Below are 144,179 nucleotides of genomic sequence, written 5' to 3'. Positions count from 1 at the left end.
CCTTTCATAGGTAGGATTGCCGCCCTGAAGATGGTAATTCTCCCCAGGTTATTATACCTATTATGTTCTCTCCCAGTCAGACTTTCTAAAACATATTTACTTAACCTTCAGGCCCATCTCAACAGATTTGTTTGGCAAGATAAACCCCCTAGATTCGCCAAAGAAGTTCTATACCATTCTGCAAAATATGGCTTTATTACTTAGCCTGTAGATACACACAACAAGCCCAATGGAACATTAGAAACTCCAAGGTCCCCTGGGTCAAGTTTGAAAGCGATTCTATTGTTCCCCTGTACCTTCCCGGGTTGATGTGGTCCTCGAATTGAGCTACCATGGAACTAGCAAAAAAAACATCAGATTGTAGTTATGGGTCTACATCTATGGAAGCAATACCGGTCTAAGTATAACCTAGTCTCGCAAACGCCCTTAGGGGCTTCTTATCTCAGTGACCCTAGATTTACCCCAGCATATGACTATTCAGAAACCTTCCTAGCATGGACCAAACAAAAACTGACCAAGCTAGGCGACTTCCTTGCTGGGACGAATTTTACCACATTTCAAGACCTTCAGGCCCATTATCACATCCCAGATACGGAATACTTTCGCTTCTTACAAATTCTAATTTTTTTTCTTAAACACTAATCAGACCCCCCCCCCCCCCGCTGAATCTACCACTCTCTTTGAGGACATTTGTCACACCTGCCCTCGCCAGAAAGGTCTTATTGCGGGACTATACAAATCATTAGAAGCAGCTGATGACGGAGAATCATGTCTTCTGTTACTGCTGGACCTCAGTGCAGCATTCGACACAGTGGAACACAGTACTCTTCTCATCCACCTCAAAGAAGTAGCAGGAATTACAGATTCAGATCTACCAAGGTTTGCTTCCTTCTTAGGAAATCGTTCACAGACAGCAAAACTAGGAGCCTTCACCTCTGAAACTCGGGCAATTTCTTATGGTACCTCAAGGATCACCCTTGTCACCGGTGCAGTTCAACATCTACACCCGTCCACTCCTCAAAATCATCAGCAAATCGGATCTTAGCTTCCATTCATACGCTGACGACACTCAACTCTACTTACGCATCACCGGACAAAAAGACCAATATCTGAAACTAGAAAAATGCCTCACATTGATAGATGACTGGATGACCAAAAGCTCCCTCAAACTCAATGGATCAAAAACAGAGCTTCTGCTCCTCAACGCAAACCGAAATACAAAAACTAAGTCCCCATGGACTCTATCCACCATCCTTGGACAGACCATCTCCCCAAGCACAAAAGCCAAAAGTCTCGGAGACATCTTAGACTCAGAGATGTCTATGGATGCACAAACAGGTTCAGTAGTCAGTGGATCCCACCATGTTCTCTGCCTGCTTCGTAGACTCATACCCTTCATTCCAGAAAAGGAGAAAGTAGTAGTTGGAACAATCATGAATTTGTGACTCGACTACGCAAATTCCCTCTACATAGGACTACCTAAATACCAGATTGCATGTCTACAAGTCGTCCAAAACATGGCAGCAAGACTAGTCATGGGAAAAAACCCTAGGAATCCATATCCCCATCCCCGAGGACCCTACATTGGCTAACGGTAAAGGATAGGATCACATACAAGACCCTCTGCCTCACCCACAAATGCACACAAGGAAACGCTCCTCAATACCTATGTGAGAAAATAAAACACTACACACCCAATCGCAGCCTTTGATCAATGAACCAAAACAGCTTCCTCATCCCCAAGTCCCACTACAAATCAAAGGGAGAAGGACGATTCGCAGTCCAAGGACAACGGCTATGGAACACCCTACCCACGAACATCCGCATGGAAGAAAACCATCAGGCCAACAGAAAAAAACTAAAGACCCACCTCTTCTAAGAAGCAGGACAAAAAAGAATGGACCAAGCACCTTGAGGCAATTCAGTACTCATTTGCAGAGCTATACAAATCATTAATTCATACATTCATTCAAAGAGCAAAAACATGTCCTCATTCTTCCATAAGGTTTCTGATTACATAATGTCTATACTACTCTTTTTCCTTTTACCCTCCTTCCAAATCCTAACTCCTCCAGTGCTGCCTTGAATTGTTTTTACAGTACACCTATGATGAATGAACGGTCCTGATGTCACTAACATCAATAGTGGTCATGATGCCATTACCATCAGTTAGCTATTGGGTGAATTGGAGCTTATTGAAGGAATGTTGTCTGCACACAGAAATCTTTACTATGTCAAAAGGAATGTGCCACATTTCAGGGACATGCAGGGTCCTCTTCCTCAGGCAATGGGGATGCCTTTAAGCATCTAGGAGGTAAAAGTATGATCACTGCACAGAGAATGGTTTTTATACCTGGAGTTCAGTAAGGCGCATTCAACCATTCAGGAACTAAACCTCAAATTTTCTGCGGATGACCAGACTTAATCTAAAATAACAAGTTTCTTTGCACAGGTTTTAAAAAGCCCACTTCCGGTTCCGGCGCCACATGAGGAGGAGGTAAGCGGACACCGCTCCGACCGCTCACCCCCCTGAAACCGGCCTCTAGCTTGCCATCCGCCTCGGGGAACCCCCCCCACCAGACTCCGGGAGTCGACGAGCCGCCGATGGATCGCTTTGTGGAGCGATCCGCGCAATGGTCGCTCTCCACGGCGATCGCTGCGGATACAGACCCGGCCGAGACTGCGGCCAAGATGGTGCCCGTGCTCTGCCTCACAGAGTCTCCTCCGCTGTCTCCGGCGGCGCCCAGCAATGCCTCGGCCCCCTCTGCTGACATTGCACAGGCAGTGGTCTCACTCCTGACCCCCACGCTAACTGCTACCATTGACACTGCGATACAAAAAGCCATGGAACAGCTCCGCACTGAGCTTCACCTGCAGGCGCAGCGCCTCATGCATGCAGAGGAACGTATCTCCATCATGGAGGATGATACCACAGCGCAGTCCGCGGCCATAGCACGTCTTACACATTCTAATAGGGACCTTTGGATCAAAATTGACGATTTGGAAAATCGTGCTAGAAGGAACAACCTGAGGGTTGTGGGACTGCCTGAATCGGTTACTGATGCACAGCTGACGGACATTTGTGCCGAAGCCATTCCTGCACAACTAGGCCTCACTACGCCATGTATTGTCGAGCGGGCCCACCGCCTAGGCCATCCCAATGAACAGCGCTCTAAACCCAGGGCGGTCATTGTCCGCTATCTCAACTATGCTGATAAGCATGCCATCCTACAAAAGTTTCGATCCCAACGCTCCCTGATGGTCGACGGGGCAAACTTACTTCTATTTGCTGACTACTCCATTGAAGTCATGAAGATGCGCAAAGCTTTTTCACTGATCTGTGCGGCCCTCTTCAACAACCATGTTAAGTTCACTCTGGCATACCCGGCGGTACTCCACGTTACTTCCTCTGATGGTACCCGTCGCACTTTTACATCCCCTGCTGAGGCGGAACACTTTCTTAACTACCCTGCAGAAATGGACACTACCCATGCCCCCTCAACAAGAAGCCTCTCACCAGGATCAGCACTGGACCCTCATGCCGGTACCTCCCAACGTATGAGCCCTGAAAAACCGCCTTACAAGCGAAGCCGCTCGACCACTCATCCCCACCGCACAGCACTTCGCTGAAGATCTCCTTTTACTACTCATCGGTATCATTCTTTGTGTTGGGGATTTTATTATCCCTATTGCCCCAGTGCAGTCTGGAAGTTCGCTGCACTGCAGGTTCGCAAGTTATCCTGCAAACCTTCAGTATGTTGGTTTGCAAATGTTCGCTCACTTTTTATCCTTTATGTCTTTTCTGTTACTGATAGGAATGTACATGGTTAAGGTTCACGTTTTTCCTGACTTTTATGGATATAGACCCTACTGCCTCCATTAGGCTGATTACTGTTCTGTTTTGCTCTTCGCCTATGTCAATTGCTATATTGATGCTCTCATTATTTATTTTGCTGCTATCCTCTGCTACCTCCCGCAGTCCCTTCTCCTACCCTCCTTCCCTGATTTTCCCTCCCCCCCTCTCCTCTTCTCCTCCCCTCTCATCCCTCCCTCCCTTGTTTTGCCCTGGCCCTCCCAATCTTTCCCCTGCTTGTCCTTTCACCCCTCCCTCCTCCCCGGGGTACAAATCACGCCTCTCCCAGGGGGTGCGGTCACTCTCTGGGAGATGCACTCACACACCGTTCCTTGTGTGGAAAAAGGTGAAGGTGTTGATAGCACTTGTTTAGTTGATCTACTGTTCTCTCTTTCTCTTCCTTCTTTACCCTTCTTCTTGTCTCTCCCTCTACTCCTCTCCTTCCTTCTCCCTCTCCCTCCTCCCCCCCGTACCGTGTGCCATCTGATGTATACCTACCCATCCTCATTACAGTATCCACCCTGATCCCCTTCAGGTCTCCCTTAAAAGTGACTCTGAGGCTCTTACACACTCCCCCCCACACCTGATGGCTGACACAAGCGGAAACCAACTGACCGTGGTTACGTGGAATGTCAAGGGCCTTCGATCGCCCGCTAAACGCATGAAAATACTTCGACATCTTAAACGTCTGCGGGCAGATGTCGCGCTCCTTCAGGAGACCCATCTATCCGCTGACGATCTTTTTTGCCTCAGAAAACTTTGGGTCGGAGAGGTCTTTGGCTCCCCTGCCGATGGCCGCAAGGCAGGCGTGGCTATTCTGCTACACAAGCACCTTCGTTATACGACACGTGACGTTCGCACTGACTCGGGTGGACGTATGCTTACCATACATCTTTCCTTGAATAACAAAGAACTAGCCTTCACTAACATCTATGCCCCTAATTCCCCTGATTCCGCATTTTTCCAGGACATGCTGGCCTGGATATCGCGCGTACCTGACGCTCTACATTTAGTTGGGGGGGGACTTTAACTCTGTCATTAATCCACTGGAAGATAGGCAATTTCGGGATCCTCCCGTCTCCATCGCGACCAGTCCCCACACATCCGCCGTCACTCCATTAGACAGGACAATCTCCACTCTGCAGTTCACTGATGTCTGGCGCCTAACCCACCCTACCGATCGGGAATTCACTTTTTTCTCGCCTCCACACAAATCTTTTTTCGCGACTCGATTACTTTTTTGAATCCCCGCCCCTATTGTCGTTCGTTAGAGACCCGGAGATTAAAGATATGGTAATCACGGACCATAGCCCGGTCTTGGTCCGTTTATTACATACCAAACCCTCTTCACCATTAATCAGATGGCGCTTCCCTTCACATCTGACCGACAGCGAGGATTTCAAGCAGATGTTGTTAACTAGCTGGTCGGAATATACTGAAACCAATGCGGTACATTTAGCTGATCCCAATCTGTTTTGGGAAGCGGGTAAGGCCTACCTCAGGGGCAAAATCATTGCCTATGTTTCTAGACACAAGAAACACTCCAAACAGCAATACTTGCTAGCCAGCCAAAAACTACGGGCAATGCATTTAAACCATCTTCGCAGTCGGACTCCAGCCAACGTTCTTGCCTGGCAACTAGCCAAGCAGGAATTTGACTTGTGGGCTGACACGCAAGAACATCTAACCTCCTCTTACCACACCTTACGCCTCCATAAATATGGCAACAAGGCGGGAAAACTTCTCTCTAGACTTTGTTCAGGTTTCCATCGCCCCACCTACATACACACCTTAAAACGCGCAGACGGATCCCTTGCTTCTGCTCCTGAGGAAATTAGTAAGATTCTTACTGACTATTACACGTCCTTGTATGCAACCGACCCTATTGACCAATCCTTAGCGGATCGGCTACTATCCAAAATCCACTTGCCAAAACTAAATTCCCCCGCAACTAGAAGCGATTAACGCTCCCATCACGCTAGAAGATGTTAAGTCCACTATTAAACACTTGTCCTCTTCCAAAGCCCCAGGCCCTGATGGCTATACAGTGGAATTTTATAAAATTACTCAAGACTTCCTCCCCCGACACCTTATGTAAAGTATTCTCTACTCTTTGGCGTGGGGGCTCCTATCTCCCTACGGGTTCTCAGGCACATATAAAACTGATAGCGAAAAAGGGCAAGGACCCCTCCCACCCCGGATCCTACAGACCGATATCCTTAATAAATGTTGATGTGAAGATCCTGTCCAAAATTATTGCCTCCCGTCTAGCTACGCTCCTCCGCTCTCTCCTCCACCCAGCGCAATCTGGATTCACCACAGGCAGATCCGCCACCCTTAACATCCGCAAGGTTCTCTTGGCATTGGAATGTGCCAAGCGAAATCCGGATTGTGACATGGCCATTATTTCAGTTGATGCCGAGAAGGCCTTTGACAACATTAATTTTACCTGGTTGTTCAAAGTTCTTCAGACTTTTGGCTTCTCTGGCCCGGTTCTACATTTCCTGCGCCAGATGTATGCTGCCCCGACTGCTAAATTGGTGACTCCAGATTTTGTCTCCCCAACTATTCCTCTCACTAAGGGCACGCGGCAAGGCTGTCCCCTTTCTCCCCTACTCTTTAATTTGGCCATTGAACCCCTCTCAAGAATTCTAAATTCCCCTGAAGGCATTAGTGGTATCCCCATACATGGTCATAAGTTGCAATCTGCCCTCTTTGCGGATGACATTCTCCTGTTCTCATCAAACCCTTTAACTGATTTTGACACCCTTCGTGACCTGTTTACAACCTTCCGGCTATGCTCGGGGTTTCGAATCAATTATGATAAAACTGAAGTCCTAGCCTTAAACCCACGCAAAGCCAAACTCTGGCAATCATCTTCACCCTTCACTCTTGCACGACACTTCATCACATATTTGGGTATATGTATTGGTAGAGAACCCTCCTCTCTGTACTCCCTTAACTATCCCCCACTGTTGACTAAGATCGTGCAGGAATTGGAGTCTTGGGCAGGCCTGCCACTCTCACTCTTTGGGAGATGTCATCTCTTCAAGATGGTATCCTTTGCGAGACTTTTATACCCGATGCAAACTATCCCACTTTTAATAAAACACTCTGATGTTCAAAAAATACACAAAGCCCTAAGTGCTTTCTTATGGGCAAACAAAAAACCTTGCATCGCTCTTCAGAAACTAAGTCTCCCGAAGTCTGAGGGAGGGGCTGGCCTGCCCAATATTCGCTTCTACAATCTCTCCTGCCTAGTACGCCAAGGGTTGGATTGGCTAGTGGGTAAGTCTAGATATTCGAACTATGTTCTTGAAAGTGCACTGGTACATCCCTATACTCTTTCTGCTGTTCTTCATTCCAATCTGCATGTCCTCCCGGGTCATCTCAAGGCTAATGTTCTCATCCGTGATACTGTGATCGCCTGGAGGGAAACCAGAAAACTCATGAGACTACCTACCAACATCTCTAAGCATCTCACCATCCAAAGGGAACCCAATGTTTCCCTCCTCCACGGCTCATCAGGCCTTCACACTTTGGGGCATGAAAGGTCTCCCTATATGACCTTCCTAGGGGACGACTCAAACCCTACCGTACTTTGGCTTGCGAATACTCCCTCCCTCCCTCTCAGGTGTTCCACTACTTCCAACTGACTCATTATCTACAAGATATAGGAGGGACTCGGCCCGACTCTTGCTCGACCTCTCCCCTTGACTCCATGCTTCAATGAGACACTTATTCTATCTCCGATCTTTATACTCAGCTAATCACCTATCAAGCAGACAAGTACCACCTCGCTCCTTTTAAGAATTGGGCCTCCATCTTCGGCGACCCGGGCCTCTCCGACGATATTCTCAAAGGATACAGACTCATTCATAAACTCAACATCTCTGAAGTCTGGCGGGAAACTCAATTTAAAATTATCCACAGGGCCTACTATCCATTTTGCACTACCAAGGGAGATCCTTCCCAATCCAAGTGCCCATGGTGCTCTCTGGATCGCCCCACCTTGCTTCATCGCCTCTGGGAATGTACTTCAATTTCCACCTTCTGGGACTCGGTGTTACAATACATATTCACCATTACTAATGTACATTTACCTAAGGAGCAACTTATCTGCTTGTTCAGCTGTGACCCCACCAATTCTGAAAGGCCTCAACCAGGATCTGTGGTGCTCTCTCATTGGATGCACGTCTGTCTACTTGCTGCCCGCAGAACCATTGTGTCTCATTGGATCACCTCATCTCCTCCGAGTCTCCATGGAGTACAACAAGCTCTTCTCTCCCTGTTCTACATGGAAAGGCTGGACACTATTTCTTCACATCTCCAGTCTACTACCCGGTTCTTCTCACGGTGGAAAAATTACATTGAACACTCGTTTTCTCCTGCTGACATTCCATCGATAATGTACCCTTTCAGATATACCGACTGGTACCTCAAACGTAACCTCACAAACTCATTGGGGAAGCTTAAGCTACCGACCTCCTATCTTTCTACTCACCCCCTCAACGTCGTGCATTATCCGCCATGAGCCCAGTGGATATCCTTTGGACTGTTCTAGTCATCCCACCGCTTCATAGGCGGTTGATCTTTCTATTCACCATTCATTTACTTGCACTTATGTTCTGGTCTCCCACAGGTCTACTTTCATTGGGTTATAAGCTTGTCAACTGTTAGTGGTAATTAGGGGTATTTGTTACTTTGCTTACTGTGTTTGTCAGTTTCCCCTGCAAAGGAGGTTTACTATATTCTGCGGTAATAGTGATGGCACACAATCCCCTCATCCATCCTCCCCCCCCCCCCCTCTTCTCTTTTCTTTTCTTTTTCCCCCTCTTTTTCTTCTTATCTCTCAAATTACTCTAGTGTTTAGATTTTGTCCTAAGACTTGACATACTAGATACTTGACATTCATATTTTATGCAATCTGTCAATTGATATGCTTTTTGTAATCTGTTAAACTCTAATAAAAATATATATAAAAAAAAAAAAAAAGCCTAACTTCCTAAGATTACACAGAAGTTTGCTGTGGATGTTGAGGACATATTACTCCATAGTGCCTACAGCAACAGAGGACAATGAGAGCTTGTTTTAAAGCTTTTTTTACTAATTGGTTAGAATAGGTAATATGTTACTATCCATAGCTTGGCCTTGGTTTTACTTCATGTCATGATTCATGATTCATAGTACTATATATATATACATAGTATTATTGTAGGCAAAATAAAGTGTATGTAAACCTTAAGAGTGAACTTCCCGTGCTATTTTTTGTTCTGTGAAATATACTACTGAAACTTACCATCTAAACTTGCAAGAAAGCTGTACATACTTCCTGTGTTATATTAAAGAGTTTAGTTAGCCCTCCTAGTTGTTATCTTAGGACTACAGAATGATTAGTTTCTGTGCTGTTGACAATAAGTCAGGGGATGAGTTCGAATACTTTACCAGAAGTCAACTGGGCAGGGCTGAAACCCCAAGGGATGTTGGTACTGAGTACTTTTGTGGCAGATCAGCAATTATTTGTTTGTACTTGCAGGGTCTTTCATGGGATAAAGTATGGGTAAATGTAAATACATTTCAGAGAATGGCTACCATGCACTGCTGCACCAGATCCTGAGTGCTCCAGTTTTGGTAAATCTTCCCCATTATGTTTATTTATTTTGGTACATGCACTTTAAGGCAGGGGTCCCCAACCCCCTGGGCCATGGACCAGTGCTGGTCACTGTCCACTTGCTGACCGGACCGGACAGCCGGGTATCAGCGGTGACCGGAGTCCACACTGGTCTTTCACAGACCACGATCTCCGCTCATCTCACGTTGTGCGGCCATGCAGTGTATCCTCTCCTAGCTCCTCCACCCTCCTGGCCGATAATGTCATCCAATCAGCAGGGCAGGGGGCAAGAGGAGATGCAGATCGGAATGAAGTGCTCCTCCCGCCCCCTGCCTTGCTAATAGGATGAGATCATCAGGTGGGTGGGAGAGCTGGGAGAGGACACACAGACTGTTCATTGCCTCTGCCCTGATAAGATACGAGTCCTGTACACTACAAGGGAGGCAGACATTAGAATGAGGAACTGCAGGGCTTTTTTTATGTCTTGGCTCACCACTATATACTGCCCGGCTTCCCTGTGACAGTGCAGCTGGGTTAACCCAGCATCTCTCCACAGTTCTCCCTGCCCTTGCACTCAGTGCCAAAAGAAAGAATGCACAGCATTTATGTCATTCATGTCAGTGAAAGATGCTCTCCTGTCAAGAAAGACCTGTCCGCAGAATCCCTTTCTGAAGAGGCAACCGGCACACACAGGTGCACGTTAGCGCGAATGGGTGCACGCGGGTGCATGATAGTGTGAAAATGCGCACACAGGTGCGCAATGGCACGAACGGACACTGATTCCTGTCTACCCGGCCTGTTCCTGATGATGTCTCTTTGCTGCCTGCCTCCGACCCTGGCCTGTCTGACTACTCTTCTGCCTCTTCCTTGGGTTTGATCACTGCCCGCCTGTTACCAACCAGACCTGTACCTCGACTACCCTCCTGCTTCCGTTTGGTACCTGCTCTGCCCGCTAGACATGTGCATTTGTTTTCGTCCGAATGCATTTTCATCTGAATTTCAGGTATTTTCGTTATTGTTTTAACAAACAATAACGAAAGTGCAGAATCCAAAAAACAAAAGATTTGACATAAATAAATGCTTTATTTTATTTGTGACAAGAGTTCGATATAGATAGGATATTCGACATGACACTGACAATAATAATATGTGTCTATCTAACCTGTGGTCGAATGTGCCTAACCTTAACTCTATTAGTCCAGGATTATTCTACATAGAGAGAAAAGATTTGACAGAGAGAAAAGATTAGACAGAGAGAAAAGATTCGACAGAGAGAGAAGAGATTCGACAGAGAGCGAAAAGATTACTGCTGGAATTGGGTGGGGGAAGTAAAATAAAAATAATGATGATGAAGAATGTTATTGGCTGATTAAATGATAGTATTTTATTCCTGCGCTACCACAGGTGATCTATCAAATGTCAGGGGCTGCTGCTACTTCCGGAATGGATCACACCGTATCCACTTAATATGAAACTAAAGATATTTTGGTATTGCGCTGCCCCTATATTAAATAACCCTCCGAGGGTGATAAGTATAATGCCTAGTTACACAAATTAATAGTGTAATATAAAAATATATATATAAATGTCTACTAAATAATATCAAAAAGTGCAAAGTGCTACATTAAATAAAATAAAATAAACACAACACAGAGGTGATATAATCCAACTAAATGAAAATCAAGTGAACAAAGGTAAGTAACTAAAAACAGTCTCTTAAAAAATTACTATTTTGATAAAGTGGCTGATTGTAACCAAAGAGGAGGAGCAGTAAAATAGCTAGAACTAAGTAGACACGTACAACCAGTTTACTTTCACTTACGATTGCTAGCAGAGAGAGCCACGCACACTGAATCATTTCAGAAGACAGTCAATCTTATCTAGTCTGTTTGTCAGAGAACCTAAATTATTTAGCAATTAAGCATAAGCACAGCAGCAGAACAATAGTGAAGCAAGTCACAGTTCAACTTAACTTTTTCATGATAATCTGTTGCTATTGTGTTAGTGTTGTGAACTTGATAGTGATACTAGTGTTGCTAGTGTTGTGATAGCCTCAGAGGCTGCCCGTGTTGTGGGGGGGGGGGGGGGGGGATTCATTATTATAAATTCTATATTATAGATTGAGATTCTATATAGATTCTATATACCCAATCTTGTTACCTGTCTGATCAGTGATCACTATCACCAGTCCATTTTCAGTTTGAATTATATACATTCAACATGAACGACAAAGATTCGGCAAAACAGCGGAAAAACATACAAATGTCGAATCTTTGGCTTATGGTGTCTGTTTAAAGTTCTAAGAAGATTCAATGGAGCAGCTAAACTATACAGAGTCATACAGTTTAGCTGCTCCATCGAATCTTCTTTGAACATTCGACAGACACCATAAGCCTTCAATGACAGATTCGACCTTAATTCATTTGGATTTTCGGACAGATTTTTAATGAAAAACTAAATAAATAAAAACGAATTTCGGGAGTAACTAAATAAATGTATTTTTCGGACGAAAACGAAATTCCAAAACAAAATATTTCAGTGTGCACATGTCTACTGCCCACTAGTGTTGATTTGACCTGTCTGACTCTGCCTGTGTTCCTGGCTGACCTCAGAGCACCTTCCTGCAGCCTGCCGATCCAGCCATCCTTCTGTACTACAGGACACCTCCTCGCTGTCAGCTGTTCCAGAGTTCCTGCCAAGCTCAGGCACCTCCGTATCACCGCTGTTCCAGTGTTCCTGCCAGGTTCCTGTGCACCTCATCGCAGCCTGCAGATACTGTGCTCCTGCTGCACTACAGAACACCTCTGTGCTACCGGTTGCACCAGCTGTGCTACAGAACTACTCCCAGTTGTCTGCGGTGTTCCAGTCATCAGTTCCAGCTCGCTGTTCCTGTCTGCCTTTCTTCAGCTACTTCAGAGGTCCGGACTAGCCCCACACCTGCCATCTATTAGGAACTTGTGCCCCTCTGAACTCTTGAGTCCCTGTCTCCACTACCAGGCGTTCTGGAGCCAGAGGCTTAAGAGAGGCCGCTCCCTGCATTCTGGGCTCCAACACCAGGTATGTGAAATCTCCTTTGAACTGCAGCAGCTCAAAGTAGAGCACTTAGGAACTGATGTCCTGCTCTAAATCTTGCCAGTACCACAACAAAAGAGTAGAATAGCTGAGGTGCAGTGGTGAGGGGGCGTGTTTAGTTACCAAGATAAGAACTAGTGGTTGGGGGGGGGTGCAGAAGTAAGAAATTATGAAAAAGAGTGAAGGGCAGAGATGAGCACTGGTAAAAGTCATAATATTACTGTAATTTTAGCATCAAAGTTAATCCTTATTCTCTGTTGGTGGGGTGCAAAGGAGAACTGCAGGCAGGGTACAGGGGTGAGCTTTGGAGAGGGATACAGGGGTGAGCTGTGGAGAGGGGTACAGGGATGAACTGTGGACAGTAGTGTGCAAAGAGGTGAGCAGTGAATAGGAGGTACAGAGGTAAGTGATGGGTGTTGCTTTTTTAGGTGGAAATGTACATTTTTTACTGGGGGAGATTTTTACCTGGTAGGGAGAGGACAACATACATACAGAATAGCATACATAGATCATTGGTTTAACAATACCCCTCTAACTCCCACTGTAAAATTACACCACACCCACTCGATGACACATACCACATCACCACATCACTACTTCTTCTCCACGTCCCCCCCCCCCCCCCCCCTCGGGTTTCAGTTTTTGCACCTATTCTATGAGAAAAAAAGTCCTGGAGAAGTGTCATGTTAGAGAGGAAAGGGGGAGGGGTAGACTGCAGGGGCACTGTGATGGGGGATGGCTGTGATTGCTAGGGGCACTGTAATATAAAGGGGACTGCACTGTAAAGAGGGACTGTAATCATTACTTTACTGCCCCCCCTTTTTATTACAGTACCCCCTTTACAGAGCACTCCCCATTACATTAATAAATGGGGCACTGTGATGTAAAGGGGACTGCACTGTAACGGGGCACTGTAATGTAAAAGGAGGCTGTGGACAGACTTCGTGAATAGCCCCCCCCCCCCCCCCCCCAAGAAAATTTGCTGCCGTGAAACCCGTCCTTGGTGCCAAAAATGCTGGTGACTGCTGCTTTAAGGAATAAAAGTAAGCAAAGTATTGTAATGCTTTCTTACATTTAAACTGTATTCTTAAAGAATGTGTTTCTGTCTGGAATCCCACCATTCTGTTAGGCTATTAGTCAATGAAGCAAAGGGATGCAATGTGCAGATAATAATATTTTAAGCTGTGTGTATAGCAATATGATAAGATATACTTAGAAAGACAAAAGCAATAGACAAAACTAACAGATGACCCCTGTATGCTACAATGCACAGTCTCTCCACGTATATGTCTTTTCCAGATGTGACATAATATGTACTGACTAACTACAAATGAAGATGTTATTTAAGGGTGAATAATTTCCTCAACTAATCTCGAACACATCAGAGAAAATAATGCTGCTTTGAAAGCTAGAATGTCATATTTTCAATTGTGTGAAAAACTCACTAACCATGGGACTAAACAGATGAGCACAGTTGTAAACTCTCATGGGCAATGACGCCCAAAAAAATGGGACATATGTTGCACTGGGAACCTTGTGAATGTTCAGCAAGAGCCCAAAAAGCAACTGTGTGGTTGAGCACACCAGGAGGGGTGTGAATACAAGTAAAAACATTCAGGGGCAACCACAATTGGAAGTTCTGATCGGGACAGTCTTGAAAGGACAAACAATCAAAAAGCTCAATGAGATAAAATCATGTGCCGATTTAATAATGACATATACTTAAATGAACAGTTATCTAAAAATCTCCTTGCATAGAGGAGGGACTTCAAAGCATGCTCCTCACTGTGACAATGCCTTCCCACGGTCCACCCCTATTTAAACCCTATTGACTGTCTATGTCACAAGACCTGAAGAAGGGCCACGCCCGATACGAGTTTTCAAGATGACAGCTACCCTCTCTCTCCATTCTCCTCGGCTTGCTCTCCACCCTTTGTGCTTCAAGCCTCGTTTTAGACTTGTGTTATACCGATCGTAAGACATCACGCTCAGTTGTTTCCATCCGCCAGCTCCGGTCGGTGGTTGTTCCAGCCGCCTCTCGGTCCCTTCCTTGTTCCGTGGCTGTTCCACCACCCTGCCATACATCATTGGGGATTCGATTGAGGCCTCATATTATCCATCTGGCTCTGCATACGCTGGCTTCCCTCCTCCTAGTGACATTTATGAATACATGAAGGTTTTGCCATTGCAGCATTGCTTCACCAAGCCAGTCCACCACGGACTGTTGCTCAAGGTACTGTCACAGTGAGGAGCACACTTTGCAGTTGCTCCATCTATGCAAGGAGGTTTTTAGATAACTGTTCATTTAAGTATATGTCATTATTAAATTGGCACATGATTTTATCTCATTGAGCTTTTTGTCCTTTCAAGACTGTCCCGATCAGCGCTTCCAATTGTGGTTGTCCCTGAATGTTTTTCTCATGGCCAATCTCCTCCTTTAACTTATGTTATTGAATGTAGAGTATTGTGCTGTACCCTTGTATTGTCTCATGTGGACTGCATGTAGGCTGCATGGGTAGGAAAACTCCCAGGAAGAATGAGTTTGGCAGCATTAAATCTTGTTACAGGCTACCGATATCATTGTTTCTATCCAAATGTAGGGCACAGTGAAAAAAAAGAAAACTTCCCTGATCTGTGTCTGTTGAGCCATTAAATTGAATACAGACCTTAATTCCTGCATTAACAACTGGTTGAGTGCTTGGGATAGGGCAATCTGTATAGGGCCTTTGGATAGGTTAACCATAATACATTTTATTTTTAACATTACTATATTACTATTACATTTTGGAATTTTAGCTGCTATTAGGCCATGCTAAAAGGATTTAAACTTTCTTGACCGCTTTAACCCTGGAAAATTTTACCCCCTTCCTGATCAGAGCACTTTTTGCGATTCGGCACTGCGTTGATTTAACTGACAATTGCGCAATGTCTTTTTTTCCCAACAAATAGAGCTTTCTTTTGGTGATATTTGACCACGTCTGTAGTTTTTATTTTTTGCACTATAAACAAAAAAATAACATTTTGAAAAAACTCAATGTTTTTTACTTTCTGCTATAAAACATAGGCAATAAAAAAAAAAAATCTAATTTCTGCATCAATTTAGGGCAATATGTATTCTGCTACATATTTTTGATAAAAAAAAATCCCAATAAGCGTATATTTATTGGTTTGCGCAAAAGTTATAGCGTCTACAAACTATCAGATTTATGGACTTTTTCTTTTTTTTATTTAGTAATGGTGGCAATCAGCGATTTTTAGGGGGATTGTGACATTGCGGTGGACAAATCTGACACCTGCATGTGTTGTATTGTAGTGTCTTTTATACAGTAACACTTTTTGGGGACCAGTGACAACAATACAGTGATCAGTGCTGAAAAAATGCATTTTCACTGTATAAAAGACACTACAATACAACACATGCAATGCATACTTTTCCAAGTGATGTACAATGCAATGCCGAAAAATGGCAAATGCACCTTAGTGGAGTGTTAAGCCTATTCAAATGAATGTGCTGCCTTAACACAGCACACGTCAATGCAATATTTTTACTATAACTAGTCCATGGAATACAGATATTGTGTTTTATCTATCTTCCTGTAACAAGGCGGTAATGTGATTTTAAGGGAAATTAAAGGCAGATATTACAAAAAAAAAAACACAATTTATTGCAGTTCTGTAATCATGAACAAATAAGAAATGTATTTTTAAATGTAAACAGTATAAGTGCCTGAATTTCACCTGGTATTAACCTCTGGTATTTCCTGTTTAGGAGGAAGAATCAGTTGGACTTCCATTTCCAATGGTCCATTTGGATGAACTTCCATTTCAGCATCAGCAATGATTTTTGTTTTTTGGAAATGTGTAGGAGATATTTGCCGAAAGACATGCACCGCTGTCTACGCTGCATGCGCCGTTGACAGCGCAGGCGCACCGAGCGTGCCGCTGTCAGCGGCGATATGCCGCGAGTGGTGGCTCCCGTGCGCATGCGTGGGAGTGACGTCACCGAATGACAGCGGCGGAGCTGCGAGGCCCACCGAGAAGATGGATGCTCCGGACTACAGGGGACAGCGGTGACTTCGCTGGCTCCTGTGTCAGGTAAGTGACACATAATGGACTACTATGCGATGCATAGTAGTCCATTATGCTTTACCTTTGCAGGGAATCAAAGAGGAAGTAAACCCATCAGGGTTTACTTCCTCTTTAAGTGTAGTATTTGCATGTAATATGTTTAATAAACGTTTTATGCAATATGCTTTCAGTATTGCCATTTTTTCTAGGGATAAGGTGCCACTTTGTGGTGAGTGTTTGTCCCTGTGGGGACACCTGGAGCACTTTGCTTTACCTCTTGTCCATAAGAGCATAAGCACTTTTTGAATGGCAGAACTTTATAGTGGGATTTTTGTTGGACTGTGTAGTCATTGCAGATGTTTATAACATGCACATACGTTGTTTTGGATACTAGCATGTGTTTTACTTATTTTGTTACATTACTTACACAGCAGCACAGTTTCTATTTCTGTTATGATGTACAGTTTTTTTGTTCCCTAACACATTGGGTTAACTTCAGCACAGACCAGAGTCAGAAAATGATGTCAGCTGTAGGCCAAAGGAAGAAGTGCTTGTGGACAATGGACCATCCAAATTCAAACAGGCTGGATCAGCATCAAGAGTCCAAGGGCAGGGATTCAGATCAGAAAGCACCATAAGTCAGTAAAACAATGATATATTAAAAAATGCTCAGCATAGAAGAAATACTTGGTCAGCACTATATAAGAATTTTTTTCTGTGCATTGGTATCTTAAAGCACCTTAATGCCATATGCATAATACAGTCAATGCGTATGTAATCATACCTTTAATTGATGTATGGTCCCTCTTCAACTGTATTGCATATGCACCAGAACCTTTTTTGGATAACACTTCTAATATCTAAAATTAAAAAAGAATGGGGCAAATCAAATCATGCTGTTATTAAATTATTATTGTTATTATTATTCAGGATTTATATAGCGCCAGCAATTTACGCAGCGCTTTACAATATAAAAGGGAGACAATACAGTTACAATACAATTAAATACAAGAGGATTGAGGCGTCATGGCGTAGGACGCAGGATCTGAGGGAGGAACCAGTACGAGGCTGGCCGGAGCGAGAGGACGGCGTGTCACGCGGAATATAGCTGGAGAGTGAGAGGCTCCAGCAGGATGCAACAGCTCTTCCACCTGCCGCCGCTCCGGAGACCGCCCGCCCGTTGGATGCCACACGGGAGACGAATATAACAGCGGTACCGCTGTGCGCTTCCTCCCCCCTCCGCTACCCCCCCCCTCTCTGGTCAGATCCCCTCAGCGTCCAGCTCTTCCACCTGCCGCCGCTCCGGAGACCGCCCGCCCGTCGGATGCCACACGGGAGACGAATATAACAGCGGTACCGCTGTGCACTTCCTCCCCCCTCCGCTACCCCCCCCCTCTCTGGTCAGATCCCCTCAGCGTCCAGCGCTGCATAGAGCTGCACAAGAGCCGTGACCAAAATACTGGTATATGAGTGAGAAGAGATGAGGACTGATGCAGGAAGACGGACCAAGGATTAGATCCAAGAAGCAACGTTGAACAGATAAGAAATTAAGTGTCTGTGATATTGCTGTTTGGTTGTCTTGACTTGGGCCAGGTGTGCAGTGCTGGGTTCTGCTGGGCTAGGTGGTGCAACCAGTATTCCGGAATCAGGAGGAGCAATGCCGTATAGATAAGAGTTTGGGCTCTATATTAAAACTGCTCTACCTGACGGTCAGATTGGTGTTTTAATCTTGGTCAGGTAACGCAGCACTGGGTTACATTGGGCTATGTGATGCAACTAGCTCTCTGGAACCAGAAAGAGCAAGGCCGCGCAGATAAATAATCTGGGCGTTATATAATTTTATTCTATCAGGTTGTCAAATTTTTGGCTCGGATGTGTGGCTCTGAAGTATGTTAGGCCATGTGGTACTGCTGGTTTTCGCTGTTTTTTTTTTTTTATTTATTTTTTTTTCTCTCTTATCTCACTGGGTGTTGTTAAAGTGCTAAATGTACTAAGTACATATATATAAACAGTATCAGAGAGGCCATTCCCCCCCCCTTTGTTCCTATCCCGGGACTTCCTTAACACTGAAAATATGCTCTATGTGTAAAGGCCCCAAACAGAGAAGAAGGCCTAATTCAGGACGGTGAACTATATAAGTTTAGGCAAAATAAACAGGATTACACCCAGGAACCCATTAACTGTGAGATAATCCAAACTAACTCCAGGGTTTTGAGAATATCCCTGACGTCCTATAATTCAAAGACTTAATTGACCATTATTATACTGGTAGGGGGTTAACATCATAATATCTACATGGTATAACGCCCCAGAGTGAGTGACTTATTCTCCCTTAACGCTCCCATGGGAAAGTTGCAAATCAAACAAATAAGGTTATCATAGAAATAAAAAAGTGGTCTGGTAGAAAAAATAAAAGTATAATCCCTAATTGTGCAAAAAAAGATCAATAAGGGGAATCTTAATAGGATCTTACATATTTTGCTCCGCCGTACCAGGGAAAACGCTAAGACAACGACGGGCAAACCAGCCTAGTGGGGTGGAGAGAGTGAGAGGAAGAAGGGGGAGGAAAACAAAATGAGTAAACCCTCTAAACAAAATGTTCGGGGGGGGGGTCTTAAAACCCCCAAAAATGCAACAGATTGCACAATCAAACAATATTTGACCCAAGGGGGTAGCCCAAGAGGAGAAGGGGCGGAATGAGTACCTCCGAAACCAGAGAAGAAGAAGGGACAAGATAAAAAACATGAAAAAACCAGGGACCATTCCCGGGAGGATCTTACAACCGAAAGTGAAATGGAGTTGAGCAGAGATGGAGAGCACCGGGGAGTAGATTTACCTATAACACAGCAAGTACTGAGAGAAATGCTCTCAAACCTCGAAGTCGCAATAAAATCAGAAATTGGTTTGCTGCGACTGGATCTGGGACACCTGTTAAACAGAGTGGAAGAAGTGGAGTCTAATATGGAAAGGCAAGCCCAGGAATTGGGGCTCGTGAAGGACCAAATTAAAACAACATATCAGAACCAGAGAAAAATCTTGTACCAACTGGAGGATCAAGAAAATAGAAATCGCAGACAAAATTTAAGAATACGCTCAGTACCTGAAAAAAAACAAGAAGACCTAAAGGAAATTATCAAAAACATATTTAACCACTTGGGATCCGCGCTATTGCCGAATGACGGCATTAGCGCGGACCTAGATTGCCGGGACTACGTCTATTGACGTCGTCCCGGTTACGAGCGGCCTGCGCGCCCCCTGAGGGGCGCGCGCGGCGCGCTCTGTGATCGGCGAGTCCGTGAGACTCGCCTGATCACCGATCCGTGTAAGGGGTCGATCCCGACCCCTTATCACGTGATCAGCTGTCAGCCAATGACAGCTGATCATGTGATAGAACGGAGCCGGTAATCGGCTAGTATTCCTCCTCGCGCTGACAGCGCGAGGAGAAAAAAAAAAAGCCGATCGCCGGCGGCCGTGTTCGGGACATCAGTCCCGATCACGGCCAGCAATTCAAGCGGACACCTGCCCCCTGCCAGTGCCCACCTGCCACCCGCAGTGCCATCCTGAAATAAAGTAAGTGCCCCCCTGTCAGTGCCACCCAGCAGTGTCCATAGTGCCCACAGTGCCACCCAGCAGTGCCCACAGTGCCACCCAGCAGTGCCCACAGTGCCACCCACAGTGCCACCCACAGTGCCACCCACAGTGCCACCCAAAATCTGCCTCAAAGGTGCTGCACCCCAGTGCCGCCCATCAGTGCCCAGCAGTGCCGCCCATCAGTGCCCAGCAGTGCCGCCCATCAGTGCCCAGCAGTGCCACCTATCAGAGCCACCTATCAGTGCCACCTATCAGTGCCCATCAGTCCCATCTATCTGTGGTACCTATCAGTGCCCATCCGTGCCACCTATCCGTGCCACTTATCCGTGCCACCCATCCGTGCCATCTTATCTGTGCCCATCTTTGCCCATCAGTGCCGCCTTATCTGTGCCCATCGGTGCCGCCTTATCTGTGCCTATTAGTGCCGCCTTAACTATGCCTATCAGTGCCCACCAGTGCAGCCTATCAGTGCCTACCAATGCAGCCCATCAGTGCCCACCAATGCAGCCCATCAGTGCCCACCAATGCAGCCTATCAGTGCCGCCTAATCAGCGCACTTCAATGAAGGAGAAAAATGACCCGTTTGCAAAATTTTATAACAAACTATTAAAACATGATTTTATTTTTTATTTTTTTTGCATCTTTTTTTGTTTGTTTAGCAAAAAATAAAACTCCGAGCTGTAACTAAATACCACCAAAAGAAAGCTCTATTTGTGGGAAAAAAATGATAAAAATTTCATTTGGGTACAGTGTTGTATGCCCGCGCAATTGTCATTCAAAGTGCATCAGCGCTGAAAGCTGAAAATTGGTCTGGGACTGAGGGGGGTTTAAGTGCCCAGTAAGCAAGTGGTTAATCCACTCCTGGACAGAGGAGAGGATGGATTCCCAAGGATTGAATGGGTCCACCGAATAGGTAGAATAAGGAATGAGGGAACCAAAAAGTCACGAGACATTATTGTCAGATTTAGATTCTGTGAAGATAAAGATGAGATATGGTCAAAATTAAAGGGGAGAGATGCATTGAAATACGCAGGGGCAGATCTGCAAGTTTTTCCAGATCTAGCCTCAGAGACATTGACCAGAAAGCGGCTTTTGAAACCTCTGTTAGACCAGATGAAAACGCAGAACATACGATACAGCTGGGGATTCCCGGCTTGTCTCGTAGGATCTAAAGATGGCAGGACAGCTAGGCTGCGATTCCCAGAGGAGCTGGCGGGATTCTGTGAGAGACTGGGGATTCAGGCCCCGGCCTTGCCGGGATGGACGGATGAAGATTCGGGGGTCTTGGGGGGGAGGGGGGGGTCCCCGGGAGGGAGGGAGGGAGTTATGTGAAGCGACACCGTGGTATGGGTGCGGGTGCGGGGGGCTGGTCCCCCCCCCTCCTCTTCTTAGTATAATCTTGGAGGAGAGGAGGGGGAGGCCGAATACTGTCCCTCACCTTAGAATCTACAAGACTTATTGATGGTCAGGAGTACCGGACCATTCAGTGAGTCAAAGGCCAGATCTGGGCCGGGAAGGGGGGGAGGAGGGGAGGGATGGGATGGCGAGGGGTGAGGGGTGGTTTGGGGAGGGGGAGGGGAAGGGGGAGTGGGGAAGGGGGGAGGAGGGGGAAGGGGGGAGGGGGGAGGGAAAATCTATGCTGGAGAGGTTATTGCTCGGTGTAGAAGTAAGAAGAAGATTCTACATAGCTACTCAAGAGATTTAAGATGCAAGCCATAAATTTTATGACGTATAATGTCAAAGGGTTAAACACGCCTAGTAAGAGGCATAAGACCTTGAAGGAACTTAGACACTACAAAGCTGAGGTAATTTTCTTACAGGAAACCCATTTCTCTCATGAGGCAAATATTAAGTTATATTCAAAGGAGTTCCCAGTGTGGTACTATGGAGATGCGATAACAAGTAGAGGAAGGGGAGTGGCTATAGGATTCTCAAAGAAGATACAGTTTAATCTAGAAGAAAGATTAGTAGATCCGGAGGGAAGGTACCTGGCCCTAAGAGGTAAATTGAGAGAAATGGAATGTACCCTGATCAATATATATGCCCCTAATCGCGACCCTACAAAATACTTAGTGGATCTCCTGGGGAAATTAACAGATTTTGGGAGAGGACCAGCGATCCTGATGGGGGATTTGAACTTTTGCGTCAATCCGGGACTGGATAGTACATCCGGGGTACAGGGGACTAGTAAGGTGCAATTAAAAAGAATAAAACAAAAACTGCATACATGCCAACTAGTAGATGCTTGGAGAGTCCAGCATCCAAACGAGAAAGATTTCACGTTCTATTCCCCTGTACACAGGATGTACTCCCGGATCGATTACATTTTTGTAGATCATAGAATCTTGGAAATGGTTGAAGAGACCTCGATAGAGGTAGCTACACTCTCTGATCATGCCCCGGTTAGGATGAAGCTGCTATTAAGGGGAGGGGATTGTAAATCCTTTACTTGGAGGCTAAATGAAGGATTAATTCAGGATGCAGAGGGGGAAGAAAGGATTAATAAAGAATTAGAACAATATTTTGCGATTAACAACACCGAGAATATATCAAGTCAAAACTTATGGGAGGCCCATAAAGCCTACATTAGGGGGATCCTGATATCATTGGGATCTAGAAAAAAAAAAGAGAGATCGGAAAAAATCAAAACTCTATTAGAGGAAATATTTAGAATAGAACAGCAACATAAAAAACACCCGAATCAGGATAAAGCAATCTTCCAAAAATTATTAATTAAACGGGACGAATTAAAAACCCTGATGGAACAGGAAACTCAAAAAACGTTCAACCAAATAGCTAGGGACAGGTACTATGGAGATAACAAACCTACTAAATATCTAGCAAGAAGATTACAAAAGAAAAAGTCTAGAAATTACATAGAAAAAATTCAGACAGGTAAAGGGGATATGGTCTACAGAACAAGAGAGATAGCGGAAATATTTAAGAATTACTACGAGAAAGTGTATGCAGTGGATCAGCTCATAGGACTAAAAGCAGAGGAAAAGGACCTAAAAATGGGGGAGTATCTGGAAAAAGCTCAGTTAACAAAAATCACTGAATTAGAAATGGAATTACTAGAGAGACCCATTTCAGAGGAAGAATTACAAAAGGCACTTATGGACTCAGCCTCTGGTAAAAGTCCGGGCCCAGATGGGTTTACCGTATATTACTTTAAGAAATTTAAGAAAATATTAATACCTCATCTATGTAATTATTTAAATGGATTAGGGACAGAGTATGAAATGAGTGAGGAGGCAAGGTCCGCATCTATAACGGTTATTCGGAAAGATGGGAAGGATGAGACGTTGTGTTCTAATTATAGGCCCATATCTCTACTGAATGCTGATACAAAGCTGTTTGCTAAAGTTCTGGCTAGTAGAATGAAGGCCCTGATGAACACATTAGTCCATCCCGACCAAGTGGGCTTTATATCCGGAAGGGAGGGAAGGGACAATGGAGTGAGAACATTGCTCTTTCTATCCCAGGAGGGTGAGAGGGAGGGCCCGAGTCTACTCCTGTCGATTGATGCCCAGAAGGCCTTCGACAGGGTAGACTGGGGATTTATGTTCCGAACCCTGGAGGCAATGGGAGTGGGACCTAAAATGGTCCAGAGGATTAGGAAACTCTACTATCATCCAACTTCTAGGATCAAGATCAATGGTATGCTATCCCCACCCTTTGAGATGAAAAACGGCACAAGGCAGGGGTGTCCCCTATCACCCCTGCTGTTTGTGCTGTCCCTAGAGCCACTGCTTGGCTCGATTCGCAATGACCCACAGATTAAGGGAATTAAAATAGGAAAAGAAGAACATAAATTGGCCGCTTTTGCCGATGATGTGTTATTCTATATCAGTGAGCCAAGTAATACGATGCCTAAGCTGATAGAAGCAATAGCACAGTATGGCCAACTTTCGAATTTTAAAATTAACCAAGTTAAATCAGAGGTACTCAATATTAATACGGGTAAATTGGAAAAGTGTTGGCTTCAAAAAGAATTTGGGTTTCCTTGGCGGAAGGAATTAAATTACCTTGGAATAAAACTTACAACCTCAGTAGAGAAATTGTTTAAATTAAATTTCATCCCATTACTAGACGAAATCAAGAAAGAAAGCAATAGACTGGTAAATAGACCACTGACCTGGATGGGACACATTAATACACTTAAGATGTTTATTGTACCAAAAATCTTATATAAATTCCAGATGATCCCCATAGTGGTACCGAAGTATTATTTCATGAAGATTAAGACACTGTTAGGGGGGTTCATATGGAACAAAAAAAAACCCAGAGTTTCTTTCACTACCCTGAAACGAAGCAAAAGTCAAGGGGGGTTAGCTGTACCTGATATACAAAAGTACTATAACGCTATCGTGTTGTCGAGATTAGTAGAGTGGGTAAGGGAAAATAATAAGGAGAAAAGATGGGTAAATATAGAAAATGTCTTGAGTAAAACACAGTTGAATAAGATAGTATGGAATCCGCCAAAACACAGGACACTTGATGCAGACACAAATATTTTGACACGTAATACACTCAGGATTTGGGATAGGGTATACAAGCAATTGAACGGCCAATATAACTCTTCACTTATAGAGTTAAAAGAAAATGAATACTTCCCTCCAGGGTTAAAAATTAATAGCGGGAATTGGTTGAAAAAAGAGAAGGCACAGGTTGGGGATCTTATAAAAGGAGGGAGGATTTTGTCACTGCACGAGTTAAAACACAAAGGGGATTTAGGAAGAATAGATGAGTGGCGGTACCTTCAGTTGGCCCACTTTGTGAGAAGCCTACCACAGCCATTAAAAACGGAAGAGGAGTGGTCACCCTTTGAGAAGCTTTGTTTAGCAGATAATCCCAAGGGAATAATTTCTAAGCTGTATAGGCTACTGACCGAGAAAGGGGATCTGGAGAGCCCGCCTTATATACAGAAGTGGGAAATGGAATTGGGTACACAATGTGATAAAAGCACCCAGGGAAAAATTTATAAACTCATACACAGGTCAGCAGCCGATAGCAGAACAGTAGAAATGAATTACAAATGTATCTCTAGATGGTACGCTACCCCAGACAAAATTCACAAATTTCAATCAAGTAAGTCAAGGGATTGTTGGAGAGGGTGTGGGGAATTGGGAACAATGACCCACCTATGGTGGAGTTGTCCTAAAATAAATAAATACTGGAAAAGGATCTTACATTATGTAAAAGAAATCACAAACATTACAATCCCAGAGGATCCATGGATAGTATTATTTCACGGTACTAGAGAGGAAATTAAAAAGTATCAGGAATCATTGGTCCCGCATCTTCTAAACGCAGCCAAAAGATTGATACCTAAAAATTGGCAAAAAGAGGAAAGTCCATCAATCTGGGAATGGATCGATACAGTGGAAGAGACTTACCGTATGACTAGGCGAAGGGAAAGCCATGATGATAAGGGATTGGTAGTAGTAGATAAATGGCAAGAGTGGAAAAAATTAAAAAAAATCATGGAGCTATGCCGAGCATATAAGAATATGAGAAGGTTTAAACCTCCACGCATAGTTAGATAGGGGGGGAGATGGGTGGGAGATGGGGGGGGGGGGGTAAGGGGGAGGAGAGAGCGAGAAGTTCGTAGGGGTAGATTTGATTTTTTTTTTTGTTCTTTTTTCCCTTCATTTTACTTGCTTTGAAAAATAAAAAAAAATAAAAAAAAGAAAAAGAGAGGAAATTTTTGTGATCTAAATTAAAAAATTAATGCTACAATGATGTGAAGATGAGGACAACGTAAATGAACGTTAAACTGATTGGACCTCATGAAAATTCGCTGAAGTAGTAAATAAAAAAATAAATAAATAAATAAAAAAATAAAAAAATAAAAAAAAAATACAAGAGGATTAAGAGGACCCTGCTCAGAAGAGCTTACAATCTAAAAGGGTGGGGCAGGTGGTACAGAAGGTTATAACTGTTGGGAATGAGTTTATGGAAGTGGTAGGAGATTAGTTTGAGACGTGATAGGCTTCCATGAATAGATGAGTTTTCAGGGATCGTCTGAAGGTAGCAAGAGTAGGGGATAGCCGGACCGGTGGAGGTAGCGAGTTCCAGAGGATTGGAGAGGCTCTGGAGAAATCCTGGAGACGAGTGTGGGAGGAGGAGACGAGAGAGCTTGAGAGTAGGAGGTCTTGAGAAGAACGGAGGGGACGGTTTGGGTGATATTTGGAGACAAGATTGGTGATGTAGCTCGGGGCAGAGTTGTGAATGGCTTTGTATGTGGTGGTTAGTATTTTGAATTTAATTCGCTGGGTGATTGGGAGCCAGTGTAGGGATTGGAGGAGAGGGTTGGCAGACACTGAGCGTTTGGTAAGGTGGATAAGTCTGGCAGCAGCATTCATGATAGACTGAAGAGGAGATAGCCTATGGAGAGGCAGACCAATGAGAAGAGAGTTGCAATAGTCAAGGCGAGAGATAACAAGGGAGTGAATGAGGATCTTGGTAGTTTTAATTGTTAAAAAGGGGCGAATTTTAGAGATGTTACGGAGGTGAAATCTACAAACTTTTGACAACGATTGGACTTGGGGCTGAAATGACAAGTCAGAGTCTAGGGTTACACCTAGTACCCTGGCGTGAGGGGAGGGCCTGATGGTTGCATTGTTAATTTTGATGGAAAAGTCATGGAGGGGGGCATGTGCAGGGGGGATTATTAATAGCTCAGTTTTAGAGAGGTTTAGTTTAAGGAAATGGTGTGACATCCATGCTGATATGTCAGTTAGCAGGTTAGTAATGCGAGAGGAGACTGAAGGAGTGAGGTAAGGAGTAGACAGATAGATTTGGGTGTCATCGGCGTATAAGTGGTATTGGAAGCCGTGGGCGGTTATCAGGTGACCAAGGGAGGAGGTATAAATAGAGAAGAGAAGGGGTCCAAGAACAGAGCCTTGGGGGACCCCCACAGAAAGGGGCAATGGAGAGGAGGATACAGAGTTGTAGGTGACACTGAAGGAGCGCTGTGATAGATAGGCAGAGAACCAGGAAAGCGCAGAATCTCGGAGGCCAAGGGAATGTAGTTTATTGAGGAAGAGCGGGTGGTCAACAGTATCAAAGGCAGCAGAGAGGTCAAGTAGTAGGAGTATGGAGTACTGGCTGTTGGTTTTAGCAGTTAGTAGATCGTTAGTGAGTTTTAGTAAGGCCGTTTCTGTGGAGTGCTGAGAGCGAAAGCCAGACTGTAATGGGTCAAGAAGGTTATTTTCACTGAGATAGGAGCTAAGACGGTTGTAGACTAAGCGTTCTAGAAGTTTAGAGGTGAATGGGAGCAATGAGATAGGTCTTAAGTTGTTCAGGTTGGTGGGGTCCAGAGAGGGTTTTTTAAGTATGGGGGTGATCTGCGCATGTTTTAGAGGGGAGGGGAAGGTGCCACTTGAGAGGGAGAGATTGTAGATGTGAGTGAGGGAGCATAGGATAGAATTAGAGGGTGACCTTAATAGTTGTGAGGGAACAGGGTCCAAGGGACAATTGGTTAGGTGAGCATCTGAGAAAAGTTTTGCAACCTCTTCAGTAGTAGCCAAAAGAGGAGAGTGTTGAATGTGCTATTGGGCCAGGTATGTTGGGTGGGGAAGATGTACGCACAGCGGAGGTGTCCTCGCGAATTGCATCAATCTTGTCTTTGAAGTGATTGGCAATCTCTTGGGCAGTGAGTGAGTTGGTGGGTAGAGGGGGTGGGGGACGAAGCAGAGAGTTAAAAGTTGAGAAGAGCCGACGAGGATTGGATGACAAAGTATTAATAAGAGATACAAAGTAGGCTTGTTTGGCAGCATGGAGGCAGGAATTGTATTTTAGAAGGGCAGATTTATATATGGTGAAGTCTTGGAGGCATTTGGTTTTACGCCACAGCCGTTCAAGAGCACGGCAACGTCTCTTGAGATTTCTAGTGTTGTCAGTTTGCCAGGGTTGTAATGGTCGGGGCCTGATTCTGCGTGTGGTTAGAGGAGCAAGTGCATCTAGTGATGAAGAGAGTGAACTGTTGTAGACAGAGATGGCAAGGTCAGGACAGGACAGGGGAGAGATTATATCATATAGGTGGTCTGTAGCAGAATAGAGAAGAGAAGGCTTAAGGTGGCGAAGGTAAATATATTCACACCCATACAAATGATAAAACATACTGTTGGTATTATTAGTAGACATGTGCATTCGTTTTCGTCCGAATGCATTTTCGTCCGAATTTCAGCTATTTTCGTTTTCGTTTTGACAAACGATAACGAAAGCACAAAATCCGAAAAACGAAAGATCCGACATAAATAAATGCTTTATTTTCGTTTTCATTGTTACAACAGTTCGATATAGAATAGGAGATTCGACATGACTCTGACAACAATCTGTGTCTATAGAACCTGTGGTCGAATGTGCCTAACCTTACCTCTATTAGTCCAAGATTATATAGAGAAAATATTCGACAGAGAAAAAAGATTTGACAGAGAGAAAAGATTCTGCAAGTTACTGTCCTAAAAAGTGTTTGGGGACCCGGGTCCTGCCCCAGGGGACATGTATCAATGCAAAAAAAAGTTTTAAAAACGGCCGTTTTTTCAGGAGCAGTGATTTTAATAATGATTAAAGTGAAACAATAAAAGTGTAATATTCCTTTAAATTTCGTAGGGGGGGGTTGTCTATAGTATGCCTGTGAAGGGGCACATGTTTCCCGTGCTTAGAACAGTCCCTGCACAAAGTGTCATTTATGCAGGAAAAAAGTCCTTTAAAATCACTCGCAGCTATTATGAATTGTCGGCTCCCATAATACAGAGAACACTCATTGAAAGTCATTGATAAAAAAAAAAAAAAAAAAACGTGGGGGTCCCCCAAATTCAATTACCAGGCCCTTCAGGTTTGGTATGGATATTAAGGGGAACCCTGCCTCAAATTTAAGAAAAAATTTGACGTGGGGTTCCCCCTAAATATCCATAACCAGACCCTTCAGGTCTGGTATGGATATTAAGGGGAACCCCGCGTCAAATTTAAAAAAAAATTGACGTGGGGTTCCCCCTAAAAATCCATACCAGACCCTTTATCCGAGCACGCAACCTGGCAGGCCGCAGGAAAAGAGGGGGGGACGAGAGAGCGCCCCCCCCTCTCTCCTGAACCGTACCAGGCCACATGCCCTCAACATTGGGAGGATGCTTTGGGGGTCTGTGACCCCTCAAAGCACCTTGTCCCCATGTTGATGAGGACAAGGGCCTCATCTCCACAACCCTGGCCGGTGGTTGTGGAGGTCTGCGGGCGGGGGGCTTATCAGAATCTGGAAGCCCCCTTTAACAAGGGGACCCCCAGATCCCGCCCCCCCCCCCCTGTTTGAAATGGTAAGGGGGTACAAAAGTACCCCTACCATTTCACAAAGAAAGTGTAAAAAATGGTTAAATAAAACAAACACACTTTTGAAAAATTCCTTTATTAAAAATAAAAAAATAAAAAAAAGATTCCAGCGGCGGTAATCCACTCTTGCTATCCAGCGACGGACGGTCATCTCTCCAGCGATGTCTCATGTCATCCAGCGCAGCGAATCCTCCGTCCTTCTTCTGTCTCCGTGGAGGAGACACTACAGACATTCCGGCGGCTTGACGTTTCTTATATACGGTGGGCGGGGCCACCCGTCACCTGACCCCGCCCCCCTCTGACGCAAGGGCAAACCCGGGGTTCCCTGTGATGTATGGGTGACCCCGCCCCCCTCTGATGTAACGGAAACCTGCCTGTGTTACATCAGAGGGGGGCGGGGTCACCCATACGTCACGGGGAACCCCGGGTTTCCCCTTGCGTCAGAGGGGGGCGGGGTCAGGTGACGGGTGGCCCCGCCCACCGTATATAAGAAACGTCAAGCCGCCGGAATGTCTGTAGTGTCTCCTCCACGGAGACAGAAGAAGGACGGAGGATTCGCTGCGCTCCACAACCACCGGCCAGGGTTGTGGGGATGAGGCCCTTGTCCTCATCAACATGGGGACAAGGTGCTTTGAGGGGTCACAGACCCCCAAAGCATCCTCCCAATGTTGAGGGCATGTGGCCTGGTACGGTTCAGGAGGGAGGGGGGGCCGCTCTCTCGTCCCCCCCTCTTTTCCTGCGGCCTGCCAGGTTGCGTGCTCGGATAAAGGGTCTGGTATGGATTTTTAGGGGGAACCCCACGTCAATTTTTTTTTAAATTTGACGCGGGGTTCCCCTTAATATCCATACCAGACCTGAAGGGTCTGGTTATGGATATTTAGGGGGAACCCCACGTCAAATTTTTTCTTAAATTTGAGGCAGGGTTCCCCTTAATATCCATACCAGACCTGAAGGGCCTGGTAATTGAATTTGGGGGACCCCCACGCTTTTTTTTATTTATTTATTTATTTATTTTTTTATCAATGACTTTCAATGAGTGTTCTCTGTATTACGGGAGCCGACAATTCATAATAGCTGCGAGTGATTTTAACAACTTGGGTACCGCGCTATTGCAAAATGACGGCAATAGCGCGGACCCACATTTCCGGGACTACGTCTATTGACGTAGTCCCGGTTACGAGCGGCCTGCGCGCCCCCTGAGGGGCGCGCGCGGCGCGCTCTGTGATCGGCGAGTCCGTGAGACTCGCCTGATCACCGATCCGTGTAAGGGGTCGATCCCGACCCCTTATCACGTGATCAGCTGTCAGCCAATGACAGCTGATCATGTGATAAAACGGAGCCGGTAATCGGCTAGTATTCCTCCTCGCGCTGACAGCGCGAGGAGAAAAAAAAAAAGCCGATCGCCGGCGGCCGTGTTCGGGACATCAGTCCCGATCACGGCCAGCAATTTAAACGGACACCTGCCCCCTGCCAGTGCCCACCTGCCACCCGCAGTGCCATCCTGAAATAAAGTAAGTGCCCCCCTGTCAGTGCCACCCAGCAGTGCCCATAGTGCCCACAGTGCCACCCAGCAGTGCCCACAGTGCCACCCAGCAGTGCCCACAGTGCCACCCACAGTGCCACCCAGCAGTGCCACCCACAGTGCCACCCAAAATCTGCCTCAAAGGTGCTGCACCCCAGTGCCGCCCATCAGTGCCCAGCAGTGCCGCCCATCAGTGCCCAGCAGTGCCGCCCATCAGTGACCAGCAGTGCCACCTATCAGAGCCACCTATCAGTGCCACCTATCAGTGCCCATCAGTCCCATCTATCTGTGGTACCTATCAGTGCCCATCCGTGCCACCCATCCGTGCCACTTATCCGTGCCACCCATCCGTGCCATCTTATCTGTGCCCATCTTTGCCCATCAGTGCCGCCTTATCTGTGCCCATCGGTGCCGCCTTATCTGTGCCTATTAGTGCCGCCTTAACTATGCCTATCAGTGCCCACCAGTGCAGCCTATCAGTGCCCACCAATGCAGCCCATCAGTGCCCACCAATGCAGCCCATCAGTGCCCACCAATGCAGCCTATCAGTGCCGCCTAATCAGCGCACTTCAATGAAGGAGAAAAATGACCCGTTTGCAAAATTTTATAACAAACTATTAAAACATGATTTTTTTTTTTTTTTTTTTTGCATCTTTTTTTGTTTGTTTAGCAAAAAATAAAACTCCGAGCTGTAACTAAATACCACCAAAAGAAAGCTCTATTTGTGGGAAAAAAATGATAAAAATTTCATTTGGGTACAGTGTTGTATGCCCGCGCAATTGTCATTCAAAGTGCATCAGCGCTGAAAGCTGAAAATTGGTCTGGGACTGAGGGGGGTTTAAGTGCCCAGTAAGCAAGTGGTTAAAGGACTTTTTTTCCTGCATAAATGACACTTTGTGCAGGGACTGTTCTAAGCACGGGAAACATGCGCCCCTTCACAGGCATACTATAGACAACCCCCCCCTACGAAATGTAAAGGAATATTACACTTTTATTGTTTCACTTTAATCATTATTAAAATCACTGCTCCCGAAAAAACGGCCGTTTTTAAAACTTTTTTTTGCATTGATACATGTCCCCTGGGGCAGGACCCGGGTCCCCAAACACTTTTTAGGACAGTAACTTGCATATTAGCCTTTAAAATTAGCACTTTAGATTTTGAACGTTGGAGTCCCATAGACTTTAATAGGGTTCTAAAGTATGCTATATATACTAGCTCCGTCGAATCTTCTTTATACATTCGACAGACACCATAAGCCTTCAAAGACAGATTCGACCGTAATTCATGTGGATTTTCGGACGAATGCAATTTTTGAACGAAAAACGAAATAAATAAAAACGAATTTCGGGAGTAACTAAATAAATTAAGTTTTCGGACGAAAACGAAATTCCGAAACGAAATATTTTACTCTGCACATGTCTAATTATTAGTATTATTATCTTCTGAAAATAGACACAACTGGAATAAGAATGGTTAACCAGCCATTAAGGCATGCAGTAGCTTTAACTCCTTTCTGCTTCAGAAAAACTGTGGAAGCTGTCAAATGTACTGATTATAAATTTTAGCTAGTTGGAATACTATATTTTTAATACTACTACTTTCTTTATGACTTGAAACCATGTATATGTCATAAATATGACTTACAAAATCTCATTCTTGTCAACAGAAATATGTGATAAAGACAGAGATGATACTTAAAAGATTTACCGACTGTAACCACTGTTATTTAAATCTGAGAATTTGGGCTATAGGCTTGTATTGACTTTAAGATAAAATATTCTTGTGGTAAAGACAAATAACATTAGTTACAGTAACATATACTACTTAAGGGGTTTAAAGCTCAGTTAGTAAACACTAGGGATGAGCTTCGTGTTCGAGTCGAACGCATGTTCGACTCGAACATTGGTCGTTCGTGCGTTCGCCGAATTCCGAACGTTTGGGCCGTTCGCGGCAAAATTCGTGTGGCCCACAATGCACTGCGATGGCGCAATGCATTGCTGTCTCACGATTGGCCAAGCATGCACTGTGACCCCGCATGCTTGGCCAATCGCAGCGCCAGTAGCGGGAAGAGCAATGGTTGGCCACAGGCATCCTGCCTATGGCCAATCATAGCTCAGACTGTGTAGTGCACGCCCCACACTATATAAAGCTGCCTTTCAGGCGGCCTCGTGTAGTGTTTGTTAGCATCTGAAGCAGTGGGTGTTCTGTGTACCTTCAACACAGTTACACACCAATCGTTTTTGGCTGATTTACTATTTTGCTCTTGTGTAGTGGTTACTGTCTGTGCCCTGACCGCAGTATACACCACTATATTCACCTCACCTATATAGCTAGTGATCTAGCTTTAATAATAGAGCTTGCAGTCAGTAGTGTTAGTGCGTGCTGTCTGCGTGCTCTGTACCCAGTACATACCACTATATACACCTACATAGCTGTTCTCTATTTGAGCCCGATTGGCATTTGCTGGAGTTATTGGAAGTTGTCTGTGCCTCCAGCACAGCACAGTATACATCTGTATATACCCCTTTAACTCTGCTGTTTTCTTGTTATTGTCTGCGTGCCCTGACCGCAGTATACACCGTGATATTCACCTCACCTATATAGCTAGTGGTCCATCTTTAACAATAGAGCTTGCAGTCAGCAGTGTCACTCAGGAGATAGTGCGTGCTGTGTGCCTGCTCTGTACCCAGTACATACCGCTATTATCCACCTACATAGCTGTTCTGTATTTGAGCCCGATTGGCATTTGCTGGAGTTATTGGAAGTTGTCTGTGCCTCCAGCACAGCACAGTATACATCTGTATATACCCCTTTAACTCTGCTGTTTTCTTGTTATTGTCTGCGTGCCCTGACCGCAGTATACACCGTGATATTCACCTCACCTATATAGCTAGTGGTCCATCTTTAACAATAGAGCTTGCAGTCAGCAGTGTCACTCAGGAGATAGTGCGTGCTGTGTGCCTGCTCTGTACCCAGTACATACCGCTATTATCCACCTACATAGCTGTTCTGTATTTGGGCCCGATTGGCATCTGCTGGAGTTATTGGAAGTTGTCTGTGCCTCCAGCACAGCACAGTATACATCTGTATATACCCCTTTAACTCTGCTGTTCTATAAAAAAGGCATCTGCAGGAGTTAGTGGGTGTTGTGTGCCTCCAGCACAATATAAACTACCCAACTACTGTTTTACCCAACTCCCTTCAGGCCATTACCATGTCTGGAAGGCCAGCAAGGAGAGGCAGACAGGCGCGAGCCGATAAAAGAGGGCAAGCAGGCTCTGTGTCTAGAGACAACAGTGCTGGTCGGGGACGCGGTGCATTGTCATCAGCACGTGGCCATGGGACATGCTTGTCCTTCTTTTCTGCAGCTGGACATGTTGAACCGCAACGTGCCAACGACTTGGTAGAGTGGATGACCAAGCCCTCTTCATCCTCCTCATCCTCTCTCACCCAGTCTCAGGGTAGTAGAAAAGCAGCTGCCAACACATCGTCGTCCCTCCTCTCAATGTCATCATCAGTGACTCCTTCCCTAGACCCACCACGTCCTCCTGAGGAGTCTCCTGAACTCTTTGAGCACAGTGTTGGGTACATGCTCCAGGAGGATGCCCAGTGTTTGGTGGGCTCTGATGATGACACTCAGCTAGAGGAAGGCAGTAGCGTGAGCACAGAGAGAGGGGATGCTCAAGAAGGACAGCAATCTGGCAGTAATGTTCCACAAGCTGCAGCATACTGCCAGGTTTGCTACAGCGATGAAGAGGGAGGGGATGATGAGGGCACTGACTCCACGTGGGTGCCTGGAAGGAGGGAGGAGGAGGAGGAGGAGGAGGAGGAGGCACATGTCCAACGAGGCAGGATGCCCTCCGGGGGCCAGCTTAGGGGCAGCACACCGACTGAATCACACCGCAGAGCTCCGCCTGCGCAGAGCGCTTCCTCTGCGCAGAGCGCTTCCTCTGCGCGTTATTCTAAAAGTTCTTTGGTGTGGGCCTTTTTTGAGACGAGTGCATCAGATCGCACCGCTGCTATTTGCAACATATGTCTCAAGCGTATCTCACGTGGCCAAAACATCAGCCGCTTGGGCACCACATGCTTGACCAGACATATGTTGACCTGCCATGCAGCTCGTTGGCAAGCATACCTCAAAGACCCACACCAAAGAACAAAGCGGACCTCTTCTTGCTCCTCATCAGCTGGCATCTCCAACCCCACTAGACCTTCAGTCCTCTCTGAAACCTGCTCTGAGAGGAATGAAGGTGTAGAATTAGGTGTGTCACAGCCAAGTGCTTCCGGGAACTCTGCTAGTGGTACATCCACGTCCGATTATAGCAGACAAATGTCCCTGCCCCAGCTGCTGGACCGGCGGAAGAAATTTTCTCCCAGCCATCCACATGCCCAGCGGTTGAATGCTAGCTTGGCTAAATTGCTAGCACTTCAACTGCTGCCTTTTCAGTTGGTAGATTCGGCCCCCTTCCGTGAGTTTGTACAATGTGCGGTTCCTCAGTGGCAGGTCCCCAAACGCCACTTTTTCTCACGGAAGGCAATTCCGGCTCTCTACCGGCATGTGGAAGGCAATGTCCTTGCCTCGCTGGACAGGGCGGTCAGCGGTAAGGTGCATATTACCGCTGACTCATGGTCCAGCAGGCATGGACAGGGACGTTACCTGTCTTTCACGGCCCATTGGGTCACTCTTCTGGCTGCTGGGAAGGATGCAGGACAAGGTGCAGTAGTATTGGAGGTTGTTCCGCCACCACGCCTCCAAAATGCTACTATTGGTTGTGACACACCTCTCTCCTCCACCCCCTCCTCTTCTTCTTCCTCCACAGCCTCTTCCAGTGCTCTGTCCTCAGAACCAGCGGTGCTCCGTAGGCGTTGCAGGGGCTACGCAAGTACGCAGGCAAAACGATGCCATGCCGTGCTTGCGCTGGTTTGTTTGGGGGACAGGAGCCACACTGGGGCGGATGTTTTATCAGCTCTGCAGGGGCAGGCCGAGAGGTGGTTGACGCCACGCCAGCTTAAGCCAGGAATGGTGGTTTGCGACAATGGCACCAACCTCCTCTCCGCCCTCCGACAGGGACAACTGACCCATGTGCCCTGTGTAGCTCACGTCCTTAACCTGGTGGTGCAGCGGTTCTTGGGCAGGTACCCTGGCTTACAGGATGTCCTGAAACAGGCCAGGAGAGTCTGTGTGCATTTCCGCCGATCATTTAATGCCTGTGCTCGGCTGGCTGAGCTCCAAAAGGAGTTGAACCTGCCCAAGAACCGCCTTATATGTGACATGCCCACCAGATGGAACTCAACATTGGCCATGCTGCAGCGGCTGCACACGCAGCAGAGGGCCATCAATGAGTATCTGTGCGACTACGGCACCAGGACAGGGTCAGGAGAGCTTGGTTTTTTCTCACCACGCCAGTGGGGCATGATCAGGGATGCATGCACTGTCCTGTCACCGTTTGAGGAGGCCACAAGGATGGTGAGCAGTGACAGTGCATGCATCAGTGACACTATACCTCTTGTCCACCTCTTGGAGCATACGCTGCGTGGAATAATGGACAGGGCACTTGAGGCAGAACAGAGGCAGGAAGAGGAGGACTTCCTTGCCTCTCAAGGCCCCCTTTATCCAGACAGTGTTCCTGCTGTGCCACCCATCACACAGGAAGAGGGTGAGGAGGAGGAAGAGGAGGAGGAGGATGATTGTGTCAGCATGGAGGTGGAGGCTGGCACTCAGCATCAGCAGCAGCAGTCTTATAGGGATGATTTACAGTCCCAAGAAACACGTGGACTTGTACGTGGCTGGGAGGAGGTAGCTGCGGATCATGTTGTCCTTAGTGACCCAGAGGACTCCGGACCGAATGCCTCAGCTAACCTACGCTGCATGGCCTCCCTGATCCTGCAAAGCCTGCGGAAGGATCCTCGTATTCTTCGGATCAAGGAGAGGGACCATTACTGGCTGGCCACTCTCCTTGATCCACGGTACAAGGGTAAGGTTGCCGACCTTATCTTGCCATCGCAGAGGGAGCAGAGGATGAGACATCTCCGGGAGGCCTTGCAGAAAGCTCTGTGCAACGCGTTCCCAGAGACTGGGAGATCACAAACTCCTGGTCCTGGACAACGTGTTGCTGAGGCATCAGTCAGAAGGAGCGGTGGAGAAGGTGGCCGTCTGACTGATGCGTTCAGACAATTTTTTAGTCCGCAGCCCCAAGGTATGATTGGTTCCAGCACCCATCGCCAGCGTCTAATTTACATGGTGCAGGAATACCTAGGGGCAAGGTCAGACTTGGACACCTTTCCCACTGAAAATCCTCTGGCTTACTGGGTCTTGAGGATGGATCACTGGCCAGAGCTTGCACAGTATGCAATTGAGCTACTGGCCTGTCCTGCATCCAGCGTTCTTTCAGAACGCACCTTCAGTGCTGCTGGTGGCTTCGTTACCGATCACAGGGTGCGCCTGTCCACCGAATCAGTTGATCGACTGACCTTCATCAAGATGAATCAGTCTTGGATCACCCACAGCTACCAAGCACCTGAAGCTGATGTAACCGAATAATTTTTTTTGAAATACCACATCCCTTCAAGACTGCCTATGCTGATGCTGAGTGACTGTCCTGTTATGTTGATTGTCTATCCTCTTCCTCCTCCGCTGATATGTTGGAAGAACATTTTTGGTTCTGGGTGATGCCAGCAGCCCAATTTTTCTGCCCCTGTTTAACAGGGGCGTTTAAGTACAATTTTTGATGCAATGCTTTGCAGCAGGGCTAATTCCTGCAAAAAAACTAGAGTGTATGGCAGAGGTTGCAGTGTGATGGCACCAGTGCCTAAGGCCCAATTTTTCTGCCCCTGTTCAACAGGGGCGTTTAAGTACAATTTTTGATGCAATGCTTTGCAGCAGGGCTAATTCCTGCAATAAAACTAGAGTGTATGGCAGAGGTTGCAGTGTGATGGCACCAGTGCCTGAGGCCCAATTTTTCTGCCCCTGTTTAACAGGGGCGTTTAAGTACAATTTTTGATGCAATGCTTTGCAGCAGGGCTAATTCCTGCAATAAAACTAGAGTGTATGGCAGAGGTTGCAGTGTGATGGCACCAGTGCCTAAGGCCCAATTTTTCTGCCCCTGTTTAACAGGGGCGTTTAAGTACAATTTTTGATGCAATGCTTTGCAGCAGGGCTAATTCCTGCAATAAAACTAGAGTGTATGGCAGAGGTTGCAGTGTGATGGCACCAGTGCCTAAGGCCCAATTTTTCTGCCCCTGTTTAACAGGGGCGTTTAAGTACAATTGTTGATGCAATGCTTTGCAGCAGGGCTAATTCCAGCAAAAAAACTAGAGTGTATGGCAGAGGTTGCAGTGTGATGGCACCAGTGCCTAAGGCCCAATTTTTCTGCCCCTGTTTAACACCCAGAGTAACTGTGAGGACTTATAGTGTTGTGGCACCAGCACCACAACCACCAAAGGTCAATTTTTCTACCACTGATCAACAATGGCATGTAATTACAATTCTTGATATAATCGTTCACAGCAGGGCGCTCCAGCGGCCACCAAGAGTCACTTTGAAGGCTTACAATGTTGTTGCAAAACCAACACCTTGTTCCGCCATTTCTGCAGAGCATATAGGGCAGGCCCCTACTTTCAAACATCCAATTTACAAACATCTCCTACTTGCAAACGGAAGGAGACAACAGCAAGTGAGATGAAAAAAGATGGACGACAAAACAAATTATACAGGGGTGATAATCCTTCCCTATGTTTTCCAAAAAGCTTAAAAATAGTTTTTTTGACTGGAGCTACACTTTAAAAATGTACCAGTTGAAAATTACAAACAGATTCAACTTAACACAACAAACCTACACAGTCCCTGTCTTGTTTGCACCGCCTGTATACTGCTGTTCTGAGTATATAGGGCCTGGGGGCCACACGCATTTCCTTTTTTTAATATGGGTACGGGGTTCCCCTTAATATGCGTACAAGACCCAAATAGGCTGGTAATGGGCAGGGAGGGATACCCATGCCATTTTTCTGAATGATTTTCAACCATATTGCAGGAACCAGATATAACATTAAAACCGCAAGCAGTTTTAAATGGTGTTATTTCCGTTTAATGTCATTTTGTGCAGGGACTGTTCTAAACACGGGAAACACGTGGCACTTCACAGGCATACTATAGACACCCCCCAGGCACCATATTTAAAGGAATATTTCACTTTTTTTTTTTCACTTTAATCGTCATTAAAATCAGTGCTCCCGCCAAAACGGTAGTTTTTAAAACTTTTTTTTGCAGTGACCCATGTCCCCTGAGGCAGGAGGCAGATCGCCAAACCCTTTTTAGCACACTATCTTGCATATTAGCCGTTAAAATTAGCACTTTCCAATTCGAACGTTCGAGTCCCATAGACTTCAATGGGGTTCTAACGTTCGTGCCGAACGCGGGGGTCGTTCGCAAGTTCTGGTGCGAACCGAACCGGGGGGTGTTCGGCTCATCCCTAGTAAACACCAAAAAGCATGATGATAAAAAATGTAATCCTTCACACATAGAGACAAAAACATAAATGAGTGTTGGCAGAAAAGAAAGAAAGTGGTCAATAGAGTCTGGTCTTTTTTTATTTTTTGTTTTGTGTTTTTTTTTTAGCCTTTTTTGTCTGAGTATAGACAATGTTTTTAAATATTTTGTTTTTACTTTCAAAATTTAAATGTTTAGATGTTAGCTTTTTCTCCTGCTAGTTTGAGGTCATGTCCTCGTGTTTTTGATCTTAGCTCTGCCATCCTGAAGCGTGTCTTTTCTACAGGGGTGGAGCGCTCCCAAAACACCTTGCCCACTGAAATGAATAGGCAGCACTTCCAAAATGCCTGAAAGACGTTTTGGAACTCCTGAAAAGCACTTTGAAAGCACCACAACATGTTTTTAAACCCTTCTTTGGGGTTAAGAGTGCCCTGCTAGCGGCCAAGACAAGCCGCGCTTTAGTGCTAATGTGCCCGTTGCCCCAGTTTGAAAGGGGTCTAAATGTATTTAAAGTTTTTAATCATGTCTCCCCCTTTCCCTTCTTTACTTAAAACTCTTTGTATACGTTTCTGGAGCCTCTCCTCATATGTCATATCCCTCAGACCTTTCACCATTCTCCTGCCTGTCTCTGGAATCTTATCGATACCTTTTTGTTGGTGAGGTCTCTAGAATGGGATACAGTATTCTAAATTAGGTCTAATTAAAAATCTATATTGGGGAATCAGGACCTCCTTACTCCTGCTGGTGACACCTCTAGTCATATACCCTAGAATTCTATTGACTTTTCCCACTGCTTGGCCACACTATTTGCCCATTTTACAATCATATCAAATAAGTGCACCCAAATCATTTTCCTCTGTAAATGTGGCCAGCACTGTACCCCATATTGCACTGTATCTTTTTTCCTAAGTAGATTATTTTGTATTTAGAAATGTGAAACTGCAGTTTCCATTGCTTTGACCAATCTTCCAGCAATGCCAAATTGTGTTCCATGATTTTAGCAACACATCCAAGAATATCAACCCTGGTGCGGGGTTTAGCCCCCTTTCCCTTGTATCATCAAGGTTACTCCAGTGTTAACTCGGACTGAGCTAAGTACATTATATCTAGGGATAATTTCCTTTCTCACTATTTTTATATAATGTTATATGATATTAATCTGGTATAATAGGTACACTTATCGCATGTTGACGCTGATGGGTTGCGGTTTAGGTTTGCTGCCACTTTATTGCAGGTTATTTAAATGTTTATCTTTTCTGGTTTTCTTTATTTTTGTTTTTCTTCCAGTGCCAAACTTGTGAGGTCTCATGTTCTAGAGACCGGCTGAGGTCTTCCACATTTATTCTCCTGATCTTTTAAAGCAGTCATTTTTCTTTGTTACACTTTATATGACTGTTGTATAATGCATATTTGCGCAGTGTTCACATGACAGGCGGATTCCCTCTCTGTTTTGATGACTGATGTGTATTACTTTTTCTACAAGTTTTGTAAAAGTTTAAAACATTTCAATAAAAAATATTTTTGAAAAAAAAAATATCAACTCTATTGCACACATTTGTGTTTTCAGTAAAAATACATACATTCTGGGTTAGTGGGTCTGTGCAGCTTGCGTTCCAGGGCTTGGTGGCAGTCATACAATGTTTTCTGGGGTGCATATTTGCGCAGTGTTCACATGACAGGCGGATGCCCTCTTTGTTTTGTTGACCAATGTGTATTACTTTTTCTACAAGTTTTGTAAAAGTTTAAAACATTTCAATAAAAAATATTTTGAAAAAAAAAACATATCAACCCTATTGCACACCTTTGTGTTATCAGTAAAAAGACATACATTCTGGGTTAGTGGGTCTGTGCAGCTTGCGTTCCAGGGCTTGGTGGCAGTCACCCAATGTTGACAGTGCCATATGAATGTGCGCCAAGGGATAAGTCCAGTCACATCACATTTCTGGGGCACATAGTATGCATCATGCATTCACCATTTATTATATCTATTATATATATAGGGGTTCCCCTCCAAAACACATCAGCTTGCTAGTACACAGGAGGTCATTGGGGCATCTGTACGTTGCACCATATAGCATCTTCCAGCTTACATGCTTTTTTACACTTTACTTTTGGGAGTATGCATTCTATTGATTTTATATTTTTTTCTGAATAGGTTTTTGGCTAATGCACTGGGTGTTTGCACCTTCCCCATTTGTTCTTCTTGTAAAAAGACATACTTTGACCAAATCGACAGCTATACATTACTTAAAACAAATGAAATGAACCAAGACCTAATACAGAACGTTGTGGTACACAAATAGTGACTGTTCCAAATAAACCCTATGTACAACCACACTCTGATATCTAGCCTCAGACTTGCCAATTGCAGGAATTTCTTGTCATTAAGTCATTTCTAGTTGTTAAGCCATATACCTCAATGTGATCTTTGTAACAACAACTCTAGTTTCAATGTATATCTCATAACTGTGAAAATAAATGTGACCAGTTACATCTGCTTGTTACATATTTATGTTGTGCTTTTTTCTTAGCACTGCATAATGATTTGTAGGACAAAATACACGTTTTTGATGTTTTCTCGAGAGGAAAAAAACATGCTTAAGATGGTAAATACAAATCGAGATGACAAACTTATAAGCGGCAACTCCACTGCGTGATGCAAGCACAGTGAAAAAGCATATATAGAAAACAGAGTTGCGCTAGCAATTACAATTGAACACAATAAGAAATAAGAGGTACAAGTGTAAAGTCCAAAGAGATATCATATAAGTGAGAGTTCTCAATGGGTGATATAAATGGAAATCAAAAGTTGATATCAGAGACTCTTCGCCACATGTGATTTCCAATAAGAATATCATGCAGCCTGCATATATCCCCTTTTGCAGCTGACCACAAGAGACACCACCACCTTAGATGGAAAAAATGCCTGCTTACCAGCAGTACTGAACCTTTTTTACAAAAGACAAGTGACACTCTTGCCTGAATACCCTGCCAGGGCCTTTAAACGGTGTTCCTGCAAAATTTAATTGGGCCACAGAAGGCACCTGACTGGAGTGTCCATATTGTAAGGCTCAAAGACAAAAGATGCTCCACATAGTGTAAAATCCAATAACACTTTATTTAAAATAGTAGATTTGCACTTCAGTGGAATAAAAAGCACCTTGTAAATCTCGCTGGCCAGGATAAAAACAAACGCCCGCACTTCTGGCACTTGTGGTGCCCCAGGATGATATCAGTCTGTGAATAAATAAGTAGGGAGACTACATCCTGATGTCATCATATACCACAAGTCCCGCAAAGTGCAGTATTTGTTTTTATAAGAGATTTACAACCTGCTTTTTATTCTACTGAATTGTAAGTGCAAATCTACCATTTTAAATAAAGTGTTATTGGATTTTGGAGCATATTTTGTCTTTGAGTACCTCTTATCTTTAAGCTGTTAATTACTTATTGTGTTCAATTGTAATTGTTAGCACGACTCTGTTTTCTATATTCACTTTCTAGATGGTTTACTTGGTGATTTATTTTCTTTCTGCAGTCCTCTGGCAAGGATGGGGTGGGCTGTCTGATCTACAGATTGCCAAATCTGCATATGAAACTTGATCATGTCATGAACCTAAGGAACATAAAGAAAATTGTACTTTTGAAAATGTGCTTTTCAAAGCCACACATTGGACCTTGGCCAACCGCTGCCTTCTGGGGAAGCTGGGTGTGTGAAAGAATTAGTAGTACAAGAGCCCAATCTCATAAGACCTTAAGCACCCAGATTTTCCCAGTGGACAGTGGTGATGCAAAGTGTCATCACTGTCACCTCCAGAAAGTAGGCAAAGGTCAAGTTTTAAAACAAAGTAATTTTTTCCCTAAAATGCTTATTTTTTTATTTTTATTTTATTTGGAAGATATGTGGCTGCCAGCAAAGTCAACCTTGCATTTTCATTCAAAACCTGCTTTAAATTTTGAGAAAGGGAATGTGTTTACAACCTAGTGAGTTACTGACATATAAAAAGTCCCCTCCCACCAACAATGTGTGGGCAGATTCTAGGCATCTAAGGTAGTCCTCTGAACCAGAGGTGCTCCAAAAGCATTCAAGAGGCTACATAAGCAGTCAGGCTTAAAGATACCATGAGGTGCTTGAGTTGGTTTGCCTAGGGAAAAGGAGCCACACTGGGGCAGAGATTCTTTCAGCTCAGTAGGGGCAGGCTCAGAGGTGGTTGGGTTGACGGAATGCCAGCTTCAGCCAGGAATGTTTGTATGCGACAATGGCACCAACCTTCTCTCCGTCCTCTGACAGGGACACTTGACCCATGTTCCATGTTTGGCACACATCCTGAATTTGGTGGTACAACTGTTCTTGAGCAGGTACCCAGGCTTACGGGATCTCCTGAGGCAGGCCAGAAAAGCCTGTGGACATTTCTGCTGCTCATACAATGCCAGTGCTTGGCTGGGTGACATTCAAAGGGAATGCAACCTGCCCACCAACCGTCTCATTTGTGAAATGACCACTAGGTGGAACTTGACGTTGGCAATGGTGCAGCGGCTGCACACACAGCAGAGGACCATCAATGAGTACCTGTGTGAGTATGTCACCAGGACAGGGTCAGGGGAGCTTGGCTTCTTTTCGCCACGCCACTCCTTTGGCTACTGATCAAGGATGCATGCACTGTCCTGTCACCATTTGAGGAGGATGGTGAGCAGCGACAATGCATGAATCAGTGACACTGTCCCTTTAGTCTTCATGTTGGAGCACATGCTTTGTGGAATCATAGACAAGGTACTTGAGGCAGAACAGCGGGAGGAAGAGGATGACTTTCTTACCTCTCAAGGCCCCCTTTATCCAGATAGCATTCCTGAGGGCCCGCCAAACACACAGGAAGAAGAGGAGGATTGTGTCAGCATGGATGTAGAGAATAATACTCAGCAGCAGTCTTCAAGGGATGGTTTTCAGTCCTCAGAACCCCAAGGAGTTGTACATGGCTGGGAGGAGGTAGTTATGGATCATGTGATCCTTAGTGACCCAGAGGACTCAGAGTCGAATGGCTCTGCAAACTCATGCTGCATGGCCTCTCTGATTCTGCAAAGCCTACAAAAGGATCCTAGGATTTGTGGTATCAAGGAGAGGGATCATTACTGGCTGGCAACCCTTCCTGATCACCGTTACAAGGGTAAAGTTGCAGAACTTATCCTGCCTTAGCAGAGGGAGCAGAGGATGAAACATTTTCAGGCACCTTGAAGAAAGGTTTGTGCAATTCTTTTCCAGACCCTGGGAGGTTAAAGTTTCTTGGTGCTGGACAACGTGTTGCTGAGGCTTCGTTCAGTCAGAGGAAAAGCAATGGAGAAGCTGGCCGGCTGACCGATGCCTTGAAACCATTTTTTTTTTCATATAATGTTTTATTGGTTTTACACAAGTTAGACATTGAACAACAGAAAGTCAAAAAGTCAATAAACAATCAAGACATCCAGGTTTAGATGGTGAGCATTGAAAAAGATCAAATAAGTTCAGAAAGAAAGAAACACGTATGTATTACAGAAACGTTACTCCTTATTCTGATTTATTGGCAAAACAAGGCCAACGGATAAACCTGCAGCAAACCTGGGGGGAATCCTCCTAAATTATTAGAACAGTATACAAAGAAGGCTGTGATGGAGGAGCTGTCTAAAGTATCTGAACAGGTGAAAGGGAATTAAAAAATAGGAACGTTTCACCGACCAGAGGGTCAGATGTTATTACCACCCAAAGATTCAGTGCTAGTTACAATTTATGACAACATTAAGCTAGGGCAGCAGGAGAGGCCAAGGTATAGTAAGAAAGGAATTTATATAAGAACTGGTAAGACTCACACTTGGACTCACTACTGTCCGAGTCTCTTCCGCCCGTCGAACACCCCTTTCGGGAGCTTGCTGTGAACGGCGGGGGGAATGTCTTGTAGTTAGTTCAACAGGCTATTACGTGGACAGTGATGTGGGACCAATCTACATGTCTTTTTTGAGAGAAGGGGGTAAGGGGGATCCAGTGACTATGAATAAGAGTTAACCCAGGATATGATATCCTTCCCGAGGGTAGAGAAATGCAGGGTTTGTAAGGACCATCTGGAGTTTTCGAGATTCCTTAATGGGGAGGATCGTCATGTGGGGGGTGTAGGGGAGACCAGAACGGGAGGCGAGGTCGTAGAGGGAGTCGGTCTGAAGTGTAACCAGCAAGACCAGGTCGTAGAGAATTTGGTAGGATTATCATGCGCTTGGTGGATCAGTTTCTCCATATCAGCAATTTTGTCTACCCTACGGATCCAGTCATCGATAGTGGGAGGGGTCGTGTTTCTCCAGAAGGCGGGGATGCAGAGATTGGCTGCGTTAACAAGGTGTATGGATAGGGATTTGCGATACTTGCGGGAGGACACAGAAGTGTAGTGTAAAAGGTAGTATGCCGGTGAAAAGGGTGGGGTGTAAGTGGTGATGTGGGATATATGTCGGTGAATTGCCATCCAAAAAGGTTGAATCAAAGGGCAATCCCACCAAACATGTAGGAGAGTGCCACGGGCTGCATGGCATCTCCAGCATGTTGGTGGCACTGAGGGGTGGTAACAATGTATTTTGTCAGGGGTCCTATACCATTTGGAAAAAAGTTTATATCTGTTCTCTTGGGTGGAGACATTAACCGAACCTTTGTGCATAAGTGTGAAGATGTTCTCCCATTCAGCGGGGGTGGGAGCTATGGAGAGGTCAGATTCCCACTGTTGGATCAATTTATCGTCTTTGATCTTATGTTGGGAGAACAAAAGCGAGTAAATTTGGGAAATCAAGTGGCTTTGTGTTTCGGAGCCTGTACATAGCTGCTCGAATGTGGTAAGCTCTCTATACCAGGGAAGTGGAGGTTTGGAGGCAAGTAAGAAATGTCTAAGTTGGAAGTATTTAAAGCGAGGGATATGAAAAGCCGGCATGGATTCAGTCAGTGAAGAGTGGGACATCAGTGTGCCGTTGCTAAAGAAATCTCGGGCCCTAGCATGGAGGGAATAGTCTCTTGTGCTTGGGTCGTTATGTAACAGGCCCGGCGGGAAGTCTGGGTTTTCATCCAGGGGTGTCATGGGGCCCGGTGCGGGGACTAATGCTAATGATTTGCAAGCTTCCTTGAAGATAGCAAGAGTAGCTCCTATGAGTGGATGGGAGGTGAGGGCCAGGGGCTGTGATTTTTGCGAGATCCAAGGGACAATGGGCAATGAGGGGGGCGCAAAGGAGTTTTCTAGATGAATCCAGTCTTTGGTAAGATGATGTTTGTGCCAATCCACTATCCTGGTGAGGTGGCATGCCCAGTGGTATTTTTGGAGGTCTGGGAGTCCAAGGCCCCCGCATGTCCTGGGTAGTGTCATACGGTCCCAGCTCAATCTAGGGGCCTTGGAGGCCCATATGAAGTCTCTACAAATCCTCTTATAAGAGGCAAAAAATGTAGACGGTAATTTAATGGGGATAGCTTGGAGGAGATAAAGGATCCTAGGAAGGATATTCATTTTTAGTATGGCTATCCTGCCCAGCCAGGAGAAGGAGCCTAGGTGCCATTTTGCAAGGTCCCCTTGAATCGCTTGTAGTAAAGGGGAGAAATTGCAGTTGAAAATGTCAGACAAGCGGGAAGGAATCTTAATTCCCAAGTATGATAGTGCCTGCGTTTCCCAACCGAATGGGAAGTTACTCTTGCATTGTTCTACTATAGAGGGCTGCAGTGTAATGTTCAGGGCCCTGGATTTATCAAAGTTGATTTGAAGGTGAGATAAGCGTTTGAATAGGGCAAAGTCGGCAAGGAGATTCGGGATCGTCGTTATAGGGTCCGAGAGGAAGAGTAGTACGTCGTCTGCGTACGCGGCTACTTTATACTGTTTACGGGAGATATCAATTCCTTTAATCGCCGGGTTCTCTCTCAATTTGCGGAGCATGGGTTCCATCACTAGGATGAAAATTATTGGGGAGAGAGGGCAGCCCTGACGGGTTCCGTTGGACACGGAGAAGGCGCTCGACAGGGAACCATTGACCCTGACCCTAGCTGTCGGGTTTGAGTACAGGGCCATAATCATACTTAACAGGTGGGAAGGTATTCCCACAGCTGTGAGGGTGGCCTCCATATAATCCCAGGCCACCCTGTCAAATGCCTTCTCCGCATCCAGGGAAAGCAAGAAACCAGGTGTTTTTGTTTTGGTCAACCAATGATGCACATTTAGGGCTTTTATGGTGTTGTCCCGCGCTTCCCTGCCCGGGACAAAGCCTACCTGGTCTCTGGAGATTAGATCGTGAAGAAGGGGAAGCAAGCGATTTGCTAGAGCTTTGGCATATAGTTTTAAATCCACGTTAAGGAGCGAAATTGGCCGATAATTGGAGACTAGGAGGGGGTCCTTGCCTGGTTGAAACAATTCTTTAGTCCTCAGCGCCAAGGTCTGATCAGTACAAGCAACTATCACCAGTGTCTACATTACATGGTGCAGGAATATCTAGGGGCAAGTGCAGACTTGGAGACAGAGTATCCACTGGGTCACTGGGTCTTGCGGATGGACCACTGGCCAGAACTTACTCAATATGCAATTGAGCTGCTGGCCTGTCCTGCATCCATCGTGCTTTCTGAACGCTGCTGGTGGGTTTGTAATGGATCAAAGATTACGCCTGCCCACAGACTCCGTTGATAGGCTCGCATTCATAAAAATGAATAAGTCTTGGATCAGTAGCTATCAAGCGCCTGATGCTGATGTAACTGATTGAATTTGCTATGGATGTGGGATCCCTTGAACATTGCCTATGCTGGCTATCATATTCCTCCTCAATTTTGATGATGCTAGCTTCCAACAATATTTTTGTTTTAGGGCACCACCAACATCACCCAAAGCCCAATTGTTCTGCCCCTGTTTAACAGGGACATGTAATTAAAAATTTTGATCTAATATTTTGCAGCAGGGCCCATCCCTGCACCCAACAAGAGTATCTGTGAGGGGTTACATCATTGTGGCACCATCATCACTCAAGGCCCAATTTTTCTGCTCCTGTTTAACAGGGGCATGTTATTACAATTTTTTATATAATATTTTAATACAGGGCCCATTCCTGCAACCAACAAGAGTAAATGTGAGGGCTTACAGTGTTGTGGCACCACCACCACCCAATGCCCACTTTTTCTCCCCCTGTAATTACAATTTTTGATATAATATTTCACAGCAGTGCCCATTCTTTTGCCCAACAAGAGTATCTGTGAAGGGTTACAGTGTTGTAGCACCACCACCCAAGGCCAAATTTTTCTGCCTCTGTTTAACAGGGGCATGTAATTACAATTTTTAATCTAATGTTTCACAGCACGGCTAGTTCCTGCACACAACAAGAGTATCTATGAGGGGTTACAATGTTGTGGCACCTCTACCACCATCCAAGGTCCAATTTGTATGCTCCTGTTTAACATGGGCATGTAATTACAATTTTTGATATAATATTCCAACGCAGGGCCTGTTCCTGCACTCAACAAGAGTAACTATGAGGGGTTACAGTGGTACCACCAACACCTAAGGCTGTTTTTCTGTGGAGTATATAGGGCCATATAGTATATATACTACTGTTCAGAGTTTATAGTACCTGGGGGAACCCCACTTAATTTTTTTTTAATTTGACTGTGGGATTCCCCTTAATATCCATACCAGACCCGAAGAGCCTGGTATGGATTTTGGGGGTGACATCCACGCCATTTTTTAAATATATTTATCTATATTGTCGGGATCTGACAATACATTATAGCCACAAGCAGTTTTAAATGAATTTTTTTCCTTTAGAAATGTCATTTTGCTGTGGCACTGTTATAAACATGGGAAAGATGCGCTACTTTAGAGGTATACTAAAGACACCCCCAGGCACGTATTTAAAAGAATATTTAATTTTTATTGTTTCACTTTAAGCATTATTAAAATCACTGCCCCCCAAAGAAATTGCAGTTTTTAAAACTTATTTTTTGCATTGATACATGTCCCCTGGGGCAGGACCGGGGTCCTCAAACACTTTTTATGGCAATAAATAAATTGCATATAAGCCTTTAAAATTAGCACTTGATTTTTCACATTCGTGTCCCATAATGGTGTTCGCACATTCAAAAAATGTTTTGCCTGTTCGCATGTTCTGCTGTGAACTGAACCAGGGAGGGGGTGTTTGGCTCATCCCTACTGGCAACCATTCAATGGTATTGCCTATATTGCAAGGACAGGGAGGATAAAAAAGGGGGAGGGGTATGCCTGTATATCAAAAATGCGAAATGTTTTTTCAAGAAAAAGTCACGTGTTTAGTGATGAAACCGGTTGGGAGGAGCAAGTGACGAGCAGTCCTGCAGTGCTGTGTGTGCACTGTTGGTGTGTGAGGAGATCCCAGCTGTTAGTTGTATGTAACTGACCTTACCATATGCAATTCATTCTGCTGGAAAGTGCGAGTGAAGTGTACCCTTAGTTTATAGGGAATATTCAATCTACTATCTGCACAGTGGTCTTTTTCTTTTGTTGTTTCATACTGCGGAAGTTCTTTGAAAGCCAGAAGCCAGTCCATGCTAAAGAGCAGCTGAATATATGAGCGAGGCATTTCTATCATTGGGGTTACCCATTGAAACCTGTCTAAACTCATCAATCACTAACGACATTACATTTTTTCACAGCGGTATGCTGTCCTATTGAGATATTTGTGCACTGTGGTTCATCACATTATTATATCTAATTTTTCTTTCTTTTTTATTGTGTTTAATACTTTATCACATTGATATTTAGTTTTAGGATTTTGTCATGGTCAAGGATGTTATGTTATTTATAATAGGCTCCATTTAATTATTTTGCACACTATCACTTTTAGAGAAGTCAACCCCTATGCCTCTTTGAAAGTCAGATTTGGGAATACCCCATCCTGTGAGGACTGACTTCACATGTCCGCCAACCTTTGGAAAAGCACTAGATCTGTGTATGTCCAAGAGATGATGTAAAAACGACACCTACTGACTTTGACTCAAATACACGCATTCAACCCTTCTGTCCCCCCTACCCCACCTCCTTTAGGGGCTGCTCCAAACTTGGCTTCCTTGTACACATTTTCTGGAGCTGTAAAAAACGACATCCATTTTGGCAGCAAATGGCCTCTATAACAAAAACAGTTCTGATTACAAGTTTCCCTATTTACCTAACCCCTCAAATGTGTTTACTTTTTGCTATCATCCCAAAACTTCTTCTCCTCAGTGAATAATTACTACATACATTTTTTAGGGCAGCTCAATGGGTTATTGCCCTGAATTCACATTTTTCAAAAAACCCTTGGGCCCACATTTTCATGAGGATGGACACTAGGATGGACTGTATGCTTGTTTTCAATAACAAATGGAATTACTGGCATTTATTAATGTGCACTCCCTATTAGCTACTCTTTCTCTCATTTTAATCTATGTCCCCATCTCACTCAGGCTCTCCATTCAGGCTCTCTTCCTTTGTTATTGTTTTTACTTTGGAACTACTGGATCATTTACTAATGTGTACTCCCTATTTGCTACTCTTTCTCTCATTTTAATCTATGTCCCCATTTCAGCCAGGCTCTCTTCCTTTGTTCTTGTTTTTATTTTTTCACCTTCTTTTTGCTAACTTTATCAAACTATTTTATATGATATAATACCATGTACTGCCTGGCATTATTACATTTCTATGTGAATGCTACTTGCACATTTGTTGCTTGCTACTTTCTATGAATATTGTTTTGGAACTGCCTGTAATATCCAGTTTACAGTTGTAATGGAAATTTTTAAGTTCTGCATATAATTGTATTCTATTTTATATGTATTGCACAATGCCCTCACTGTGCACACGGCACTAATAATGTTTTCAGTACATGTTTTGCATTCTTTTGAGTCCTGCCCCTTGTTACCATAAACTTACAATTGTAAAAATAATGTGATACTTACGCAAGCATGTGTACAAAAAAACCTTCAAATGCATCATAATAAAGGAAGAACAGTTATTTGGAAAGATACTGAGTGTATCTTTTGTGTCTGTTCCCTACTGCAGTAGTTATTATTAATTTGGAACCATTAATCAATATGAGGATAGGAGTTGCCTATCTATAAAATATCTAAGTCACAGTACACGTTGTATCTTTGCTACAGATGCTTCAATAAAAATATTTGTAAACACAAAATAAACAGTTTGCAAACAAAAGAATATACACTATATTACCAAAAGAATGGGGCACCTGCCTTTACACACACATGAACTTTAATAGCATCCCAGTCTTAGTACGTAGGGTTCAATATTGAGTTGGCCCAACTTTTCAGCTCTAACAGCTTCAATGTTTGACCATTCTCCCAGAAGCGCATTTGCACCTTCCCAAAGGTGTTCTATCTGGTTATAGAAACTATTTGGGTAGTTTCTGTTGTCATTATGATTTAAAAGAGTAAACACGATTGATTGATAATCAATGGTTTCAGCCAAACACTAACCATGAGTGAAAGAAAAGTTTTTGTGTTCTCATTCATATTCTCTAAAAAAATGGCCAAGAAATCATAAATTCTTCCAGGGTATGTAAACTTATGAGTACAAATGTATATATTCATATATATTTTGACACATTTAATTCCATGCCAGTAGTTGACAACATGCCATTCTGTTCAGCTTCTTTTGCAATGCCCATTATATTGTTAACAAGGGTCAGATTGACATACCAAGGTTGCCTGGTGAATTTATTGCAGACATCATTAACACTGCATAGTAAAGTCTTTCCAGCAGACCTCAAATTTTTTGTAAACTGTGAAACTGAATTGACAGCTGGTCATGGTTTCTCCCTAAGCAACAATAATCCACTAATCATTTTTTATTGTCTTGAAAATTGTGGTTTTGATTAAATGAAAGCAGTGCTACATTGTATTATCTTTAATGTTTTACAGTAACAATTCTATGGAGATCTACATTTCCTATACATTTTTTGATAATGTTTGCAGATACGGCAGTTTAAAATGCATATTTCTTTATGTTAGGAGATCAAAATAGAAACTTAGAAGTAGAGAAAAAGTATTGGTTTATACTAAAGGAATCAGTGACTGATGGGATCTATTTCTGAGATTCAACGAGAATCGAATATGTCAAATATGGTTTCTGTGGTTACAAGTGCACTAACGGTGATATCTACTAAATTGTACTATACAGCTTTGGCATAGTTTATCTCCACCTTCTATAGATTCCTTTGTAAAGCTGTGTTGGTTCTCTACAACAAAAGAAGAGAAAGCAGAATAATTGCTTGTTTTATTTTGTTTTTTAAACTGACAATTTTCATTAGATTTTATACAAGAAGATACAGCATAACTGTGAGACAGGAGTACACATTTCAAAAAGAAAGAAGGTGTAATACAATGTTTCTCAACTCCAGTCCTCAAGTACCCTCAACAGGTCATGTTTTCAGGCTTTCCATTATTTTGTACAGCTGATTTAATCTGCGTTACTACCTTAGTAATTACCATAGGCATTTCATTTGAGGGGAATCCTGAAAACATGACCTGTTGGGGGTACTTGAGGACTGGAGTTGAGAAACATTGGTGTAAGATACCTGGGGCAGAGTTGCCAACCGTAAGTTAATTTATGGACAGTTTGTAAAAAATCAATGACTTGACTTGTACCGTAAATGTAAAGCAGGAAAATTACTTGTGATGGGTATTGCCAGTGTTTGCATATTGTGTTTATACTGTTTTGGTTGTCTTAGTTTTTAATAGCAGCTCTGTCATTTTTCAAGTTGTCAGTAAAAATAATTGTTCCATCAGTAAATTTTCCATGTTTTGTCAATAAAAAATGCTGTGGGAGATTGGCAACTCTGCCCAGAGATGTCTTAACAGTAAAAACAGTCATACAAAAGTTGCACAAAAGAACATATCATAAACAACCATTAGCTCAAGGAGGCAATTGATCTAGCCTTTGGTAAACAGGTTACACTCGTAGCCATACAGGAACTACAAGCAGCTATCAGCAGATAAATGGCAAAAGAGGAGAAGGGATAGAACACCCAACTGCTAAGGCCCCCAATGCACCTTGAGGCCAGATCCCACATCGTGCCCCGCTGCAGGTTATACACAAGACAAGGTAGGGACAAATCAGGTGAGTAGAGTCTCCAATAGGTCCCATAGTTCCCAAACTTGGTTGTGATTGTCCAGGGAGCCAGAGAAGGTGTAAGGTATTCTATTCTCTTTTATCCTCGTATGGAGCTCAGTCAAAGAAGGAGGTTCCCTCTGTTTTCACTTAAGGGCAACTAGGCAGCTGGGCTTATAATTTTTTTGGAGGATTTATAGAACGTTCAGGGAGGGAGTCCCAAAACAAAGGTTGTGGGGTCAAAAGAGATCCATGATCCAAGACAGGAATGGATAAGGGTGTGAACTGTTTGCCATTAAGTTCCCAGGTCCTTTTTGTAACACCAGCAAAGCCTATTGGTGGATGGATATGGAGTGGAGCAGTCCTGGGGTTTGGAACCAATAATAGAGGATTTTATATGGGTTTTCCTTATATTGTGTACAATTGGAGCTCTGGGAAGCTTATAACCATATCATTTCCCATGTTGTCAAAGGTCATTCTTTCCCTAGGATCTGCTCCCACTTTTTAAAATATGCATGCCGGTGCAGACCTTGGGCAGGGGTGGAGATGAATATTTTATAGATCTGGGTAATTAGACCTTTGGAGGATGGGCAGACATGCAAACTCTTTGCAAACACTGTCAAATTGGAGAATGTAAGGGGATTCCTGAGAGGTTGGGTATAGTGGTGAATTTGCAAATAACTAAAAAAGCCTGTTGCTGTAAATCATAAGCTTCCTGCAGGTCTTGGAATGAACCTAATATTTTGGTTCTGGCATCTACCATTTGACAGATGTGAAACAAAGCTTTATTTTTTCCAGAAGTAAGACATCTGTGAGGTTAAAGCGGAGTTCCACCTAAAAGTGGAACTCTTACTTATATGCTTCCTCCCCCCCTCCAGTGTCCCATTTGGCACCTTTCAGGGTGGGACAGGGATCTGTTTTTGATAGGTCCCCTTACCCACTTCCGGAGAAGGGCCGCGGCCCAATCTCCTGGAAGTTCCGCCCCTCCTCCTTCCCCCACTGCCACAGCGCGTTTTGTACATGTGCAGTAGGAACCCCCTGTGAAGCCGAAAGGCTTTACTACCAGGTTCCCCTACAAGGCATAGCAGCAGCAGCACCCGGGAGTCAATCCAAAGCTGGGGTGGTGACATTGCGGGCTCACTGGACAGGTAAGTGCCCTAATATTAAAAGCCAGCAGCTACAGTATTTGTAGCTGCTGACTTTACATTTTTTATACCTAGTCTGGACCTCCTCTTTAAACTATCAGATACATAGTAAAGAGTTTGCTAAAGAGGCTGCAGAAGTAAGGGGATCTTACTGCTTAGCATGTTTCCTCAAGGTGAAGAAGAGACATAGGTCCCAACAGACGGGGGAGATCAAAAGTCGCATCGCTGCTGCATTGCATAGAGTTTTGGTGAATAGGAGCTAACCATAGCTTCTCAATCTTAGTCCAGCAGTTATCCACTTGCCGACAGTCCTATAGCAGTTTTACTGCTACAGGGCGACCGTGCTGCGTAAGATCACATACATGTATATGCACAGCCCCCCTAGCCTACACAACATATACTTATTCGAAAATATTTCTGTCTGGCCATTTTTTACTGCCTGCTTAACCTCAAGTAGTATGAGTAAACAAATAGTCAGTGACATGTTACAAAACCAAAACATTAATATATCACAGCATAATAAATGTGGTGCCTGCATTAGATTTCAATTAAATGTGAATTCTTTTTTTTTTAATAACAGGTAACTTAACATGTCCCAGGAGGCTGCAAGACCAGACCCACAATGTAATATTAGAAGGAAGAGGGGGCACCTACCCCTATTCCCTTGAAAAAAATACATTAATAGACTGCAACTGTAATGTGATGTGGCTGCCCCTTTAAGGTGTCTGTTTATGAAGCAGTGGAAATATCACTGCTGAGTTCTCTGGCATTCACAGAGGAGATCTCTCTCCTCAGAGTGCTTATTTATGAAGCAGTGTAGATCACTTCTCCTTTCGAGCAGTGAAGCGATCTATAAATGCTTTGAACAGTGGAGAATGCCCCTGGCTCTGGAATCTAATGAGACATAGTGAGATTACAGTACCAGAAATTCACTGAAACACTTGAGGTGTCCATTTATTAAGCAGTGACAAATTATCACTGCTTAGTACATGGGTATTCTCAGAGGAGACCACCCACCTAGTTAATACAATTATTAGCCCCCCTACACTATATATATATATATATATATATATATATATATATATATATATATATATATATATATATATATATATATATGACAGGGGGACATGTTTACTGTCTTGGGGAGTCTGATCGAGGTAGAAGGAAGTTAATAATATGCCTCCTCCCCCCCTCAGTTCCCCCAGGATTCTCTCTTCTCTCCTTGATTCACCACCTCTGAGCTGGTGAATCGGGGAGAGTAAATTCTGACACAGATCGCCAGTAAAGTGCTGAAATTGCAGCTTCATAAACTGGCCACTTCTATGTCAGTCAATGACAGCTTCTCTGTGTGTGATGTTCTCCCCTGATCATCTCTGTTTAATAAACTGTTAATGAGCTGAAATCAGTGGCGATCCTCAAGATCAGTTTCATTAACGGACACCTAAGTGTATAAGCACCACTTATGAATTTGAGATGACTGTGAAAAGTAAGGCACTACACCACTCCAAAAAATGTAGTGAACACAATGAATGAACACAAATAATTAAATATAAATATATAATATAGCTCATATAACATCCATGAATATGAATCAACACGCCCCAACACCGTGCTGGAAGTAATATACTTGTGTTTCTTCAAAATGTTCCTATTCCAATGTGAGAATCATCATGTGGAGTAAAATTGGAAACTCACCACAATTAACTGACCTCTTTTGACAAGATGGTCAAATAATGCTTATGTATTCCAACCATGTGAATCCCACAAGGCAAAGATGGAAGACCTCCAACAACTCTTAATGGCTCTTAGCCCTTGTACACACGGTCGGAAATTCCAACCACAAAATCCAGATTCCTATAAGCCCCCCGCCCACAGACCCCAACAATCATGGACTAGGGTTGTCAGGAAGAGGCCCTTGTCCTCATCAACATGGGGGCAAAGTGCTTTGGGGTGGGGGAGCGCAGAGTCCTCCCACATTGGAATAGGAAACATTTGCTTTAGGCAATCAACTTTTACCATTTCAGTCAGTAAACTGTTCTTAAAAATTTGAAATAATAGCTGGCTATAATGTGGCTAAATTATTTGAGAATTCTCATTGTAAGTAATCCTGTCCTGGTGATTTGTTCACATCGAGGTTTTCTAGTTTTTTTAACCACTTCCCACCCGCCGGCCGCCAAATGTTGGCTGGGTGGTGCGGCTCTCGTTCTGGGTGGACATCATATGATGGCCTCCCAGAATGACCACTCTTGTGTGCCCCTGGGCGCACAGGGTGGAAATTGCGGCCGCGCCGTGTTGCCAGGATGAAGCGCGACCCCGATCTGTGTAAAGACCACGGCTCTTTAACCCTGTGATTGGCCATGCCTAAGCATGGCCTGTCACATGTAAACATGGAGATGGCGGTAATCAGCGCTCCTCGCCTCACACCTATAGATTGTGAGGAGCGGATAGTTGATCAGCGGCATCTCCTCACAGGGACAGCTAGGGATGTAATCAAGGCACTGATCATCAGTGCTCTGATTAAAATTAAGTGCCCACCAGTGCCAAAACTGTGTGCCAACCACTACCAGCAGTCAGTGCCAACCATGGCCCACAATTGCCACCAATATGTGCCGACAAGTACCAACAATCAGTGCCTACAGTGGCCATTAGTGTTGCCAGTCAGTGCTGGCTATCAGTGCGGCCCATCAACGCCCATCACTGCTGCTCATCAATGCCCCCCATCAATACCGATCAGTGCTGCCCATCCATGCCACCTATCCAGGCCCACCAGTGCCGCCTATCTGTGCCCACCAGTGCCACATATCTGTTCCCAGTGCCCACCAGTTCCACCCATTAGTGCCGCCTATCAGTGCTCATCAGTGCCACATATCAGTGCCACCTATCAGTGCCCATGAGTGCGGCATATTCATGCTTCCTCATTAGTGTCACCTAATCAGTGCCCGTACGTGCAGCTTATCAGTGCCCATCAGTGCTACCTCATCAGCGCCCATCAGTGAAGGAGAAAAATTACTTATTTACAAAATTTACTGACAGAAACTAAGAAAAACTTTTTTTTCAACATTTTTGGTGTTTTTGTTTTTTTTTTCTGAAAAAATGTAGGAGTGATTAAACACCACCAAAATAAAGCTCTATTTGTGTGAAGAAAATTATAAAAATTTCACATGGTTACAGTGTAGCATGATCGCGCAATTACCATTCAAATTGTGACAGCGCTGAAAGCTGAAAAATGGCCCGGGCAGGAAAGGGATGTAGGTGCCCTGTATTAAGGTGGTTAAACACTGGTCTCTGTCAACCACAGAGGTTCATTCCATATAATGTACTTAGTTTGTTCAATATATGTGGACCTATTATTTTCATGGAAAGTTGGCTTTAAACCAGGTTCAGGTGCTTATTTAGTTACATCTAAAATACATTTAATGATTTAAAAAATACATTACAGAATTAAATCGTGTAGTAGTATATAATAATATATCTGCCTGGAGATCAACTGTAAACATTACCTCATCTTCCATTCATCATTAATAATGTTATTATTTTACGCTGGTGTTATGACTTATTTTGACAGAGCAGTCAAAAAACATACATATGCATGACTCCAAACTGTGGATAGTGGCTATTTTTCAACTGAATATGTCAAAAATATATCTGGATAGGTTTTTCTAGGAATATCTCTGTACAAAGGCAACATATTTATATACATATCCTTGTGATTTCTGTGTATTGTTTGCTTTGCAATCAACTATTCATATTTAATTGAGCTTGTATGAACTACACAAAACACTAATTGAGTAAGGGGATAATGATATGAATTCATTTACATTTCACAGTAAAAACAAATATTTCCAGAAACTTAGATACAAGGAAATAATAAAAGTACGTGATAATACATTCTTTGCTTTAATGTTTGTGAAAATTTCTCATTATCTTGTATTTTCTGTTTTTTTTTTAAATAAGCAATCATTTAATAACCATATTGTTAAAACTGATGTATCAGTTTTATTAGTGTATTAACTCAGTGGAGCAACCTTAAATATTGCATTGGTTTCACAGCATGAGAAGTAGTGATTCTAAATTCCAGTTGCTGTAACATCTTCAAGTGAAATTTGCTATTCTGAAATCTCTAGGCAATTAAAAATAAACCTTAAGCTTCTATTATATTTTATATGGTTTGGAATTGAGTCCATCAACTGTTGTAAATAATACAAGGCCAAAAAGAGTTTTATTTTTTTATTTTTTATTTTTTGATTTGTAATGGTTTAGATCAATTTTGTTTTAATTTTTGTGAAAGTTTATTTTCTTAACTGAAGGTTTAGATCGTATTTACATACAAACGTACATTTTTTTTACATGAACTTCTACTACATAGCAAAGGATTCTAAGAGCACCATGGGCCAACTTAAGATGCAGCACTGCAAAAGTAACCCTTTTTATGCACAGCTTTCCTTTGCTGAAAATGTAAAGTGGGCTATCTGATATTGGATGTTCCACTGTCAAGAATAATTACAGATAATAGCAGTCATGTATTTATATGTTCAAGTTTTCCTGAAGTTATTGATCTTTTTAAACAACATACTTTTTATTATTGGTAAAGTACTGTTAGTTTCTTCTGCTGCCTGGATTACTACTTGACATACACACAGTAGGAGTGGTCTCATTAGATTGCTCATTTAAATAGATTACAGAATTTCAAATGTGTCAAATAAATGTTGTCCAGGTGTGCACTGCTGATGGGCTCTTTGATATTATTATAAAATGAACAAGAGATCAGCCCATGGCCAATCTAAATGTGTTATCAGTATAAAAAGGACAATTGGGTTTTCATGCACCTGCTGCACTTCACATTTAGCTATTGCTTTAATGGGCATCATACTGTACATGCAGTACTTTGAGTTTATTTTGCCCTACCATTATACAAGCCAATGCATTTTGCAGGGTAAATTATGATATGGTTTGGATATAGTAATCCTTGAATGCTTAGTGGTTTCATTTACTTTGCAGTGGAAAGGTAGTTAGTTATTTTCTTCTTAAGACATATACTACTTGCCATTGCCTCCAGGATGCTATATTTCTCACAGCCCATAGAACACACTGGTAGGTTAAGCTTGAATTCCATACACATATTAAGGGGACAGAGTAATGCTGGCAATATTAACTGCTTCAGCCCAGGGATTTTACCCGCTTCCTGACCAGAGCTCTTTTTTTTATTCCGCACTGCGCCACTTTAACTGACAATTGTGCGGTCGTGCGACATTGCACCCAAACAAAATTGACGTCCTTTTTTCCCCACAAACAGATTTCTTTTGGTGGTATTTGATCACCTCTGCAGTTTTAATTTTTTGCGCTATAAACAAAAAAAGAGCAACAACTTTGAAAAAAAACACATTATTTTTTACTTTTTGCTATAATAAAAATCCCCCAAAAATATACAAAAAAATATATTTTTTTCCTCAGTTTAGGCTGATAGGTATTCTTCTGCATATTTTTGGTAAAAAAAAAAACTGCAATAAGCTATTATTGATTGGTTTGCACAAAAGTTATAGCGTCTACAAAAGAGGAGATAGTTTTATGGCATTTTTATTATTATTATTTTATTAGTAATGGCAGCGATCTGCAATTTTTATTGGCACTGAGACGTTATGGCGGACACATTGGACATTTTATATATCTGATACAATTTTGAGACCATTGTCATTTATAAATCAATCAGTGCTATAAAAATACATTGATTGCTGTGTAAATGACACTGGCAGCAAAGGGGTTAACCACTAAGGGTCAATTAAGGGGTTAAGTGTGTGCTAGGGAGTGATTCTAACTCTGGGGGGATGGGCTACAAGTCACATGACAGCGATCAATGCTCTCGATGACAGAGAGCAGTGATCTCTGTCATGACACAAGCCAGAATGGGGAAGTGCCTTGTTTATATAGGCACTTCCCTGTTCTGAGGCTCCGTGACACGATCGCCGGGAGACCGGTGGACATCGAGCCCTCTGGGCCAGTGGGCACGGTCACATCACCAACGGTGCTCCGGTGCCTGCTATCCCCGGCTCTTGAAGGGGACGTACAGGTATGCCCATTTGCCCAGTGCTGCTATTATACCAACGTATATCGGTGTGCGGGGGTCGGCAACCGGTTAAAGGATAGGTTTGCAGATGATGGACTTTAGAGGCATAACACAGGTATGGCATAACACAGGTATGCCCATTTGCCCACTTCTGCCATTGTACCGACGTATATCGGCATGCAGCGGTCTGCAAATGGTTAAAGGATAGGTTTGCAGATTATGGACTTTAGAGGCATAACACAGGTATAGATTAAAAATGTATTTATTAAAAAAACATACAAGACAATTGTATTAAAATGAATTGTCTGTTCACAAATATGCATTGAAAGAAGAACAATACACCACCTATATAACATATACAGTAGTATACTTAAAGTGAAGGACCAAACAGGTTACTCTCCAATAGTTGATGAGAAATCGTACAAGTAAAGGAGGCGGAGTGTCATCTCAGCTCAACATGTTTCACGTATTCAAGAGACGCTTCTTCAGGAACTTATGGCGTGTTCTATGAATGGAAAATTACAATTACGTTTCTAACATTTATTTAAAACATTATCATACAACATTATTGCTTTGATGGTACTCAGATCACTAAGCAGCTACCCACAGAGCATCCCACCTGGGCTCAGGGTCACAACAGCAGATATACTGATTACGGAGACAAGTGTAACACTGAGATAGTTAATCCAAAAAACATAGTAATGTATACGATCTATCATTATGCAAATAATATACCCACATGCCAACCCACAGTTTTATAATCAAAAAAGGTAGAATAATCAGCGAATAGAGTCCACATCACTACTGGGAGCGCGGGTCTGCAGCATCTTGATTATGCGGCCGCAAAGCGCCATCTGACATAGCCTTGCGTCTTTTTTTTGCTTATTGCTCTGTGGCTGTGCGGGACACCTGAGCTGCCCTCAGTTCCTATTGGATGTGGAGCGGCAGTTCAGGGGTCGGGCACATGCGCATTGGCATATATTGATTGTCATATCCGGCTGAGCCATTTGACATCACTGCCGGGACAGGTGTAAAAGAGACGCCCTTGGTTGGTGTCTCACACAGCTACCTTTTACTATGCTCGGTGGCTGTCACCGAAGCAGAGACTTGCAGGGGGCCTATATGCCGTAAGGTAAGCTCCAACAGCTGGAGTTATTGTCCTGGGATTTTTCATGTGCCTATTGATCGGAGACGCTATCTTTCACCATATGCACTTAAAATATTTTTTTCCTTTTTTTTTCTTTCTTTCTTTCTTCATTATTTTATTGCTATGCCTTCTAACAGATGCCTGTTGGGACTATCTACACATGGACAATGAAGCTATATGTAGCACTAACCCCCGAAGGAGCTGCTGATTATTTTTGGGCTTACCGTTACCTTCCGTTCTCCTTGTTGCACTTCTAAGAGATGTCCTGTAGTAGATGGCCCAGTAACTTGAGACTGACAATAGATCCACTTGAATGGATTTTATTTGCAAAACTCAGACAATTGAACAGTCTTTCAACTTGGGATCAGAGGGTTGGAAAGGAAGTTCGGGTACTCTTAAGCCTCATACACACTATCAGTTTTTCTGCTGAGTTTTTCCTTCAGGTTTACCAAAATCATGTAGTAGAAGGGCCTGCCTGATTGCATACAAATTGAAACTCCTAAGGTTTGACCTCATATTATATGGTTTTGGTAAATCTGAAGGAAAAACTCAGCAGAAAAACTGATAGTGTGTATGGGGCTTTAGTGTCAAAGTCAAAAACATTGAAGAACTTGCTTACTTTGACTGCATCCAGAGAATAGCCATTCGCAGCTGGATGGTCACTCAGGTTGGACAGTCCCTCTCTCACAAGGCCTAGCAGCCAACTTGGTGCTTACTCAGGAACAAGTCTTTGCCACAGATGTTGTTGTAGAAATGTACAAGATAATGTCTCTGCAACAGACGTTGTTGTAAAACCCGTAGGAAAACTAAGCTTGAGAACACTTGTAGGATACCTGGATCTTTCAGCCTGCTTGGCGATATCCACAAGACCAGATTCTCTCGGTTACTTCAGCCCTTCCAGGCTCTTGCTAAGAAAACCAACCCGTACGTAGTGTTCTTCTGAAGAGTCCTCCCTTGGAATGCTTGAAGTACACTGGGTCTCTCCCGAACCGGAGACGACACCCAACCACCTCAGAATCCTCCTTTAGTTTCCTTGCCTCGGGCTAGCCAGCCCCGAGACATCGAAGTCGGGTGGATCTGCACCCCAGGCCATAGCCTTCCTGGGGGCTGGTCTGGAGGACCATGTAGTCGGCACATAATACTGGACCAGAACCCTGCACCATGTGACGTCTGCAACTTTCCTCAGTGGCAAGTCCCCAAACACCACTTTTTCTCACAGACCGGCATGTGGAAGGCAATGTCCTTGCCTCGCTGGATAGGGCAGTCAGCGGTAAGGTGCATATTACTACTGACTCATGATCCAGCAGGCATGGACAGGGACGTTATCTGTCTTTCACGGCCCATTGGGTCACTCTTCTGGCAGCTGGGAAGGATGCAGGACAAGGTGCAGTAGTGTTGGAGGTTGTTCCGCCACCACGCCTCCAAAATGCTACTACTGGTTGTGACACACCTCTCTCCTCCACCCCCTCCTCTTCTTCTTCCTCCATGGCCTCTTCCAGTGCTCTGTCCTCGGAACCAACGGTGCTCCGTAGGCATTCAAGGGGCTACGCAATGCCATGCTGTGCTTGCACTGGTTTGTTTGGGGGACAGGAGCCACACTGGGCAGATATTTTGTCAGCTCTGCAGGGGCAGGCAGAGAGGTGGTTGACGCCACGCCAGCTTAAGCCAGGATTGGTGGTTTGCGACAATGGCACCAACCTCCTCTCCGCTCCCTCAGACAGGGACAACTGACCCATGTGCCCTGTGTGGCTCACGTCCTTAACCTGGTGGTGCAGCGGTTCTTGGGCAGGTACCCGGGCTTACAGGATGTCCTGAAGCAGGCCAGGAAAGCCTGTGTGCATTTCTGCCGATAATTTAATGCCTGTGCTCGGCTGGCTGAGCTCCAAAAGGAGTTGAACCTGCCCAAGAACCGCCTTATATGTGACATGCCCACCAGGTGGAACTCAACGTTGGCCATGCTGCAGCGGCTGCACACACAGCAGAGGGCCATCAATAAGTACCTGTGCAACTACGGCACCAGGACAGGGTCAGGGGAGCTCTTTTTTTTCTCACCACGCCAGTGGGGCATGATCAGGGATGCATGCACTGTCCTGTCACCGTTTGAGGAGGCCACAAGGATGGTGAGCAGTGACAGTGCATGCATCAGTGACACTGTACCTCTCGTCCACCTGCTGGAGCATACGCTGCGTGGAATAATGGACAGGGGACTTGAGGCAGAACAGAGGCAGGAAGAGAACTTCCTTGCCTCTCAAGGCCCCCTTTATCCAGACAGTGTTGCTGCTGTCCCACCCATCACACAGGAAGAGGATGAGGAGGAGGAGGAGGAGGATGATTGTGTCAGCATGGAGGTGGAGGCTGGCACTCAGCCTCAGCAGCAGCAGTCTTGTAGGGATGATTTACAGTCCCAAGAAACCTGTGGACTTGTACGTGGCTGGGAGGAGGCAGCTGCGGATCATGTTGTCCTTAGTGACCCAGAGGACTCCGGACCGAATGCCTCAGCTAACCTACGCTGCATGGCCTCCCTGATCCTGCAAAGCCTGCGGAAGGATCCTCGTATTCTTCGGATCAAGGAGAGGGACCATTACTGGCTGGCCGCTCTCCTTGATCCACGGTACAAGGGTAAGGTTGCTGACCTTATCTTGCTATCGCAGAGGGAGCAGAGGATGAGACATCTCCGAGAGGCCTTGCAGAATGGTCTGTGAAACGCGTTCCCAGAGACTGGGAGGTTACAAACTCCTGGTCCTGGACAACGTGTTGCTGAGGCATCGGTCAGAAGGAGCGGTGGAGAAGGTGACCGTCTGACCGATACGTTCAGACAATTTTTTAGTCCGCAGCCCCAAGGTATGATCAGTTCCAGCAACCATCGCCAGCGTCTGATTTACATGGTGCAGGAATACCTAGGGGCAAGGTCAGACTTGGACCTTTCCCACCGAAAATCCTCTGGCTTACTGGGTCTTGAGGATGGATCACTGGCCAGAGCTTGCACAGTTGGCAATTGAGCTACTGGCCTGCCCTGCTTCCAGCGTTCTTTCGGAACGCACCTTCAGTGCTGCTGGTGGCTTTGTTACCGATCACAGGGTGTGTCTGTCCACCAACTCGGTTGATCGACTGACCTTCATAAAGATGAATCAGTCTTGGATCACCCACAGCTACCAAGCACCTGAAGCTGATGTAACCGAATAATTTTTTTAAAATATCACATCCCTTCAAGACCACCTATGTTGATGCTGAGTGACTGTCCTGTTATGTTGACTGTCTATCCTCTTCCTCCTCCGCTGATATCTTGGAAGAACATTTTTGGTTCTGGGTGATGCCACCAGCCCAATTTTTCACAGGGACGTGTAATTACAATTTTTGATGCAATGCTTTGCAGCAGGGCTCATTCTTGCACTACAACTAGAGTATATGGGAGAGGTTGCAGTGCTTAAGGCCCAATTTTTCAGCCCCTGTTTAACAGGGGCATGTAATTACAATTTTTGATGCAATGCATGGCAGCAGGGCTCATTCCTGCACTACAACTTGAGTATATGGGAGAGGTTGCAGTGCCGTGGCACCAGCACCCGTGCCTAAGGCCGCGTACACACGCGCGGACTGTTCGCCCAACCTTGTCCGCTGAACAGTGTTTGGGCGGACAGTCCGCTCGTGTGTGGGGCTTCAGCGGACAGTTTCAGCGGACAGTTGGCCGAACAAGGTCTTACGGAAATTCCGAAAAACTGTCCGCTGAAACCTTGTTTCAGCGGACTGTTCGCTCGTGTGTAGGCTTGTTCGGCCAACTAAGTCTCGCGCATGCTCAGAAAGGATTTCCACGTCGGAAGGTTGCATTGCAGTGTATAGGACGTCGTATTTTTCGTCCCGTCGTACGTGCCGTTCACGTCATCGCGCACGGTTTCAGCAAACTGTTCGTCCGTCGTGTGTGGCCATGTCCGTCCATGCTAAGTTTGAGCGGACTGTTCGCTCAAACTGTTGGACGGACAAAGTTGGGCCAACAGTCCGCGCGTGTGTACGCGGCCTTAGGCCCGATTTTTCAGCCCCTGATTAAGAAGGGCATGTAATTACAATTTTTGATGCAATGCTTTGCAGCAGGGCTCATTCCTGCACTACAACTAGAGTATATGGGAGAGGTTGCAGTGTATAGGCCCAATTTGTCAGCCCCCTGTTTTGTTGCATAAAGTCCACGCATGTAGTATTATTTTATGCTATATACATATGTTAGCACAACACTGTCATTTTATGGATTTCTTTGTTATTGTAATGTTTTTTGATATTTGTAATCAAATTTATATTTTTTCATATATATTTTAGTATAATATTTTTTCCATTGCCTTAAAAATCCCAAATAAATTTGAGGTGTCATTCAATTGTATTTACCATTTCCGGAATGATGGAAATAACATGCCACAGCTCATGAGTCCAACAATTATTTTCAATTTGTCAGCCCCTGCTTAACAGGGGCATGTAATACAGTTTTTGATGCAAGGGCTCATTCCTGCACTACAACTAGAGTATATGGGAGAGGTTGCAGTGCCTAAGGCCAAATTTTTCAGCCCCTGCTTAACAGGGGCATGTAATTACAATTTTTGATGCCAAGCTTTGCAGCAGGGCTCATTCCTGCACTCCAATTAGAGTATCTGGGAGAGATTGCAGTGTCGTGGCAGCAGCAAGCAGTGCCTAAGGCCCAATTTTTCAGCCCCTGTTTAACAGGGGCATGTAATTACAATTCTTGATATAATATTTCACAGCAGAGCCCATTCCTGTGCCCACCGAGAGTAACTGTGAGGACTTATAGTGTTGTGGCACCAGCACCACAACCACCAAAGGCCCAATTTTTCTACCACTGTTCAACAATGGCAAGTAATTACAATTCTTGATATAATTGTTCACAGCAGGGCACTCCAGCGCCCACCAAGAGTCATTTTGAGGGCTTACAATGTTGTGGCAAAACCAACACATTGTTACGCCATTTCTGCAGAGTATATAGGGCAGGCCCCTACTTTCAAACATCCAACTTATAAACGTCTCCTACTTGCAAACGGAAGGAGACAACAGGAAGTGAGATGAAAAACAGACGGCAAAACAAATTATACAGGGGTGATAACCCTTCCCATGTTTTCCAAAAAGCTTAAAAATAGATTTATTGACTGGAGCTACACTTTAAAAATGTACCAGTTCAAAATTACAAACAGATTCTACTTAACACAACAAACCTACACAGTCCCTGTCTTGTTTGCACCGCCTGTATACTGCTGTTCTGAGTATATAGGGCCTGGGGGCCCCACGTCTTTCCTTTTTTTAATATGGGTACGGGGTTCCCCTTAATATCCGTGCAAGACCCAAAGGGGCTGGTAATGCCAATTTGCCATTTTTCTCAATGATTTTCATCCATATTGCCGGAACCAGATATTACATTAAAACCGCAAGCAGTTTTAAATGACTTTTTCTGTTAAATGTCATTTTGTGCAGGGACTGTTTTAAACACGGGAAACACATGGCACTTCACAGGCATACTATAGACACCCCCCAGGCACGATACTTAAAGGAATATTTCACTTTTTTTTTTCACTTTAATCGTCATTAAAATCAGTGCTACCGAAAAACCGCCCGTTTTTAAAATAATTTTAGGCATTGACCCATGTCCCCTGGTGCAGGAGCCAGGTCCCCAAACCCTTTTTAGGACAATATCTTGCATATTAGCCATTAAAATTAAAATTAGCACTTTTTATTTTGAATGTTCGAGTCCCATAGACTTCAATGGGGTTCTAAAGTTCGCACAAATTTTCGGTCCGTTCGAAAGTTCTGGTGTGAACCGAACCGGGGGGTGTTCGGCTCATCCCTACCCATCAGCATCTCTCATTTGATTCTACAAGCCACTATCAATCACCCCAAGGTTCCCTGTGTGAGGTTGCATCACAGGTAAGCAAGCTGATATCTGTTTCTTTATTCTTTTCTTTCCCTGAACAATGCCCAATATTCATATTTTTATATATACAGATTGATCTAGAAGCTACGTGAAGATATTTCTCCCCACATTCCCAGTAGTGCTGTGTACTCTATTCTCTGCTTATTCTTCCTTTTTTGATTATAAAACTGTAGGTTGGCCTGTGGGTGTATTATCTGCGTAATGATAGATCCTATACATTACTATCTTTTATAGATCAACATCTTAATGTTACACTTGTCCCTGTAATCAGTATATCTGCCGTTGTGACCCTTAGCCCAGGTGGGCTGCTCTGTGGGTAGCTTAGTGATCTGAATACCATCAAAGCAATAATGTTGTATGATAATGTTTTAAATTAATGTTAGAAACTTAATTGCAATTTTCTATTCATAGAATATGCCATACGCTCCTGAAGAAGCATCTCTTGAATATGTGCAACATGTAGAGCTGAGCTGTACTATGACACACCACCTCCTTTACTTGTACGCATTCTCATCAACTACCTGTTTGGTCCCTCACTTTAAGTATACTACTTTATACAGTATGTTATGTAGGTGGTGTGTTGTTCTTGTTTTAAGGCATATTTGTAAATAGCCAATGCATTTTAATGCAACTGTTTTGTATGTTTTTGTAATAAATCAATTTTTAATCTATACCTGTGTATAGGTATAGAATAAAGGCCATCATCTGCAAACCTATCCTCTAATATTGAAGTTATCAGGACATGGCATTATATACTCAATTTTCATATCCACAGTACCACTTTGTGGTGATACAATTCTCAATCATCTACAAAGTAATGCTGGCACCATAACATCTGTATTGCATTACTTTGTATCTCATATCTTAGCTGAAACAATCAATTCATATACTAATAATGTAATGCTTCTATTGCTTATTGCTAAGATGCCCTATTCAAACTAAAATTATTTTTGCTGACATGGTTTTAGAGCAGAAATGCCTCCAGCAGACCCAAAACACTGACAAAGCTATATAAGTTATATAAATGTGAAACAACAATAGTAAAGCACTTAAAACACTGGTGGATTAATAACACATTTACATATGATATGTATGCACCATAACATCACTTAAAAATAGGATTAGAACAGTAAAAGGATAACAGTGAAACAGTAGTGGTGACGCTTAATTGGCAAAATCTTGTTTGTCATGAATATAAAACAGCCTTCATGCCAGCTTTGCGTCTTCTATGCTATACGCAAATAAGTGGATAACAAGCTGTTAAAGTCATTGAGAAATAAATAATTGGAGGCTGCTTATTAGGAAAAAGTATTATCTGATATTTCCAATAATTATGAGATTCTTAAATTAAAGCTTCGATCCTCCATATTGACAAGGACTGGGAACATTTGACTTATACAGTATATCAGCTTGCAACATGTAGTAATCTATTGTAGCCAGATTTCAATTTATTTTACTAAGTGAATAAAGGATTCCATTTGGTTTAGTTGTTGCAGTATGTACACCAGTGGTGGCCTGTTCATTAGGGTCTCATGGGCACTTCCCTCCATCCATGTGCCCGGCCCCCTAACCTACATACAGGGTGCCGGATGCATGGATTCCAATGAGACCCATTTCCCGATTAGCCAAAACGCCAGGCGATCCTAGTGGACACCTATGATGAGGAGGGAGGAGGAGGAGAGAGGAGAGCACAGTCAGAGGAGAAGACCAACTGACTCACTAGCCGCCATTGTGGATGGCTCACCTGCAGCAGCTCAGCCATCCGGCACTCCCCGACTCAGGCAGGGGAGGGAGGGGATATCGGAGTGTCATCCCGAGCAGGGTAGGTAAGGAGGTCGTATCCCACGTATTAATTTCCCCCAAGGGGGGGCCTTGTCTCGCCTTGTGTTGGCTTGCCTCTCCCTCTCCCTGAATTATTGAGCCCCAGCCACTACTGGTGTTTTAACTAATGTTTTCATTGTTTAAAATTACGTTTTCATTTCAGCTGGGAATTATCACACTGTTTTAGAATTTTATCATCTCACTCAGACTAATAAATTGAAAACTTGCTGCATGTAAGCACTGACCCATGGCTTCATTGTGCTCCTAGCATTTTTAGTCTGTATTGCTTAAACTGTGACAATGTGCTGAAACCGCTCTATTTCTGTACTTCAATGCAGAGCTAAATGTCTGTGTATTAAGTTGATGAGTACAGAGAGCAAAACTAAAGTAAAAAGTAACATATAAAAACCAAGTAGATTTGTTTTTACTGAATCCAGACAAATGAAGAATTCATTCTGACTGATTACTATGGCTGCTGAATTTTTTTCTCTTAAATATGGCTGAATGTGTTAAAAATAAAGTGAACTTGGCCTCGAGTCAAAATTGATACAAAAAAATCCGGGGTAGCCTAAAACTACAGAGGGTGCAGACATCAGGAGCCCAAGTATATGAATCTCCTTCTATGATTAATACCTGATTCAATTTAGTATGTTTATAACAGACTTTCCATTTAGGTCATTAAAATTGAATTGAACTTATGTATATAAAATTATACAAAACCAAGTGGCATTCCTCTCCACAACTCACTGTAAATATAAAAGCAAATCTCATATCAGAAACTTGTGTCAGGACAGCTGGATAACCTACCGCATTTATATTTCCCTTAGTTGGCTGGGTGCAATACTTTAATAGAATGACTGATATAGTGTAGGACATGCCTAAAATGTTGCAGAATAAACAATAATAATTCAATTAATAATTTAGATAATATCAGATTGCAGCAAAGCCAGGGGGTATAGCTTTTTTATGGAAATCTAGCCACCTTTAAACTTCTTTGAAACGAATGAGTATTTCACTTAAAGTAATTGTAAACTCCTATCGATTAATTGTTCCTATGTGTAAGCCTATAATAAGACTTACCTATAGGTACCTTTAATATCTCCTAAAAGTGCACCATTTAGGACATTTACTGTATATGCAGCGGATGACGTCATCGCCGCATGCGCTCTGAAGGAACGGCCACCCGTGTGGTTCCTTCAGAGCCCATGCCATGGCCTGCAGATCCTGCGCGCATTCACGGGAGTGATGTCATGTGGCTCTGGCCGGTCCCACTGCCAGAGTATGTGGACCTGGAAGGAAGACGGGTGAAATTGGATGCAGACTCCAGCAGTGACAACGCATCGGTGGAAGGCTTTGTTAGCAGGTAAGTTTTACATAATGTGCTAGTAGCTGCTGCATTCTGTACAATTACCTTCGCAAGAATGCAGCCAACTATCTGGCCTCAGTTGTGATTGAGGCCGACTTTTTCAGCTGAACAAACATCATTGACAGCGCTCAAAAGTGGCCATCCTGGCTTGCCCCCCCAAAGCACCAGCGAAGTCCAGCAAAACTATCTTGAGTACTTCATGGGTAGGGGGGCAATTGATTTACAAGCAAATCTTGAAGCTGTCTAATATTTTTTTTAACTAAACTCATATTTCATTTCAATTACTGTTTGTATTTCTTATCTGTTCTCTAGCTAGGTTCTCAAATTGCCTTTTTGGCCATTTTCTTCAATAGTGCAAACGTAACTTATTTGATACATGAGGTGACAATCTCTTCTTCAGCTAACTATTATGTTGTGCTCTGGGTCTGCTACACACACACACACAATGTTATTTTTGTTAATGTATGTAATGCATTAATGATAAAAAAATAATCATCCTTTTCAGCTCCATGAATTAATTGCTTGGAGTCCCTAAAATGGCCTGATTTTGGCAAATTTTACAGCACAGTAGGGGTTATTTATTAAAGGCAAATCCACTTTGCACTACAAGTGCACTTGAACTTGCACTGAGAGTGCACTTGTAGTGCAAAGTTGATTTGCCTTTAGTAAATAACCACCATTGTCACTAACTACACCAACGTAAAAAATAAACTGGTATTGAAATAAGAAGCCACACATTGTTGAGTATAAAACATTTTACTATAAGCACATTCACATGTGCGTTATAAACAGTTTTGTAACAAACTAACATCTTGGTGTATAACATGTATGTTTGGCATAAATTTGACTTTTTTGGGGGCTAAACAGGCATGTTTAAAAACATAACACACACATCCACAACTCAAGAACTTACAAAGTTCAACTTTTCTATAGTGAAGGCCATATGAGACATTAGTATGTCAAAGCTGTTTTGATTTTGCCTTCATCAGATTGGGTGATCTCACCTCTCTAAAAGCCAAATTTTGAAGATGCACACAAATTTGGACTCAAAATTTGTATTTCCCTCATGATCCTATGCCTAAAATGTGTGTATTTTCCCTACATCTATTTTGCTAAAGCCACAAAACACACAGTGGGGTTTATTTACTAAAGGCACAGCAGCATGGAAGGAAGTCTGGAAGGGAGTGTTAAGAGTGATGGCCTGGGTTTGGTGTGGTCTGGCAAAAAATGCAGGCTGTTGTAAGACCACAGCCTTGGGACATATATGTCATCTGCTGCTGCTTCCAATCTCTGGACTGCATTGTGCTCCCTATTAAATGGGCTGCTCAGGTTAATCATTTTTACAGTCAAATAATTGATGAAGTAGACATGTGTGAAAATTCGTATGAATTTCAGTAAATTTGTACATGTGGGCGGATCTAAAATACGAATTGCTATGCTTCCGAATTCTGTACGAAATTTCATTTATGAATTTTGAATCCAAATTCCTAACGAACATTCATAATTGTTATGAAAAGTTATTGAACCTAAAAGTTAAAAACCCAGGAAGTCAGCACAGCACAGGGATGGTGGGAGTCCCTCATAATGATAAATTCATATTTCGGACACAAATTATGAAATACGAATGAATTCCAATACGAAACGGAACAAAACAAAACAAATTTATTGACGGCGCACATGTCTAGTACAAAGACTTCACCAATTCCAACTGTTTCTCCATCATTGCCTTCCTCTTCATTTTTTTACGACCTTACATGGTAAATTATACATTGTTAAAGTCACTGGAATTGTACATTTATAAATTATAAATTTATAAATATGCTCTCTATTAAATAAATTTTTTTTTGAAGGGATAAATACTTGGCTATGTGTTTTACTTCAGTTTGTTTATTAGTAGGCATGTACATTTAAAAAATACAATGTCAAATTAACAAGGAAAACCAACATAGTTGTATCTTTGAGGTTAAAAAATACAAGATAATAATGGTGTTGCAGTAACTTGACACACAAAACAAAAAAAAAAATGAATTATTATGGAGATCACTAGAAAGAACACAAAAGAAATAAAAATATTATGGAGATCACTAGAAATAATAAAAAATATGTATGTCAGATTGTCAAAACTCTGTCAATATCAGTATATATATAATTCTGGAGATCAATATAAAGAGATCACTATTAAAAAAACACAAAAAAATATTATTCAGGTGATCACTGGAAATAATAAAAAATATGTTTGTCAGAACTCTGTGAATATCAGCAGCAAAGCAACTTCATTATACCATTATAAAAAAGAAGAGAATGTGCTGTATTGAGAGATTTCATAATTGTCTGCATCACTAATGTGATATCTCCATTACGAACGCTAGTTTTACAAGACCGATCGTTTCTGGCTCCTACTTGGTTCCAAGCATCCATGGACTTTTGTGCGACGGACTTGTGTACACACGGCCGGAAAGTCTGACAACAAACATTTGTTGGTGGAAAATTTGAGAACCTGCTTGCCAACATTTGTTGGCAGAAAGTCCGACAACAAATGTCCGATGAAGCAGGCACACAGTCACACTTATCACCAACAAGCTCACAGCCAACATTTCCCATCGGAAAATCCGATCGTGTGTACGTGGCATTAGAGTATAGAGTTTCCTATGGAAATCTAGTTATCTGTGAACTCATTTATAACTGATAAGTATTTAATTTAAAACTTTTTTGTAGACCTTCTAAAGCAAGAATGGATTTGCAAACTCTGTATCTGTATAGGCTAAGTGTTTTCCCGCTACATCATTTGGTCATTACTTAATTTGTTTAACAGCAGCAGTTGTAAAATAGACTGGGTTACACAATTAACCATTCCCAAGTCATGGGAAATAATTGTGGTGGGTCTTATTGGTGTACAATTGGGAGAAATAGTTCTTGATAAAATATATATTAGCAGGTTGAAGTATTGGGCTTTTACAGCAAATCTGTAAATCTGTGAGTCACTAAACTCTCATTTAATCATGAACATGTTAATGTAATTTTAAAAGTCATGTTTTAATATTCATAAATCTACAGCTCTCGGTAAAATAAAACCTGGTAACTCTTGCCTTGAAGGTCCTTGTTCAGGCACTTCCTATTATAAGATGACTTTCCCTGTTGTCTAATTGCTCTCTTGTGTTGTAATCCTGTCACTTGCACGTCTAATGAATACTATAAGTGGCCATGATGACACTGATTGTGCAGGCATGGTCCAAGCCAAGGTTGTCATTTTCAGGAATTCCATCCTGTGCAATTAGAAAGAGATTGCGCTACACAGAGCATAGCAACACTACGATAAAAACAAGGTAACCACAGTATTTCTAAAACAAAAGGGCATTGGTTATGAAACACATTGATTTAGCAAACTAAATGCCATCAAGTTAGGGTTTATATCTACTTATATCCAACTAAGGCTAAATGTACTATTTTTTAACAATCATTTGCCATAATAAACCTTATTTTCTGCAACAAGAGGCAATGAGAGCTGGGAAAAACAGTCACTTGGCTGAAAGTAACAATCTTTATGGAAACCAATAAAAGTATTATAGTCCAGTGAATTAGACATTTTGTGTTGTTTCAACAATATTCTCTCTATGTACAGTAGTTTGTGGCCTCCTCATAAAAACAAATGATTTTTATGTATACTGAGGAAACCGCAAATCAACCACAGTTAATACAACAGCTAGAAGCATGTCATGTATACTTAATAAGACAAAACCGCTAATAAGCTACAATTAAAAGTCAAGCCGACCTATACCATATTGGTTTGCAAGACATTGGATACCGTGTTGGGAAACTATGTAAGTTTGATGTGTTATAAATCAAAAATGTTTCAACGTACTGTATTTTAGAAACCAGTAGTTAATTACAATTAATAATCCAGCTGAATGTCGATATAAAAATATGGTTTACTGTGCACAGATATTACAATGCAATAGCTTTATGTTTTCACTTTAATTTATTTTAAAATGTCACATAATGTGTACTAATTATTAAATCCTCAAGAGAAAAGAAATACTAACCAAGTGTTACCGTTTCCATTATGCTTACACTGTTCAGTTGCAGGTTTCCTTTTTGGCAGTATTTCCCAGCAAAAATTGGATTATACAGTACATCACACATCTGCTTAGTGAAGATTAATTTTAAGATCCTAATAATGGATAACAATATTGGCATTTGAAGCAAGTTATTCATTTTGAATCTATTTAAAAGCTTTGAAATTGATGACTTTTATGAACCTCAAAACACAATAAAATCTATTTAGACAAAGTGTTAACTACTTTTATTTACATGGTAAATCATACATTGTTATAGATACTGGAATTGTAAATTTATTTAAAAAAAAATGACAATACTAATTCTTGATTATTTGAATTATCTATCTATCTATCTAACCATCGACCACCACAAGGTTTATATGTAGGAGCCACCAAGGGCGTTGCTAGGTCTACAAAAGATCTGGGGCTAGAGCCCATAGCAGTGAAGTAAAGAGAGTCATACGCTTGGGCAGGCATACACATGTATATAATATACGCGTGGGCGTGTATATATATATATATATATATATATCTCATTATATATTATTACATAAGGGTCCTAAGCTCAGCTGTGTGGGCCTTTTTTTAGCACATGTGCTGCCAATTGCACTGTTGCAGATCAAGCATGGCAAAACTCCAACCAGTGTCTTTAGTAAAAATAAAATAAAAAAGTGTATATTGATTGGAAGTGCGTAAAAGATATAGGGTCTACAAACTATGGTGTGTATATATATATATATATATATATATATATATATATATATATATATATATATATATATAGATATATATATATACTGGAATTGTTATTTATTTATTTTTATACTTGTAATGGTGATGATTAGCGATTTATAGTGGGACTGTGAATGTGGAGAGCAATCTGACACTAACTGACTAACTGATACTGAGGTGGGAACTGAATAACTGATACTGACATCAACAGTATCACAAATACAGTGATCAGTGATAATACTATATACTGTCACTATACTAATGACTAGGGATGAACCCAATGTTTGCCAAATAGCGAAGAATTTGGGGTGTTCGTGGCAAATTCGAAAAGCACGGAACAGCTTTTAAAAGTCTATGGGAGAAATCAAAAGTGCTAATTTTAATGGCTTTATATGCATGGTATTGTCATACAAAGTGTTTGGGCACCTGAGTCCTGCCCCAGGGGACATGTATAGATGCAAAGAAAAAGTTTTAAAAACTGACTTTTTTTTGCAGCAGTGATTTTAATAATGCTTAAAGTGAAACAATTTTGAGGGAGACCCTCACGCCATTTTTTTTATTTTGGCGCGGGGTTCCCCTTACTATCCATACCAGACCTGAAGGGCCTGGTATGGAATTTGGGGGATCCCTACGCAATTAGTTTTTACATTTTGGTTGGGGTTCCCCTTAATATTCATACCAAACCCAAAGGGCCTGGTAAGGGAATGTGGGGGAATCCTATGCCATTTTTCTCGAATACTTTTATGTGTATTGCCTGGACTGACAATTCATTATAGCCATGAGTACTTTTAAATTACTCTTTTTCCTTTTTGCTCTTGGACTGTTCTAAACACAGGAAACTATAGACACCCTCCAGGTATGAAATTTAAAGGAATATTTCACTTTTATTGTTTCACTTTAAGAATTATTAAAATCACTGCTCCCAAAAAACTACAGTTTTTAAAACTTTTTTTTGTATTGATACGTGTCCCCTAGGGCAGGACCCAGGTCCCCAAACACTTTTTATGACAATAACTTGCATATAAGCCTTTAAAATTAGCATTTTGATTACTCATGTCCATGTCCCATAGACTTTAACGCTGTTTGGGTGTTCAAACAAATTTTTTGCCTGTTCACATGTTCTGCTGCAAACCGAACTGGGGGGGGGTGTTCGGCTCATCCCTACTAATGACACTGGCGGGAAAGGGGTTACCATCTCAGAGTAATTACTGTAAGAGGTTAAGTGTGTACCTAACAATGTTCGATAGCAGCCTCCTGCAATCCCCTACAATAAGCACTCAAAGTGCAAGAAGAAAGCCCAAAACCAAGAGCCAGTCTGCTGTAATACACATGCTGACAGGGAAAGAGGGCATAGCCAGTAAAATGACACCCTCATTAGTGCAGTGTGCTGCTGCTCCTTCACTGTTCACTAACTGGTCAGGAGAAAGGAGGTGGCCAAGCTGTATAGTTTAACTTCAGAATAAAATTGGTTACTAACCTAACTAGTTATGCTGTCTGACAGGGCTGTGTCTAAGGATTGGACAGACAAATTAAAATAAACTCTGGCAGGTAAAACCTCTCCCATAATGGCATCTCATCTTTGTATTTAGTAATAGTGGGAAAAAGCTTTGTGCTTTCATTCATGTGATATGAGTAGCTGTGAGTCAACCTAGTTCAGCCATCACTAGCAATCATGTGCTTGTCACATTTTTAATGACAGGTCACTTTTGTAATCATTAGATATTGTACCATATTTGAAATTATTGAACTGTTTTGTAAGGCATCAGGAATAAGAACATTTATTCGTACATTTATGTTTCACAAAAGGAATCAAGGAAAGTCTTTTTCAAAATGACATTCTTATGTAGTAAGCTATTTACCTGTGGATCAAAATATGCTACTTCAAGAAGCAATTTGCATTCAAATTTTCAGTTAAAGCCGCCAAATAGACTGTTTTGAAGCAACAATCTGTTTACATTTTTATTTTAGTACCAAATTAGATCTGTCAAGTTATTTCCAGTAACTTGACCTGTTGCACATTCATCCAGTATTGTTTATCTAATCAGCATTTCAATGTTTCATTCATAATCTTCTGCCAAGTAGTCACTCTTTATCATTTCTTTTTATAGACTATTATAATTTGTAGAGCAGTATTATGTAAATGAACATCATAGTCTAGAAAAGCTTGAATTTCCAGTTTAGTAAAATTTGCTTGCCTGCATTGTACAAAGAAGATGCTGGACTTTCAAATTACTTTGAAAAGTTAATGGCAACAACAGAAACCCAAAGTAGAGGAGTGAGCAAACTATCCCTGGTAACTTTCCATTTGTTAGTGGGTGTCCTAACATACTAAAACATAATTTTGTCAACAGGAAAAGCACACACATTTAAGTAGTCTTTATCTCTTTCACCCAAGAAGGTAAAAAAAAATACCAATGTGACTGGGGCCATTCATAAATAATTGTGTTTTTATTTATGTCAAAACATCCCTGTGACACCTGTACTCAAGTGCAATTGTATAGCAATATGCGTGTCACAAGATTGTCTTGATATAAATAAAAACATGATTATTTATGAATTGTCTTCCGTCTGTCTTTTTTGAAAAATTACAGTTTTTATAAATTTTTGTATAAGAAAATATAGGACAGCTTTGCAGCATGAGGTTCAGAGATATAAGACACCTGCCACTAAAACGTGGCATAACAGCAGAAGTCATTCAAAAACAAATGGAACAATTGTACACCCCCAGAAGATCTCCATAGTCTCCTTGGCTTTCAGTATAATGTAGCAAAAATTTAAATTGAAGCACCACACCACTGCTAAGAGGTCCAGATACAACAGGGGGACAATCCAAAAAGTATCCAATGTTTTTCAGAGGTTCAACAGTGCCCCCTTCATCAGGGCTTTATTGACAATATTGTGAATAGACTAGAAGTCAACTGGACCTTTAATGATATTTCCCCAGTGTGATTGCAAGCACAGGCCTTGTGAGCAGCTGGTTTGGTATCCAAAAACATGTTAAATACTTTTTTGGATTGTCCCTCTAACTTCTAGAGTCCTTTCACACTGAGCCATGCAGGGCATTAGCAGTAAAGCACCGCTACCTTCTACCTATGAAGAAAGGGTTAAATGCACCCGAAAAGCACCACTGCTGAATCGCTTTTCAGGCGCTTTGGCAGCAATGCCTATTCATTTCAATGGCAAAGGCGATGGAGGAACAGTGTATACATCGCCCCAAAGATGCTGCTTGCAGGACTTTTTCTAACGTCCTGCAAGCACTTCACTCCAGTGTGAAATCCCTCTGGCTCTCGCACTGGGGCTGAATGGGAGGCGTTTTTCAGGCACTTTAAAGGTTGCAATTTTTAGCCCAAAAGCGCCTGAAAAACATCAACAATCCCCCTCCCTTTAGAATGTAAGCTCTATGAGCAGGGCCCTCCTGTCCCTTCTGTATTGAACTGTACTGTAATTGTGCTGTCCCCCCTCTACATTGTAAAGCCCTGCATAAACTGTTGCCGCTATATAAATAATGTATAATAATAATAACAATTTGACTAAAGTTGCATCCGAACCTCTTAGCGGTGGTGCTTAAATTTCTATTTTTTTTACTAACTTTTACAGGGACTGATGAGCGTTGATAAAGAAAGCAGAGGACATAATTCTAGGTCCTCATCATATCGTGGCCATTTTGCTCTTCTTTCCCTGCTACTAGGTTCCATGCTGGCTTAGAAATCGTTGCTTCTACAGGAGTTTTGTGTTCTGCCTGTAAAAGCAGCTCAGTGTTATCCTATGTGTCCATGCACATTAAGACGATTACAGGCATATTTTAAGCTCAACGTTTACAAACATGAAAAAAAAAACTTTTGGTTTGCGTTTCTGATTGGAGCTTTCTGGCAGAAAAAATACAAAACTCTCCTAAACTCATCTAAACTTTGTACAAGAAATGCTTCATATAAGCATTTTTTTCTGCCAAGGGAACTGGCATTTTTTAAATTTCTCTGAGGTGGAGATTGGAGAAGCAGGATGAGAGATAATTTACACAAATGGCCACTAATGTGCTTTTATTGCACCATATTAAACTAGTTGTTTGCATTGACTTCACTGGCAGTTTCTCAGTGTGCTGCAATGGGTAGCAGAGAATAGCATCTCTACTCATCATAGCCTATTAAACTGCTGCACAGTAGAGATAAGCTGTGATAGACACTATATTGGCTTATCTCAGTTTAGTAAACATGCACTGATATTGGTAAGATTAAGCCTGAACACACTATGAAATTAAAGTAAATAAAATTGGAAAAGGAATCAAAATAAGATATAACATAATTGTATCTTTCTCTACTGTTGACACTATTTTGTCCACTGAAGTGCACAAACTAAACGCAAATTGAGATTTTCTTGCTTTTTTGGTTGAATAGCAGAAAAAAATAGTTAATCAAGTAGAATCTTCATATTCAAGTCTTCAACAAAAATAATACATAATTAGTTTAAAAACCTTTTCATTTTGTGGTTGAGATAGCGTTTTCAGTAATTTGGTAAAGATGAAAATGTATAATTCATTTTATACAGTAGTACTGTAATTTGCTTTTAAAGTCTTTGAAATATTCCCTCATTAAAACAGCTTCCAGCATGCATTTAAATGAGTTAAAACGAGTTGAAGCTAAAAGCTTAAGGATAGCGGTAAGTAAAAGGCGATAAAATAGATAGAAATTCTATAATTAAAATTGCAGTGGCTAAGAAGTTAGTAGTCCTTAGTGCCAGGGACCATGTCGATTTGTAAGTAATTTGTTAAACTTGTGTTTGTGACTTCAGAAACATTCTAATAAATTCAACGAGTTATACGAAAATAAATTAAATTAAAAAAAGAGAATTACATTTTTTTCCATATGTTTCCATTTGGACAACATTGTATGATCAGCATAAATTGACAGAAAAATTCTGCTTGAAAAAAAAAATTGTATTCAAGCATGTATCCTTAGTGAAAAAAAGCACATTCAATTGCACTCAGCCTCCTTTAAATTCCTTTTTTTGCTTCTGTGATTGGACTTTCTAGGAGAGGGATGCTATGTTTGTTCTCCATGATCCCACTTTATTTAGGAATGTAGCCCCCTTGCTTACTCCCAAGATGAACTAGGACTATGGAATTTGTAATTTGCACAGAGCAGTGCATAAGATCGCAACTAACACAACTCATTCCAAACACATAGAAGTTGTGGGGTAAATGAGAGGATCAGGTGCTACAGAGATTGTTTAAAAAAGCGCAGTACGAAACAATTTCATTAGAAATAAATTACAGTAAATTATATAAATCTACCAATAAGTAGAATATGTATATGGATTCTTTTTTTAAACGTGTCTAGTGTATTTAGAACAAGCTTTTTCATATTTACATTATATTTATAAACTGTATATATTGTTATATACAGATTTTACAATCTACAGCCTTACAGTAAACTTTTGTGCTGTCCCTGTTTTTTGGCTGTGCTGTTCCTGGAACAACTAGACCTTCGGTTCAAAATCTAAAGTGCTAATTTTAAAGGCTAATATGCAAGTCACTGTCCTAAAAAGTGTTTGGGGACCTGGATCCTGCCCCAGGGGACATGGATCAATGCAAAAAAAAAGTTTTAAAAACAGCCGTTTTTTCAGGAGCAGTGATTTTAATAATGATTAAAGTGAAACAATAAAAGTGTAATATTCCTTTAAATTTCGTACCTGGGGGGTGTCTATAGTGTGCCTGTGAAGGGGCGCATGTTTCCTGTGCTTAGAACTGTCCCTGCACAAAGTGTAATTTCTGCAGGAAAAGAAGTCATTTAAAATCACTCATGGCTATAATGAATTGTCGGCTCCCGTAATACAGAGAACACTCATTGGACGTCATTGATAAAAAAAAAAAGAAAATTCAATTTCCAGGCCCTCCAGGTCTAGTATGGATATTAAGGGGAACCCCGTATCAAATAAAAAAAAATTGATGTGGGGGTCCCCCTAAAAATCCATACCAGACCCTTTATCCGAGCACGCAACCTGGCAGGCCACAGGAAAAGAGGGGGGATGAGAGCGCATCCCCCCTCCTGAACCATACCAGGTCACATGCCCTCAACATTGGGCGGATGCTTTGGGGTCCCACTCAAAGCACCATGTCCCCATGTTGATGGGGACAAGGGCCTCATCCCCACAACCCTGGCCGGTGGATGTGGGGGTCTGCGGGCGGGGGCCTTATCAGAATCTGGAAGCCCTCTTTATCAAGGGGACCCCCAGATCCTGACCCCCTGTTTGAAATGGTAAGGGGGTACAAAAGTACCCCTACCATTTCACAAAGAAAGTGTAAAAAATAGTTAAATAAGACAAACACACTTTTGAAAAATTCCTTTATTAAAAATAAAAAAAAGATTCCAGCGGTGGTAATCCACTCTTGCTATCCAGCGACGGATGATCATCTCTCCGGGGTCCAGCGATGGCTGATCTGATCCAGCGACGGGTGATCTCTCCCTCCAGAAATTGAATTTGGGGGAACCCCACGCTTTTTTTTTTATCAATGACTTTCAATGAGTGTTCTCTGTATTACGGAGCTGACAATTCATTATAGCCGCGAGGGATTTTAAATGACTTTTTTTCTGCAGAAAATACACTTTGTGCAGGGACAGTTCTAAGCACGGGAAACATGCGCGCCTTCACAGGCATACTATAGACACCCCCCAGGTACGAAATTTTATTGTTTCACTTTATTTATTATTAAAATCACTGCTCCCGAAAAAACTGCCATTTTTAAAACTTTTTTTGCATTGATCCATGTCCCCTGGGGTAGGACCCAGGTCCCCAAACACTTTTTAGGACAATAACTTGCATATTAGCCTTTAAAATTAGCACTTTAGATTTCTCCCACAGACTTGCACAGGGTGTTACGCAGCTTTTCGAATTTTCTGCGAACACCCCAAATTGTTCACTGTTCACTGAACAGGCGAACAGGCATCGTTTGAGTCGAACATGAGTTTGACTCAAACTCGAAGCTCATCCCTACTGATAACTAAGGTGTGGAACCTAAATTTGGACTGAACGAGCAGCTTATTCCTAGCGCCAACTATACAACAATGGAAAGCAAAGAATAATAAAACAAATAATTACCATATAAGAAAGCGATTTACGTCCAAAGTATTTTCAAATAAAGTTGGATATGTGTCATTCAGAATCTTTCATTTGCTGTCCATTAGACACTTCTAGTTCATTTCGAACAGTGGCTCTTATGCGCCTAGGTTCAGTGTACTCAGGCTGCAGTGAAATACTCATTTTTAAATTGTTATGTCTAAAGGTACTACTAAGTTCCAAATATATCTATATTTCAGATGGCAAACAACACTTTTAGTTTGAGTTTTTATAGTTACTCTACCGATTATGCTCTAATTACATGAACTTTGCTATGTGATTCTACACTTATTCCTAGTAAACTTGCCAATTTTCTATATAGTGAATTCCTTCTGTGGATGCTATGTTGTGTTATAAACCACACATTTGGGGGGGGGGGGGGCATGTCAGGCCAGCTGCCTCACCTCTCCTGGCCCTGGGACAGCACTGCTGCCAGAGTCTAAAGTTAAGAGCCCCCTTTCTTACACTGCTCCTTCTGTGTCAGTGTCATTGTAAAACAAAGCCTCTAAATACTTCATTAGTTGCATTCTTTCCAGCCGCTCTCCTCCTCCTCTGAGTGTACCTTTATATTGGAGGGGGAGAGCGGTCACATGACCATCCATGAAACGTCAGAGGAAAGCAGTCATGTGACCAGGTCAATGAAAGAATGGCGCTAATGAGGTATTTAGGGGCTTCGATTTACAATGACAGTGAGGAACAGTGTATGAGAAAAGGCTAGCAGTATTTTTTCCTTAACTTTGGAGTATACTGGTAGTGCTGTCCCAGGGCCAGGAGAGGTGGGGCGGCTGGCCTGACACCCCCTCAAAGTGTGGTGTATAACACGCTCGCACTGTTTGCCCTCTATTTTGAGGTGAAAGAAGTGTGTGTTATACATGGATAAATATGGTATATGGTTTTTAGAAAAATTATTTTGATGGTAAAATGGCACAAATAGTTGTTATTAGTATTGAAATGGGCATAAACTAACAATTCAATTGCTTACAAAGACATACACATATGTTGTACATATTCAGTCAAAGCAATAGATAAGACAAGGTCTCTGCAACATAGCATCCACAGAAGGAATGCACTATATAGACAATTGGCAAGTTATGACATTTCTGAAGACACATGAAATTAGAGACCTAAGGGGGTCTCCTGGGAGTGCATAGGGACTATGTACTGTGCAGGAGGGGTGTGTACTGTGCAGAGGGGGCTGTATACTGTGCAGAGGGAAGGATGTGTATTGTGTAGAGTAGGGGCAGTGTATTGTGCAGAGTGGGGGCTGTGTATTGTGCAGAGGGGGCTGTATACTGTGCAGAGGAGGGGGGCAGTGTACTGTGCAGATGGGGCTGTGTATTGTGCAGAGGGGGGCTGTGTATTGTGCAGAGGAGGGAGGATGTGTACTGTGCAGGGGTAGAGGGCTGTGCACTCTGCAAAGGGGGTCTGTGTACTGTGCAGAGGGGGCTGTGTACTGTGCAGAGGGGTCTGTGTACTGTGCAGAGGGGGCCTGTGTACTGTGCAGTGGGAGGGGGCTGTGTAATGTAAAGGGGACTGAATAATGTGCAGGGGTTCTTTGTAATGTGCAATGGGCCGTGGAAAGATTTTCCCCGAAACGTCCCTCTTAAAATTAGGGTGCCTGTTATACACCGATAAAGTATAAAATCTGTATTTCCTGATGGCTTCATGTCAGCACAACTGAGTGAGGCCCCGCCCACCCCCTATGTAATCAGGACCTAACTATACATTTTTCCCTCACCTCAGCATTCCTTTTTCTTTCTCCTTGGTCAGGACTAATGGTTTTTCCCTTCCTAGCTGGTATAAAGTGCTGGCTGTTCATCCAGATTTGTCTGCTGCTGGACGCGGCCCCTGCTTCCTATGCTGCTAATGGCAACTTTGTCAAGGAGCCCAGCTGTTGATCCTTGGGATGGCTTCATGCTGCCTTAACCACTTGCCAACCAGCCACCGTCATTATACTGTTGCAGGTCGCCACGATCCCGCAAACCAGCGTAGATGTACATTGGCTCCTTTATGTGGGATAGAAGGGTTGTGCATGCCGCCAGAGGTGATCCTCCTCTTTTTGCTCAGGTTGCGGAAGGAGATGTCTATTCTGGCCGAAGAGTCTTTGGTATCCTCTGCTCCTCTCACTGAGTATCAGGGAACCATGCCCTCTATGGGTAACATCGAACTTGCAGAAGCATGGGCCAATCTGCCACCCATCCCCAGAGAGCCTGAAATTGATGCTGAAATCAGGCTCTGAGGAAAAAGGTATGCCTTTGAAACACATCAGTCGCAGTGTTTTTTATGTCCTCTCTTTCAATACCTGGAGACTGTTGATATTGGGCTAATTTCCATTGGTTATAAGCTTTCACATGCTTGTGAGTAATTTTCAATTAATTATTTTAATAAATCCATCAAAGGATAATGCACAAGGCTCGTTCACCCTCTTTTATCTATTTCTTTTCTGCTAGGATACCCATATCCTGGAGGGCAGCAAGGCCTGAGACATTATCAACCCTGCACTATATATCCCCTGATCAACACACTTGTGCACAAGAGTATTTGTTCGCTTCTGCCTGAAATCTATAGCCTGGGTCTTGAGAGGTGAAGGCTAATCAGTCTGGGTTGCTTAACCAGAGTCACGAGTACCCTATTCAAAGCCAGGAAAAACAGTATCAGCAATGCCTCTACCAGAACTTGGAACAAGTTTGTGGAATTTGCATACAGAGATTACTTTTTTCCATATTCGCCAAGGTTCTGCCACATTCTAGAGTTCATCCAGGTGGGATTAGAATAAGGCCTCTCCACAAGTACTTTGAAGGCCCACATGTCTGCTATGTTAGCTTTCACTGGTACCCAGTGGGCCATGGATAAGCTGGTGATCCAATTCTTCAGACTGGCCATCCAGCTAAGACCGCCGAGGTCTCTAAGATTTCCAAAGTGGGACTTGTCTTGAATTGAATCTTGAATTTCCTTTCATCAGACACCTTTGTTTCTCCTGTCTATCTATGCCATCTGTCATTGATTGCCTTTCTTTTGGCATTAACTTCAGTGAGAAGGGTATCCTAGATAGTGGCATTGGGGTTTAACCCTCCTAGCGGTAATCCCGAGTCTGGCTCGGGTTGGGATTTTACTAACAGGAGCGGTAACCCCGAGCCAGACTTGGAATCGCATCACTGGATGCAGGGGAGGACACAGGGAGAGTTACTTACCTTGACCCCTGGATCCAGCGATGTCCTCCACGCTGTGTGATCGAGCTGTCCTCCGCTCGATTCACAGTGCCGAATGCCACCGAGCTCTGTTCCCTGCGACATTACGGCACACGGGAGCGGAGAACGGCAGATTCAAAAAAGTAAAAAGACACAAAACACACACAGCACTGTAATCTTACAGATTACAGTACTGTATTAAAAATTACACACCACCTTTGTCCCTAGTGGTCTGTGCAATGCCCTGCATGCACTTTTATATTATAAATACTGTTTTTTCTGCCTGAAATTTGGAGATTGTCCATAGCAACCAGAAAGTGTCCCTTTTTCAGTGTTTTAGGATTTGATTACATTATTGAATAATTTTTATTATTATTTATTATATTATAAACTTTATCATACCTGGTATGTCTGCTAGACTCTGGTTTGAACAGATTTAAGAGAGTTATTCCTAAGAATTACAGGACTACAATATAAAACGCCAAATTTCCATGCAAAATAATTGTAACACTTTCAGCACCTAAAACCAAACTGAATCATACTGCCAGAGAGGTTAAAGAACCCTTCCTCTCTTTCTTCCCGGATAGAGTGGTGCTCAGGCCAATGCTGGGATATGTCCCGAAGGTAGCCTCTAGTTTCCATAAACACAAGAAATCACGCTCCCAATGTTTCTAGCAGAGAACTCTCATAATCCTTGTCCTTGGAGACGATCAGCAAGGCAGCCACATGGATGTCCATACATACCTTTATGGCACACTATTGGGTGGAGCCGGTGACTCTGACTACCGTAGATTTTGGCAGGAGTGTTCTGGCTTCTGCCTCCAGTGTAGATTAAAAAAATGTTCTCAAGTATTACCCTCCCATGTGTGGCTACTTAATTCTCAGCTGTGCTGACATGGACCCATCAGGAAAATGGAAAATTGAATTCAAATATTTACTGTAATCTTCCTTTGCTGATGAGCACCATGGCATCACAATACCTGCCCAGTTAACTGGTTCCCGACCAGCGCACGCCAATGTACGTCGGCAGAATGGCACGGGCAGGCAAATGGGCGTACCTGTACGTCCCTTTAAATTTGCCGCCCTGCCACCGCTCGCATGCCGCCGGTGGCGCGCTCGCGTGCCGGTCGGGACCCCCGTGAGTCTGGTCGCCGGTCCCGCGGACTCGATCACTGCAGGCATACCTGCGATCATCTCACGGGGTGGCTGAATGGAGAGATGCCGTTGTAAACAGCATCTCCCCGTTCTGCCTAGCAACTAATGACGCTGGTCTCTGCTCCATGTGATTGGAGCAGAGATCAGTGTTCACTAAATGAAAGCCCAGCCCCCAACAGTTAGTAACACACCCCTAGGAACACTTAACCCCTACACTGCCATCCACTGGTTAACCCCTTCACTGCCCGTGTCATTTATACAGAAATCACTGCATTTATATAGCAGTGATTGCTGTATAAATGACAATGGTCCCAAAAATGTGTCAAAAATGTCCGATGTGTCCGCCATAATGTCGCAGTCACAATAAAAATCGTTGATCACCGCCATTATTAGTAAAAAAAAAAATTATTAATAAAAATGCCATAAAACTATCCCCTATTTTGTAAACGCTATAACTTTTGCGCAAACCAATCAATAATTGCTTATTGAGATTTTTTTTACCAAAAATATGTAGAAGAATACGTATCAGCCTAAACTGAGGAAAAAAATGTTTTTTTATATATTTTTGGGGGATATTTATTCTAACAAAAAGTAAAAAATAATGCGTTTTTTTTTTAAATTGTCGCTTTATTTTTGTTTATAGCGCAAAAAATAAAAACCACAGGGTGATCAAATACCACCAAAAGAAAGGTCTATTTGTGGGAAAAAAGAACCTCAATTTTGTTTGGGAGCCACATCACACAACCACGCAATTGTCAGTTAAAGCGGCACAGTATCGAATCACAAAAAGTGGTTTGGTCTTTGACCAGCAAAATGGTCCGAGGCTGAAGTGGTTATGTATTACAAGTTACAGAACACTGAGGCTGAAGTGAGTGAAAAATGTATAGTTAATTCCTGATTACGTAGGGGGTGGGCGGGGCCTCACCCAGTTGTGTCATGGAGCGCGCCAGGAAAGGAAAATTAAGGTAAGTATTTTCCATTTTTTTGCATCACAGAATGCAATGCATTCTGTACAATGTTACACTACACAGCGGTGATCTAGATATGAGATAAACATTAGCAGTAACTTTTTTTCATACCAAAATCCACAAAAGCATCTCTGCCTGGAGTTCTGTTTTAATCTTTAGCTCCCCTCCCTGTTAGAAGCTACCTTTTTCTATATAAATGCCACAGATCATTTTTATCTGTATATCTCAAATAAAAAACTGTCACAAGAGTGAATGATACATTTTGAGTAAAGACATGAAAATCTATCACAGTTGGTTTTCTGGATTTACATAGGCAGAGTCGCAAACAAAGACAAAACTATGGGAAGTCGCTTAATAAATGGGAGATGGCTGAACTCTGAATAGGAATCTGGTTCTAAAGGAAAATATATTAAAAAGGTTGCACAGACCTGTCAAGCAAAACAAGGACAATGTGTAATTCTGTCTAAAGATTATAGGCTAATGTATTACCAGCTATCAGGTTCAGTGATAAATCCCTTTCTTCTTGTGATGCTTCTTTTAATCAAAATAAGAATTTTCAACTGCTGTGTAAATGAGTGTTTAGGTAATTAAGTTTCTTGCTGTGCAGGTATGACAGATGCTGTTATTAAATTCCAAATGCTTTAATAGTTTCACCTCAACAAATAACCATGTCCAGTATATGCCTACTCACTAAAATTATTATTTTCTGTATTTCGGGAATAATTTATTTTTCACTTTAAAGCCATTTTTAACTTGGTAATATAAGACTGCTGTACTTCTTATGTCTCAAAGGTTGAGCGTTAATAATCTGTAGGGCAGTGGCCTTTGGTTTCCTTTAGCCACATAAAAGTTTGCGTCCAAAAATTTGATGCCAATGAGCACATCTACCACACATGTAGTAGAGTACCTCTGCATGCACATCTTCTTCAGCTATCCCCTTTTAGTCATAGTTGAGGGAGTATACTACCATCTAAGTATAATCTTTTTTGTCAGTTCTCAGTGAGCAGTGTAATACTTTACAGGGCCATTTTCAAGCTGTAAACCATTGGTCTTCTGAGTGTGACAGACCAGTGTTTTTCTCCAGTTGCAGCATAGAGTGAGAATTAGTAAAAATAATCTGAGAGGTTATTGAATTGTTGAAAGCAGCCTTCAGTTTTGTAGTCAGAATAGTTAAAAACAGCTAATACTTATGACACAATACTATTGTCAGAAAGTGGATGTTAGAAAGAAATGTTGGAGTGGAAGATTATTTTTATGATGTAAAGTTTCAAAAGAGATGAGAACATCATCGTAATAGAGGTCTCCAATCTGTCTTATTCCTGCTGCTTTCCAACCTGTTGTGTTAAAGCGAGGAATAAGGATATACAATACCGAGTAATCAATTGGTTTCAAGGATGTATGTAGTGAATTTCATATTGTCAAAGAGACTCTGATCAACATTAGGCAAAGTAATTTTAGGTAACAGCAAAGATGCTCCCCACTCTAAAGGGAGACAACATTCCAGCATAACACTCTCAATGTGGACCCAATTCTTTTTACACTCTGGGTTCCGCCAATGTTCAGTTGGTCTAAAGGAGCTCCCTTACCCAGGTGTCAAAACAGAAGCTTGTTATTAATTCTTGGTCTTTTCTCCAGCCAGATACAAATTTGGAGTATAGTTTTCAGCCTATGTAAAAATATGGTAGGCACCAGTATAGTAACAGTGTGAAAATATAAAGGATCCTAGGCAATGTCATTGTTTTGACTATAGCTAACCTATCCACCCAGGAAGCAAAGAGGTGATCATATTTCCTGCAGCACTCTTCAGCCTGCAATAACAAATGTGTGTAGCTATGGGTAAAGGTATACTGACTAATGTAAGTTATTTACATTTCTAGGAAGCGGCACATTTGTCTATCCAATGATAAGGGAACTTGGTTTGCAGCATTTGTATATTATAATTTAGGAAATAAGCTTGCTGGAGTATTGGAGAAATTTCAGATTGCTAAAGCAAGGTGGTCTTCACAACTAACCACGGTTCAAGTTAAGAATAAAGTGACCTGATATCTAACCAACAAAAAAATGGCTGCCATATTAGGTGACTCTAGGATAAACTCCAAAAAGGTTTGTGGTCCCTGGATAACCCATTACCTTTTGAATGATTTTGATTGCTCTCTATTGACATTATAACATTCAGCCACGTACCTGACCAAAATGAGTACACCCCTCACATTTTTGTAAATAAATAATAAATGAAACTTTACTACAATGTAAAGTAGTGAGTGTACAGCTTGTATAATAGTGTAAATTTGCTCTCCCCTCAAAATAACTCAACACACAGCCATTAATGTCTAAATCACTGGCAACAAAAGTAAATACATCCATAAGTGCCTTAACCCTCTTGGGCATGAAGTTCACCAGAGCTTTACAGGTTGCCACTGGAGCCCTCTTCCACTTCTCCATGACAACATCACAGAGCTTGTGGATTTTAGAGACCTTGTGCTCCTCCACCTTCCGTTTAAGGATGCCCACATATGCTCAAAAGGGTTTATGTCTGGAGACATGCTTGGCCAGTCCACCACATTTGCTCTCAGCTTCTTTAGCAAAGCAGTGGTCGTCTTGGAGGTGTGTTTGGGGGTTTTATCATGTTGGAGTACTGCCCTGTGGCCCAGTCACTGAAGGGAGGGTGTTAGAAAGTTTTCCTTTAACCAATATTTAATATTCATTATTAACAAATATTAACAAATGAATGAATGGATTCGATCTTACATAATAATTGAATTGTGTGTGTGTGTGTGTGTGTGTGTGTATATATATATATATATATATATATATATATATATATATATATATATCTTTTAGTTATGGAAAATGATTGATTTTAAGTATTTTTGGGGTGGTTTACCTACTATTGTTTGACTGTACATGTAGTATGCAAACTTGTGATCCTGACCTCCCCATGGGAAGGCATACCAGCATAGTAGACAATGGGAAGTTTCCCAAAATTAAATTTCTTATTTTGGATCGTGTACATCCTGATCCGGGGGGGGGATTGGAATAAGGCCTTCTTACAATTGGAATCCAGATGGATCCATAGACTGAAGGCCAAATTAAACCATATGGTTTAAACCCTTTTTAGAGGGGTTTTCTTCAGGAGAAATGGACAAATAACCTTCTCAATAATGACCTGTTATCGTAGATTAATAATATATCTTGGATTCATTTTTTTGGATATACGTATTTGTTATTATCTATATAAGATTATTGAATAATATAGATTACTGTAAATTAGGAATCAATGTATAGATGTTACAATATGTCGTAGTAAATGGTCATATAGAATATGGTGTTTTCTCTACTACTATTGTTAGATATCACATACCACATATACGTATATTACACGCTGTTGCAATAAATGTCCAACATAAAGTATAGAAAATATATTACAGTGATGTGCTTTTTCTATTTTTCCCTAATGTTCGCTCTTGGGGGAATCTTAGGTTTCTCGATTTTTCCTGTCTTTGCTTTGTGGAATATTATCATGCTGATTTGAATCAATTGTGGCCTTTATATATTTTTATAAGGAATCTGTCTGCAATGCATGTGTTTTCCATACACTGGGCACTTATATACCGTTTTATGTACTGATTTTAATTAACTATGACTAATTTGTTATAAGGAATGCATTTGCAATGCGTTTACTTTTCATGTATTTGTGCCGTTTTCTTTATATATGACGTGCTCTGTGAGGGTTTATATCAACTATGAAACCGATGGTTCCTCTCCCTTTTTGAAAGAATTCATCCTCCTGTGTGTCTTGCTCCTTGGAGAGTATGTCAATCTGGTCATTATTCCTGTTGACCATTCTTTTTGTCCCCCTTATTCTAACAGGTGCCTGCCCCCGGGGAAGCACCCAGAACACTAAGCCGCCCAGGCCATCTAACCCGTGGCGGCCTTGTGGGAGGATATAGTCACACTGTTTGTGACTGTTCTCCCTCGGGTACCCCCGCTGAACATGAGCAGTCTGGCGGGAGAAGCCTACTGTGTCGGTGGATGGAGTGGGCGTGGCCTCGTTACGACGTGCGCATGCATGCACATGCGCGCCCTGGACGTGGCGGCCTGCCCATCACTCAGGGGGCAGATCTCCCCTCCCTGCCCATTAGCTGTTGCAATCTGCTGCACCGGCTGATTGGACAGGCACCATTATAAAAGGATAGAGCCTCCGTCCGCTCGGCATCCTTCACATTCTGTTGTTCGGCGGGGGTACTGCCTAGAAAACCCCATTTATGGGGGACACTTCACGTTTTTTTTTATACTATTCGGGGCGTGCAGCGTTGTTTTCTTGCTCCTATATGTGCTTTCACCTATACAGGATTCATATACTTTAAGATGCAAATGTTTTAGTTAAGATCATAGTTTCTTTATACTACAATATTTCTTGATTAGGATATTTTTTTATTAACATTGAGTTTTAAATGAACATAATATACATACTGATGTATGTAGTATTTGATTTAGAAGTTAAAGGAAACTTATATTGTGTAAGTTAAATGATTTTACATATAGCTCCTTTTAGCCCACTCCTCAGGAGTGTCAACTCCCACCATTACATGAGGAGGATAGCCCACAATTTTCTGTCAAGTCAATTAAGAACCTTTAACCAGCCTTTTTAGGAAGGAGGGGTCAGATTTTAGGAGTAAAGCTAGGCTGCAGAACAGATTTGGCTGTAGACATGACGCATGACAAGACATTGAAGGAAGCTGGTACAGCTGTACACACACAGACACACATCTAATTCAATCTTCATCTTAAGAATATTATACATTATTAATGACATTCTATACTTTGATATGGTTCTTGTAATATTTTGCTATTTTTATAAATCAATTTTTGAGTTTTTACACAAGAACTGAAAGGACTTTCTTGGAACTTTTCTCATCAATATGAATTATTGAAATATCAATATTAATACAGCGAAAATGAGGATTCAACAGAGTGGGATCATAGTCGACTTCAGCATGTCACAACACACTTGTCTTTGCACTCCTCATCTGGTTTCCACCACACACGCTTGACACCATTTGAACCAAATAAGTTTATCTTGGGCTCATCAGACTACAGGACTTGGTTCCAGTAATCCATGTTCTTAGTCTGCTTGTCTTCAGCAAACTGTTTGCCGGCTTTCTTGTGCATCATCTTTAGAAGAGGCTTCCTTCTGGGACTACGGCCATGCAGATAAATTTGATGCAATGTTTGGCGTATGGTCTGAGCACTGACAGGCTGACCCCCCCCACCCCTTTAACCTTTGCAGCAATGCTGTCAGCACTCATATGTCTATTTTCCAAAGACAACCTCTGGATATGACGCTGAGCACATGCACTTAACTTCTTTGGTCCTGTTTTGAGTGGAACCTGTCCTATTAAACCGCTGAATGGTCTTGGCCAAAGTGCTGTAGATCAGTTTCAGGGTCTTGACAATCTTCGTATAGCCTAGGTCGGTGATGGTGAACCTTGGCACTCCAGATGTTTTGGAACTACATTTCCCATGATGCTCAACTACACTGCAGAGTGCCTAAGCATCATGGGAAATGTAGTTCCAAAACATCTGGAATGCCAAGGTTCGCCATCACTCAGATCCTCAGAGAGTTCTTTGCCATGAGGTGCCATGTTGAACTTCCAATGACCAGTATGAGAGAGTAAGAGAGATAACATCAAATTGAACACCCCATTCACACCTAAGACCTCGTAACATTAATGAGTCACATGACATTGGGGAGGGAAAATGGCTAATTGGGCCCAATCTGGACATTTTCACTTAGGGGTGTACTCACTTTTGTTGCCAGTGGTTTAGACATTAATGGCTGTGTGTGGAGTTATTTTGAGTGGACAGCAAATTTACACTGTTATACAAGCTGTACACTCACTACTTTACATTGTAGTAAAGTTCAATTTCTCCAGTGTTGTCACATGAAAAGATATAATAAAATATTTTCAAAAATGTGAGGGGTATACCCACTTTTGTGAGATACTGTATATATATATATATATATATATATATATATATATATATATATATATATATATTTATTTATTTATTTTTTTTGGACAGGAACTTGGGAGGGCTTTCAATGTCCCAAGTTCCTTCTGCTCCTCCAGACCCACATTTTCCTCTACTACTTATATACCTTTTCTCTTCATCTTGTCCTGTGGCTCATACTTTTTAGTACTAAATGGTATTTTTCTAGATTGCATTGACTTGACAATTAGGTTAGCCTGACAGAATGGAGATACTACTATATCATTTTTACATGAGTGGCCAGGCTCTGCACTAGTTGTCCAGACTGCATTCCTCACCTTGTGTGAATACCTTATAAGACCATCATACCTTTCCATCACTAGACTGTAGGTACTCTAGTGAGTAGGGATGAGCTTCGTGTTCGAGTCGAACATACGTTGGACTCGAACATCGGCTATTCGCCTGTTCGGCGAATTCCGAACGTTATGGGCCGTTCGCGCCAAATTCGTGTGGCGCTCACGGCCGACAATGCACTGCGATGGTGCAGTGCATTGCTGGCTCATGATTGGCCAAGCATGCACTGTGACCCCGCATGCTTGGCCAATCACAGCGCCGGCAGCGAGGAGAGCCATGATTGGCCACAGGCAGGATGCCTGTGGCCAATCATAGCTCAGGCTGTGTAGTACACGCCCCACACTATATAAGGCCACCAGCGCGGCGGCCTTGTGTAGTGTGTTGGTGTCTGTAGCAGTTAGTGGGTGTTCTGTGTACCTTCAACACAGTATACACCGATCGTTATCGGCCGATTTTTCGTTCTTGCTCTTCTGTAGTGGTTGTTGTCTGCGTGCCCTGACCGCAGTATACACCGCTATATTCACCTATATAGCTAGCTATATTTCTCTTTTTTAATAGAGCTTGCAGTCAGTGTTAGGAGATTGTGCGTGCTGTCTGCGTGCTCTGAAACCAGTATACACCGCTATATCCACCTATATAGCTAACTATCTTGCTCGTTTTAAATAAAGCTTTCAGTCAGTGTTAGGAGGTTGTGCGTGCTGTCTGCGTGCTCTGAACGCAGTATACACCACTATATCCACCTATATAGCTAACTACCTTGCTCGTTTTAAATAGAGCTTTCAGTCAGTGTTAGGAGATTGTGCGTGCTGTCTGCGTGCTCTGAACGCAGTATACACCGCTATATCCACCTATATAGCTAACTATCTTGCTCGTTTTAAATAGAGCTTTCAGTCAGTGTTAGGAGATTGTGTGTGCTGTCTGCGTTCTCTGAACCCAGTATACACTGCTATATCCACCTATATAGCTAACTATCTTGCTCGTTTTAAATAGAGCTTTCAGTCAGTGTTAGGAGATTGTGCATGCTGTCTGCGTGCCCTGAACCCAGTATACACCGCTATATACACCTACATAGCTCTTCTCTATTTGAGCCATCTGCCATCTGCAGGAGTTAGTGGAAGTTGTGAGTGCCTCCAGCACAATATACACTACCCAATTGCTGGTTTTCCCAACTCCCTTCAGGCCATTACCATGTCTGGAAGGCCAGCAAGGAGAGGCAGACAGGCGCAAGCCGATAAAAGAGGGCAAGCAGGCTCTGTGTCTAGAGACAACAGTGCTGGTCGTGGACGCGGTGCATCGTCATCATCAGCACGTGGCCATGGGACACGCTTGTCCTTCTTTTCGGCAGCTGGACATGTTGAGCCGCAACATGCCAACGACTTGGTAGAGTGGATGACCAAGCCCTCTTCATCCTCCTCATCGTCTCTCACCCAGGCTCAGGGTACTAGCAAAGCAGCTGCCAACGCATCGTCTTCCCTCCTCTCAATGTCATCATCAGTGACTCCTTCCCTAGACCCACCACGTCCTCCTGAGGAGTCTCCTGAACTCTTTGAGCACAGTGTTGGGTACATGCTCCAGGAGGATGCCCAGTGTTTTGTAGGCTCTGATGATGATACTCAGCTAGAGGAAAGCAGTAGCGTGAATGCAGAGAGAGGGGATGCTCAAGAAGGACAGCAATCTGGCAGTCATGTTCCACAAGCTGCAGCATATTGCCAGGTTTGCTCCAGCGATGAAGAGGGAGGGGATGATGAGGGCACTGACTCCACGTGGGTGCCTGGTAGGAGAGAGGAGGAGGAGGAGGAGGGGGAGGAGGCACATGCCCAACGAGACAGGGTGCCCTCCGGGGGCCAGCTTAGGGGCAGCACAACGGCTGAATCACACCGCAGAGCTCCGTCTGTGCAGGGCGCTGCCTCTGCGCTTTATTCTAAAAGTTCTTTGGTGTGGGCCTTTTTTGAGACGAGTGCATCAGATCGCACCGCTGATATTTGCAACATAGGTCTCAAGCGTATCTCGCATGGCCAAAACATCAGCCGCTTGGGCACCACATGCTTGACCAGACATATGTTGACCTGCCATGCAGCTCGTTGGCAAGCGTACCTCGAAGACCCACACCAAAGAACAAAGCGGACCTCTCCTTGCTCCTCATCAGCTGGGATCTCCAACCCCACTAGACCTTCAGTCCTCTCTGAAACCTACTCTGAGAGGAATGAAGGTGTAGAATTAGGTGTGTCACAGCCAAGTGCTTGAGGGCACTCTGCTAGCAGTACACCCACGTGCGATTATAGCAGGCAAATGTCCCTGCCCCAGCTGCTGGACCAGCGAAAGAAGTTCACTCCAGCCATCCCACATGCCCAGCAGTTGAATGCTAGCTTGGCTAAATTGCTAGCACTTCAACTGCTGCCTTTTCAGTTGGTAGACTCGGCCCCCTTCCGTGAGTTTGTACAATGTGCGGTTCCTCAGTGGCAGGTCCCCAAACGCCACTTTTTCTCACAGAAGGCGATTCCAGCTCTCTACCGGCATGTGGAAGGCAATGTCCTTGCCTCGCTGGACAGGGCGGTCAGCGGTAAGGTGCATATTACCGCTGACTCATGGTCCAGCAGGCATGGACAGGGACATTACCTGTCTTTCATGGCCCATTGGGTCACTCTTCTGGCAGCTGGGAAGGATGCAGGACAAGGTGCAGTAGTGTTGGAGGTTGTTCCGCCACCACGCCTCCAAAATGCTACTATTGGTTGTGACACACCTCTCTCCTCCACCCCCTCCTCTTCTTCTTCCTCCATGGCCTCTTCCAGTGCTCTGTCCTCAGAACCAGCGGTGCTCCGTAGGCGTTCCAGGGGCTACGCAAGTACGCAGGCAAAACGATGCCATGCCGTGCTTGCGCTGGTTTGTTTGGGGGACAGGAGCCACACTGGGGCAGATGTTTTGTCAGCTCTGCAGGGGCAGGCCGAGAGGTGGTTGACACCACGCCAGCTTAAGCCGGGAATGGTGGTTTGCGACAATGGCACCAACCTCCTCTCCGCCCTCCGACAGGGACAACTGACCCATGTGCCCTGTGTAGCTCACGTCCTTAACCTGGTGGTGCAGCGGTTCTTGGGCAGGTACCTGGGCTTACAGGATGTCCTGAAGCAGGCCAGGAAAGTCTGTGTGCATTTCCGCCGATCATTTAATGCCTGTGCTCGGCTGGCTGAGCTCCAAAAGGAGTTGAACCTGCCCAAGAACCGCCTTATATGTGACATGCTCACCAGGTGGAACTCAACGTTGGCCATGCTGCAGAGGCTGCACATGCAGCAGAGGGCCATCAATGAGTACCTGTGCGACTACGGCACCAGGACAGGGTCAGGGGAGCTCGGTTTTTTCTCACCACGCCAGTGGGGCATGATCAGGGATGCATGCACTGTCCTGTCACCATTTGAGGAGGCCACAAGGATGGTGAGCAGTGACAGTGCATGCATCAGTGACACTGTGCCTCTTGTCCACCTCTTGGAGCATACGCTGCGTGGAATAATGGACAGGGCACTTGAGGCAGAACAGAGGCAGGAAGAGGAGGACTTCCTTGCCTCTCAAGGCCCCCTTTATCCAGACAGTGTTCCTGCTGTGCCACCCATCACACAGGAAGAGGATGAGGAGGAGGAGGAGGAGGAGGAGGAGGATGATTGTGTCAGCATGGAGGTGGAGGTTGGCACTCAGCATCAGCAGCAGCAGCAGTCTTGTAGGGATGATTTATAGTCCCAAGAAACCTGTGGACTTGTACGTGGCTGGGAGGAGGTAGTTGTGGATCATGTTGTCCTTAGTGACCCAGAGGACTCCGGACTGAATGCCTCAGCTAACCTATGCTGCATGGCCTCCCTGATCGTGCAAAGCCTGCGGAAGGATCCTTGTATTCTTCGGATCAAGGAGAGGGACCATTACTGGCTGGCCACTCTTCTTGATCCACGGTACAAGGGTAAGGTTGCCGACCTTATCTTGCTGTCGCAGAGGGAGCAGAGGATGAGACATCTCCGGGAGGCCTTGCAGAAAGGTCTATGCAACGCGTTCCCAGAGACTGGGAGGTTACAAACTCCTGGTCCTGGACAACGTGTTGCTGAGGCATCGGTCAGAAGGAGCGGTGGAGAAGGTGGCCGTCTGACCGATGTTTTCAGACAATTTTTTAGTCCGTAGCCCCAAGGTATGATCGGTTCCAGCAACCATCGCCAGCGTCTGATTTACATGGTGCAGGAATACCTAGGGGCAAGGTCAGACTTGGACACCTTTCCCACTGAAAATCCTCTGGCTTACTGGGTCTTGAGGATGGATCACTGGCCAGAGCTTGCACAGTATGCAATTGAGCTCCTGGCCTGTCCTGCATCCAGCGTTCTTTCGGGACACACCTTCAGTGCTGCTGGTGGCTTTGTTACCGATCACAGGGTGCACCTGTCCACCGAATCAGTTGATCGACTGACCTTCATCAAGATGAATCAGTCTTGGATCACCCACAGCTACCAAGCACCTGAAGCTGATGTAACCGAATAATTTTTTTGGAAGTATCACATCCCTTCAAGACTGCCTATGCTGATGCTGAGTGACTGTCCTGTTATGTTGATTGTTTATCCTCTTCCTCCTCCGCTGATATGTTGGAAGAACATTTTTGGTTCTGGGTGATGCCATCAGCCCAATTTTTCTGCCCCTGTTTAACAGGGGCGTTTAAGTACAATTTTTGAAGCAATGCTTTGCAGCAGGGCTAATTCCTGCACTAAAACTAGAGTATATGGGAGAGCTTGCAGTGTCGTGGCACCAGCACCAGTGCCTAAGGCCCAATTTTTCTGCCCCTGTTTAACAGGGGCGTTTAATTACAATTTTTGATGCAATGCTTTGCAGCAGGACTAATTCCTGCACTAAAACTAGAGTATATGGGAGAGGTTGCAGTGTCGTGGCACCAGCACCAGTGCCTAAGGCCCAATTTTTCTGCCCCTGTTTAACAGGGACATGTAATTACAATTTTTGATATAATATTTCACAGGAGGGCCCGTTTCTGTGCCCACCCAGAGTAACTGTGAGGACTTATAGTGTTGTGGCACCAGCACCACAACCACCAAAGGTCAATTTTTCTACCACTGTTCAACAATGGCATGTAATTACAAGTCTTGATATAATCGTTCACAGCAGGGCGCTCCAGCGCCCACCAAGAGTCACTTTGAGGGCTTACAATGTTGTGGCAAAACCAACACCTTGTTCCACCATTTCTGCAGAGCATATAGGGCAGGCCCCTACTTTCAAACATCCAACTTACAAACATCTCCTACTTGCAAACGGAAGGAGACAACAGCAAGTGAGATGAAAAAAGACGGACGGCAAAACAAATTATACAGGGGTGATAACCCTTCCCTATGTTTTCCAAAAAGCTTAAAAATTGTTTTTTGACTGGAGTTACACTTTAAAAAAGTACCAGTTGAAAATTACAAACAGATTCAACTTAACACAACAAACCTACACAGTCCCTGTCTTGTTTGCACCGCCTGTATACTGCTGTTCTGAGTATATAGGGCCTGGGGGCCACACGTATTTCCTTTTTTTAATATGGGTACTGAGTTCCCCTTAATATGCGTACAAGACTCAAAGGGGCTGGTAATGGGCAGGGAGGGCTACCCATGCCATTTTCTCAATGATTTTCAACCATATTGCAGGGACCAGATATAACATTAAAACCACAAGCAGTTTTAAATGACGTTATTTCCGTTAAATTTCATTTTGTGCAGGGACTGTTCTAAACACGGGAAACACGTGGCACTTCACAGGCATACTACAGACACCCCCCAGGCACGATATTTAAAGGAATATTTCACTTTTTTTTCACTTTAATCGTCATTAAAATCAGTGCTCCCGCCAAAACGGCCGTTTTTAAAACTTTTTTTTGCATTGACCCATGTCCCCTGGGGCAGGAGCCAGGTCCCCAAACCCTTTTTAGGACAGTATCTTGCATATTAGCCGTTAAAATTAGCACTTTTAATTTTGAACGTTCGAGTCCCATAGACTTCAATGGGGTTCTAACGTTCGTACGAATTTGGGGTGCGTTCGAAAGTTCTGGTGCGAACCGAACCGGGGGGTGTTTGGCTCATCCCTACTAGTGAGGTTATTTTGTGATTTGAGGCAGCTTCATCTATAGCCTTAGGAATTCATTTTTGTCCAATGCCAAATTCTTTGTTATCATTGCTCTTAATGTGTAAAACTTTAATAAAAGAAAAATGTGATTTTTGCCTCTTCAGTTGTGGCATTTATACTTTAAATATTATTGTCAAGCCTCTTTGTAAAGTAAAGAAGTGTGAGACAAAAAAGGGTTTATCTCAGGTAATGCATTGGGTACTTTAAATATTTTCCCCATACATAAAGCATCACTGTCAGCGTTATGAAGTGGAGAGGTGGGAAAATACATATTTGTGAGGTTGGCTAGTTTTGGAGAATTACATTTCTGCTAGAGCTACTAAACAACAGGCTAAAGCTCCACCAACTTGCTGGATAGAAGAACAGGAAAAATGTATATAAAAAAATAGATAATTAACTGACCTAAAATATTTTTAATTGTATTTTTTTTAGACCTGACTGCTATAAATAAAGATAAAAATATGAACACAATCAGTATAGATTCCTTTTAAAAAGAAATCATGTTTTTCAAATGCAACTAAGTTCCCCTTTAATAGAAAAGTAGGTTTTCTGAGCTATGTCTGTTTTTTCTAAAACATCTTCTCTTTAGTGTTTTTGCTCTTAACCTATGAATCATAATTTGGTCTGCTTATGACTGTATAATTGTACACGTAAATGGTAATGCAGATGAGACTAAAACAGGTATTAATACAAATGATATCACTTGCACTGAAGAAATTTTACATGACAAATGACTACTTACAAAGTCTGCCTCTTAGCTTTTATTCAGTACATAGAGAAATAAGAAAAATTGATCTCTGCTTAAAAGAAAATAATTTCTCTTAATCCTTTCAAGCTATATTTTCATTTTTGGGTGATGAGGATGATAATTTTACAATGGTTTATGTAAATTTGGCCTTGGGCCATAACAGCTGGAATTACAGAAGAGAGATGAATATACATTTCATGATATCAGAAAACGCGCTCTGCAGCTGAATGCGGCCATCACTTAAATTAACCTTTTTTGAATTAAACTTGTGCAGACAATATATGCACTGTTCTGGTAGATGGACATCAGAATTATTCAGTGGAAAGGCCTGTTTTTCTTATCTAGAAAATCTGTAGCCCTCCAGGTGTTAAGGAATTTCAAGTCTTAGCATACCCTTGTAGTCACTGCCAAATGAAAATTAGGCTGGCTTATTAATAATTCACTAGTCTACCATCAGTATGTTAAGAGTGTATCTAAAGCTAAATGTGTGACTTATTTCTTCCTGTGTCCCCATTAGGTTGAATTCACATTTCCTATTTGTCCTGGTCACCATTGTCACAGAGAGACAGTGATCAAAATTTTAAGTGGTTTTAATGTCTTAAAAGAAAAGTCAGGGATTTTTTTTTTTTTTTTAGGATTCATACTAAGGTGAATGCAGCATTGGTCTGATGCTGCATCTGTCCCCCGACACCTCTACACTGAGAACTGATCGATCAAACATCGCTGATCGCTCGGTTCTAACTGTCAGTGACTGTCAGTCACAGCTTTCTGCTCTGCCCCCTCCTCGCCCTCGGCAAGGGCGGCCAGCTCAGGCTCTCAGTGCCTCCCGACTCCCTGGTTGTGATGATGCGGAGCTTGGACTGACAGTAGTGACTTCTGATGAAAACAGGTCACAGGAGTGCAAGATGAACGGCACTCCTGTGAGCCATAGAAGTCCAGCCAAACAAGCTTTGGCTGGACTTCTCCTTTAAGGTTTTTTTTTACCTTAATGCATTCTATGCATTCTATGCATTCTAAACCTTAAAGGAGAAGTCCAGCCAAAGCTCATTTTTTCATTTTTAATTTTTTTACCTTAATGCATTCTATGCAGTAACATCCCTGGCAGTATTCCCGAGTGTGGTTCGGGGTGAATTTTCATTACCAAAGTGGTAACCCCAAGCCACACTCGGGATTGCATCGCAGATTCCAGGCAAGGTTACTTACCTTGTCCCCAAGATCCTGTAATGTCTCCCCACTGTGTGTGGGAGCTGTGTCCTCTGCTAGATCTATCACAGTGCCGGGCTCAGTTCCCTGCGGGCATTGCAACGCACCGGAACGAAGCCTGGTGCCAAATTCAAAAAGTGAAAAAACACAAAACATATAAAGTACACTGTAATCTTACAGATTACATTACTGTATCAAATTATTTCACCTCCCTTTTGTCCAGTGCCCTGCCTGCAGTTTTATATTATATATATATTGTTCTTTCTGTCTGGAAACTTGAGAATGTCCATGGCAGCCAAAAAGTGTCCCTTTACGTCAAAAGTGGTTTTAGACCAGCTAGAAAGCAGCGATAATAAATTAGAATCACTTGCAGAATTGAGCCATAGTGATTTGTGGGGAAATTCATCATAAAACACTGAAAGCAACGACAGCGACAATTCTGCAACTGAGCAAATTTCAGTGTTTTTGATTTGATCACATTATTTAATCAATTTTATTATTATAATATTATTATGTGTTATAATTATTTATAGTTATTTATTATATTATAATTTATGATTTCGTATTTCAAACTTTTTTATACCCGGGATGTCTACTAGACTCTGGTTTGGACAGATGTAAGTGTGTTATTACTAATGCTGGCCATACACTATAAGAAAAATCGGCCGAACCCATTTTAAAAACTACAAACATTTGGCCGTCAAACGATAGTGCCATCATGTAATCATGGATAACTCATTCAGTGGACATAAATTAATCAATAAAACAAAGAGTCCTGCGCAAATCGTGCCACTCTTAAAAAATACAAAAATATATATATATATAAATATATAAAAAATGAAAACGTGAAACAGTCAATGTATAGATAAAAAAATATTCCAAGAATCGCACACAAATGAGTGAGGATAAAATATGGAAAAAAGCGGGACCAAATGTTCCAAAGTTCACTAATCCAGGCTCTCAGAACTCTCACCTTAAGATGAAATATGCAAGCAGATCAAATATAGCCCCAGAAACTTCTCCTTTGATTCACTGTATTAGGCCACTAAGGAAATGCAGGTGAAGGATGTGATAAAAACTTCCGCCACTAGAGGGCCAATCCCAGCATATAGATATTGCACTGTAGATATAGACATCTATTCCGTAGTGTATGGCTCGAAAAAACACAAGGGAGAGGGGGAAGGAGAGAGAGAGAGGGGACTCCAATCGTGTAGTAATTTAAATAAGCAGATGTATTTATTAAAAATAGCCAAGACGGGACTTCCGGCCGGATGTGATCAAGGCAGCAGCGGCGTCTCACAGCTCCGTTCCTCCTTTAGCCATCCAACCGTTGTGGAGCGACTCCCGCACCCGCCAGGCATCGCACCGAGTGGGGGATACTGTGCTGCGGCTGAGGATGCCTTCGTCCGCCGCAAAGAAAGCGGCTAAAGCCTGCAATACCCCGCGGAAAGCCACCGCCGCATGGAACATGGAGGCTGGCCCCGCCCCCGCCATCTTGTCTTCCCCGCCGAAGCCACGGGGCTCCGTGCTGCAGGAGGGAGGTATGTCACAGATACAGGAGGATGAAGCAGTCCTCCCAGGCCAGGCACAGTCCAAGGTCATTGAGGTGACTGACATTACTAAACCTATCCTGGAGGCGATTAATGCCAGCAAGGCGGAACTTATGGGGTGGATTGACCACCTGTCCTCTGAATGTACCCTGATCAGGCATGATCTGGACAAGATTAGGGGCCGCCTCAGTACAGTGGAGACGAGGGTGTCAGCAGTGGAGGACGTGTCCCATGACTATGGAGCCCAGTTGGCAGAGCTCAGGGACCAGGTTAGGTCCCTGCAACATAAGGCTATTGATGCTGAGGACCGCCAGAGGCGCAATAATGTCCGAGTGGTGGGGCTCCCCGAGGGGGCGGAAGGTGATCAGCCAGCTCAGTTTGCAGAACAATTTTTCAAACAGCTCCTGTCCTTGCAAGAGGTGTCCCCTGCGTATGCGGTGGAAAGGGCACACCGGGTCCCTACTGGCAGACGCCCACCTGGAGAGTTCCCTCGCCCTTTCCTGGTTCGTTTTTTGAACTTTCGGGATCGGGACATGATCCAGGCCTGCGCCAGGAGACTGCCGGAATTGCGCCATGAAAACGCAAAAGTTATGCTGTTTCCAGACTTCTCTGCGGCCACGCAACAGAAACGAAGATCCTTTAATGACGTCAGGAGGCGGCTCAGAGAAAAAGAGATTAAGTACAGCATGCTGTACCCGAGCAAGCTCCGTGTTCAATATAAGGGCTCTGTACGGTTTTTTGATCACCCAGAGGAAGCAGTCGACTGGCTAGATAAGAAATTTGGAAGGTAGACCTCAACCTATGGGTACGGGGAGACGGGGTACCATTTTGAGCTGATGGGGGGGGGGCTTTCCGCATCCGACCTGGGTCTGTGGGACTGGACTGGAGTGCCCATGGCTTAGCATGACTCACGGGGTGTAACTCCTGCAGACTGCCACTGTTGATTGGATGCCGGGGGGTGAGGGTCAGAGTATTCTCTTGCTGTTTGGCCCACTTGTTTGATTGGGGGGTCAGTGGTGCGGGAGTGGGAATGGGGTGACGTTTCCTGGACATGGATGCCGGGGTGGTGTGCTTTATCATTCTGGAGGTTGCTCTACCGATGGTGGTTTTTTGGCTATCACGGCGCCCTGTCACCCACCCTCTACTCTTGTGCGGATGTCCTGCGTGACCCCTTCAGCAGATGCTGCAACGGTTATTTGTCCAATGACTGATTGCTATGTAGGGCCGCTTGCTAGCCTTGGCTGGCGGTGCTGTCGGGCCTAGCTCCTGTTCTGCTGTTCGGAGCTTGTAAAGACACTACGGAACAACTAAGGAACTGCCGGACTTCTGATTAGTGCGGCGGGAGTGCACAGTGACAGTTATGGTCACCTTTTTTGGTTTTGGGATTAAGCTTAGTGCTGGGCTTGTTGGGGTTTTTTCTGGCATGCAAGCAAGGGAGGTTTTTTTTAGGGTCACAGCTCGATACAGGGGATTAAGTGATGTTACAGTTGTCTTAATGTTGTTGTTGCTAACCCCATGGGAGCGACAGCTCCCGCCAGTCGGGACATGCTGGCTGGACGCGGTAGCCGCGTTTGACAATGGTGGATGAATTAAAACTTGTGTCTTGGAACGTTCGAGGCCTTAACCACAAACTTAAGCGGGCCTCAGTGTTCCAATTCCTTAAAGTTTATAAGCCGCACCTGGTTCTCATGCAGGAGACACACTTGGACGGAAGTAGGGTCCTTGCCCTGCGCAGGCCGTGGATACAGAGGACGTTCCATTCCACTTACTCCACGTTTGCGAGGGGGGTTTCCCTCCTGGTCAGCAAGAGTGTGCCCTGTGTGATTCATCAGGTTGTGTCAGATCCAGGAGGGAGGTATGTGGCGCTTGTCCTAGATGTGTTCCATAGGCAACTAGTGGTGGTAAATGTATATGTGCCTCCCCCATTTCACTCAAAGGTGTTATATGAATTGCTGACCAAGCTTGCGCCATATGGCCATCTTCCGACTATATGGCTTGGGGATTTCAATGCCATTCTTGATGCGGCTTTGGACTCCTCCAATCCGGGCAGGGGGGACTCTGCCGGCCTGGTTGGCTGGAGCACTGTGGCGGGGTTGACGGAGTTATGGCGCTGGCGGCATCCATCAGACAGATGCTACTCGCACATATCGACCACACACAGGTCTTCAGCCAGGATTGACCTGGCCTTTGGTAATGATGGGTTGTTGTCATATGTATCTGAGACCTCATATCTGGCGGGAGGGTTGACTGACCACAATCCTTTGGCTGTTACCCTGACTTTTGGGAAGGGGAGGGGTAAGAGTGGTTGGCGGGTCTCTCCGGGGTGGATACAAAATGAAGGGGTTTCTGCTCAGGTGGGCAAGGCTATGCAATCATACTGGACGTCAAATGATGGCACGGCCGATCCGGGGATAGTATGGGACGCCTTCAAAGCAGTAGCACGGGGTGAGTTTGTATCAGCCATTAAAGTTGCGCGGAAGTCAGATAGCGAGGACGTTGCAGAGTTGACGCTTCGGGAGAGGCGGGAGGCAGAAACGCCAAAGTACTGGCCATTAGACTGGCTACGGTACTACCCACGATTGTAAATATTGATCAAACGGGCGTTATGCCGGGAAAGTCTACGGACACAAATTTAAGAAGGTTGTTTACGCACCTACAGATTCCCCCATGGGATGTCGAGGGTGGTGGTTTCGATTGATTTTGAAAAGGCCTTCGACTCTGTGGACTGGGTATACATGTCCACGGTGTTGAAGGCCTTGGGTTTCGGGCCTCAATTTAGGAAATGGGTGTCTATGTTGTACCGGAGTCCGAAAGCGGCTGTCAGAGTGGGCTCCTCCCTCTCTGGTTTTTTCGAGGTAGGTAGGGGGACCAGACAAGGATGTCCCTTGTCCCCGTTTTTGTTCGCCCTGGCCCTGGAACCCCTGGCGATAGCCTTGCACACCTCTCCCGAGGTTGTTCCTATCACTGTGGGCACGGTGAGGGAGACCTTAGCACTTTATGCAGACGATATGCTGCTATTTCTTAATGACCCGGGAGCGTCGCTGAGGGCGGCATTACAACTTATTGACCGCTTCGCTGGCTTCTCAGGGCTCAGGGTGAACTGGAGTAAATCCTCTATCCTACCAATAGATCAGGGGGCCAGGGGGAGGGCGGATCCCGCGTTACCGTTGCAATGGGTCGAGTCGATGAAATATTTAGGGGTTCGACTCTCAGCCAATGTCCGGGATTATATGTCTCTGAATTTGCTCCCTCTGATCCCATTACTTAAGAAAAAGGTTCAGGCCTGGGCTAAATTACTGTTGTCCCTTGCTGGGAGATTTAGTCTACTAAAGATGAAATTTCTTCCAATTATTTTGTACTTCCTTAGACATGCTCCTGTGTGGGTTCCGAAGTCTTATTTCCAGAAGATTAATAGCATTGTCACGTCTTACATTTGGGCCCCCGGGACCCCAAGGGTGGGCATTGGTACGCTACAGGAATCGACTGACCAGGGGGGACTAGCGTTACCCAATTATCATAAATATTATTTAGCTGGTCAGCTGGTGTTTGCGCATAGATGGCTGACAGCCGATGAGGGGGATGCTGCAAACGTGCTGGAGGCTGCTCAGCTGGGCTCCCTGGAGAGTCTCCGGTTCGCCCTGTTTAGGGGTCTCCGGTTTGAATTGCCCCTAACGGACACGATGAAGGCCACCATTAAGGCGTGGGGGGCGGCGGTCCGGTTGGCATGCCCGTCCTTCCGGGGGGTGTCCCCATCGACCCCTTTGTGGATGAACCCCACATTACCCCACTTTTATAATTTGCCGGATCCTATGCTTTGGGCGACGAAAGGTATTAAGACGGTACGGGACATAACCACGTTTGGGGAGTTGCTTACGTTCCCTCAATTGCAGGCAAGACATGACCTCCCTAACAGGTACTTGTTCAGATATTTGCAGATCCGACACGCTTATCAAGTCCAGTTTCGAGTGATGAGAGTGGAGTCGATCCCTTCATCGCTCGAGACTCTGATACGGAGCGAGAGTCTGATAAAGCCTCTATCGCTCACGTACAAGGCAATGTTTGCATCCACACCTCGGGCGATTGTTAAATGCAGGGATAAATGGGCGGTGGAGGTCCCGGGGGTGAGGGGGGAGGACTGGGACTCTCTGTGAATCCAACCGTTTAGACACTTGGTGTCTGCTCGGGATAGGATAATCCAGTTCAAGTTCCTGCATAGGTGTTATTTTACTCCGGCCAGACTGCACAAGATTTACCCGACAGTATCAGTGGAGTGCTGGCGCTGCACTCACACACCCGCAGATGCGGATCACATCTTCTGGGGATGCCCTCAGATACGGAAATTTTGGGAGGAGGTAGTCTCCTGCATATCTGATTTAATACAGGTACCAGTCCCCTTAACAATCCGTGTGTGCTTATTGGGGTTGGTGGAGGAGGTGGTCCCGTCCAGGGCTATGCGCACAATGCTAAATGTGTTATTATTCTATGGCAGGAAAGCAATACTGCTGCACTGGAAGAAAGTGAGGGCTCCTGAGGTTTCCTTCTGGAAGGGGTTGGTCAACTCGATGCTGCCCTATTACAAGGCCACCTACGAAGCTAGGGGGTGCATGAAGAAGTTTGACAAAGTGTGGCACACGTGGTTCAACTCTGAATCAACAGTGGGATGAGAGGGCCTGGAGTCACATGGTTGTTCGGGTGCTGGGCATGTTGCTGCTAAGTAACCGGGTGGTGTTTTCATGACTTCTGTATTACATCTAAGGGAGTACGACAACTGAGGTTATGCTAATGGGGTTACCTCGCTAGGTTGATGCCAGACAACGGATGAATCCGTCAGACGATCGAGCTGTGACCAGGGGGGGTGGGGGGCGGTTTTGGGGGATAGCTAGTTGTATGATGTTAGTTAACGGCGGCTGGCTGGATGGACGCCTCCAGTTGAGGTGTTCACTGTTTGTATTGTACTGTTTTATGACAAAATAAGGGAGGTTTTTTTTAGGGTCACAGCTCGATACAGGGGATTAAGTGATGTTACAGTTGTCTTAATGTTGTTGTTGCTAACCCCATGGGAGCGACAGCTCCCGCCAGTCGGGACATGCTGGCTGGACGCGGTAGCCGCGTTTGACAATGGTGGATGAATTAAAACTTGTGTCTTGGAACGTTCGAGGCCTTAACCACAAACTTAAGCGGGCCTCAGTGTTCCAATTCCTTAAAGTTTATAAGCCGCACCTGGTTCTCATGCAGGAGACACACTTGGACGGAAGTAGGGTCCTTGCCCTGCGCAGGCCGTGGATACAGAGGACGTTCCATTCCACTTACTCCACGTTTGCGAGGGGGGTTTCCCTCCTGGTCAGCAAGAGTGTGCCCTGTGTGATTCATCAGGTTGTGTCAGATCCAGGAGGGAGGTATGTGGCGCTTGTCCTAGATGTGTTCCATAGGCAACTAGTGGTGGTAAATGTATATGTGCCTCCCCCATTTCACTCAAAGGTGTTATATGAATTGCTGACCAAGCTTGCGCCATATGGCCATCTTCCGACTATATGGCTTGGGGATTTCAATGCCATTCTTGATGCGGCTTTGGACTCCTCCAATCCGGGCAGGGGGGACTCTGCCGGCCTGGTTGGCTGGAGCACTGTGGCGGGGTTGACGGAGTTATGGCGCTGGCGGCATCCATCAGACAGATGCTACTCGCACATATCGACCACACACAGGTCTTCAGCCAGGATTGACCTGGCCTTTGGTAATGATGGGTTGTTGTCATATGTATCTGAGACCTCATATCTGGCGGGAGGGTTGACTGACCACAATCCTTTGGCTGTTACCCTGACTTTTGGGAAGGGGAGGGGTAAGAGTGGTTGGCGGGTCTCTCCGGGGTGGATACAAAATGAAGGGGTTTCTGCTCAGGTGGGCAAGGCTATGCAATCATACTGGACGTCAAATGATGGCACGGCCGATCCGGGGATAGTATGGGACGCCTTCAAAGCAGTAGCACGGGGTGAGTTTGTATCAGCCATTAAAGTTGCGCGGAAGTCAGATAGCGAGGACGTTGCAGAGTTGACGCTTCGGGAGAGGCGGGAGGCAGAAACGCCAAAGTACTGGCCATTAGACTGGCTACGGTACTACCCATGATTGTAAATATTGATCAAACGGGCGTTATGCCGGGAAAGTCTACGGACACAAATTTAAGAAGGTTGTTTACGCACCTACAGATTCCCCCATGGGATGTCGAGGGTGGTGGTTTCGATTGATTTTGAAAAGGCCTTCGACTCTGTGGACTGGGTATACATGTCCACGGTGTTGAAGGCCTTGGGTTTCGGGCCTCAATTTAGGAAATGGGTGTCTATGTTGTACCGGAGTCCGAAAGCGGCTGTCAGAGTGGGCTCCTCCCTCTCTGGTTTTTTCGAGGTAGGTAGGGGGACCAGACAAGGATGTCCCTTGTCCCCGTTTTTGTTCGCCCTGGCCCTGGAACCCCTGGCGATAGCCTTGCACACCTCTCCCGAGGTTGTTCCTATCACTGTGGGCACGGTGAGGGAGACCTTAGCACTTTATGCAGACGATATGCTGCTATTTCTTAATGACCCGGGAGCGTCGCTGAGGGCGGCATTACAACTTATTGACCGCTTCGCTGGCTTCTCAGGGCTCAGGGTGAACTGGAGTAAATCCTCTATCCTACCAATAGATCAGGGGGCCAGGGGGAGGGCGGATCCCGCGTTACCGTTGCAATGGGTCGAGTCGATGAAATATTTAGGGGTTCGACTCTCAGCCAATGTCCGGGATTATATGTCTCTGAATTTGCTCCCTCTGATCCCATTACTTAAGAAAAAGGTTCAGGCCTGGGCTAAATTACTGTTGTCCCTTGCTGGGAGATTTAGTCTACTAAAGATGAAATTTCTTCCAATTATTTTGTACTTCCTTAGACATGCTCCTGTGTGGGTTCCGAAGTCTTATTTCCAGAAGATTAATAGCATTGTCACGTCTTACATTTGGGCCCCCGGGACCCCAAGGGTGGGCATTGGTACGCTACAGGAACCGACTGACCAGGGGGGACTAGCGTTACCCAATTATCATAAATATTATTTAGCTGGTCAGCTGGTGTTTGCGCATAGATGGCTGACAGCCGATGAGGGGGATGCTGCAAACGTGCTGGAGGCTGCTCAGCTGGGCTCCCTGGAGAGTCTCCGGTTCGCCCTGTTTAGGGGTCTCCGGTTTGAATTGCCCCTAACGGACACGATGAAGGCCACCATTAAGGCGTGGGGGGCGGCGGTCCGGTTGGCATGCCCGTCCTTCCGGGGGGTGTCCCCATCGACCCCTTTGTGGATGAACCCCACATTACCCCACTTTTATAATTTGCCGGATCCTATGCTTTGGGCGACGAAAGGTATTAAGACGGTACGGGACATAACCACGTTTGGGGAGTTGCTTACGTTCCCTCAATTGCAGGCAAGACATGACCTCCCTAACAGGTACTTGTTCAGATATTTGCAGATCCGACACGCTTATCAAGTCCAGTTTCGAGTGATGAGAGTGGAGTCGATCCCTTCATCGCTCGAGACTCTGATACGGAGCGAGAGTCTGATAAAGCCTCTATCGCTCACGTACAAGGCAATGTTTGCATCCACACCTCGGGCGATTGTTAAATGCAGGGATAAATGGGCGGTGGAGGTCCCGGGGGTGAGGGGGGAGGACTGGGACTCTCTGTGAATCCAACCGTTTAGACACTTGGTGTCTGCTCGGGATAGGCTAATCCAGTTCAAGTTCCTGCATAGGTGTTATTTTACTCCGGCCAGACTGCACAAGATTTACCCGACAGTATCAGTGGAGTGCTGGCGCTGCACTCACACACCCGCAGATGCGGATCACATCTTCTGGGGATGCCCTCAGATACGGAAATTTTGGGAGGAGGTAGTCTCCTGCATATCTGATTTAATACAGGTACCAGTCCCCTTAACAATCCGTGTGTGCTTATTGGGGTTGGTGGAGGAGGTGGTCCCGTCCAGGGCTATGCGCACAATGCTAAATGTGTTATTATTCTATGGCAGGAAAGCAATACTGCTGCACTGGAAGAAAGTCAGGGCTCCTGAGGTTTCCTTCTGGAAGGGGTTGGTCAACTCGATGCTGCCCTATTACAAGGCCACCTACGAAGCTAGGGGGTGCATGAAGAAGTTTGACAAAGTGTGGCACACGTGGTTCAACTCTGAATCAACAGTGGGATGAGAGGGCCTGGAGTCACATGGTTGTTCGGGTGCTGGGCATGTTGCTGCTAAGTAACCGGGTGGTGTTTTCATGACTTCTGTATTACATCTAAGGGAGTACGACAACTGAGGTTATGCTAATGGGGTTACCTCGCTAGGTTGATGCCAGACAACGGATGAATCCGTCAGACGATCGAGCTGTGACCAGGGGGGGTGGGGGGCGGTTTTGGGGGATAGCTAGTTGTATGATGTTAGTTAACGGCGGCTGGCTGGATGGACGCCTCCAGTTGAGGTGTTCACTGTTTGTATTGTACTGTTTTATGACAAAATAATAAACAGAATTTTTCAAAAAAAAAAAAAAATAGCCAAGACTCTCACATTTCAAACAATTAAAAATCACAGAGAGAGGAAGATGGTGATCTGGCGTCTTCCGCCAGTCTTACGCTACTTCCGGTTTGTCCTACGGCCACTCCCTACGCGTTACGTCATACCACGTGACTTCTTCATGGGGATGATGATAGGCCGTTCAAGATATCCATATATATCGCGAAAACCGGAACCGGAAGTGCCCGGTCGGCCATTTTGGAAAAGGTGAGCAGGATGTAAACATATGTGGACCGGATATAATAACTCGGCCATCTTGCTCCTCACATATGGTAAAGCGGAAGTGCACATCACCGCCATCTTTGGACCGGAAATAATAACTCGGCCATCTTACTCCTCACATATAGTACAGCGGAAGTACACATTACCGCCATCTTGGAAAAGAAAAATGACCCGAACGGAAAAATGAAATAGAAATACCTATACTTAAAAATACAATATGTAAACAATACGCAAAATGGAATACTTTAATTGGAAAAAGACTATATATATCTGGCATGTCTTCCATGAAATACGATGGAAAAAATATATAATAAAAAACGCCAGTTTAAATGATAAGAGAAACATTAATATAAATAACGTAATATACAATATATGCATAATTTGGGATATGGCTGAAGAAATAATTAAAAATTGTAGCATATCAGCCAATATAACTAATCAATATAATAAAAACTAATGACAACATCCGCCCAAAAAATGCTAAAAAAGTGTTATAAAAATAGTACGGAGGATAAAATGGAATAAAAAATGGAAAATTAAATAATCAAGAGAGCCTTCTGAGAGCCTGGATTAGTGGACTTTGGAACATTTGGTCCCGCTTTTTTCCATATTTTATCCTCACTCATTTGTGTGAGATTCTTGGAATATTTTTTTATCTATACATTGACTGTTTCACGTTTTCATTTTTTATATATTTATATATATATATATATATATATTTTTGTATTTTTTAAGAGTGGCACGATTTGCGCAGGACTCTTTGTTTTATTCATTTCACTTGATAGTTTGTGTTCACTATTTTGTCCCGCTGCATTTTTTGCATTATTAAGTAGCACTTGCACTTTTTATCACTTTATTGTTTATATGCTATTTACCTTTTTTGCATATTTTCTATTTTTTCATTGTACACTAATTTAGATATATTTTCACTTTAGTCACTTTATCACCTAGTGGCGCGAGGGCTCATTTTTATATAAATTAATCAAAATGAAATTAATCAAATTTTTGTTTGTTTTTTTTACATTTACCTAGTGCACACAGTTTGGACGGCAAACACATTAACCTTGCAATGTATCGTTCATTTGGCAGCTTCCGGGGCTACAAATTCACCAACACCCCATTTTATGCTCCTTCTTCAAATCACTACTATAACCATAGGTGTGTGCCGGGTGTGCCTGGGCACATACTAATCACCCCCTGTGTGTTAGTGTAGCTGCATGCCAGATAACTCCTGAGATCTGTTGTGAAATGCAGCAAGAGAGTGTATAGTCCGCTGCCTGCTAAACAGTATCACATTGAGCAGTCAGTCAGGCTTGTAAGAGCTGCTCAGTGCGTGAAACTGTCATGTAATGTATGATAAAACGGGGGGACTAATGCACAAACCACAGGGAAAGAAAAACTGACAAGATAGCTGCCAACATAAAAGTGTTCTCACACCAAAAAGATGTACTGATAAAGGGGTATGAATGTGGTGCTTACCAAACAAAAATGAATTAAACAATAAAAGCAGTGAGCCTTCGGGAGTATCACCACAAATACATCCAAATTAACAAATTGCATCCTTAAATTAATGCCTCGTCAACATTGTATAGCCAAAGATTATTAAACCAATGCTAAAACAATTAATGAGAATCCTTCCTCCAAATAATAAGCAACAAGCACGAGTAAAAGTTGCTAAAAGCAATTAAGGGAGATCATTCCTCCAAATGACCAGACAAGAATAACAAGCTCAAAGATACAATAATGCATCCTGGTCATACAATAATGAATAATCAAAGGGATAAAAGTAACACAAAAAAACAGCATCAAAGGCGGAGTAATTAAACAACAGTTACTAACTAAAAATTCTGAAAAGTGTCAAGTGCAAAAGTATAATGATAAATATAAAATGAATAAGGTGTGTCACATCTAAGTGCAACCGTATGTGCAAAAGTAGCAAATTAATGTGCAAAAAAACTGCAAAAAGGTGCAATGATAATATTCCAAATAGTTGAAATAATAGCTGCAGTAGCTGCAACTGTGCAAAAATAGAGCGATCTGTGCGATAATGGCAAAGACAAGGTTGTGCCAAAAAATTGTCAAATCATTCCCTGTATCTATTACCTTTTGTACCACCACCCCCTCCCTTTAGAATGTAAGCTCTACGGGCAGGGCCCTCCTGTCCCTTCTGTATTGAACTGCACTGTAATTGTGCTGTCCCCCCTCTACATTGTAAAACGCTGCGTAAACTGTTTGCGCTATATAAATCATGTACAATAATAATCATAATGTGAATTTTTGCACTTGAAGTTAATTTTCCACCACCCTTGCTTAGTCCATGTCTTTAAGGACCTTGCTTTGTTCACTGCTGTGCAGTCATATTGTAACAAGAAGAGGCCATCCCCAAACTGTTGCCACAAGGTTGGGAGCATGAAATTGTCCAAAATGCCTTGGAATGCTGATGCCTTAAGAGTTCCCTTCCCTGCAACTAAGGGGCCAAGCCCAACCCCTGAAAAATAATCCCACATCATAATCCCCCATCCACCAAATGATTTGGACCATTGCACAAAGTAAGATCCATAAAGAAATGGGTGAGTGAGTTTGGGGTGGAGGAACTTGACTGGCCTTCACTTTAGAGTGGAGACTGCTAGCCAGGCCTTCTCATCCAAAATCAGTGTCTGACCTCATAAATGCATTTGTGGTAGAATGGTCAAACATTCCCATAGATACAATCCTAAGCCATGTGGGCAGCCTTCCCAGAAGAGTTAAAGCTCTTGTACACGCCTATGACTGTGACCAAGAATGCCCTAGCAAAGGCTTGGAAATCCCCTAGTTTGGGGCATATCGAAACAAATAGGATTACCTAAGTTTTGATTCTTGTTAAAATTGAAGGCACATGGCTGGATAAGAAGAATGCTTATACTGCTTTATGGCACTCATGGATGGATCATTTCTTTCCTCCAGATTTTGACTCATCCCTGTTGAAACCCTGATAAAACTAGTTTAAGTTTTCTCTATCCCCTAGATTGCTCAAGCCGACACCCCCAGAATCCAACTTATCTTTCTACCCCCCCCCCCCCCCCCCATTCTACTCTTCTTTTCCTGTCTTTCCTTCTGTCTCTCTAATGCTGGGTTTATCATTGTTAGCATCCATGAGAGCCTGCACACCGCTACTTGTTGCCTCATGGATCAAGCCCTGAAATGCTTTGGTTCCCACACTAATCAGTGTTTTATTACTATTGGAATTTCAGTGTTTTTTTCTTTTTTTTGAGCCTTGTTTTACCTGTGTTACAGCCCTATGGCTTGAGTGAAATTATACAATGTAGCTGATGTTTTCTCTCATTAAAAACCTCTGAACAAGAAAGAAGAGACGTATAGTAAAAACATGGTTTAAATCAACCATTTGAAGAAAGAAAGAAAGAAAAATAGCTAAAATGGAATTTCTCTACAAATACTGCAGTTTTTCTTTTAAGAAGCCAAAGTCAAAACCTCCAGTTCTAGAATGTTGTGGACAGAATAAAAGAAATGTATATACTGTAGCTAGCATTATACAGTCTTAGACCACTTGCCATGCATTCATCTGAGTTTACTTAAATTTGTATGAATTTCACATTCATACTGGTCGATTGCTTATCGCTAACGCTACTTGCATTCGCTGTACAACTGAGGAAACTGTTGTTTCTTATTATGAATTATTTAATGTGCAGAGAATGTTTCAGGTAGAGATGAGAGAATAGATTAGACCAATTCAAACTTTTTAAATTTTTTTTACATTTTCTGAAACATCACAGCCGCTCTAAAATTTGAGTATTGATTCAGAAACACATCAGCATTCAGGGTTCTCTTTAGCAAAGCAAAATGTTTGTATATTTGAAACCAGTCTTGGAATACACAGTATACACATCTCTCTCAGAATCTTTGTACTGCCACTGCTGATGGCTCAGTTCTGCAGAAAAGCTAAGTACAGATGACATGGTGACACTTTGATTAGAGGCAAATCAGGGAGACTAACTCAGGTTAATGTGGAAACTGAAGTAAGAGCAGTGAAGGCCTATTAGGGCTTATTATAAGCACTAAATGGCAATGTGAATGTAGCTCTCCCTATGGGTGCTTTTAAAGTGCAATGGAGAAGTATACATATATCTAGTGCAAACAGAAGCAAAAAATGACTAGGATTTAAAATGTAATAGGGACCTTAGTTTCCTTTAAAAAAAGTTTTACAGACTGAAACAAAATGTCTACAAAACAGCAGGCTTCTTATCCCCTGTACACACAATACGATTTTCCGACAACAAAATCCATATTTTTTTCCAACAGATGTTGGCTCAATGATGTCTTGCATAAACACGGTCATACAAAGTTGGTCGGAAATTCCGAATGTCAAGAATGCGGTGACATACAACATGTACAATGAGCCAAGAAAAATGAAGTTCAATAGCTAGTGCAGCTCTCCTGCTTTATTCTGAGAATGCGTGGCACTTTGTGCGTTGTAATTGGGTACACACACACACACATCGGAATTTCCGACAAAGGATTTTGTTGTCGGAAAATTTGAGATCCAGATCTCTAATTTTGTGCGACGGAAATTCCTATGGAAAATGTGTGATGGAGCCTACAGACGGTCGGAATTTAAAACAACAAGGTCCCATCTAACATTTTTCGTAGGAAAATCCGACCGTGTGTACAGGGCATAACACTGTGGGTGTTATTTACGAAAGGCAAATCCACTTCCAAGTGGACTTGGAAGTAAAGTCGCTGTAGATCCAAAGGGGACATGCAAGGAAAATAAAATACAGCATTTTAGCTTGCACGTGATTGGATGATAAAATCAGCAGAGCTTGCACTCATTTCAGATCTACCCCTTATATTTAGAGCCATTGCACTTCCAAGTGCACTTGCAGTGCAAAGTGGATTTGCCTTTCGTAAATAACCCCCTGTGTCTTTATTAACTTCCTTTATTTATAGAGTGCTGACAAGTTCAAAGTACCAGAGCTATTCATGTCAATCATGTAAGCACACACAAACAAACTCTTGCCTTTTTAAGCTCTCAATTAAACTAGCAAGTTAATTTCTGAATATCCAACTGAACCCAAACCTAAGTACTAAGGCAAACAGCATAACCTCTGAACTGCTCATAGCATACTTCCACTAAATTTCACTGATCTCTTTTTACTGTCATAAGTTATGTTTTCCTATGTTTATTTTAGAAATAAAAAAAAGTCATTTAAACTGAGCATGAAAATAGAGATAGAACCTCTGTAAGTTTTAATTGTAGTGCTTCTGGGAGATTAAGATTGTACTTTAGTACTGTGGGAAAGGGACATAACCTCTGTTGTTTTATTTTTTTCTTTTGATTTATATTCAGCAGGTAACCAGGGCAGGAAGTGGGAGGATAGCTCCCAAAAGAGCACACAGACACCCAAAGAAATTAGGAAAAAATATTATGCTTTTCCACTATCCAAAACTTAAAAAATATCTGGCTGGAGTTTACTTTCAATATGTTTTCTACCATGTAGCTTTGGCAAGATGATCTCATTCTGATTCTTTATGTCCCTGAGGTTTTTCTGCAACTAAAAAAATGAATAGTGATTTTCTTTTTCTTCTTACCCTTTCTCCACAGGATAGGAGGTACTTATATGAATGCAATTATATATATATGTTTGTATTCATTGTATTTATTTAATTGCTAATAGTACCTAGTCAGATGAGAATCCCTGAAGAGGTAGCCCTTCCCCCGAAACGTGTAGGCAAGCTCTACGAACAGTCTGACTGATACCCTTGTTTCTGATTTTTATGATTTATTGCCCACCTGGTGTAATATGTCTTTTAATATTTTGTAATAAACATATTTTTATTATATAAATATGTTTTGTATATTTTGATAATATTGGATATACCAGGAGGTCATTGCTAAATGCCTAATTTCCTGCCTTCTCTAGTTCGATTAAAAAAATTACTAGTTTTTACAATTTTTTACTAACTTTTAGAGAGAATCCTGTATAAATTTTCTTGAAAAGATAAGTGGTGTGATTTGATGAAGTGAAGTGGTATGATCTAGCATGATCCCATGGCTGGGATGACGCAGTGCCTGGAGTTTGAAAGACGAATTTTTTTCGTTATGACATGTATGCAAATATCACATTATAGTACAGTAATCAAATGAACCATCCTTTTGACTAGGTGGATATTATATGTCAAATTGCACAATGAATCCAGGGTTGCTAACTTAATTTTAATTATTTTACTGACAATACAAAAAATTTTCACTTTCCAAAAAATGCACATTCATATTCGAAAAAACATTGGTGTATAACAATTGTAACCCTTCCTACACCGGTTGAAAAATACATCTTATCCTAACAAACAGTAGGCAAATTAGATATTAGCAACTTTTATTTAGCCTGTTGCTAGTCATGTTCAAGGACCCTTATGCTGGGCATCTCTAATCGATTTCAAGTAGACAATCAGATCCTTTGTCATCTTATTGTAGAACTAGGTGTCAACTGTTTTTGAAAGCTAATCAGCTTTTTTTTCTGTCTACCTTTTTATGAAAAGGGCATGCCACATTTAAAAAATGACCCCTGTGTGTGAGAAGTGCAAAGTTGATTAATACACATTGTATTTTATCCATGCTTGTCACATCTGAATTACATTACTATTAGCTCCTTACCCACAGACTGGAGATCAGGGCATGGATAAGGAGAATAAAGGACCTATATAACTAAATTAAATCAACTGTCATTCATATGGTTTAACCATATCTGATCAGTACTTGTATCACCATGCCTGTTGTTACCTTTATGTAGCTATCCTTGAGATAAAAAGAATTATTAATAATTATCAATATATCTTTATAAAGTAAACTTAATCTGTTAAACTTGAAACTATTTTCTTATCCTAAAATGTATTTGGTTTTAACCATTGGTCATTTGTACATGACTGAAAATAAACTCTAGACAAACGGTTAAATATAGAAATATAATACATTTCTGGGAGCTGTTTTACCTGCCAAATTATTTGTATTTCTATCCATCCAGCTTAGAGATTTACGCATCTATACCACACAGCACAGTCCTCTTTGGCAGGGCAGAAGACCTGAGTATTCTGTGCTGAACTTCTTGTCTCCACCCTACCCATTTCTGAGCATGTTTCTTGATTTCACCCCTACCCACCTCTCAGTACTGCCCCTTTTAGAGAATATGGAGTGAAGTATCATTTTGTGGTGCTAAGTAATTTGTATGGAATTTGTTAAAAGAGAAGTATGGTTTTTTTGCAGGTTTATACTTACATAGGTGGATGCAGCATCGGACCGATGCTGCATCTGTCCCCCGACACCTCTACACTGAGAACCGAGCAATCAAACATCACAAATCGCTTGGTTCTCACAGCTTCCTGAGCAGAGAGTTGCTGACTGTCAATCAGCATCTCTCCACTCTGCTCCTCTTCGCTCACTGGAGCTCTGAGCTGTGGAGTGGTGGCAAGTGGCCGTCTCAGGCTCACTGTGAGGCTGAGATGGCTATCCGTGGTCAGGATGATGTGGTGCCTGGACTGATTTCTGTGAGGTCAGTCTACTCTCTGCTGAAAATGGGACACAGGAGTGCAAAACGATATGCACTCCTGTGATCCATAGGAGAAGCGGAGCCAAACAATTTTGGCTGGACTTCTCTTTTAATGATAACAAGAAAAGCAGTGAAGTAGATCCCCTGCAGCCAGCAACAATAGACACTCCCCAATAACAATAGATTTCTCCCAGCAACAATGGACCCCTGCAAAAAAATACCACCCCAGGAACAAAAGACCTTGAGCAGCAACAACAGATCTCCCAGCATCAATAGACCCCTCCCTCAACAGCAGATCCCTTCCAGTAACAATTGACCCCCCAACCCAGCAAGATAAGCCCCCCTCCCCAGCAAACCAGCCACAATAGACCTCCCCAGCAACAAAAGACTGATATGCAAAAATAGATCCCCAGAAACAATAGATCACCCAGCAGCCTGCATCAATAGATCCTCTAGCCCACTCCAACACCCCTGGCCGATACATACAGCACACTCAGTACTGTAGGTGCAGGAACTGCCTTCTCCCATGATACATTCAGTACATTCAGTACTGGAGGTGTCGGAACTGCGCTCTCCCTGCGTTCCCGCTGAAAAAAAGCCCTGCTTACAGGCTTATTTCTATATGATTAGTTATAGAGCCTGTAAATTAGCTTATCTTGCTGTCAATCTGTTCTCTCCTCCTATTAGCATTGCAGCACAACTGACTTTCCTCCATTTCTGCTTCTATCGCTCCCAGTATGAGCTCTGCTCTATGGTGAACTGCAAGAGGTAGAATTGGGGAGGAAGAATACTTGCAATTAATGTCTGAGGGTTGATCAGAGTTCGATCAATAAGCTGAGCAATTGGTTTTCAAACTTGGCAGATGTTACTGCTTGGATGGTAACAGGAGAACTGACCATTGTCTTGGCAGCTCCTCTTTTCTGTCAGATCAAAGGGGTGTTGACAGCAACCAGTGACCAAACGTCTGGTCATCTTGTTTAGGGGTTGGTTGCTGGGAGGTGTCTACACTCATGACCATGTCCCAGGTACACTTTGTGATACACATTCATAGTCATCTCTACCTCGTGCCGACAATCAGCCGCCTTCCGCCACTCTCTCAGGCTGGCGTTACGCAGCCTCTCTCTCAGCCCTGCATTCTTCTCGCTCAGCCCTGCGTTCTTCTTGCTCAGCCATGCATTCTGCAGCTTCTCTCTCGGCCACAGCCTAGCGCTGGAGAAACTGCAGGTACACCACAAGATCAGTCTCCCTGAGGTGTTGTAGTGTTTCCTGTATTTGAGGAGAGTATATGCTGGTTTCAGGCAATCTGATGCTGGCCTACTCTTGTGGTGGCTTGGAGGTAACAATCCATGGCATTCCAGTATCAGTTTCTGCGTGTCCACCAAGTGAGGCTGCCTCTGAACCACTGGGTTCTGGAGTAATGGAAAACCCTTTCTGGTCCAGTTTCCCCCAGGTTCTGGTCTGCTTGGATATCAAACTCCTGTAAGACATGTATCAAGCCTTCACGATTTTTGCCACCAATGTCTATTCCTCTTTCTGCGCACTCAGCAGTCAGTTCATTTTTGCTAATCTTTTTATATTCTTATAACCAAGACATGTTGCAAGCAGAAAAGAGAGCAGAGATAGGAAGAAGGTGTAGGAAGGAGCTGTTGCTGTATGTCTCTCTTTAAAAATAAAAATAAAAAATATGTTCCAGGTTGTTTCTAAGGACTGTTTCCACAAAGGTTACAATCCTTCAGTGCAAAGCTGATTCCTAACAATGCACTGAATGCTCCTAATGCAAAACTATCACGCTATGCTGCTAGCCAATATTGGACGAACGCGGGTGTCAGAGCCCTGACCTCCTCGCTAACTTGCGACAAGGACTGGCCAACCTCACACCACGCTGTCACTTACATAACAATGCCACTCTCAGCTGCACCCAGCACAAAGATTTTTCAGCTTGTGTGACCACCATCTAGGTGCCAGCAGCCTGAGAGTGATTATCACTGGGCTAATTATGCAATTAACCCTTTAACTGCCACCACCCCCATTTTAAAAGACCGAGCAGGGGGAGACTCAATATTTTAGCAATACCAATTATGAGTTTAGAATAAGTGTCTGCAACACACACTGCCACCACAGAAAAGTCTGCTCAGAGGTAGCGCTCTTCAATGGGCAGGTTCATTTATAGCTTGCATTAAGAGCTTTAGAGACAAGGTTAACACTTTTCAACATAAGGGTTTATTATGAAAAGGTCAAAGTTGGTGCAAATAAAACATTTACAGAAAAAAGATGGTTTCAAAGAGATAACGACAATATACAGCCACCAAGAAATAAGGTAGAATTGGGGAGGAAGAATACGTGCAATTAATAATGTCCGAGGGTTGATCAGAGTTCAATCGATTGGTAATCGGTTCTCAAACTTGGCAGATCTTACTGCTTGGATGGTAAAAGAAGAGCTGACCATTGTATTGGCAGCGCCTCTTTTCTGTCAGATCAAAGGGGTGTTGACAGCGACCAGTGACCAATCATCTGGTCATCTTGTTTAGGGGTTGGTTGCTGGGAGGTGTCTACACTCATGATCATGTCCAGGTACACTGTGTGGTACATATTCATATCTCTGCATCTATACTGTTTACAGACTGGAAATATTAAAATTATTATTCAGCGTGAGATTTCCTTCAAAACAGATATAAACATGTCATGTTTCCAATGTCTAGTTTACCTAGGAGGAATAAGGGGTACCAGTGGTTTCTCATATGACCTGACATAGGGGTGTCTGGACTTGAAATGTTACAAATTATCTAAAGAAACTAAATATGTCCATAATATGGCTGTACTATTATTACTTTGGAAGTCATGAAACATGCTGAAATTTCATACTACACTGTTTAAGCTTGATGTGCACTAAAGTATTTATGACCAGTGTCTGCTGGTTCTCAGAATTGAGAGAGTGACAGTTTTTCAATAGGCCTGGACATCCTGCCATGCCGAAATTAGCTGTTTTAAGAGACCTAGCCTGGTTCTTCTTTCTCTGATGTGATAACAGTTTTTTTGAAGTATTGGACTATGAATTCCTGAACACCAGGCAGGAGGGAGTTCAGATTTTTACTCTAATGTTAAACTGTTAGCCATGAGGTTCCCTAAGGTTCTCGAACAACATGGCCACAAAGCTACAGCTTTCCTGATATCATTACAGGTACAGATGTCACAAACACTTGCTAAAAAAAGCCTTCCAAAAAATGTACAATATTTGTACAAAACTGTTACCAAATGAAAGCCCTATCTGTCCAAAAAAAATAAAAAATAAAACAGTATACATTATATAATACGTTAGATTATGATACAAATTCTAAACGGCATACAAAAAAATCTCTGGGACACTCAAGTGGTTAAGTAGGAAAATATGCCAGTTTTTACTACTTTGGCACAAAGAGAAAATGTCTCCAAAGAAATCAGTGAACAGAGTGTTTTACACATTACCAATACATTGCAGCACAATCTTCATGAATTCTTAACTAACCTCATCTTCCATCTGGCTGCAAAAATACTTCCCAATGTCAGTCAATAATCTGCATGCTTCAGCTATCTTTATGTAAACAGTTATTTTTATGATTATTTTGAGTGCTGGGCTATCTGAATGTGTTGATATAGGAACACAAAAGTTGAGTTTTAAATTTAATGCTAGTAAAGCCTATTTCCAACCTTACTCTCTCAAGCCCCACTCACACATGTCGTTTTTTTTTTTTAATATTATAGTTACCTGATATATAGATTATAACTGACTTAGTAACATCATTTTTTTCTCTGAGAGCAAGTGCCGTGGTGACATACCCCCTGGGTTGTGTCTTAAGACCCTGCATTCACAGACTATGGATTGAATGATGTTGATTGTCATTCCTCCTGAGCGAGGACCAATGTTCTGTATTCGTAAGAGGTTGGTTGAATGATGTTGGGTGTCATTCAGCCTGTGAGACGACCAGTGCCGGGTCACAAAGCAGTTATTTGGAGGGATTATTGCCAGAGAGGAGATCAGTGGGGGGACACTAGACAGTTGAGTATCAGTGAGTCAGGAGGGAGGGTGCATTCTTACAATATCAAAAGGCAAAGTGACTGTGTCTCTTTAATTCATATTTTAGGTTATAACTATAATAGTTCTTCTTATAAATTCTTAATTCCCTAGTCATTCAACCCAGAACAGAAATAACTCAGCATTACTGGATCAATCAGAGACAGCACTGAAGGGGGGGAGGGTATTGTAACTGGTTCTGCTTTTTTATTTTAAAGAGCTGTTAGGGTTTGATGTATTCTGACAAATCTGGAATTGGCCTTTAATGTGGGAAGGTAGTGCCTTAATTCTTAATTGCTTAAAGTATAATTCATTAAAGTATAATTCAGTATTAGACTATAGATCTGTTTATTAGAAATTTAATACTTCAGTTAATTAATTCTGATTATTGTTTTGCCCAAAAATAGCCTCATATGTTTGCTTATGCAAAGTGGTTGTAGAGGCTGAAGAATTTTTACCCTCATACATTCGATGCATGAAAGTAAAAATCCTTCAGTGTGTAGCATCCCCCACAGCCTGCCATCCCCCCCATACTCACCTTAACTTATCCCAATCCCATTCTCCCGGGTCTCTCTCTCCGCACTGGCCACCATTGGATCCCCCTGCTGCCAATCACAGTCAGTTAGGGGGAAGTGGATGGTGCCAATCCATGCTCTGTGTGTTTCATACACACAGAGGTGGCTGGGGAGTGAGCACACATAAGTGCCCCCAGAGCAAGCAGCTTGCTGTGGGAGCACTCAGCAGGGGGGGAGGGGCCACCTCAGCTCCAGAAGGTTTAACCCACGACCAAGGCATTTTTTGCTATTCTGCACTGTGCTACTTTAACTGCCAATTGTGTGGTTATGCAATACTGTACACAAATGAAAAATAAATCTTTTTTACACAAATAGATCTTTCTTTTGGTGGTGATTTCCACGTTTTTTTTTTTTTTTGCGATATAAACAAAAAAAGACCAAACATTTTGAAAAAAACAAAACAATATATTCTACTTTGTTATAGTACATTTCCATAAAATCTAATTTTGTCATAAATTTGGGCCAAAGTGTATTCTGCTACATGAAAACAAAAGTATGCCGGACAGCCGCACTCCATAAATTCACCTTTTATTTCATAAAAAGGACAGAGGTCCAAAACATCCACATAAACATGTGCCAAAACGTACATGTACTAAAACGTATACTGACAAATTTCACACAATCATAGCTAAAGAGCTACACATACATACCAGTATGTATATGTATCGAAAGAAAGTAGGTGCATACAAATCTGTTAATCGTATTTACCAGAAAGCTAGAACCTAGTAGCACTAGTCCTATGTGAAAAATTAATTCACTCAACCTCAAACCTCAATCAAATCTTATTTTGTGCTAATTATAAAAATACACACACAAAAAATTATAATATAGTAAATATCCACTCCTAATAGTGAACATAAACATACCATATACAATTACTTATACATGACATATTTGTGAGTCACACTATGAACTGCAACTCCCCCCAAAAAAACATTAATATAAATATAAAATATAATATAATATATATATATATATATATATGTGAAGCAATATCATCCGTCACCCAGGGGTGATTGCAAATCTTCCAGCAATATTCCCTCTTTTCCGTGTGAGAAAACTGTTCAGTGTCCAAACAATTTTCTTAGATCCTTCACCACACCACCAGTGTCCGTGACCCCCCACGTAGGAGCACTCACCAACTGCTGAGCCTAGCACTCTCGTGCTGGGCTAGTAGAGCATTGAATCTCTTACAGGATGATATCAGATGTTCAATTATCAATTTCTGGACATTCACCTTTAAGGCTTTTATAGATTTATCTCACAAGAACCTTAAAAGAAAAGAGACCTCCAATAGTGCAATACTGTAAACACTCTTTAATTTAAAATAATCCACTCGTTTATGCACTCACATGAACAATATGAAAGAAAGCACTCCAAATTCACATCAAACCACTTCAATCTTCAGTAACATCAAACTATACTCCAAGGCATTGGTGGTCACAGCGGACACTGATTAAGCCAACAGCATAATTGCTCTCTCTCACCCTTCCTTGCGTCTCCTGCTTGATTCCCCACAGCAGAGTATGCATTTTGAAAAGGGTGCCACAGCCTGCTATTGCCGTCCCTCTCATCCAGCACCTCCTTCCGCCTCCATATGTGAGCTTAGTGTATCAGTGATAGTTGCCAGATAGCCACCTGTGTGTCAATACAGTTCTTATAATTATTGTTTAAACCTGTTTCAGTAAAATCACATTTTGGTTTAAGTACAATTGTTGTGGGGCTTGTTTATTCTCCTAGCAGCTGGAGCAGCGGATACACAGGTATCAACAAAGGTACAATGTATGTAGACTGTTATTGAATTGGTTGTTTTGTTATTGGGTTTTGCAACACTGTTATACAGCTGTGTCAAGCGGGTTGAACCAAATAATTGGGGGTGGAAGAGCAGAGTGCAGACCCATTCAATTGCCAGCAGCTCCTTCGGGGATAAGTGATATATATATATATATATATATATATACATATGCATCTGAATAATCAAGGCAAATCCACTGAATCATGTAGAACACTGATTGTGATGGAAAACACCTGTTAACTACAGATGTCATCAATCATAAATCAATGAGAGTGTTAATACCATTCTGACGTGGAAGTCAGCATTTAAATGTATGTGAAACAAAAAACAAATACATATCAGAACTATAGTAGTACTGTACATGTCTGAAGCATAAAGCAAAACACATCTATGTGAAATGTATAAAACATGTATGTATTAAGTTAAAAATATACATTGTGACAGAGCGAGGCTCTGTCCCTATGAAATTAGAGGTAAAGGAGAAACAGAGTTTGCATATCTGCGGACTGCAGGACTACAGAGTGTAGAGTTTAAATGGAGAAAACTGCTCTGTCAGTTTTCTCCAGGTTTTGCTAGCTCCAGATGGGATTCTGTAGTTTGGAGATCCCTGAGAGTTATGGGTGGGACGGGATCTCCAACCCTGTGTCCGGGTCTTGAGGCTAGCGAGCAGGGTGTGTGCCCAGCTGCACACAGCCCATATAACGAGGGGATTTGTGTAGGATGGTGGTGTGTGAGCAGCTTGCTGCTTGAAGCTGTGCATGTCCAAAGCTGTGTGAAGGACTTGAAGCTGTGTGCGTCCAAGGAGCCGTGTGCTGTGTGTCGAAGGGTTTGAAGCTGTGTGCGTCCAAGCAGTTTGTTGGACGGGGCAAGTACCTATAGCAGCACTACTGCTGAAGAGTAGCCAGGTGGGCTAGCATTGTCGTTTGGATTTTTCTGTATTTAATTTAAGCTTGGACCCCTGCGTGGAATTACTGGATGAACTAATATTTTGTTTTCTTATAATAAACGTGGGCTACCAGGCCCTTAACCATAAAACGCCTGCCTGATGTGGACTAAAACATGCATCTACCAATTGAGCTAAACACCCCAATGTCACAAGTGGTGCTCGAATGCGGGCATGTAGACGGTGGAATCCGGGTCCTTGCTCCATGGTGAGTCGCATCAGGAACTACTGCTAGCTGTGTGTGGCAGCCAGGCGAACAGCATTGCGTATACGTTTATTTGATGGACTGTGTTGCATGTGGGTTGTGTACCTGTGAAGGAAGAATCAAACATCAGATTTTTTTTTTCTTTCTCTGCTGAGAACTGTTACAAGCTGCTGTGTGCATGTGATTGCAAGGATGGGACGGTCAAAGCAAAAAAAGGAAGCAATCCTTGCTAAAGCCAGGGAGCGGCTATTGTGGCTAGAGGGTATTTCACCACATGCCCCAGCCACACCAGAGAATTTGTCTGAGTCTGACATCGCTGTGATCTGGGGTAAATTGATCATGTCACCCCGAGTTAAAGGAGAAGTGAAAGAGGATGTTGTTCCTGGCAGCCTGAGCCCAAAGGTGCCACAGCATGACGCAAGGAAGCCTCTGCGCTGCATTGGTTGTAGTGAGTGGGGACATGCTGTTGCCCATTGCCCCTTGTCACAGGAATGTTTGTGGAATAACCAAGCTGGATGGGAGGTTGATGAATTCTGGAGCTCATCTACTAATGATTGTGATCAGCTGTGTCCTCAGAAGTGGTATCCAATGGCAACGAGTGAGAGCCAGTCATGGAGGAAATGCCAAGAAGTGAGCTCAGCATGGCCTGAGAAGATGTCTCCACCTTGTAGGACCAGTAAAAAGGGGCCAGTGACATGTGAGACAGCAAATGAATGGTTCAAGCGGAATCGCAGAGAGTCGGGTGCACTGCAAGGGGCTGAGATCTTGGCCTCTGACTATGTGCAACCCATGCTGCCTACAGAGGAGGTGGGAGACTTCCTTGTAAGATTTGAAAAAGTTGCTGTAAAGAGAAAATGGCCTAGGAACCGGTGGCCAAAACTGCTGCAAACCTTATTGCGGATAGAGTTCCGGTCGGTTTACCATTTGATGGATGGGGACCAGGATGACTACAGCAAGTTTAAAGAGGAAATCCTTCTTAGAGGGGAGTTCCATCGTATCACGGGCCGCCAGCAATGCTCCAGGACGGGAGAAGTGTCGCCGGAAGACCTAGGATTTGGAAATCCAGAGAAACGTAAAGTTTTCTGTCATGGCCGCTTAGGCAAAGGGGTCAGTCCCGAAAGGAGAGTACATCAGCCTGAATCCTGCATGAGTTATAGCCAATCAGCTTTGGAGCGCAAGTCTGCAGTTACCCCTATCAACAAGGATCTTGTGTTACCTACAGGGGGCGTCAGTGGGTCCAGAAAGGCTGCAGTTTTGCTCCATGGCCACATGGGGGAGTCAGCCTATGGAGACACCACACCAGTGAGACAACGCACTCAAGTGAAGGCTATGACATCAGCTGCAGGAACTGGTAAGACTGTTTCAGTTTATGATGCTGAACCCAGTGAAGTGGGAGTATGTCCAGTGGGGAGATCCGCGGTACAAATGGACATAGACTTTCTGCATTGTGCTACCCAGAGCAGTGGGGAGGCGCAGCGTAAAGCCCAACTAGATGCAGGGCTAAAGACTGAAAAGGACATGGGGACTCTGCATATGCCTGCTATGATCCAGCAGATGGCTGGGAAAATTGAGCTAGGGGTGACCAAAACAGTGCTGGTACCATGTTCCCTAGTGACAGCTGCTGCAGGGTTGCCCAGGGAAACTTCCAAGGAGCTTGCAGTGTTGGAGCAGAGAGTTTCCCGGGTCAGCTATGGAGCTGCCCAAATAGGCAAAAGTGCCCCTTTACAGAGAGCGGGTGCTGTGAAGAGTTGCTCAGAGGTTATGGTGGCTCATAGACAACCCACAAAAGCAGTAGCTATGTCAACACATAATGAGAATATTGATGGTCATGCTGACAATAGTGTTGGCCAATGTGATGTGATTGGTGATTATAATGCTGAAAAATGTGTTTCCTGTAATGTTACGACTGAGCCACACAGTGAGAGAGTGTGGGTGCAGCCCCACAACCCTACGTGTAGCCCAGTGGGCAAGGGGTTAATTCAGCCTGCAAAAGTTGAGGGTACAAAGCTGAATGTGTCTGTAGTGCCACCAGAAAAAAATGGTGTGCTGCACCAAGCTTTAGGTGAAGCATCACCCCAATGCAACGTTGATAAAAGTGTGGTGTTACAAAATGATGTATATAGAAGTGAGGAATGTGCAGTTAAAGCTAATGAATCCCAGGTTTCTGTGCGGCTTTCTACAGCAGGTGATGCAACGCTGTGGAACACCCATGGTGGAACCACAATGGACTGGGACAGCTGGGCCAAACAATTGCTAGCCATGCTGGGTAAGGCTAGCTTAAATAACAAGGGTGTGGACACAACTGCTATGCCAGACAGGGAGATCGCAGAGCCGCTGGTGGTTGAGGGCGTCCTGGTCCCTGCAAAGGTTGCTGCCCTCCCCTCTGAAGAAACAGTTCAGGGCACTGGCATCGCAGATGTGTTGTCCACAGCTCCACAGCTAAATGATATTGAGTATCAAAGTGATAGTGTGACTTGTAATGACCTGCAGAGGCTCACCAACACTGGTGCAGAAGGGATAAGTGTGAGACATGTGTCTGACAGCTCTCCAGGGGAGCAACAGGCCGTGATGAGTACCTCCAAGGAGGATGAGGTCTCTTCAAATGTCTCACCCTCTCAACCTGCAGTCGCTGAGCCCCTCCATGTCTTGGACAGGGTAGAAGACCCTAGAAAGTTCTGGTGTTTAGACATGGGATGTTTAGAGATGACCGAAACCTTACTGGAAATGCTAGAGTTGGTAAAAATGAACTTACTGTATACTTGGGTATCTCCACCGCAGTTGGACCAGGTGGTGCTGCGTAGCACCAATGGGTGGAGCCAGGTGGTACAGGCAGTGCTGGGAAACCATGACCAACAGTGGAATTGGTGGGACCAATGGTTAACCATTTGGCACATGATCTCCAGATTCTCTGTGAGCGTACTTCTAGTTATTGATTGGTATGGAAGGCACGCGAGAGAACTGCTTGAGATATCAGAGGTCTCTCCGTCTGGGGCGGTGACTAGAAAAATCTCTGCTGGTGTGGTCCGAGGTGCGGCGGAGCAGTGGTCAGTAGAGGGCGCAGATACTGCCTTACCCGCTAGGCCTCATGAGAAGGAAGGGCCCAGAATGGACTCAGCAGTAGCAGAGATGCTTTCTGTCACTGGCCCAGGGGTACAAGTTAAGGTGCCCGGAGACACTATGGGAGAAAGTGTTAATGTTGGTTGCCGTAACAATGTAATGTGTACACCTGGAAAAAATGGTTTATGCTTGGGTCAGGGTAGTTTGTTAGAACAGGTACCCATGGAGTGTTTGACAACGGGTGAGGTGGAGCTGTGCTATGGTCCCGTCGGACGTAGTCCCTCCTCAGGTCTTCTTCTAACAAACACTGAATTGGAAAGCACTGATGATATGGAAAGCTGTGATCTGTTAAGAGTTCGTTCTGTAAACAATGATTTGGTTGTAGTGGGTACCAAGAAAAACAGTTTTGAACCTGAAATACCGATGGTGAAGGGTAAAATGGGTATTTGTAAGTTGAAAGGAGGGCTCAAGGAAGGCAGAGTTCCCCCAAGAAAAGTGAATAAGCCCAGGGACCCCAAAAGAAGAGGAATGTTGAGTATAGGACAATATAGGAACCTGTTAAGATCCAGGGGGGAATGTTCTTGGAAGCGCACCCGGAAAAAGGGTTGGGCCTACGTGGCTGACAGCCAGCACAGAGGTGTCCCAACCATCATGATGGGTGCTGGTGTTCCTCCCTCCGGATCGAAACAAAGGGGGGGGATATGTGACAGAGCGAGGCTCTGTCCCTATGAAATTAGAGGTAAAGGAGACACAGAGTTTGCATATCTGCGGACTGCAGGACTACAGAGTGTAGAGTTTAAATGGAGAAAACTGCTCTGTCAGTTTTCTCCAGGTTTTGCTAGCTCCAGATGGGATTCTGTAGTTTGGAGATCCCTGAGAGTTATGGGTGGGACGGGATCTCCAACCCTGTGTCCGGGTCTTGAGGCTAGCGAGCAGGGTGTGTGCCCAGCTGCACACAGCCCATATAACGAGGGGATTTGTGTAGGATGGTGGTGTGTGAGCAGCTTGCTGCTTGAAGCTGTGCATGTCCAAAGCTGTGTGAAGGACTTGAAGCTGTGTGCGTCCAAGGAGCCGTGTGCTGTGTGTCGAAGGGTTTGAAGCTGTGTGCGTCCAAGCAGTTTGTTGGACGGGGCAAGTACCTATAGCAGCACTACTGCTGAAGAGTAGCCAGGTGGGCTAGCATTGTCATTTGGATTTTTCTGTATTTAATTTAAGCTTGGACCCCTGCGTGGAATTACTGGATGAACTAATATTTTGTTTTCTTATAATAAACGTGGGCTACCAGGCCCTTAACCATAAAACGCCTGCCTGATGTGGACTAAAACATGCATCTACCAATTGAGCTAAACACCCCAATGTCACAACATGCATGGACATAGATGCTAAAGAAAAGGAAGAGGGACATAACCCTCCTTGAATATGCGTAGGTGCATCAGCTCAAAGATGAATCCCCCTAAAATATAATTCTTAGGAGTTACTAACTTTATTGGCGTTGGATTTTGCAAACATCAGCCACAATGTATCAGCAAATTGAAAACATGTAACAATAAAAATAATAATAGAAAATGCCAGTACCTTCATCCAAAAATCATATGATACAAAGCGCCCTAAGAATATGTGTAGATGATAAATGTACATTAAAGGCTAATTATAATAATTGGGCACATTGTACCAATAACACTAATCCTTATACATGGCCTTGAGGAATAATAACCACCGAAACAGTGCATATATCCTAAAGCCAACTTAATTTGCACTGCCAAAAATAAGCAGTTAATAAGAAGAAATAAATGAAAGGAAAGGGAAGAAAGAAGAAAAATATGGGGGGACCATGAGAAGTGATGGCCGAACTGTTCGCCCGGCGGTCGTTTCGCGGCGAATTTCGGCTGTTCGCGATTCGCCCAATCGGCGGACTATTGCTGCCGTTCACCCGGCGGACTTCCGTGTTTTCTGTGTAAAAGAACTTTGACCTATGATGACACATCCATCATGGGGTACAGGACAGCCAATTGAGACATTACAGCACATGGACACTTGGACATTCCCCCTAACTTATAAATACACCCGATCCGGCGGCCATTTTACATTCTTTCTTCTGTCACTATAGGGAGAGTTTGCTGTGTGGAGCAGGGAGAGATTGCAGTGACCCAAATCGCTAGCTATTTGGTACACAAAAGTTATTTTCAGGACTGGTATGGGTGTTAGGTGTAGTTCAGGATATAGGTTTGAGGCAGTGCCGTGCTAGTGATTGTTGCAGCAACCTGAGTGTCTTTTGCCAGTTTAGAGAAAGGGACAGGACGGTGTGTGCTGCAGGGAGAGTCAGTTTAATCATTAGCTGTTACTATCAGGTCCACAAAAATGCTATTCCAGTAACCAGTTATTGTTCCAGCAGCCTCTGTTTTGTCAGTTTATATAGGGACAGGCAGGAAGCTGTGTGTGAGGCAGTGAGGGTCAGTTTAATCAGTAGCTGTTACTATATTAGGTCCACAAAGGTTCTTTTCAGGACTGGTATCAGTGGTATGGTAATAGGCTTGTACACGTATAATATTCTTGCTTCTAAATATAGAAAGAATATTATACTTGACTGCTGCCCTTCTGCTGCAGTCTGCTAATCAGTCACAACCTACTTGTTCCACAAAGGTCCTTATAAGGACTGGTAAGGTCTAGGGTGCTACAGTACATAGGGTTGAGTGAGGTACATTCTGCTATTCTACAAGGACTGGTATAGGTCCACAATACATAGGGTTGAGGTGCACTACTGCTGACTGCTGCCCTATACTGCAGCAGTCCTTCATCAGTATAGGGATTGACATACAGTCTGCTAATCAGTCACACACAACCTACTTGTTCCACAAAGGTCCTTATAAGGACTGGTAAGGTATAGGGTACTACAGTACATAGGGTTGAGTGAGGTACAGTCTGCTATTCTGTAAGAACTGGTATAGGTCCACAATACATAGGGTTGAGGTGCACTACTGCTGCCCGCTGCCCTATACTGCAGTAGTCCTTCATCAGTATAGGGACTGACGTACATTCTGCTAATCAGTCACACACAACCTACTTGTTCCACAAATGTCCTTATAAGGACTGGTAACCTGGTCTAGGGTGCTACAGTACATAGGGTTGAGTGAGGTACAGTCTGCTATTCTGTAAGGACTGGTATAGGTCCACAATACATAGGGTTGAGGTGCACTACTGCTGACCGCTGCCCTATACTGCAGCAGTCCTTCATCAGTATAGGGACTGACGTACAGTCTGCTAATCAGTCACAACCTACTTGTTCCACAAAGGTCCTTATAAGGACTGGTAAGGTATAGGGTACTACAGTACATAGGGTTGAGTGAGGTACAGTCTGCTATTCCTTAAGGACTGATATAGGTCCACAATACATAGGGTTGAGGTGCACTACTGTTGACCGCTGCTCTATACTGCAGCAGTCCTTCATCAGTATAGGGACTGAGAGTTTTGTCACAGGGTCATTTAAAAAATGACAGGCAGAGGAAGAGGCAGGCCCTTCCGCAGGGGTGGTAGGAGTAGGGCAGGAGCAACAGGCTTGAGCCAAAGTGGAAAGTTGCAGAAGATGCGTTCAATTACTTTAAAGGGCGCACCAGACTTGGTTGAGTGGCTCACTCAGCCTTACTCTTCTGCACCCTCCTCATCCTCTTGATCTGTACCCTCTTCTTCACTCTCTGCTATGTGCACCCCCAAAGACACTACCACCAACAACACCACCACCACCACATACCTTCCGCTTGAGTCACAGGAATTATTTTCCGATTCATATCAAGACATTTCTGATGCGCAGCCACTCTTGGTATTGGATCAGGAAGAGGAGGTAGAAACAACCGCTACTCAGCAGTCTGACGACAGTACCCAGATCAGCCCAAGGAGGAGGTTGGTCCCCGGTGTTGCTGCCTACTCCGAGATCTCTACTTATAGCGGTGGGGAAGGTGACGTCGATGATGACGTGTCTAGTGATGTCACGTGGGTGCCCACAAGAGAGGAAGAGGAGGGGAGTTCAGAGGGAGATATGGACCAGCAGATAGGGAGGAGAAGCAGGTATAACTTACATTGCACAGGAGGGACAAAGCAGACTGCAAATGGATCAGGAGAGAGTCATCGACCATGTACGGTCACATCTGGCGCTCCCAGGACACCGGCACATGGGTCCGCAGTGTGGGCTTTTTTTTAACGTGTCCGCTGCTGACAATAGCGTTGCCATCTGCAATCTTTGCAGTCAACGCATTAGTCGCCAACGCATTAGGACCTATTCGACATGCCAGGTGAGACGTTGCCATGCCGTGCTTCGTCTGTTGTGCCTGGAAGCCAAGAGCCACACTGGCCCAGCACTCCTTTCAGCTTTGCGTTCACAGGCAGATCAGTGGCTAACACCGCTCAATTTGACAGTTGGTAAAGTGGTGTGTGACAACGGTGCCAATCTGCTAAGCACATTGAAACAGGGCAAAATCACGCACGTGCCATGCATGGCACACGTCTTAAACTTGGTCGTGCAGCGATTCTTTGTCAAATACCGTGGGGTCCAGGACATCTTGCGGCAGGCAAGGAAAATCTCGGCCCATTTCAGAAGATCTTACGCGGCCATGGCTCGCCTTGCTGACATTCAGCGGCGACACAATCTGCCGGTCAGACGTCTTATTTGCGATTGCCCGACGCAATGGAACTCAACCTTCTATATGCTTGATAGGCTGCTCCAGCAGAAGCGTGCAGTTAACGTCTACCTGTATGAACTCTGCGGCAGAACAGGTTCTGGGGAGCTGGGGTTTTTTTCACCGCTCCAGTGGCTGCTCATGCGCGACGCATGCAGACTTCTGCGGCCATTTGAGGAGATCACCAAACTGTTCAGTCGCAGCCATAGCGCCATCAGTAACATGGTACCTTATGCCTTCTTTATGGAGCGTGCATTGCGTCGTGTCATTGATCAAGCTGTGGAGGAGCAGGAGCGGGAAGATGAGGAAGTCGCAATGCTGGATGAATTCCCAGGGGGGGCTACTCTATCTGAGACAAGTGAACAACAGGAGTCTGAAGAGGAGTCAGAGGAGGATGGTGCCGGGGCGGATGAGGAGGAGCAAGAAGAGCATGCTTTAAACCTTTCTGGGACCCTTGTTGTTGTGCGTGGATGGGGAGAGGAGAATGAAGAGGACGACATTATCCTGGATGATGAGCAGGAGCCAGGCCACCACACCGCTTCCAGTTTAGTGCAAATGGGGGCCTTCATGCTCCAGTGTTTTAGAAGGGACCCCCGTATAAAAAGCATAAGGGTCAAGGACCAGTACTGGGTGGCAACGTACTTAGACCCCCGGTACAAACACAAAATGGCGGAAATGCTACCGCCGTCACAGAGGGCTGTCAGAATGCTGCACTTCCAGGCCTTGCTTCGAGAAATGCTGCATTCTGCTTTTGCGTGCACTGGCAGAGGAGCAATTCCCACTCCCAGAGAAGGAGTTGCGGGTACCAATTCAACAGCGCCTGCAAGAAGAGGCCGGTTTGAAGATGTGTTGGTGACTTCGGATATGAGGTCATTTTTTCAGCCGACCCATCGACAGGTGTCATCGGATCCAGCATCAACGCCTAGACCGTCAGGTGTCCGACTACATCGGGTCAACGGCCGATGTGGACACTCTGAGGAGTGATGAACCCCTGGACTACTGGGTGGGCAGGCTTGACCTCTGGCCAGAGCTTGCCCAATTTGCAATCGAACTGTTGGCTTGCCCCTCGTCCAGTGTCCTGTCCGAAAGGATGTTCAGTGCAGCAGGTGGGATCGTGACCGATAAGCGTACTCGCCTAGCTCACGACAGTGTTAACTACCTCACATTTCTAAAAATGAATGAGGCATGGATCTCGGAGGAATTCAACACATGCAACCAGTAGACCATGTATATGTCTATAAACAATTTTTTTAATCGAGCACACAGACCTTCTTTCTTCATTTGGCTCACTTCCTTGTCCAAAAAAAGCACACCGTACTATATGCCCGTATCCTCCTCTTTGAAGAGGTTGAGCGGTGTCATATTTCTACTGGGGCTGCTTATTATGAGGGGTTCCCACCATCCCTGTGCTGTGCTGACTTCCTCCTGGGGCTGCTTATTATGAGGGGCTCCCACCATCGCTGTGCTGACTTCCTCCTGGGGCTGTACCTCTGCTGTGCATATTATGAGGGGCTCCCACCATCCCTGTGCTATGCTTATTATGAGGGGCTCCCACCATCCCTGTGCTGTGCTGACTTCCTCCTGGGGCTGCTTATTATGAGGGGCTCCCACCATCCCTGTGCTGTGCTGACTTCCTCATGGGGCTGCTTATTATGAGGGGCTCCCACCATCCCAGTGCTATGCTTATTATGAGGGGCTCCCACCATCCCTGTACTATGCTGACATCCTCCTGGGGCTGCTTATTATGAGGGGCTCCCACCATCCCTGTGCTATGCTGACATCCTCCTGGGGCTGCTTATTATGAGGAGCTCCCACCATCCCTGTGCTGTGCTGACTTCCTCCTGGGGCTGTACCTCTGCTGTGCATATTATGAGGCGCTCCCACCATCCCTGTGCTATGCTCATTATGAGGGGCTCCCACCATCCCTGTGCTATGCTCATTATGAGGGGCTCCCACCATCCCTGTGCTATGCTGACTTCCTCCTGGGGCTGCTTACGGTGCAGGTGTCAGTGCTGTATATCACGGTGCTGATGTCAGTACTCTCTATCACGGTGCTGCTGTCAGTGCTGTATATCACGGTGCTGGTGTTAGTGCTTTATGTCACGCTGCTGATGTTAGTGCTCTCTATCACGGTGCTGTTGTGAGATCACTCTATCACGGTGCAGATGTCATTTCTGTATGTCACGCTGCTGATTTCAGTGCTCTCTATCACGGTGCTGCTGTCAGTGCTGTATATCACGATGCTGGTGTTAGTGCTTTATGTCACGCTGCTGATGTCAGTGCTCTCTATCACGGTGCTGGTGTCAGATGACTCTATCACGGTGCAGGTGTCATTGCTGTATGTTACGCTGCTGGTGATCATCTCCTGCACCCTCTTCTTTGCCTACCCTGGTCCCTGACCTTCCCTCTCCTCCATTGCCTTCATGCGCTCTACAGTCCTGAATTGTCACAACAATTTCCCATATAAAAAAAGAATGCTTGTAGTTGTCGATCCCAGATTCACCTCATACATGTGTTATGTCATTGGCCATGTGGTGGGACTATGTTTGCACAGCTATTCATTATTTTGTGGCTGCAAATTTGACCTGTAGGTTTGCAAAGTTCGCCTCCCATTGAAGTCAATAGGGCCCGCCGCGAACGTTCCGGTTCGTGATCCGCGTTCGCGAAACATCCCGTCGGAAGTTCGTCCATCACTAACCATGAGCAATAAATATCGCAGAACCCAAAATAGTATATGTAATACTATTGAGTGAGAATACTGAGTGAGAAAGTGTTTGATGAAATGGAAATTGGTAATTTTCAAGCCACCGCTGAATGTGCATGAAAAGGAGAGATGTAGCACCGCCACCAATAACACTGGGGCTTACCGGAAGAGTGGATTCAGTAGGACATACGCCCTATGAATCAAACAGACTTGTCGGTTATTCTTCACCAAAAATGGTAGAGCCTGGATGGATATAGGCATTGATACAATTGGATAAAATTATCTTCTCACAAGGACCACCGGCCAACAAGAAAGGAAGCTCCAAGGTATATAAAACGTCATGTGGATTCAAACATATATTGCCAAAAAGGAATGAAAAACGCACATAGCACAAATCCACATAACACATAATCCACATTAAAAATGAAAGATTTATACTCATATTTTGGAAGAGGTGAAACAATCGATTATTAATCGATAACATGACACAATGGGAACAGCAGACTAAACTAGTAATTCGGAATGAAACAAACCACACGTGTCTACCCAGTGGTCTAATGTAAAGAATGTAATTATATACACAAAGGCACGGGTTAGAAATCAGTGTCCTGATGAACTAGATGTATGTTCACAGTGTGAAGCATGTGAAGCAATATAAAGCAATGTGAAACTTATGAAACCATATGATACAATATAAAACAATTTCACAGATGAAGCTTATGAAAGCTAAATAATACAAATAGCCCAGAATGCTGCACAACACGCTACTAATCTAGCTCTGGAAGTGCTGCTTTGTTCCAGCATACTTGTGATGTGTATCTGTAGGAGACAAAAAGAGGGAGAGAGAATCACAACAAACATAGTGTAGCATGTAAAGTGTAATTTTAATAGGAAATGTAAAAAAGCACTCACAAAGTTAAATTGGAGCTCAGCATGGCAGTCGGGTAGCCTCTGTGACATAGATCAGATAGGCAACCAGGATGCCTTTCCTTGGCCACCACCAAGGAAGCAGAGATGGGATGGAAGCAGGGAACCGCCGTCACTGGAGAACCAAATCTGTGGATGGAACACAGGGCCCAGGATTTGAAGCCACCTGTTTTTGGAGAATGTTGGATCTGGAAAAGGAACGTGTTTCAAAGCCTTGCTTCTTCTTCAGCTTTTCTACTTAAACCTCTCATTCCTAACTACATCATGGTCATATTTGGGGAATGATTTCACCACTGTACCTGCCACTTCTTTTATATAGCTGATGGCAGCTCAAAGAGCTGTCATTCAGCTAGTGTTACCCTTAAGGATCAGTCGCATGTGCTGGGTCAGCTTTTTTTTTTTTTTCTATTAGAAAGTCAGTGGTGGTGGATGGTGGCAGGCATCATGACTGATGATGGATTTACAGCGAGGGACATTTTGGGGGTTTTAATGTTTTTAATAATGATTTGTCACTCTTATTGTTTGTCTTTATTTCTAGGTTGATACTTTTTTTTTTGAATGAGTAAGGGTACTATGTACCCCATACTGATTCAGTATTTTGGGGCCTCCTTATTAATATCTCATAAGCCCCCTGCTCACACACGGACAAGGTGCTTGGCCAAGGGGGTCCATGTGGAGGACATGTAACCTGTATGCTTCAGGAGGGAGGGAACACACTCCCCCTCCTCCTTTCTGTCCAGCCAGGCTGCATACTCAGATTAAGGGTCTTGTTTGGATTTTTATGGGGGCTTCATGCAATTTTTTTTTTTTCGTGTGAGTTACCCCTTACGATCAATACTAGACGTAAAGGGTCTGGTGTGCATTTTGGAGAGGAGAGATGTTTTCCTTTGTAAGTGTCAGTGCTAACAAATCACTGCTTCTGGCCACAAGGAATATTTAAATCTTTTTTGCTACATGTGTACCAAGGTAGTGCCCACACTATGCTATTTTTGACACCCCTCTTGCCTATTAGCCCAGAAAATTGGCATTTTTAATATGACAGCTTTGGCTCCCCTTGTTTTCAATAAGGTTTGGGTTCAGCATCTGAACTTCTTTGAAGTTTGGCAAACCCCTGTCAAACCGAACCCAGGGCAGTTCCTCTCACCACTAACTAAAAAGAGCTGACTGCCAAGGAATAATGTAGGACATATCCCAGTGGCCGCTGCCATTTGTCAACAGCCTGAGTGTTTCTGCCAATTTGATTCGTAATTGAAAGTTGTTCAGTGAGGTTCTTATTGTTGTCTCTTCAAAATGTTGGTATTCTAGAAGTTATAATTTTCCATCAATGATTTTTATTATTGTTTTATTATTGTGAATCCATTTGTTTAATAAATCATAAAATAATAATGTAATGTAATAATGTAAAATAACACGTTATTTTCTTTTAAGTTAGATGATTATGATGTTTTGCGTTATTGGATACTGGTTCATTTGCACAGCCTATGCTCAGTTATAGAAGCCTGTAGAATCCATTAAACTCTCTGCAAATGCAGTGAAACATTTTTCAAATCAATTACAATTTTTTTTCCAATGTTTTGATTTGGTTTGAGCATTTCCCTTATACTACAGTTTATATAAATCTTTTATGGTAAAGGATTGTATCTTTATTTTAAATGCACCTTTTTTTTAAGACTACGTTTTCATTGAACATTTTCGGTTTGCACAAAATGGGTACAATCAAAGGAAAACATAACATCCCTCAGTTTATAAAAAGATTTCTTGAAGACCATCGTGAAATGCATATTTTCATACACATTTGTTGCTATAGCATAACCATTGATGATGGATAAGCAGGTAAGATGAAAATCACTGAAATTCATTGATTTGATGCAAACCAACTGTAACTAAAACAGAATAAGGCCTAAGGGAATGAAAGAAACAGAAAAGAGGGAAAAGGTAAATCTTTAGTTTGAAATAAAAGAACACTTGGGAATTTGTATATACTTTTTCATTGACAGAACTGTGGCCAGTATAAATATTATTTCTCATATTTCTGGATTTGATTAATTTAAAGAGAAGGTATAGGGCAGTCTTTATCAGTAATGGTTCTGTGGAACCTTAGGGATCCCTCAGAGGTTTCCAAGGGTTCCTTAGGAATTGTGGATTGATCTCCTACTTACAGTGATCACTAAATTAAAGGGGGATTTTTCCACTGATCATCATTGTAAGGGGACACAACAATTTCCACATTCTGCGTTCCTTTTTTGGTCATTATTATTTGTCTGATTGTTTTATGGTTATTGTTATATAAATCACGGCAGTATTGGAAAAAAATACACCCCTAATTTTTTAACTTTCAACAAATGATAACAAATATACTGTAATGTTTAAACGTTAATGTGTAATCAACTGTAGATGTAATAATAATTTTTAGTAAGGGTTCCCTGAGACCTCAAAGCTCCTTGTATTTCAAGGTTTCCTCCAGGGTAAAAAGGATGAGAGAGGCTAGTATAGAGACTGATTTATTGATTTATTTTTTCAAAGGAGTTGAAAATCTTACTTAAAAAGTGTATGCTGTAAATAATAACTTCAGTTATCTAATCAGTTCACATTAAATTCAAGTCATGTGAAGATGCTTTTCATATGATGCATAATTGAATGGTGAATATTCACACGAGGTGAAGATGCTCAACTCCTTTAGTAAATTGGCTCAATTGCACTATTTCAAGGAACCAATATTTTAAGTATTTATTGCAGCGTTTATCTTAATTGAATTTTGGATGTGACTTCAAAATTTGATATGTTTTTTTAAATATATAAAATTAGCCACAACACTCAATTTGCAGTCATTGTTCAGATATCCACACAGGAAATGCAATGTTGTATGAGTCTCACATTGCATTGCAAAAAGCACCACAAAGCAATAAGCAGAATCTGCAATAAAAAGTGATGAGCAGAATGATTTTGACAAACTTACCAATTTTACCAGAATTTTGTTAAAAGTGGGTGTAAATTTTGCTTTGTGACGTGTCACACCCTATTTCACCTTTTACCAGCTCCTGACTAGCTCACCTCTATATTCTGTTGCAGAATGGCACCACTGTGCAAAATCTGATATGGGTACATCGTACCCTTTCGGAGCCACTAAGGGTATGCATGCTGTAAGACGGGGTCCCAATGTGCAGGAACAGTGGGCATGATCGCTTCTGGTGACCTGCGATCACATGCACGAGCGTCAACACAGGGGTTTGAGTGTGTAAACACACAAATTCCTGTTCTGACAAGGGAGAGGAAACATATTGTTTGTTCCTACTAAGTAGAAACAATGATATTTCTCCTCCCCCAGTCAGTCCTATCCCCATACAGTTAGAAACAGTAATGAGGGAACACATTTAACCCCTTAATTGCCCCCTAGTGTTAACCCCTTCCCTGCTAGTGACATTTGCACAGTATTCAGTGCATTTTTATAGCTCTGATAACTAAAGAAGTGTCAATGGTCCCAAAAAATTGTGTCAAAAGTGTCTGATCTGTCCACTGCAATGTTAATAAAAATTGCAGCCGCCATTACAAGTAAAAAAAAAAAAAGAAATAATCAAAATGCTATAAATCTATCCCCTATTTTGTAGATGCTATAACTTTTGCGCAAACCAATCAATATATGCTTATTGCATTTTTTTTACCTATAATATGTAGAAGAATACATATTGGTCTAAACTGATAAATAAATTTATTTTTTAAAAAGAAAAATTGTGGATATTTATTATAGCAAAAAGCAAAAAATATATATTTTTTTCAAAATTGTCGCTCTTTTTTTGTTTATAAAATAAAAACCACAGAGGTGATCAAATACCACCAAAAGGAAGCTAATTTTGGGGAGAAAAAATGTAGTTTGGGTACAGTATCGCACAACCGCGCAAGTGTCAGTTAAAGCAACGCAGTGCCAAATTGTAAAAAGTGCTCTGGTTAGGAAGGAGGTAAAATATTCTGGAACTTAAAGTGGTTAAAGACACCAAAAAACACCTTTTCACCTTTCAAATTGACTTCAATACATTTGGCCAATATGGCTTATTTCACTGAAATATTCAAATTTTCAGCAAAATTAAAAAAATACAGATTTTGCTTATTTAAAACATTTTCATGTACATTATATAGTATTACAGTAGTATCCCCAGAGCTAAAGTCCTCCTGGCATCAGATAAATACTAAAACAGTGCTAAAAAGCAAATAAAAATAGAAATAAAAAAATTTATGATAATGAAATCATAGGGCAATGGCAAACACCATGGTCAACAGTCTTTATGTAGCAGATGGATATGTGGACAGTTCAGATAGTTCACAGTCACTTTTCTCTTAGCGTGCACCTTCCACCAGAGTAAGAATGAAATTATCCACCTCGTGGAGCACACACCCCTCTGGGGTACAAACTCACAAGACGCAGCTAGAAAGAGAGCCTTGTATCAGTATACAAGCCCCTTATCCAGAAGGTCCACTGGTATAGGTACTCCGATTGTATCATAAAACACAAGGATAGATATACATAGCGTAATCCTATTTATTATAATACAAAATTCCCTTACAGCAGAAACCCCCCTTAATCCTAGCTGCTTACATTTATAATGCAATCAACAAGCATAAAGAAATGAAATAGAGGGCGCTATCACCATCTCCAGACGT

Source organism: Lithobates pipiens, unplaced genomic scaffold, assembly GCF_037356315.1.
Source record: "Lithobates pipiens isolate NorthernLeopardFrog02 unplaced genomic scaffold, aLitPip1_a1.2 Scaffold_19, whole genome shotgun sequence".
Lineage (NCBI taxonomy): Eukaryota > Metazoa > Chordata > Amphibia > Anura > Ranidae > Lithobates > Lithobates pipiens.
Note: the sequence above shows the minus strand (reverse complement) of the source record.